Here is a 120,966-nt window from a genome sequence, read left to right on the forward strand (position 1 = left end):
GAGAGAGAGAGAGAAAGAACATTCCTTACATCTTTCCGTTGGAACAACTTTGGCATTTTAGTGTGTTATTTCACCAAAAGGCTTTAGGCAGGAATGATGTTTGTCTTACAATGAGATGCATTTTAAACAAGCATTCCTGTACATACATATTAATTTGGTACCTTAAATTTCTTAACCAGCTAGAAAGCTGGCAATTTACCTTAAAGCACCCAGTTTTGATTTTTCACAGGTTGAATACTCTTTGGTGGTCTAAAAGACCCTGAAGCGTGTAAACATTACAATGTTATTTTTACAGTAATAGCAGATCATGGATCAAGCCAGTAACAATTTCATAATCTCTCTCTAATCCTTTTTCAACTACACTTTTTGTTTGGTTAAGGCCTATCTGGCAGGGTTATGAGGTAAAGGTCCATATGTATTCATTTATAGGCAGGGTCAGCAACAATATCCAGAACATTTAGTTAATCAGACTTTTAAAGAAACTGGAGTATTATTGCACACAAAATGTCACTTATTTATGACTACTATGGATAGATCATACTATCAATAACCGAGATTTAGAAAAACTTTAGATCTGCTTTACACCAGTCCATAATTAGTACCTTGAACAGAGACTCCAGAAGGTGAAGAATTAAAGTACAATCTTTGAACAAGTTAAATACTACAATACACATTCCCCCGCCATGCCGACATGCTAGCAATTTGATAAGAAGCAATGTAAGAAGCTGTGGGCTCTGCATTATATTGAAATTTGTCATTTCAAAAGGTTAAGAAAAGGATCAATTTTTCCAGTGAATTCCAGTAAAGCTTCTTTATAAATAAGTCTGTTTTTATATGAGAGCAATATTTCGTTTTTTCCCTCCCTTTTAGTAACTGTATATATTTTTCCTGTAAATTTAAATTAATTCTAAGTCGTAATAGTATATTTTAAGCAGCATAAAACATTTTAGGGTCATGTAGAATTATATATCCTGTCATTTTATTAATTATTCCTCGTATTTCTTTCCAGTATGAATGTATGACCAGCAGACCTTCTGAAAGAATTCAGGATGTGGTCTCAGCATTTGCAACATCTCTGTGGGACCCTACTCCTTCAAGCCCTAGACATCACTACAAAGCTCCTGCTAAGGACTCCAGCCAGGTAGAAATGGAGGGAAACTGTGGAGGAATGACACTGTACAAGTGAGCATGTTGCACAAACAGCCTCACCACAGGTACAAAGAATGCCCTGCTGACCCTTGCCATCTCAGAAAACCTACAGCAGGAATGGGGAACCTGTAGCCTTCCAGAAGTTGCTATATTACAGCTCCGCTCACCCTAGACCATTGGCCATGCTGGATGAGGTTGATGAAGATCATCAACTGTTACACACACTTCAGTTTCAGGAATGCTAGAGCATCATCCTCTAGAAGGAAAATGACAAGAGACAGTGGTGTCTTTGTGATTTGTGTTTTCATTTACATACCTACATATATACATATATATATACATATATACACACACACACAGTGGTACCTCGGGTTACATACGCGTCAGGTTACAGACTCCGCTAACCCAGAAATAGTACCTTGGGTTAAGAATTTTGCTTCAGGATGAGAACAGAAATTGTGCTGCAGCGGCGCGGCTGCAGCAGGAGGCCCCATTAGCTAAAGTGGTGCTTCAGGTTAAGAACAGTTTCAGGTTAAGAATGGACCTCCAGAATGAATTAAGTACTTAACTCGCGGTACCACTGTGTGTGTGTGTATGTATATATATATATATATATATATATATAGGCTGAGCATAAGATGGAAGGGCTCATCGCATTAACTCTCCAACAGATACCAGAGGAAACAGGTTTCCAGGGGAGATGTCCTGGATAGCACTGGATTCCAGAATCAGACATCTGATAAAAACTCTTGAAGGCGTTCATTGTGTTTCTTCTAGTTTGACTCTTAAGCAGTCAGTTATCCTGGTAGACTTCCTGGTGTCCAACAAGTGTTGTTTCCGTTTTTGTTGTTTTAAATAATTTCAGCTGAATCATATTTAGCCCCATTTGTTTTTAAAGGTGTAACTGGATTGTGGTGAGAAAAGTGAGACGGCAGTTCCAAGATTTCTGTTCATTTCTCCAAACTGGAACTGCACCCACAATCTCATCAACGCTTTGTGTGTTAATGGCAAAGAGGTGTGGATCTCTAAGGTCACTTATGAGAAGTGTTTTGCTATATAAATGCTAAGCATTAAGGATTCTTCATGATAATGCCATCATTTCTTCAGCTGCAATGTATAGATTTATAAAGATAAAATGATAATATTTCACATCAGCTCAGTTATGCCAGCATCAGTTTTTAAACCCCAGATAATAAAACTGATTTAAACTGCTGCACCTTCCGTAAGCTTCCCATATTAAAAAAGCTTTGATCTTGAAGATTAAAGGCACTATGGCATTTTATAAACACAGCACCTAAATATGGGGCATGATCCAAAGTTAAGCAATTGAAAATCCCTTTGATTTCACTGAGAGAATTAAGCAGATGTTTAAATCCATCTAATTTAAGTAATTATAAAAAGGGCTGGATGCCAAAGGAAATAGCAATTTTGGCACATTGTCCAAAACAGATTATATTTAGATTATGAGGCCAAACATAGTTACTTGGAAGTAAGATTAAAATCATTTAAATCAATAGGGCTTACTTCCAAAAATATGTGCCAGACTTTTCTCAACTTGCCATAAATCTGATGGATGGATTTCACTTGTAATATACCATTAAGGTGTTTGGGTTTTTTATTTTAAAAAATACCCACAATCTATTGTTGAAAATATCTACTTTTGGTACAGAGCAATGCAATTTTATCTGTTATTTATTAATTTTGGAATGCAGTAATATTAAATTAATAAAGCAGTTCTTCTTTCAAAGGGGAGCATAATGCTTTAAGTCACAGTATTCAAAGACTATTCATTTGAGAACGTAACTTCAAATACACGTACGCACTTTAAATATTAAGTTCCCCCCAAAGCAGCATATAAACTTTCTAGTGAGAATGGACTAGTACCATTGTTAGTTGGGCTGCAGATGGATCTGAAGGAGAGAGGAGCTACAGCACGTTCAGTGGAAGAGGACTTGCTTCGCAACTTCTGCTTCTTTCGTATCAAGGATTTCCAGGAGCAAGACTGAGAGAGACCTGTCCATGAGACCTGGGAGAGCCACTGGCGACAGTGAGAGCAACACTGCTAGGCTAGGACTCATCTATGAACTTGAAATGAATGGGAGCCGTGCTACCAATGGCTACCAATGGCGCTGCACAATAAGACTGTGCTTTCCACTATTTGATATCTGCTGGGATTAAGTTTTTAAAAGCAGCCTTTGATGCAATGACACTTTTTTTGTACTTGGCCATTTTTAATTGACTTGTCGCAGCACTGGATAATTGACAGCTTGAAATAGAATCGGATTTTTGACATCGCTTGGGAGCATTCCTGAGGAGCAGAGTACATCTAAATAATATTTGATGGCAAAATGTAATATTTGACTTCTGGCATCCGATATTCAGAATCTGATGTGATATTTTCATAAAGTGGTCTGAAGCTGTGGTCTGAAAAATAGAGTGGGATAAGCTGGCTAAAGCCAAGAGATCTGGATCAAGTCCGGACTTGGACAACTTTGTCCACTACTCTGAGTTCTGTTGAAGGAAGACAAGCTACAAATAGAATGAAGAAAAAGATTTTTACAAAATTGTGTGCTTTTTAATGAATGCTACTTGATCCACTGTTTGAACAGTCAATGACTGGTACTCATTATTTGGAAAAAAACCCCACATCTATTATCTGCACCTGGGAGTGCCGATCTTCTAAAAAGAGGTGTGCCAGGGCTCAGCCTACCTGGAAATTATACTTTGTGAACTGGGTACCCTATCCCCTACTCCCAGACCTATAAGGACTGACAGCAGTTGCTTAGAGCGTCAAAATGACATTCTCTATATCCATAGATCCACTCTTCGTTATTAACATAGTACAATGCTCCTGAAGAGATTTTTAAAGTTGAGTCTTTTTGATCTCTCATAGTTGGTATTCTTCTATGTTTGATACTTACATTTAAAATCAAAACTGGTTTAAAACCAAAATTATTTAATATTATTACAATTATCTAATGGATGTTTAAATGTTGGTTGTCTGTGTATCAGTCAAGCATACTTGCACCTCACCCTTCTTTCCATGAATCTCCATGGGGCCTTAACAGGAATTACTCCTCACAAGAATGCCTGAGGGGTCCCTATGCAAAAGTCTCCTCTGATGGGCCCTGTCCTCTACTGCTCTGATGGCAGCAGTGGTCTAAGCAGTGCCTGGTGATCAGGTCTCGGCACCATTTTAACTCCCCACAATGCCCTAGAGCAGCACTGTGCCATGAAAGGGGAATAAAAATGGCCGCTGGACCACCAGCCACCAGGTGCTGCTTGGAACACTTGGTTGGGTGGCTTGTGTGGGAATGTTCAGAGGGGCAGGAGAAGATATATTGTTTATTAATATCCTTCCTACCTTGTGCTAACAAGTTCTTTTACTTAGCAGAGTTACATTCCCCTTTTTACATGCACAGCAGATAGCCGGTTGCAGGCTTGTGTGAGCCTCTCACTATTATACAATTAAGTCTGTCTTCCGATTGAATTGTATGTTCCTGGTAAGTTCCCTTGAATCCCTCTTAAAAGAATAAAGACGCCACAATATGGTAACCAGACGTCCCCGTTTCCCGGGACAGTCCCCAGATTTACAAATCTGTCCCTGGAAAAAATCCATCCCCGGAATGTCCCCAGATTTCATTTAATGTCCCCGGATTTATATTTTAAATGTTGTAGATTTATTGGGAGGGAATGAATGTTACATGATTGGTTCAATGGCACAAGACACATCATATGGGGACTTCTGGCGAGGCAAAATGCCAGGCGCCATGGCAGCGAGCCGCTCCTGAAGCCAGCCAGAGCCAAGTGCACTACCAGGCTGGCTCCGGGCTGCTGAGACTGCTGCTGCTGCTGCTGCCACTGCCGAGGGGGAATCAGGGACACCCGGCGCGTCAACTGGGGGAACCACTGATACCCCCCCATGACCCAAATCAAGCCACCCAGCCGACTGCCCAGTGGTGCTCCAGGGTCAGGAAAACCCCAAAGCCAACACAGGGAGAAGGAGAAGGAAGAGAGAGAAAGAGGAAGGAGAAAAAAGAGGAGAGCCCCAACCTTGCCACGCCACTGCTGCCGCTGCTGCTGAGGAGGAGAGTTAGGAGAGCACTGGGAGGGCAAGGACACGTGGCTGAGCCCAGGCCTGACCTGAGCCTACTCCACGGTGGCTAGTGCTCAAAGAGGAGACCACAGAAGAGAAGATATTACTTCTTCTTTTAAAAAAAAATAACTTCTTTTAATAACTTTTTTCTCTTTTCAAAAAAAAAAAAAAAGTGTCCCAGGATTCTTTGAAAAAAATCTGGTTACAAATATGTACATGTGGATCTACCCCATATGGGGGAATAATCCTGGTGCTTCTGCTAGCTGAGAGCTAGCAGAGCAGTCCTAGCTAAAAGCTGGTCAAACGAAGAAGAAAGTCAAAACAGGGAGAGGTTGCTGCGTGACTTGTCCTTTTGTTACCTGAGCAGGTTAGATCACGCCCACCTTCTATCACATGCAAAAGGAAGGATGCTCCAGCCAGGAGGAACAGGAAGTTTTGACTGGCTGGACCAAACTTCCCCTTGCATGTCTTCTCTAGCATTTCAAGGAATGTTGTACTTGACTGCCTCTCGTGGATCACATTCCACAGCTTGAAGGGGAGGGCCATGGCAGGCACCTGTGCTGGGCCTTGCTAGGATGGTGTGTTCTGATAGGTGCCCAAGGACGCCAAGTGATGATATTGGCCTTGCATTTGCCAGTCAAAGACTGGACGTATTTCTCATGTGAAAAGACATAACACAAGTAAGGCTGTAAAGGGTACACCTGTCCATTGTCAGAACAAGGAAGAGACAGGTATCCTACTTTGGTTTGAAGGACGCTGGCAAGAAACAGCGTTCAAAAGCAGATCACTTGGGGTCTACTGTATAAAACAATGCTCTTTGTACCTTATATTTGAAGAGACAAAGCTGAGCAATGAAGAGTATCAGATTGATGAAGGGATTTTTATTGAATTACTGAAGCTTCACAGCCACAACAATGAGACCCTGGGAAGCTAACTGAAGAGAAAACAAGATTACACAAGTCCAACAATTCCAAATGAAATCAGCAGCCTAATGAGCCAGAAGTTATCCACGCTATTGTAAAGGAAATTAATTGCAGTTCACAATACCATTCTGTCATCGCTGATGGAACTCGGGATTACTTAGATGTGGCCCGGGATGGAAGGACTCGCCTTCCCCATGTCAGCCTTGGCACACAGCCACGGGAAGCATCCATTATGCCCTATCAGCTCCTGGGAGTTGGGTGCAAAAAGCTATTATTACCCTTGATCATTTCCCCCCACTGCCTATTACAGCAACGTAATGATTATTTTTTAAAGCGAAAGTATTTTTTAATGGTGTTCCTTGAGTTGCATATATTTCTGCATAGTGAAAGATTCACCAGGCACCATTATCCAGTGGTGTTTCTTATCGCTTTTAGATAATTAAAATATGAAAACAGGGACGCAGATCTAACTGTAAATATATTTTGATTCTATGTTCCTTTGTGGCTAGCAACACGCACCCCCCCCCAATAAAGTCTGAAACACTTTTGCATGCAGAGGGGCTGGAGCAGGAGTTCGATAGTGAGCGGACTGTGCCCAGTAAGCTTTATCAAAGGGAAGTTAATGAGGCACAAAAGCGATTCCACTGTGTCTATTACAAAACAAGCAGAAGAAATTGTCTAAACATTGGCCTTGGATCCCATAACACTTCAGCAGCTCCAATGCTTCCCTTCCTATTGTGCTACTGGAAGAGGCAGCCAATTGGCACTGAAAGAATGTTTCAGAGGCAGCACTTCAAAGCCATCCGGGTGCCCTTTGTACAGCTGGATAACTGATTTTTTTTCGTGCAGCTTGAAATGAAATATCCAAAACTAGAAGGAATTTGCTTCATGCTGGTATGAGGAAGGAATTCGCCAGCTGTAACTTGAAGGCAGAGAGGCCTGCGGGACTTAAGAAATCTCCTTTCCTCTAAAGGCTGAGCTTCTCTTGTCACAAGTCAACCTTGCCCAACCTGGTGCCCCCCCCCCCCCAGGCTGGCTGGGGCTGATGGAGGCTGTAGGCCAAAAGATCTGGAGGGCAACAGGTTGGGGAAGGCTGTCGTGGATGACTGTGAAGAGGCGTTGTCCTAGCTGTCGGGGGTATTTCATAGCATTTTGATAGGCAGGAGTTCCTACTGCCTGAGCTGCAGCCCCCTTGGCGACTGTCACTCCTGAGTGGAAGCAGCACAGATGAACAGAAAAACGCATAAGGAACAATGCCCGTACAGTCAAAACAAAGCAATCCAAAGATGCTGAGATCCTTTCCTGATCTTTGTGAAGTGTGTGTGTGTGTGTATGTGTTTGTGTCTGTTGCCACCTCATGATTAAGGGGGCAATGGGGGGGGGGAATCAGAGGATTCATAGGCACCAGTCCTCATAGGCACCAGTCCTCAGTGGTGCCACTGTGCCCACAGGTTTCTGGGAATGCAGAAATCAGGATGGCTAGAAAGTATCTGGCATGCCACAATATATGGATAGTAGGCATGCTCCAGTCTTTTGTGGGGAAACGTTCACACAGATTTATCACAAGTCTTCCAGTTTTGCATTGTGGGAACGTTGGCCTCAAAACCAGGCAAGTCTAGCTACACCCACCCCATGTGGAACCACCTTTCTTGTCTCCTCCTTCACTTTCTTCTCTGCGGCCAGGCCAGTCACTCCCTGCAAGCTATCTTTATACTTAATTTATGTATTTATTTGCAAAGCTTCTACATTGCTTCATATAAAAATATAATGAGGCAATGGGGTGGGGGTGGGGGGAAACAATATATATTCATATAAAATTTCAACAACCATATATAAAAAAAGCTTTTATGATGCTAGATGAAAATAGAATAAAACTTTATTCCCATAGATAAAACGGAAGAGTGCAGAAAAAAGGCAGGGGGGAGACTTAGGCACCAGAGTCCAAGGAAGGCTTTGTGTGAATATATACGTATTTAGCAGGCATCTGCAGCCAGTTCCTGGCTCTGCCACTTAATAATAATAATAATAATAATAATAATAATAAATTTTATTTATATCCCGCCCTTCCCAGCTGAAGCCGGGCTCAGGGCGGCTAACAACAATAAAACAGTACAAAAGTACAGCATAAACAACACTCTAAAATCATTCATTATAAAATTATTTCATTCAAGCCACTGGCAACCATTGGGCCAGAGCTCCGCAAAGATTGCCGAGGGAGGGAGTCAGGCTGTGCCCTGGCCAAAGGTCTGGTGGAACAGCTCTGTCTTGCAGGCCCTGCGCAAAGATGTCAAGTCCCGCAGGGCCCTGGTCTCTTGTGACACAGTGTTCCACCAGATCGGAGCCACAGCCGAAAAAGCCCTGGCTCTAGTTGAGGCCAGCCTAACTTCTCTGTGGCCTGGGACCTTCAAGATGTTTTTATTTGAAGACCGTAAGTTTCTCTGTGGGGCATACCAGGAGAGGCGGTCCCGTAGGTACGAGGGTCCTAGGCCATATAGGGCTTTAAAGGTTAAAAACAGCACCTTAAACCTGATCCTGTACTCCACCGGGAGCCAGTGCAGCTGGTATAGCACCGGGTGAAAGTGATCTCGCAGCGAAGACCTCGTAAGGAGTCTCGCTGCAGCATTCTGCACCCGGTGGAGTTTCTGGGTCAGTCTCAAGGGCAGCCCCACGTAGAGTGAGTTACAATAATCCAGTCTGGAGGTGACCGTCACGTGGATCACAGTGGCTAGGTCAGGGCGAGAGAGGTAAGGAGCCAACTGCTTAGCTTGGCGGAGATGGAAAAATGCCGCCTTTGTTATAGCTGCAATCTGCGCCTCCATGGAAAGGGAGGTGTCGAAGATTACACCCAAACTCTTAACGGACGGTGCTGGCACTAATTGCGCCCCCGCAAGAGATGGGAGTTGCCCCCCCCATCCCATATCGCCCCGTCCCAGCCACAGGACCTCTATCTTCGAAGGATTTAGCTTCAACCGGCTCCCACGTAGCCATCCAGCCACAGCTTCCAAACATCTGGTCAGTGTGTCTGGGGCCGAGTCAGGATGGCCATCCATCAACAGATAGAGTTGGGTGTCATCGGCATACTGATGGCAACCCAGCCCAAAACTCCGAACAAACTGGGCGAGGGGGCGCATAAAGATGTTGAAAAGCATCGGGGAGAGTATCACACCCTGAGGTACTCCACACACCAAGGAGTGGCGCGATGACAATTCCCCCCCAAGCGCCACCCTCTGTCCCCGACCAGAGAGAAACGAGCACAGCCATTGAAGGACTGTGCCCTGGATCTCCACGTCGGCAAGGCAGTGGTCCAGAAGTTCGTGATCGACCATGTCGAAAGCTGCTGACAGATCTAGAAGAATCAGCAGCCCCGACCCGCCTCGATCCAGCTGTCTATGAAGATCATCTGTTAGGGCAACCAGAGCCGTCTCGGTCCCATGACCAGCGCGGAAGCCGGACTGGAATGGATCCAGAGCCGAAGGAGGGCACTCCAAAGAGCCAGGACTGCCAAAAAGAAAGCCCACCTTCTGGGTTGTCACCAAGTGACAATGACCAGCAGGGTTTCCTTGAAAGATCTTAAGGCGCAACCTGGTCTTGTCAGGGAGAAGTGATCTGTTGAGGTCCCCTGGTGGCCCTGGTCCCAAGGTGGCTGCTCCAGTTTCCTCTTCCTCAAGTAGCTCAACTAGTTCAGCCAATTTCCTTCTTCACAAAGCTCCTACAAATCCCTCCAACTAGAAGACCAGGGAATGCATTAGGCCAACATGAGAGCTGCTTTACCGCGGGGTGTAACTCTTTACGTTTGAGCATGAATCCTTGCCAACAATTCTAAATAAATTCTGAGCTGGTTAGCATAGCATAATGGCTAAGATTACGCTACAAACTAGGATTGTCTCACTTCATATCTTGGTTCTAAACTTCTTAGGTGACCTTAGACATCTTACTATTTCCTAGCCCCTACCCGTCTGCAATATGGGAACAGTATTAATAATAATACAGACTTGGTTTTAAGGATTACTGAGACGATGCCTGTGAATTGCTCTGTACAATTTAAAGAGTTCCATTAACAATAAGCCATAACAAATAGATGGCAATAAAAATAACAACTGCACTTTTAGCTAAAATCCCCACCCACCCACACACAGAAAAAAGAAGTTTCCCTTAAACGTGGACATAAAACAAGTGGGAATTACCAAGGTTTCTCATCAGCTGGTCTTCTGTAGTAGGTCTTATGTAGCTGGTAGTTGCGCCCGCCCTGTGGAACGCCCTCCCATCAGATGTCAAAGAAATAAACAACTATCTGACATTTAGAAGACATCTGAAGGCAGCCCTGTTTAGGGAAGTTTTTAATGACTGGTTTTTTAAAAAAATCTTTTGTTGGAAGCTGCCCAGAGTGGCTGGGGAAACCCAGCCAGATGGGTGGGGTGTAAAAGAAGAAGAAGAAGAAGAAGAAGAAGAAGAAGAAGAAGAAGAAGAAGAAGGAGTCAGGGGCTGGTTCTGAATGACTCAGCCACCTAGATCTCTATATGGGCATGGAAAGGGTTATTGTTGGGGGGGCAGGCCTTTTGTTAGGGGGGCAGAACCTCATATTGCTCTGTATTTTTATTGATTGTGGGGGGTAGCTACCCCTCTCTGCCCACCACGGCTACACCCATGGTATCTTCCAAATAATTGGCATTTTGCCAGAAAAGGTGCCCCCCCCCCCCCCCGCTCACACAGTGGCATCATTCAGGCACAGCCCACAGCTGTGTAAGGACACATTGTGGAAAAGCTGCTTTCTGGAAGCTAACCAGGGAATCAGGATTGGGTTAAATAGTAGGTCATGTCAGAACTGCAGTAATAAATAATTCTGTGGACTAGGAAAAGAAACTGAAAATTAATCACAATTTTTGTTTTAGATAAAAATCCTACATATAGTGCAGAGGGCTCCTTTTCCTCATTAAGAAATAAATATGATACCTGAAGCAATTTTGGGGAAAGTCTATGGTTTTGGAATGAGCGACACCACTGTCAGTAGCAAGGGGACAAGATGGGACAATGGTTGATTTCAATGGTTTCAGAGTCAAGAAAATCTACATGTGCCCTCTTGTGTCCGTTTAGGAAGGTACAAGCATTAGGAACTTGAAAGTCTTAATTCACATTTGGTCCATCAAAAAACTCCAAATGCCACAATTAATGCTTATATTAGGACCAACCAAAATGTTTCAAAAGTGCGTGCAAGTTTTTGAGTTCTCCAGAACAGTCTACTAAGCAAAGTTTTGCACAAAACAAGTGTTTCTCAAAAGTCTCATCTTTTTCTGGGTTAAAATTGGAGGCATGCTTCACACCAGGGCTGCTGGATGTCCTTATTATTCTTGGAGAAATGTCAGAGGCTATGTGAGTGTCAGTGGCGTAGCGTGGGTTGTCAGCACCCGGGGCAAGGCAAGTAATTTGCGCCCCCTAACCCGTGGATTTGCGCCCCCTAACCCTAACCCCCAGATGTTGCGCCCGGTGCGGCCGGCCCCCCCTGCACCCCCCACGCTACGCCACTGGTGAGTGTGACATGGATACATCTATTTTCTTGAGCAGCTTTCAGAAGAATGGACAAGCTTCATCTTGCAATATTACTTGCAGTTGTCGTTCCTTCTCTTTTCTGGTAGTCAGTTAGTGAGCTCTCCTAATCTTTGGCTGAAGCTCTGATCACCTCAAATTTATTCCTCACCCACCCCCAAAAAGAGTCCCCCCCCCCGCACAACAAAGCCATCCCCCTCTTGCAGCCTTGCAGGAAAACAGAAGAAGAAGAAGAAGAGTTTGGATTTGATATCCTGCCTTTCACTCCCCTTCAGGAGTCTCAAAGCGGCTAACACTCTCCTTTCCCTTCCTCCCCCACAACAAACACTCTGTGAGGTGAGTGGGGCTGAGAGACTTCAAAGAAGCGTGACTGGCCCAAGGTCACCCAGCAGCTGCATGTGGAGGAGCGGAGACGCGAACCCGGTTCCCCAGATTGCGAGACTACCGCTCTTAACCACTACACCACACTGGCTCAAACAGGATTGTCCTCCTGCCTCTGGTTGCATTTAAAGGTCTCTAGGCAGCTGAAGACATAGGACTTCTGCCAAACATACAGCAAGATTTCTCCATAAAGGGTGAGAGAGAGAGGAGAGGGGAAGGACTTGACATGGGAAACCCATCCTGTACAAATCACATAGTTTTACTTGCAGTTGCACTCATTTTTGAGGGGAAATGTTAACTTGACTAAAAGGGCCTTTAAAAACTGCTTGGCAACTTTTCTTAAAAGAACTGTCAGTGAAATTCCCCTACCTGTGACAGTTTCAAAACTCCCATTTATTTCAATGAGAGAGTTTTTAAGTGTTATATACAGATACCAAATGTACTGATTTCAGTGTAAATTCCTACATAAGAATGGCCATATAGTTAAGCCAAATGGGTCAAACACCATTATACCACTATAAAGTCTAGATATTTAGAATGCTAATAAAACTAAGAAGATTTATCCCATCTGGTCCCCCCCCCCTTTTAACCTCCCAAAATGAAGTGACTGTTAAAACAGAGCTTTGTGTCTCTGTGTGAACAGCTGCATTTGAATTTATGCATCAATAGCAGTCTCACAGCCAGTCTTGCTCAGGAATTCTGAGAAACCAAAAAAATCAGTGCAGTTTTGAAAAGTTTAGTCTTCCATCTTGATTCAAAATGGCATCCAATTGTACACTACCATCTGCTTGAAATTTGGTATAAAGTGCATGCTGAAATATATTAATAACAAAGTCAATGCAATTGGCTACTTATTGTATCAACTCTTCCCACTTGAGTCGGAAAAAGCAATTGCTTGCACTAAATGGAGACTTTTGGATTTAAATCTGCAAAATTCATCAATCTTGGCAAGTGGTGTTTGTTAAATCTCAGCCTACACTGCAACACAGGGTCAATTATCACCCCCCGAGTACCTGATAACATTAAATATCCCTGCACAGTCTCTCTGGCTAGGCTAAGTGCATTCCCACCTGCAGTTATGAAAGGCTGTTTTACAAGCTACGTTGGCACTTGAGAGCCCGTCCCTGGGGGTGTGGCACAGTGGAAACAGTGGGCCATGTTCTTTTATATTGCAATTTTTATAGAGTTATAAAATCTAAATTTTATTGTCGCAACTTTTTCTTTATTTTGGGGAAAACTTATTGTTTTATGGGCCATACCAATGTTAGTCATATTTGGAGCAGATCCACAGAAATCAGCTGATTTAACTGGATGCCACACTCTGTTTCTGCCTCATTGGCAGATTTTAATATCAGGTCTACAGGAACTACAGCTAAGTTTCTTACTGTGAGCATTAAAACAATGTCACATATATTAATATGAGTTGCTCTGAGTATTTCTTATTTATTAAATATGCATGTGGCACCAATACTGAAGCTTCTAGACAATTTGCAACATACAAAATGGGAAATACAATAAATACAATTTGTTATAAGTTCAATTATATGACAGCACCAATAACACACCCCTCCACAATACAAAGCTATACAGAAGAAGCTTCCCCATTGAAAATTTCACCCCCAAAACAATATTAAAAGCTGTAAGCAGGAGGAAGATGTTAACTCTAAAAGCCTAAAAACTGTGCCACTGCAAAATCTAATAAAACTGATGAAATCTGCTTAAAAGTCTGGGAAAAGATAGATGTGTTTCTGTCTGGCGTCAAAGACTGCACAGATGGCACCAAGTGAGTTTCCCCGGGGAAAGTGATCCATAAGGTAGGGGGGCAACCACTGAAATCACCCCCACACTTTGGATTGGAAGGTGCCCTCTGATCAGGGCATCCTAAGATTATTTTAAGGTTCAGGGATGGTAATATGAGAAGAAGCATTCCTTCAGGTACTGTGGAATCCACACTCTGTAAGACTTTATAGGTTAATACTCAACATCTTGAATTAGGTCTAGAAATGCACTGGCAGTAAGGATGCCTGGTCCTCCTAAGTAACTTCACTGCTGAATTCTAAACCAGTTGACGTTTCTGGACAGTGTTTAAGGGCAGTCCCACATATAACATGTTACGGTAATCTAGCAAAGGATAGATCACTTATACAAGGTTATTCCTAGGCAGATTGAGGGTCACACCTGAACCTCCATTCTAAGCTGGTGAAACTGACGGAGGCCTGCAGAGACAAAGATGGATCTATGAATACCCCAAGCTCCCAACCTGATCCTTCAAGAGGTGTGGAAGCCCCTCCAGAAATGGTTGAACACCACTTAACCAAACCAAGCAACTACTCACAAACAGTGTATCTGTCTTGTCTGGATTTAGCCTCAGTTTGTTGGCTCTCATCCAGTCCATGACCATGTGGAAGCACCTGTCCCTCCCATCCACCCCTGCACCTGATGAAGATGAAAAGAAGAAATACCACTGTATTTCATCAGTATGCTGATAACAATGCTCTCCTAAACTCCAGATAACCACTCAGTGGTTTCATGTAGCTATTAAATAGCATGAAGGATAAGCTGAACCCCTGCGGAACCCAGTCTATGTAACTAAACACAAACGGCACACCACCACCTTCTGGGACCAACCATCCAGGTAGGAATGGAAGAACTACACAGCAGTGCTTTGAACAGCCATTCTAGAGTAGTAGTAGTAGTAGTAGTAGTAGTAGTAGTAGTAATTTTATTATTTATACCCTACCCATCTGGCTGGGTTGCCCCAGCCACCTGGGCGACTTCCAACACACATAAAAACATAATGAAAACTTTAAAACATTAAAAACTTCCCAATTCAGGGCTGCCTTCAGACGTCTTCTGAAAGTCGTATAATGCCTTGGTCAATTATATGAAAAGCCAATAGGGTTTGTGCCAACTATTAAGATAACTCATAAGCATCTGGATCAGAAAATCAGATCAAAATATCAATGTGGTGTAATACAATAGTCAGTTGCTACAATGCCCTCCTCGTGAAGTGTTCCAACTATGACAATTATTTAATATCTGCATCACCAATTACTCCAACATCCTGCCTATTGCAAAAAAACCTATATCCTGGACAAGTCCTTTCATGTGTGTACAGCCCAAGGCGGTGCCTTCCTCAGGAGATTTCAGCCTGCACCAGGTGTGAACAATTTTTGGGAACTTGGAAGCTGGTCTCCAATGAAAAATTTGCTGACAATATGAAAGAACTTGGTGTGGGCCACCAAGAAGTTAGCAAGTGTTGCCAAGCCCAATGTGATCATCAATTGCAATGGAGAGGTTATAACCCACAAAGCAGAGAGCCAGTGTGGTGTAGTGTTTAAGAGTGGTGGACTCGTAATCTGGTGAACCAGGTTCGCTTCCCCGCTCCTCCACATGCAGCTGCTGGGTGACCTTGGGCTAGTCACACTTCTTTGAAGTCTCTCAGCCTCACTCACTTCACAGAATGTTTGTGGTGGGGGAGGAAGGGAAAGGAGATTGTTAGCTGTTTGGAGACTCCTTAGGGTAGTGATAAAGCAGGATATCAAATCCAAACTCTTCTTCTAGTTTAAAGAGCACAAGAGATTTCCTTCAGACTGGGGGGAGAGTTTGATAAGGCCACAGCAGATGACAGGAAAGTAAAGACTGTTGTGACGTTAGACAATGAGACACTCAATCAGTTGCAAAAATAGGGTGGCAAAAATACTACAATAAAAAGAAAAATAACAGAAGGAAAGCTGGTTGTGAAATGAACGGCGTTATCTGCACCAGAGTATATGAGAAAGCAGGAAGACAGACTCCTTGCCCTGTGCAATTAATGGGACACAAAAGCAGGAGAGCCCCACAAGGCACTTGCTTGCTTTCTTCAAAGAACTGAGACATTATCAACAGACCCATTCCAAAGAACCTTTATACAGTATCTAACCCAAAAGTATTGTGACTTTTCAATAAAGTGCTTAATGGGGGGTGGGGAGAGAAACTTGGATAGTGCCAATGTTGCTATGCAGAGAATGAAATACCACACTGTGCCAGATAAGACGTACTGGTTATGACTATTGAAGTTGCCCGATACATTTAACCTCTATAACTCCAACACATTGTCCAAGGCCACTTCCATGCTGAGCCCACTGAGAAACAAAGGAAGCATACAAATGCAAAACAAAACAAACAAAAACAAAGTCACTGCAGATTATCTCTGGATCTAATGAAGAAAAACAGGCCTGGGGAATTTGCATAGAGAATAACAACAACATTCGCTTCAATTTAACAGTGTTGTGGGTCCAGCTGGAAGAGCCGGTTTTCAAAATGGTATTCTTTTTAATAACAAAGAAAAGGTATGCCTGAAACAAAAGTATACTGAAAAGCCTGGCTGATTTTCATACACCACCGAAAGGAATAAGGTAAGTCTAGACTGCGCAAGAACATATTTTCCAGAAGAAATTTTGCATGATCTTTTATACTGCTGTTCAAAATGAACTCTGAAAGCATGCATGGACAGACTCAACGCTGTGTTTTGCCTGAGCTTTGACAGCTATGCAAGTGCTGTATATATGTTGTTTACTGTTGGTGGTGGCTTGAATGTAACAATATTAACTAGGAAACTTCAGTCTTAAAAAATAAATCAAAAAGATCTCCTTTGGCACACACTTTTACAACATGCATTTTTGAAGTTTATTTAAACTGGGAGCCACAAAGTACTCTAAAGCAACCTGGGACTTTGAATACCACTGTGGCTAATGCTAGAAAACGAGTTTAATTTTACAAATCAAGTAAATATGGGTTCAGAGAGCTAACAATTTTGTAATAAAATAAGGGAGGAGAGGAATTTCCAAGAAATGGAATGGTATTTGCAGTCAAGAATTAAAAGGCCGTCTCCTTAACCAAAGAGGAAAATGCCTCCAGGCTGCGATGTGAGAATAGTTTCAAAAAAATGTGAGTCAGGGTAGGCAGCCTTCTTTGTGGCCCATCTTGCATCAAGGGCAGAGGGCATCCCATGTTGCAAGCAGGTGAAGAAAGAGGGAAAATTATACCGAGTAGCTCCATGTTATTATTCCAAGAAATGCACCTTTCTGGGCATACAGAGTCCAATATGGGAAGACATAGGCTGAATGGCTGCGCCAATGGGCTCACGCCCATGGTCTCATTGCATCTGAGCAGAAAGCTGTACAGCATTTTCCTGCGGATAGAGCTGCTAGGTTTTCTCTGTTGCATGTAACTTTATTTCCAGCTTTAATACACAACCTCAGCTTTTAACAAAGATATGTTTCAAAGCTGCTTACTCTTACTAATGACCAATAAGTTACAAAATAAAGGCTTTTATATTGTTTCAATATGGAAATTTTCCATGTAAGCAGATTTATTACATTATAAAAATATTTACATTAAAAAAAAACAACCCGCCCCAAATCCTTTAGCGTTTGACTTTAAGGCCATGAAGGAATATAATATGCTATAAAATTAGCTTTAAGTCATGTAAATATCCCCTAATTCCCTTTGCTCTAGGCAAAAGATGGTATCTCTGAGGGAGAAGATTTTTCAAGCTTAGGGACCCTTATTTAGCATCTCAGCAGTAAAAGCCACTAAAGCATTGCCATTACCTCTGCATTACTATTTATGAAGAACAAAGGCTTCTCTTAGGCCTGAAACCATATTGGTGCAATTAAAGTCTGCTAATAACAATTGAGAGTATTTTCATAAGCCAGTGCAAACTGGGGTTTTGATCTTTGATGAAAAGATTCAATCAGGAATTTCTAACACACTGTAATTGTTGTAAAAACTGCTAACTCGGTAAAAGGGTTAGAGAATTCACATCCTGTCAATCTGTCTCCATGAGATCATTCTCTAGAGCCAACTCTTCAATTACATTATATATAATCCTCGTTTGATTGTCCTGCTGCGCTTCATAAAGGAAACCTTTTTCAGGTTCCCAAAGTTCACTCGGCGTCGCCTTGAGAATTCTTATTTGTAAATCCATTGTGTGGTAAATATATATTTTTTATATTGTAAGCTGCCCTGTGATCTTTGAATGAAGGGTGGTGTAGAAATTTAATTAATAATAATAGAAACAAAGGAATGTGATTTAAAAGAAAAATGAAAGCATACAATAGGAGAGGATACAAAGCAGATCCATGCAAAAATACAAATTGAAAATGGTGGTGGGAGAGGGGTTCAGTGGTCTTCTCTTGCAGTGCAGAAATCAGCATATTCACTTAACCCAAGGCATATTCAGATTGAGACTCTATGAAAGGGTGGCTTCCAGCTCTGGCAACTGGGTTGCCGCGGATGGAGCTTGCACTTCCCTGTGAAGGAGCAGCTACATAGCTTGGAGGTGCTCCAAGCTCCACCATGAAAGGCCCAGGGGAAACCAGCATCTTGGAGCTCCCAGTACCAGCTTTGGTTCATTTGCCAGCTATGGTTGTTCATGGAAAGAAATAGCCTTGCCAAAGTGGTCTGTGCATTTGAAACCTCACGTCTAGGTTACTGTGATGCATTTTACCTTTACACCTAATTTGGAAGTTGCAGCTAGTGCCAGGTTCTGCAGTGGGGCACCCCACTCTGCACGACGACTTACTCTGGCTTCCTATTAGCTGGGCCAGTCTCAAAGTTTTTTTGTGGACATTTAAGATGTAAGATGGGGGACACCTGGCTTGCAAGCAGGCCATGTGAAAAGGATCTAGGGGTCTTGGTGGACCACAAGCTGCACATGACTCAACAGTGTGATGCAGCAGCAAAAAAAGCTAATGCTATTCTAGGCTGCATCAACAGAAGTATAATGTCCAGATCAAGGCAAGTAATGGTACCACTCTATTCTGCCTTAGTCAGACCACACCTGGAATACTGTGTCTAGTTCTGGGCACCACAGTTTAAGAAGAATGTTGACAAGCTGGAACATGCGCAGAGGAGGGTGACCAAGATGATCAGGGGTCTGGAAACCAAGTCTTACGAGGAACATTGAAGGATCTGGGTATGTTTTGCCTGGAAAAGAGGAGACTGAGAAGAGATATGATAGTCATCAAATATGTCAAAGGCTCTCACATGGAAGAGGGAACAAGCTTGTTTTCTTCTGCTCTGGCGGGTAGGACTCCAACCAATGGCTTCAAGTTACAAGAAGGAGATTCCGACTAAGCATACAGAAAAACATTCTGACAGTAAGAGCTCTTCAGCAGTGAAACAGACTCCCTTGGAAGGTGCTGGACTCTCCATCCCTGGAGGTTTTTAAGCAGAGGTTAGATGGCCATCTGTCATGGATGCTTTAGCTGAGAGTCCTGCATTGCAGGGGGTTGGACTAGATGACTCTTGGAGATCCCTTCCAACTCTATTATTCTATTATTTAAAGCCCAAAACAACTTGGGATCAGGATACCTAGCAGGAAGCTACCTCCCATTCGTGGTTCAGACAAAAGCAAATCTTAAGCTCCTCCAAAAACTCTGCTGGCTGGTGACAGATTGGAAGTTGGCATTCTCAGCGGTGGCAACCATCCTTCCCTGAAGGGCTTGAGAGACAGAGTCTCTTAATGACATCTATTCTCTCAAGTTTTCCTCAACACGGATTCCTGAGGTTGAAATGTCTCTCTTTTTGTTTGGTGATTTTTGTTTATGGTATGTAGTTTTTGTCCTCTTTTTATTTAGGTTTGTAAAAAAGTTTTATTCCATTGTTTTATTTTTATATGAATTTATATTATTTCTTCTTTTTATTAAAAAGTCTGCTTAGATGTTTCTTTTTATATTAAGGGTTATATACAATTTATAAATAAATAGAATAAAATAAATTCCAGATTGTATAGTTATCAAAGGTCCATACACTTTTAATAAAGAAGTCTGTATGCTTCTGAATTGTTTCAAACTTGTTAGATTTCTTGTCATTTATTGAATCCTACATTCCTTAAATTTTTTTCTCTCTCCTTAAACACAAAGCCAATTAAGATAATAATTCTGCATGCTACTTTTCATTTAATTAAGGCAGCAATCCTAGGCACACCTTCTGGGGGTAAGCAACACACAAGATCATATTTCATCATTTTATTTAAATGTAGGATATTAATTTTTATTACTGCAGTTCTTCCCATCTAATATAACCTTGATTTAGCTCAATTATTCAATATTTGCTTCATTTTATACATTATAACCAGATCCTGGTCATTCTTAGAAAACTTAAACCTCAAATATCCCGTTTGTCTTTCTTTCTCTACGTGAACAAAGCATCATTTCTGATTAGGAATAGTTTTATATCCTACTGCATGTCCGAAGTCTTTGCCGCTAGGTCTAGCATTTTTTTTGAAAGGATACTCTGGGTTTCTCAAATGATACATTTTCTGCATACGGTAGTTATATAAACAGAGGAATCCTGAACGCTCATTTTGCCAGGACCAGATACACTGGCATAACAGATGCCACACCCAATCTGTGCTCAGCCCGGCAAGGAAAAACACACAAACGCAAAATGGCACACATGGTCATAGTGCTCATGAAAACTCTCCCACTGCCCACCAACCAGGGATTTTGCTAGTGATGACATCCACCTACAGAAGGAGCCAATGAATTCATGGTGATGGAGACTTGGCCCCAGCAAACAGCCATGGGTCCTGGGGTAACTGTGGCTCATCACCTGGGTTCAGTGTTGGGGGGTATTCTTCTTCTATTAAAACCTTGTTCAAACCCCCTTCCAGGAAACCTGGGACTCCAGTTTTTGGCTCCATAGTAGGGTTGCCATATTTCAAACAGTGAAAATCAGGACAGAAAAGTTGTTTGCAACAGGAGCGGGAAACCTGATTTTAAGAAATTGTATTAAAGTAATTTGGTTTGATTTGTAATAATTTGGAAAATTAACACTGATTCTGAGACTGCAGTATTCCGGATATGTCTGGGAAGTTCCAGACATGTAGCAACCCTACTTTATGGCTATGCACACAACTGGTTCTCTAAACAGTTGAACACTTGAATGGCAGCATTGTGCCCTGTTGTTCCATTGTGTGTGTTTGTCTTTGTATGATTCTTGGTATTTCTGTGGCCTGCCCTGAAAACATTTGGTACAGTGAACAAACAAATAAAATATTTGTTGCTGCCCTGCCCTATGAACCCGTCGTAGAGGTCAGGAGCGCAGGGCTACAGGACCAGCCCTAGACAGGTTGCCTTTTATGTGCTGGAGATGCCCTGGTTCTTGTCCAGGCTGCCAACACACAACAGGAGAGGTAGGAAGGGTCCCCAAAAACCCAGGGGCAGCCAAGCCTCTCAGGAGGAGTGCAGCGTGAGCCTGCAACCTGGCCCTTTGGCCTGGCACCTTGCCCTGATCTGCTCATTCCCTTTTGCCCAACAGGGCAGCCCTGCTGGGCAATATCCCTGCCAGTGCATCAAGCTCCAGTTCCTTACCATGGCCAGACACTGGGCAAGCACTGAGGCTGCAGGATGAGGGTCACTGACAAGGAGAGGCGCTGGTTTCATTATAATTATAATTAAGCCCAGTTAGAGCAAAACTTGGTTGCAATGCCATTAGTTTGCATGCCAGCATTTATATGGCACTTTTTTGGCCTCCAAAGGAAGGTTTCAGACAAGAAAATACAAAACTGCAACATCCAACAAAACAACCAAACAAAACACTCAACCCCATCGCCAAATCAAACTGTAGTTAAAACTTTCAGAAGCTGAGTCAAGTAACATAAACTTACCTTAAGAGAACCTCACCAACTTTTTAACAGTAGAGTCAGGGTCCCAAATGGGCCTCCCATGGAAGGAGTCTCAGAGCCTCAACATCACTGTTGAGCGGGCCCTGTCAACCCTCCTCACCATTTTAACCTCAGATGGAGATGCAACACAGAGCAGAATTATTTTAGCAGGCATCAGAATACGAAGTAGTGCTGCAAGACTTGGTCTTCCTGGTCAGGGGTGGCAGCAGCGAAACCTACTCCCTTTTATGCAAATACATGTTACTTCATGTATTTGAACCTGGGGTGTTATGTACTAAAGTTCTCACCCTGGGCCAGCAGGGGGATACTGTAGATAGTTATGCAAATAAGGGATCGAAAGTGACGTTCAGTGATTGGATAGTTTTAGAAAATTGTTACAGTTACATTGTACTGGAGCTCTATATAAGTAGGCTGACTGAGCCCTTCAGTTCAGTTCTGTTCTGGCCTGTGAATAAACAAGAGCTGTTTGAAGAATCGCTGCGTCGTCTGATATGTTCACCCACAACTTAACATGGGGTGAGACAGCTCTGCTGCATTTGGACTCCCTCCAGCTCCTTCTGCTGAATGGGACCCCTAAATATCTGCCCCAAAGTCAGTGCTGTATTAAACTCTGTGAAAGCCCCTAGGCAGACGAAATCTCAGGGGCTCCCTCGGGCATGCGTTCTAGTAGGATAAAATTGAAAGAAGAAAGCTGGATTGTAATTTTCTTTCAAGGTCAGATCAATATTATTTTGATCCATTGTTGTGAGGCCCCTAAAAGGTGTGGGGTTCATAAGCCAGCGCCTACTTTGCCTATTTGGTAATCCGGCACGGCCTTAAGCACCACCGTTCCCTTACTGTACTTCATCAGGGAACGGGAGGTTCTGAATCAACGTATAGATACTGCTGGCTTGAAAAAGAGCCATCTTCTTTGAGGTACAGAAACAGAACACGCTGTCAAATGTACCAGAAAGCGTCTCAAACAATGGATCGCTTGGCATGATGAAGAAACTCCAAGCAAATTCTGATGAAAGTCATCATCAAGCAAGTCAAGCAAATGCATAAAAACTGCTCCAGAAAACAACCCAAGCTTCCAAACGGAAAACCAAGGAGAGCTTCAAACAATTACCCGATAATATGTGCTTTACATGAATCTCTAAGTGTTAAAACTGATTTAATTTGCTGTTGTAAATAATGACTACCAACCAAGCATGCATGTTTATCTCCCTGGCAAAGATAAAAGAGTTCCATCTGCCAGTAGCCTCTGCTGGGGAAGCTGCATTTCATCTGCCTTGCATGTGTTCCAGACCCAGTAATCAGCAATGAACTTTCCCATGTGGAATTACTTTGGTGTGCTGACTTTATTTTAATCTTATTTTTCGTTATCTTAAAATTGTGCTTCAACATACTACCAATTCATAAACAGAGAAATTTAGCTGCCAGGAGCTTTAAGGCTTGGTGGTCAGCTCAGTGGCGCCAGTTTCTCCATGCTGACAGCTGAAAAAATAGTTGTTGCCCCAGTGGCATTTGGTGCTAATAATTCCTTGTGCACCTTCCTTTCCTCTGTCCTCTTTGCACCAAGGACAACGTAGATCAAGAGAGATGCCTGTCCCAGAATTAGGTGGGTGGAAACAGAGCAGCAGCAGCAGCAAATTAAAGTGCCTGGGCAGGCTGCAGTTAGCCAGCTGGGAAGACTGGTATATAAATACTTGTTTAGTGATAATATTTCTGATGGCTGATATGATTAGGTGTGGCAGGAATGTCCAATTGGCAATTCACAGGCAGGGGCTGGCTCTCAAAGTCATTCAACTGGGGCCCTGGTGACGCCACTGAACTTTAATCAATATTATGTGAGATATTTACCCAAAATTTCAAGTCAAAGTTGTTTCCAAGTGGTAAGAAATAAAGATATGACATACTTTATATCTCTGTGTATGAACCATCAACTGTACACCTTACATCTTGTGCTATGCTTCAGTCCACAACTGAGAAGACTAATGGTGCCAACTTTATTATGGAGTCTGACTATTTGCCACTGTTTGTGGCAAAATATACTTCCAAATTTTTCTGAGAAGCAAGACACCAAAGACACCTGGTGATTCTAGTAATTTTGAGACACTTCCAGTCACTCCTGCAGAAAACTACTTGTTGCTGTAGCTGCTAATTTAATAAAACACTGTGCAAACTCTTGTTTTAAGGTATTGAACCCAAGCATGTTGTCAGAAACAGGGGCCACAAGGCTTCTGAAACAGTGTATGGCTTTTTCTTCTTCTTCTTCTGGTCTTAAAGCAGCTGAGCACTGTGAGCGCCCACTATCATATTTAGTTCAGATAGACCAGAGAGAGACGTTTTGGCTTTACAGTGGTTCTGGTCCTCCTTGGATGGTTGTTTCAAGAGGGTGATGCTTGGGGAATGCTATTCAGCCCTTTGGAGTCTTCAATGTGGAGTTCCTCAGGGTTCAATTGCTGTTTAATATCTACATGAAACTGCTGAGTGGGGGTGTCTGAAGTTTGGAGTATGTTGTCAGCAATATGCTGATAACATACAGCTCTACTCCTTTACATCTGCAGGTGTGGCAATGGATGTGCTGGACCATAGTCTTGCTTTGGTAGTAGACAAAGGGGTGGGGTGGCACTGTGGTCTAAACCACTGAGCCTCTTGGGCTTGCTGATCAGAAGGTCTGCGGTTCGAATCAACGCAATGGGGTGAGCTCCCGTTGCTCTGTCCCAGCTCCTGCCAACCCAGCAGTTTGAAAGCATGCCAGTGCAAGTAGATAAATAGGTACCGCTGCGGCAGGAAGCTAAACGGTGTTTCTTTGCAGTCTGGTTTCCGTCATGGTGTTCTGTTGCTCCAGAAGCGGTTTAGACCCAGAAAGCTATCAGTGGACAAACGCTGGCTCCCTCAGCCAGTAAAGCGAGATGAGCGCCGCAACCCCATAGTCGCCTTTGACTGGACTTAACAGTCCAGGGGTCCTTTACCTTTACCTTTTTAGTGGACAAACCTCTGTCGTTGCTCAAAACCACATTTTTTCTTTCATTGTCTCTCCACTCCTACTTTATTGAAACTTCTGCCATTGTTTAAAGCAGCCACTTTTCCTCCTTTCAGCATTTCTCCCTTCTCATTGTACTCAAACTTCTCTCTCTCTTCTGCTCCTCAGCTGCCTCATGTGAGAGATGCAGAGTTCTCAGATGTTCCATGGTTCCTTCATAGAATTAAGGTACTGCACTCAAACCTCTGCTGTTCTTTAAATCAACATTTTCCTCTCCATTTCCTCCATCCCTCCCTCAAACTTCTGCCATTGTTTTATGCCACCACTGAAACCTCTGAGCCCCTCTCTTCTTGTTCCTATGCTATGCAATGGCTGTTGTGCAAGCTCCCTTCACTTTTGCTCCCCTCCCTTGTGGTGAAGCTGCATGCTCCGTCACTGGGGGCAGAAAGCAGGCGGGGGCGCAGCTGGTGCGCGTCCCAGGGGTGTGGCATGCATCCTTCAGGCGTGGCGCCTGGCACGGTGGGGGGTGCGCAGCACATGTCCGGGGGGTGCAGCCGCGGTGGTACCCCCCTCCCCAATGGTGCCGGGGGCAATGCGCTCCCCCCACCCCCCTGTTCCTCCGCCAGTGCCCTCCCCTCCCCTGACTTCATGCACATCCAGGATTGTGATGTGGCACTACAAATCTTCCAGTGGGGGCTGCACAAAGGCATTCTTAATTTTTTTCCTGTCAAAGTATATATCTAGCTTTAAGGGTGGCTAAGACTGAGGTTTCTTGGGCTGGGTCACACACATTATGTTTTCACTGTCAGAGCTGAAGGAGCAACACTGCTTAGTTGTGAAGTTGTTTGGCGGCTCTTGAGTTCAGTTTCTTGGCTGCATGATAGTGTGATGGAACTGTGGAGACAATATCAGAATGCTAGCAAATGGATAGATAATACTAGTGTGTGGTGATGATCCTGCATTTAAAAACTAAAGTTAACAATTCAGTCATTTTGACAAGTGCAGTCCTGAAATAGGGAAGTCAACATTGCTTTCCTCTCACTCAGAGCAATAGAAGCAATGCTTCAAGGAAAGGCAAAAAATGAAAGAAAAATCACTGCAATTATTTGCACTTAGACATGTCAGTTTAATTAAGTTTCACGCTGCTGCTTGATCACTGAAATGGGAACTGAGTTCAGCTCTAAGTATGGAACTCTAAGTATGGAACGCCTCTCTGTCCTCTTGCACACACGGTTCCCTGTATCTTTTTTTCCTGGTGGAGTTGTTTTCCCCAATAACAGATCAAAAGAAAAATTATCAGTATCTTTCTGCCCTCAGACTAAAGAAGCCAGACTTCTAACAACTTAAAGCTGGAAAAGGCACCGAGATCAAGGGAGGGGTAGGGGGGAGAGAGATGGAGAAAGACAACTCCATGACTACATTGTAATTGCCAGATTACGGAGGAGGAAATTGCTGTTTGAGCACCCACAGATGCTTAGAAGGTGGGGTGGCAGGAGCTGGGGGTGGCAGCCTTTCCTGATTGGGCTCAGTCCACCCCAAAGGCACCAAGGTCACAGACCCTTGGACTTGCAGCTCCCAAACTGAAACAGCATCCTCTTGTGTTATGCAATGGATGGCTAAAGGTGAAGCTCTTTAAAACAAAAGGACACATTACAGCAAGATTATGCCTATTAACGGAACACACATGTAAGCTTAGAATCAGAAATGCTGCTCTGGAAATGCTGGCTTAAGCCAAACGTGTAAGATTCATTTTCTCACCATCTAAAGGAAAATTAATTAAGCAGCCTTAGGTGCCTTTGATTTCAGGGGGAGACAAGTCTGCTCTTGAAAGCCGCAGGATTAAAAAGTGCTTAACTTTGCCCCAGTTGTGGTCATGATTTGCATGAAATACAGCGACAGAGCTGATGTCCTCAAGCATTTGCTGAGAGCCTGGGAAGGCCCACTGGGCCTTGTTTCTGGCTGGCAGCAGCAGCGGATGACTGGCCCCCACCCTGTACTGCTGTTAGGTTCCGCTGGGGGATTGGGCCCTTGACCCCCTTCTCTGTCTATCATTTGACATATGTGCTGCCGCCTGTGGCAGCAACGGCAGCACCTCTTCTTCCTTCCCTTTGTCCCAGAGTAGTGGAGGGTAGGCAGTAGCAGCTGCTTGCCCATTCTTGCTTATCCACCAGAAGCACCAGGCATTGCTACCAAAAGGACAAAGAAAGATGACCAAGAAACATCAGCTGCATCTTTGCAAAGTCTGCCACCCAGGCAAGTGAGCAGGTGAGCCAGGGTGTTGGAGGGAAGCAGCAGCCACCGTTGCTCGTTCACCTGTTTTGTATCTTGACAATGCCATGATGGTCACTGCTAGCAGTAGTGTCAGCAGGCAAGTAGTAATGGCAGTTATGTGTAGAAGCCATGTTTCCTCATGTGCCAGTTCTCTCCTTCTCAGTAGCAGTCACTGCTGTTTGCCCTCTGGCCAGGGCAGGGCAAGAAGGTGGCCACAGCATAGGAAGTAGGAATGGAGACGTGTGTGGGAAATTGCAGTCAATTATAACTATGCATAAGTGCTAGTTAGTACATGAAGGGGTTAAGACCAGAGACGTCTGTTCCTAGACTCAGCTAGGTCATGCCCCATTACCGCCGGGATGGAGGAAGTGAAGCTGTTTCTGCTCCTTTCTCTTCTCTCCATGTAATCCACCAGGACAGATGTGCCTGAACTTGCTCAAACTTTAGACCACATGCTTGAAACTATATGCTGTATTTTGCAACCAAGAGTAATCTACCTGTGTTCTCCTTACTCCTGCCTGGAATAACACATGAACCAGACCTTTGGCTTTAGTAAGTAAAGTTTTTAAACTTACTTAACAATGTATGAGCAGAGAGGGGCACAAGAGCTTTAAGGAAGACTAAACAGGAGATGCAAAAGGGTCTAACAACCAAAAAAAGGTTGCAAACCAGGACACGCACTTCCAGGTTTGACAGGTTTTTAATCCAAAACATATGCAAACCAAGACGTATGCAAACCAAGGTACCACTGTATAGTTAAGAAATCAGAGAAACATTTCTATGTATACCAGTTTACCAGTTGATTTGGAAGGAAGGCGATATAAATTGAAAGAATTTATATATTAATGTAAGATAAGAGCTTAATGAGCTTGTCTGAGGACATTTGGAACAGTATTTGGAAGAACCGCCCTGAGATCTGATGATGAACCCAAAAATAAATAAAAAAGATTAATCTTCTCCAGGGTTTCAGAGAAAGGCCTTTCTCATCTCCACCCACCTATGCTACAGATCCCAAATTTTGGGGTTAGTATTTAATTTTCCTCTCCACCATCCCCTGCCCACTCAGAGTTTTCACAGTTCTCTGGAACGGTAGCGCTTTTAAAACCAAAGACTGAAACATTAACCATCTTCAAAGGTGGTTTCAATTATGGTCCATTTAGCCTTATCTATAAGTTGAGTAATTGCACAATATCACAGCAAATTTCCCTACAATAGTAAATGTAAATTAATATTTTAATGGTTCCATATGGCATTTGGCACTATTAGAAATGGGCCAAAGAGAATAATTAATTGGGACATATCCCCACAAAGATTCACACCATGTAGCTACTGCAAATAGTCAGCAAAATGTGGTTTATTTATCACCTGTAGCATTCCAAAAACAAATGTGAGGCAATACTACTTGATCTTTCCTATTTTAAAAATCTGCCATGCTGGGAATTTTGTCTGCCACAGGAGGTCCATGTGTCTGAATCAACCAAACATTTCTTACTTCTGCAAGTAATCATGAAAATGACAGAAGATCAGTTGCATCTTTCCTAGTCTGTCTTTCAAAAATTCATTATTGAAATGTTCACCAATCTTTGTGTATCTGGCCAAACTGGGACTATGGCAGGAAGAAGCCATCTACTAATACTCACTGGCATGAAGACTTTATTGCTGTTTCTGGATTTAAACAGATGGCTTAGAATCATCAGTCTCATTTACATAGATACCTATTTTGGACATATGGATTGCTTATACTGATTTATAAATTTAAAGTAGGGTTGATGTAAATTTTTTCCTGTCAGTGCCAGCTGGAAATGTTTTTGTTTTTCTTTCTTTCTGTTATATTTGCAGATAAACGCTCTCAGAAGAATTAGTAGTTCAAGCAGACCTGATCTACAGAGCCCAATGAGTTTTGACTCACTGAAATTAATGGAAGTGCAGAAGCAAGAGTTCTGTTTGTGTGGCAATGGATTCACCCCATGTAATTAGTGGAAATGTGTGTGTGTGTGTGTGTGTGTGTGTGTGTGTGTGTGTGGCATTTGAATTCTATGCCTCGGGGACCAAAATGTATTGGGAGGATCTTAGGATCAGATTGTACAGAAGCAGAGATGGATTATTAGAGTTTGTTATAATAAAGCACATGGGAATGGGAAACCCAAGACTACCCCATGCAAGGGCAGCCCAACCCATTTCGCCACCAGAGGCAAAATGGGCAAATGGTCCCCCGTACTCCCCGCTGAAGCCTCACTTATCAGGGTCACTGCAGCTTCCGGCGAGATTTTGCGAGAGTCCTGTGAGATTTTGCCAGAAGCCACATGGGACCCCGGTGGCAGTGGCGGGGCAGTTGGGTGTGGCACCCATGGAGGAACTGCCCTGTGGGATTCCACCACCTGAGGCGGGCTACTTCACTCCGCCTAATGAGTGGGCCGGCCCTGGCTCCATAAAAAGCCCTCCTGCCACCGGTGAAGTTTCCAATAGCTGTAAACACTTTGAACCAATTTGAAGATGACTCCATTTGTACTATAGGATGGTTTAAACATTTAAATAAACAACTAACACAGTCCATTGGGGGGGGGGAATATGGGTTGGCTAGATTTTCCTTCCACATTCAAAAGCCATCAATCATTTTAATTAAAAGTATATTTGTACACACTAGCAGACTTCAATCATCATGCTATTTTCAGAGCTGAGTTTGTCAAATCCCACATGGCCAAAGGTATTATTACTTATTATTGCAAAACTGAAAAAAATGGAAACCAATTTACCAGATTGAAAAGTGGAATGCCCTCCCATCAGATGTCAAAGATATAAACAACTATCTGACTTTTAGAAGACATCTGAAGGAAGCCCTGTTTAGGGAAGCTTTTCATATTTGACGAATTATTGTATTTTAATACTTTGCTGGAAGCTACCCAGATGGGCAGGTTATTCATCATCATCATCATCATCATCATCAAATATTTATATTTTTGTTTCAAAAAATGAATAAAAGGAAGACATTCTACAGTAACACTAAAGCAGTTATAAAACTGTTCAGTGTTAAAAACAGTTAAAACAAAGCACAGTCACAGGAATGTGTTGTGTCTTCAAAAACATGCCAGTACATCTCAGATGTCAAAAGCTGTCTGTCAGGGCCAAACCAGACAATATGCCAGCTATGTATCTGTGACCTTAAGAGCAATTGTTTCACGAATGTTGTCAGCACAGGAAGCCTAGTCTACAGCTAGCACTGTACTTTGCAGTGGGCACAGCTGCCTTATAAGCTAAGGTTGCCAGATTTTTTTCAATGAATCCGGGGACACTTTTCAACTTCCTACTAAATAGATGGATTTTGTCAGGGGACTGATTTGTAAATCTGGGGGCTGTCCCCGGGAAACGGGGACATCTGGTAACCTTATTATAAGCAAAACTTTTAAAAAGTTTAAAGTAAAAGGGCGGAAAGGTCAGGTGATTTAGGGTCCACTGTGAAAGATCCAGGGCACCCCCTCAACAGTGCCCCTGGTCTGTATAGCTGTATAGTCAGTATAGCTAAAACATGCTGCGTTCTCGTAGATCAGAAACCACCCTAAGTAGGAATCTATTTGGATTTAATTTACCTGTATATAAGCTTTGGGTGGCTCCAGCAAATGAAACAAGTTCAGCTCTTTCTCTTGGTGCAGAATAGGGGCTGAGAGTATTTGATAAGGTCATCTGAGAAATCAGTGCTGGTGTTGCAAGTTGCATTCCTATTTATCCAGCATTCTTGCTTTGAACAGAAATACATGACCAAAAGCAGAATTAATTCTGATGAAAGGAAGTATTCATTTTAAACACATATTTCTGAAGCAGGCAAAAATTCTGATGGGAGAGAGTAAGGGGGGAACCTTCCTATGTTAATTAATTAACTATAGGAAAAACCAAGATAATGCTTCAGAAGACAGAAGGCACAAGCCGCTGGGAAGCCATAAAGTGATTCAAGCAATGTCATCTGGTTATCTTGAGATCAAAAAGTCAATTTTGTGAATAAGAGTTTGGAGTCAGTGGTGGTGGGGATGATTTAGGATGCAGAAGAGATTACTGGTGATTTGGAACAGATAAAATAAAGCACTTCACACAGTGCATACTTAGTCTGAGGAATTTGCTCCCACAAGATGTGGAGATAGCTTTATCCTCCTTAAATTTGTGTAAACTAGAGACTATGTCGTCCTCATGGCTATGTGAAACCCGTCCTAATGGCTATGTGAAACCCGCCAGTTGCTGTGAGCAAGCAAGAGCAGAAGGATTTGGCCACCATGGAAAGGGATGCTGAATTACCGTAGGTGAGTCTTTGGTCTTAAGCTAGCCCAGGTATTTTTCCCTTTGCCACCAGTGGATTTAAAGTCTGCCTACAAATCTTCTACTTTCACTCTTTGCATCTTCAAAGTCATGATGGGCACTGTGTCAAAGGAGGGAGGAAGCACAAGTTGGTCCATTTTAAAATAAAAGAACATCAGCATCTGTCAGTGAGGATTTATAAGCAGGCCTAACAGGTAAACAAAATATACCGGTCACTTTGAAAGATAATGCTATTTAATTGTGATCCTGTGCAGGCTGTTTCTGGAGAGTCTGTAATCGGCAACATCCCATCTAAACAAAATGTTATCTTTGTTTACTATACTTATCTTGTTCGTTAATTGATCCAGTGTTGAGTGCCTCAGTGAACAACACTCCAATTAAAGCCTTTTACCTATAATTTGTTTAGCTCAGATTAAGACGCAAAAGACAGCTGGGGAAAGCAGCAGCAGAACTCACTGCTGCGCATCCTGGTGATGTCAGGAGATTCATTACCAAAGCATTTGTTGCATGGTAATTTTGCAGAGCATCGGATTATCTGCTCATTTCAATTACTTACACATCAAAAAAAAAAAAAATGTTATGTGAATTGAGCATAAGGAAATAAATAAAATAAAATAAAGGGGTGGGGGTGGGGAGAGACACCTCAAATACAATAACTATAACAGTTCCAGTATTCCTTGATGCAAAACTCTTCACAAGCAGGTCAAAGTGCTTTGGAATAAAACAATACCCCTTCTTCAGGAGCTTCAGAAATTCTTAAAATTAAAAATGCCTTGTTCTTAAAATATAAGCAACTCAAGAACCAGCTTGAAAAGGTTGTAGAGGAATTGTTTATTAACGCTGTGGTGTAAACCATAGAGCCTTGGGCTTGCCGATTGGAAGGTCTGCGGTTTGAATCCCAGCAACGGGGTGAGCTCCCATTGCTCTGTCCCTGCTCCTGCCAACCTAGCAGTTTGAAAGCACATCAAAGTGCAAGTAGATAAAAAGGTCTGGAGCGAAGGAAAATGGCGTTTCCATGCACTGCTCTGGTTTCGCCAGAAGTGGCTTAGTTATGCTGGCCACATGACCCGGAAAAACTGTCTGCGGACAAATGCTGGCTCCCTTGGCCAGTAAAGTGAGGTGAGCGCCGCAACCCCAGAGTCGTCCGCAACTGCACCTGTCAGAGGTCCTTTACCTTTACCTTTAAGATGATATTACCATTACAATTCAAGCACCTGAAGGCGCGTTCTACTCCAAAATGTGTTGAGCTACTCTGAAGAGTTTTCTATCCATGAGTGAAACTATGGAATTAAGTTGGGAATCAGTGAGCAAAACCATTCCCTACGAAGCCTGTGCTCTTTTTCATAGGAACCAACTCCTGGACCTAGAGGCTGAGGGGTCTCTTCACCCTCCCCAATAAAATATTTGAGGGGGCTGCCCCCCCCATTGATGACCATTGCTATTCAAATGGTGTGTGTGCACTGTGACACCAATCTGGGAGGGGTAGCTAATGCAGCAGAAGGCAGAATCAGGATTCAAGATGACCTTAACAGATTGGAGAACTGGGCCCAAACTAACAAAATGAATTTCAATAGCAGCAAATGTAAGGTTCTGCACTTAGGCAGAACCCTAACTTCTTCAGCTGGTAGAATCCTCCTACAGAAGCAGCCAAGGTAAGGGTAAGCTATTGGGGGGAAACAACAGCCAGGGAGGGATTCCATAAATTGAGGACCCTGGAGCATCTGGTGCCTTCACCATACAGATTTTGGTAAGTGCTGAAGATGCATCTCTTTTACCCTGGACACACATTACCCTGAAATGTGTATTTTCAAGACCTGTCCATTTTCTGTGAGTGTAATTTGTTTAAACTCTTTTTAGTACTGAATTTTAATAGTTGCAATCCACTCTGGGATCTGCGCTGGTAAAGGGCAGGTAATTAATAATAATAAAGGTGATTAATAATAATAAATCTAGTTACGATGCCATATGGAAGAAAAAAGGCATGGCTTTTAAAGTTGGTTGCCTTTTGCGCCTGCTGTTAAGCCTGATAGTAATGTCACTGAAACCTTAAGTTTTGTCTGTGCTTGGACCGACCACTGCACGTCTATAGTGTGATAATCTCACATGGTAAGTCACGTCGGAGAAAATGTTTCTATCTCACAAAGTGGTTGTGCAAAAACTTGTAAGTTAGATAAAGTCTCCTTAGGCCTTGTGAACTGCAGGATCAGTCCTTTGCTCTTGCAAAGGTATCTCATTTGTACTTGGGCTTGACTTTTAGGTGTTTGTTGTTGTGATGCTAGAAATTTTTAAGGGAACAGAAATGTCTCGGTTTGTGACTGTTTTGCCTGTAACCTAGAACTGATAAAACCTGTCTGTCTGGTAGGATCATGATGATGCTGTATCTAAAGGTATAACTACTTAAACAAGGTTAGAACAGAGTCCCAAAAATAATTTAAATTCATTTCTCAATCGCATTTACATTCTCTTTTCAAACATCCTCTTAGGAAAATGGTCCCTAAACTACGCGCTTAGAGAAACACACACACACCCTTTAACTGTTCTTGTTATTGTTTGTGACTCCTTATTATCCACACCCAGGAATTCTTTGGGTCTCATTAATACGAAAGACAGCCTTCTTTAGCCCCTGTCTTTTAAAACTGTCAGATAATTACACAGTTGGCTTTAGAGTTTAACTTGTCAAAGGAGTTTTCATTACTTTGTTCCTTTTGGGCAACCTGCCCTATTGTGTTCCTGGAACACTAAACAGAACCTATATTAACTGTCAGTTAATTATACACCATTTTTTCCTTCAGCTTTTACCAGTCAAAGGGGCAGGTAGGCTGCAATCCTATCATCTCAATCACTGTCTTTTGCCACAAAAGAATCAATAAAGATGAGTCACATAGTGTCACCTAGCGTCTGATACTCAAAGCCACCCATTCCTAATTGCCTTTAGAGATGAATGATAATGAAAACTTTGAAGTGATAATCAGTCTAATGAGTGGTCTTGCTGAGAGGGCAGATCATGTGTCAGTAGAGTTTGCAGATGCTTAAAGGCAAACAAAGCCCACTTTCCTTTTAGAGCTGAGAAGACCCTGGCGAGTCTGGTACCCAGAGGCCGGCACAATGACAGAGACTGGCTCTCAGCGGGATGCTGAAGCCTGCGGATCACAACTGACTCCATCCATCTTGCTCTTTGCCTTTTAATCAACCCAGTCAGAGCGAACTCTCTTGGATCTTGTAGCGTAAGTCTATAGTCATGGCTTAACATGGGTTGTTTGGATCAGAACGAGAAGCATGGTAACACATTCCTTCTCTTTGGAAAATGTTTGATTTAAGCAGTGGCAGAAACTTCACGGGCAACGTTTGGGAAGCCTAGCTAAAAGTTGTGGCCTTAAATGCAGGAGAGCAGGGCAGCTACACGACAATAGAGAGACAATAAAAGGTCGTTCAAACAGCAGTGAAAACCAACATCAGCACAAAAAACAAAGGCGGTGTTTGGTTTGCTAATAAGAGGCTGAGGGGCTTTGTGTCACAATCCCTGAAATGTGTCTTCATTGCCGTGGGTCATATATTTCCTTTTCATTTTCTTCTGTTTATGAATGGAAAGATAGGAAGTTTGAGAAGGCTGCTTCTAAAAGTTTGAAGTAAGACTATAAAAAGAACAATGAAAATATTTGGAAGTGTTATATACAGATTGCAAGTTCCTTTACCTTGGGATGCTCTTTAGTAAAAGAGAGGAAACTAGTTCAATTTCTGTCTTAGTTGCCAAAACATATTGGGATAGTCTTGGACTTTAAGTCAACAATTCATCATGAACTAAAGTAATAAGAAGTTTTAAAAGCAACTCTATTCAAAGAAAAGTCCTACTGAGTTTAATGGGATTCGCGTCCCATGATTTCAGCCTAACACTTACACAGGCTCACTGCTTTGAGGCACTTTTTTGTCCAGTTCCATGTGGAACCCATTCTTGGTAATGGCTTCCCCATTTATGTATTAGGAAAAGGAATGTCACATATATTATTTCGTATGGTTTTCTGCTCAGCCTTCAAACTGACTGACAGTGTAAACACCCCTGAATTTCTTTAGCTGCAGTGATGAAACCAGTGGTGTCATCGCCAGAGGCTTTCTGAAGAAAGTCCATTTGAGCCATAATATCAATGTTTGGCTGATGGGATTAATCAGTTCATGTTAACACAGTGATTATCATAAAGTAAAGGGGGAACATTTCAAAAGAATAATCCAGTCTGAGAAAGTGAAGCAAAATCATTTGTGCTTCCAGAGAGGTCATGGTTGAATTATCACAAAACTCTCTTTATTCAAAGCAGATGCTTATTATGATAAATTTAGTGTGAAAAGTGAAGCAAAATGCATATAAAAGACATTGTCTCCTCGATTATGTAATAAGAAACCACCTCATTATATATCCACCAAAGATGATTGTATTTTCCTAGGGGCTGTATAACTACAGTCTGCCAAAAGCCTCTCACAGTCCTCTTCCAATATTTTACATGAAATAGCATACTTCTGAGAATAAAGCCAAATGACCAGTAACAGAAGAATCTAAAATAAACATCATTTTAAAGACGCAAAAGGCATTTCTTACTGTCTCCATCGTGTATATTCTTCCTAATAAGAAACGTTATTGTTAATATACATGCATGAAGACATGTTTGTTTTGCTTTCTGTTCTTGAGACTATAAAGCACATAGCAGCCAGCCGAGAACATTTCCTTGTGCATTTTATAAAACGCCTGCAATCCTATCAATGCGATGCATCTTAGAAGCGCTATTAATGCAGCCCCACTTAGCTTCTTCTGCAGGCCACAACTGAAAGGCTCCTGGCTGCCACCAAAAACAGCAGCCTTATTGTGCAGCAATACAAAACATATGACATGGTGCTGTTGCGCTGAGAATCTCTCCCCACCCCCAAAAGAGGCAGCCAATGAAGAGGAGTGCCCTGCCCGAAAGTCGCATCAGATGTTTCATATTATGTATGGGAGAAAGGAGAATCTGCGGTGCTCCTTTCAGTGGCAGTACCATGTCCTAGCCCTACCTTCAGCTGCACAACTATTTGTAAAAAGAAGTTTTACAGCCATTTTACTTTCCTTTGAGAAACAGTAAATACCTGCCATTACCAGGAGGCTCAGATTCTTGGGCTCTCCTGCAGGTTTGCAAGAGTGCCTGCTTGGTTTTGGGTGAGTTTTTTGTTTTGTTTTAATGTATACTTGCTTTTTGTTTTAGCGCCCTCCAGTGTCCCCGCAGGTGAACTGATGATTTCTTTTCTGCTTTGTTCAATTAATTTGAAGATCAGCAGTAGAGAGCATCACACACCCACACCCCACTTCTGTATGGCTTGCAAACTTTTGGAAGATTCCTGGAAAGAAAGTGAAGGCCGGATCCACCAGAAAGTTCTCTTGCACCGGGAAAGAGCACAGGAGGAAGGCGAAGATGCGGGAGCCGGGAGGGCCCACTTCTCAGGTAAGCAATGGGGAAATTTGTCAGAAGAAAGTTGCGGCGGGGGTGGCACGGTGGCGGAGAAAAACGCAGAAGGTTGATTTTCTTCCTCACCATTGCAGGAAATTTGCACCCTCAAGAAGCTGAGATTTTCACAGGCTGCAAAGAACTTTTTGGTTCATTGGATGTTTATGCGTAGGATTTCTTCTCCAATGTCGCTGATATAAAGAAGCCCAGACTGTGATAAACTGATGGCTGAAGAGGACTTGAAGTTCCTGCGAAGGCAAAGGTGGCCCTCATCTTAACAGATGTACTCTATTTTGAGTGTATTGATTTAACTCCTGCATAAAATATGGTATAAGCAAAGAACAGAAGGGGAAAGATTTGAATATTTACTGTGTAATTGTATCATACTAACTAAGGATATGTGTGCAATATTTTATTTGTATGGGACCAACAGGAAAAAAGCTTACTTCCATTCCACCTGAAGGCAAACAAATTTATTATAGCATAAGCTTTTGTGGAATACTAAGGTAGATTTCCCTGGATGCACATAGCGAGTGGACATGCTTTAAAATGTGCTGTAAGATACAGCGTTGTGGCCATATGAGTAACCTATATATGAATTTTAGGATCCTGTTGCTTCAGTACAAATAGGGAGAAATTGGTCCTTGTGACAGCATGAACAGATATAGATGAACTCATGGCAGTTACATCCTATGGTTAAGCATTTGAGTTAACAGGAGTAAAACTCATTCCTGACCCAGCCTTTGTGATCAACAACTTCTCTCTGTTTGCATTGCATCAAAAGGATTCTAAAATTCAGATATTATCTGTTAGCAACGTCTCCACAGTAAGTATGGGAAGCTGGTGAGTTTATTTATTCTGAACAAAAATTTGAGATATAAACAAATATTATTCCTGTTTTTAACACAGATTTTGAGACACAGTTTGAGAGACTGCTTCTATTTTAGAATAAATGTTCCTGTGATAATTCTACCCCTGCTAATAGTCTTCCTTTTTAGTTGCAACACCAGACATTAGAGCAAATGTAATATCAGATAGGGGAAACTAAGACTGCATTGATTGATATTAAAACTCAAATTAAAATTTTGATTATTTTATCCAGAAAAGCTGATAAAAGTTTTTAACACTTGTAAATGTGTACCACTGCCATCATCATCCCACTACAATTCTTCACAGACTTTGCTGGTGTTTACAGTGATAAAAAGGATTGCAAAACATGTATGAGGAGAGATAACAGCAGGATAAAAAAAGTCTTGTTTCTCAATTCTCTTCATACTTAGAGCACAGACAGATGATTCCCTCCCTCCCGGCCCACATTTCACTTTGGATGTCTTTTGTGGTTTGACTGCACCTGATATTCTAGGCAACCAGTCTTCCCAATAATCAGATAAATTTCATAATAAATTTTGTAATCTGCTTATGCAGTTTTCTCTTGCTGAAACTTTCCATTATTCATTGTGGTGTTTACCTCTTTAGACAATCCATGCTCTGGTATGACCATACTCATTAAACCCCTCGTGCTAATGACATAAAAACTTGGTTCCTGCTATCACTGTATCCATCTATTTTCAGTTGGAAGGATATTTGAAACTGGACAGTTGGACAGTATCGTCTTCTGCATTTTAAGATAAGTAAGGACAAGGAAAAGGGTTTTTCTTGATATAAGCATTTCCATTCAGCCAAATGCACACTGGAATGTGCACTGAAGTACAATTTCCACCGAAAGCCCTTCCTTGAGTTCTTAAAGTGCAGAACAGTTTCAAATGTGAATGATTTTTTCAGATTAAATTACAGGTAACAGCAGGATATCTTTTGGGGAAAGGAAAACAGCATTATTATTATTATTTTTTTAAAAAGCATGCAATCTTATGAGAATAATGGAAAGACTCCCTCATGGTAATACTTGTTAATACATTTACTATGTTTCTTTATATGCTTGCATATGATTAGTTTCATGAATATGTGACAGAAACTGAAAGCTATAGTCTGAGGAAATTGAGTGTTTAAAGCAAACTTTAGGAATTCTGGAAATCTGAGGTAGAAGAATGCGAAAGCAAATGCCTTGAAACTACTCCATGACAGGACAAAGTAAATGGAAGTGTTAAATCTGGAGAGGGGCTGGAAAGAGGTGGGGAACCGAGGAGAAAGGAAATGTACAGCACAACTGTGTGCATGTTTACTTGGAAATGAGTCCCCATCTTCAACGGGACCCAGAAAAGCGTGATAGGAGTGAGCTAGACCCGTTTTTAGAGCTGCAGTCCTAAGCTAGGTCTGCATACATTATGATTTACCAAGCCAAATACAGCCTGCTAGTTGTGCATTGTGCCTGACAACTGTGTCTGCAATCCCAGGCAACTCTTGTCAGGCCATCACACATAGTTTGCGAGCCATGCTTAACTTGGTGGGTCACAAGTTTGCAGGCTTGATATAGTGCTGAAAATCTAGAAGAAAAAGAATGTGAATGTTTTTTAAAAAGATTTTAAAAACAAACAAAAAGCAAAGTACATATCTGTGCTGCATTAACTGTAAGGGGAAGTAGCTCACACATTATGTTTTTATTTATTCAAGCTGGTAAGAATAAATTCAAAAGGCTGAGTTTTATCCCCTAATCAAAATGCATTTTTGCAGTTATTCTCCACCCACATGAAGTTATCTCCTGCTGAATACAGTTTTGCCTCCCTTTGGATCTCTCCCTCCTGTTCGTTTCATCATCACTAGTACTTATAATTGACCTGTGTACAATTTAACACTCTTGCCTGTATCTCTGCTGCCACATTTGATTTTTTAATGTTGTTTTTGACCTATTATTAAGTTTGCCTCGTACTTATATTACAGTCATCACTGCAAAAGGCCACATGTTAATAATAAAAGGTGGGGGACAAGGCAAAACAAAAAAAATACATGAAACGTACAAATAAAGTCATTTGGCTCTTTAGGAGAGAATGTGCTATATGTAGGCTTGGCATACGTCAGGAAAATTCCTGACATGTCCTTGTTTTCGGGTGTAAAAATGGCATCAGGGAATTTTGCCGAATTGGCGAAATGTCAGGGAAAACCCGGATGTATGGCAACGCAATGGAAAAGCAGTGGAAACAGCTCAAAAAGCTTAAAATCAAAAAGCTTAAAATCCCCCCAAAATCCCCCCCAAAAAGCAAAATCCCCCCCAAAAAGCTTAACAATTTCGGTGGGTATCAGGAATTTTACTTTTTGAAATATGGCAACCCTAGGTGTATGTTTTGGTAACACCCCCCCAGTTTTGCTAGCAAGTTCAATCTCTGTATTGGGGAAAGAAGACTGATTTTTAAAAAAATTCATCCCCCCGCCCAATCTTGGTCATTCTAGTGAGGTTGCCAAAATTTAGAGTAGCTGTAATTACATTTTCTATTGATGTTTAACTTACTTTTACTCTTGGAAACTGACATCCTTAGTTGATTTTTATTCAGACAAAGTTTTCCCTGAAGGAATATGGAGAACATACACATAAAAGAGTTTGGCCTTTGAACACTCTTTCGTTTTCCACATTAAAAGTTATAAATATAAAACGTCCATGATCACTGAAAGCAGTAGAGGCAGCAGGATACATTGGCCACTGTTGACTGAACAAAGCCAACCCAAACTTCACCTTCTAATGCAATTAGAAGACTATGATTGCTATATTGCTAAAGCTAAGTATATCGCCATCTATTCCATCCTGCCTGCCCAGGGGCGACACAGCCCATTTTGCCACTGGAGGTGGAATTCCAAAGCCCCCTGCCCCCCACGCCAAAGCCTTCCTTACCTGGGTTGTGCAGCAGTGCCTGCAAAGTGGTGGGACCTGCAAGTTCCAGCAAGATCTCATGTAGTGTATGAGATCTCACAAGATTATGGTGAAATGTCGGTGGAGGCCACTGCTGCTGTTTCTCCTCCAGTGCTGGAGGTGGCAGAGCCCCCAAATCTTTGTGTTCCTCTGCCTGAAGCCACTGCCTGAGTCTGCCTCGTGGGCAGCCTGACCCTATGGCTGCCCCATGTAAGCTGCTGCTGTGGGCTGCCCAAAAGAATGCTGGATAGAACAACTTTAAACATTAAGAACTGCATCATGCCTAGCCCTGGAATAATGATGCCAAAATGCATTGCTCTGCTTTCCTTTGAACCACATAGCAAAGGGGGGTGGTCTGGTTCTCTAGGCAGCCCAAGACCTCCATGCACACTGCCTAGGCTTGTGCTCCTAACACAGCAAAAACAATGTGGGAGGCAGCAGTTAGGTCTCTGCAGCCACAGAAGGCGCTGTGATTCTCCAGTACTCCCAGAGGGGCCCTCCATTGCCTCTTGAGACAGGTGGAGGCCATCAACAACCAACAAAATTCCCTGGGCATGAAGGTCCCAGGGCATGAAGTCTTCTCCCCGGCACGCGGCATCTTTCTGAGAAATCACATGAATTTCTTCTTAAGCAATGTATTTTAAACAAGATGTTGTTATTCTTGGGTGTGTGAGTTGGCATGTATAGGTTTGGGGAGTGGGTTGAATAATGATAAAGCAAAATAATTAGTGCCAGTTCTATTCATTTTGGACACCCTCAAGGGATGAGGCAACTGCTTAGGCTCGGCTGCCAATGGGCTCCTCCTCTCTCTGAATGATCTTCCAGTAGCAGCTCTTCCCTCAGGCTGCAGCAGAAGGAGAGATGCCCCAGAGCTGCTAACTCAATTGGCTCCTGTCCTTTAACTATCATCTTTTAGCTGCTATTCCACCTGCATGCAGACAGGAACTGGGAGTCAGCACTCACTCCATCAGCTTTGGTTCAGCTTCCATGTGGCCCCTCCCATCCCTCAGCTGTTTCCATTAAATTTGGTTATTGTAACCACTACTGTGTTATTAAAGGTAAGGGACCCCTGACTGTTAGGGCCAGTCGCGGACGACTCCGGGGTTCTGGCACTCATCTCGCTTAACTGGCTGAGAGAGCCGGCATACAGCTTCTGGGTCATGTGGCCAGCATGACTAAGCCACTTCTGGCGAACCAGAGCAGCACATGGAAACGCCATTTCCCTTCCCGCCGGAGCGGTACCTATTTATCTACTTGCACTTTGACGTGCTTTCGAACTGCTAGGTTGGCAGGAGCAGGAACCGAGCAACAGGAGCTCACCCCGTCGTGGGGATTTGAACCGTTGACCTTCTGATCGGCAAGCCCTAGGCTCTGTGGTTTAACCCACAGCGCCACCCACATTATTATGTTATTACGCATCTTTAAAAACCACTTCACAACTTTTATTGGTGTCTGGATCTCCTAGTTTTTCTCTTCCCTCCCTTCTCCTTTCCCTTTTGTGCCACACCTTTTAGATTGTGTGGAAGGAATGTGTTTCTGATCAGCATTCAGTGCAACTCTTTTAGGTAAAGGTAAAGGTACCCCTGCCCGTACGGGCCAGTCTTGACAGACTCTAGGGTTGTGCGCTCATCTCACTCTAGAGGCCGGGAGCCAGCGCTGTCCGCAGACACTTCCGGGTCACGTGGCCAGTGTGACGAAGCTGCTCCGGCGAACCGGCACCAGAGCAGCACACGGAAACGCCGTTTACCTTCCCGCTATAAAGTGGTACCTATTTATCTACTTGCACTTAGGGGTGCTTTCGAACTGCTAGGTGGGCAGGAGCTGGGACCGAACGACGGGAGCTCACCCCGCCGCAGGGATTCGAACTGCCGACCATGCGATCGGCAAGTCCTAGGCACTGAGGTTTTACCCACAGCGCCACCCGCGTCCCTCGCAACTCTTTTAGCACTTGGTAAATTTTAGGAACTTTATAGATTACAGTGGTACCTCAGGTTACATACGCTTCAGGTTACATACACTTCAGGTTACATATTCTGCTAACCCAGAAATAGTACCTCGGGTTAAGAACTTTGCTTCAGGATGAGAACAGAAATTGTGCTTTGGCGGCACGGCGGCAGCAGGAGGCCCCATTAGCTAAAGTGGTGCTTCAGGTTAAGAACATTTTCAGGTTAAGAACGGACCTCCAGAACGAATTAAGTACTTAACCTGAGGTACCACTGTAATCATTATCATGATATGCATGTTCTATTTACCACATAAAAACAAGGGGCACAGCCTTCTGCAAAGATCTTTTGTGCAAACCTCCTTGGTATAGAGGGGTTCTCAAAAACTCCTCTGGAACTTGCTAGCGCTCTTGTGCAGTTCACATTTGTTCCAGTGAGGAGATGGTGGATCATGTCCCCGATACTGACTACTAAGGTAACAGAATATCTTCTTTCCTGCATGCTCTGCACATATTTTCAGGGAGCTTGATTAGCACAAAGTTTGCCAATTTCCCCCAAATTTAAGTGGGATTTCTTTTTCACTTTCATAAAGTTGCTGAGTTTATTTTGAATGGGGGCCAATGAATGTGTCTGATACTGCTTAGTCAAACAACCCAACAATTTCCAAATATGGCTTCTTTTGTTGACATGCCTTGATTACGAGTAAGTGGTATAAGCAAACTGCCTCAAAAAGAAGTTTTCAGCATTAGAATTCAACACATGTGAGCTGTTGTTCTTCCCATGCCAGGAAAGTATGGAACAAATAAAATATACTGAATATAACTTTATTACAGAATCGAGCCAAATTATGCCTGTCCCAGCAAGAATTTACAAAAGCAAAGCAGCTTCAGCTGGTCTGAGTCATGACTTTTGTGCATCTGGGGTTGTCACTACAATATTGTAGCATGTTTCTCTGGGGATACTTCTACCTGCAGTGCTTTGAGGGAAAGAATGTAGCTCATTGTGTGTATATGCATGTTGTAGAAATATAGACCAAACTAAAAATCTCGAATTTCAAGGGGAGGCTTTTTTTATAGCCATTATAAAAGAAGCCATAGTATATACTCCTAGAGTCTCTCTTCTCAAAACTAAGCTTTAAACCTTCACATCAAGGTACCTGTGGAAGTGCAAATCACATCTAAATGCAGCTACTGTACACAGGAAACCAAGATCAAGTTCAAACGCATCTGGGCACATTTGAAAAAGCACTTTTTAAAGCAGTTTCAGTCTTCAAAGCTATCTCTCTCTCTCTATGGGAGGAGGGGATCTGAAAGTATTATGTACCTAATAAGGTGGACCAATTCAGTCATCTCCTCCAACTTTAAAAAAAATATATTTATAGAGAAGCCTTTCTTCCTTTGGGCCAGAAATCAAGACAGGATTTTGCCACTGTATTGTCTATCATTATAATCTGAAAGTGCTGGTACTGCTGCAGTATTCTGGCTACAAACTTTTAAAACTACATATATTTTCAGGAAATTAATGTGTACAGTATGATCTTCCATGATACCGGAGTACAAGTTGTCTACTTGGATGAATATTAAAATTTTCCAAAATCCTGAAAGCATTGTTCCTGACTTCATTTTGCAATAAACATGTGGTAATGGCCGTTTTCATTATGGCTAAACTTGAATGCAAAAGTGTGCAGCTATTCACAGCTTTGCTTCTCTTCCAGTCCTACCGCTTTCAGCTACGTCAAGATTTTGATCAGTCTTATGTCAAAACCTGGAGTTATACTTTGTCTCTCTAAGACATACTGTGAGTGGTAAGCTCTGGAGCAAAACATTGAGCCTGACTACAGCCATAGGCAAAAGGTAAAGGACCCATGGGCAGTTAAGTCCAGTCAAAGGTGACTATGGGGTTGGGGCGCTCATCTTGCTTTCAGGCCGAGGGAGCCAGTGTTTGTCCACAGACAGCTTTCCAGGTCATGTGGCCAGCAGGACTAAACTGCTTCTGGCGCAACTGGACACTGTGACGGAAACCAGAGTGCACGGAAACGCCACAGCAGTACCAATTTATCTACTTGCACTGACATGCTTTCAAACTGCTAGGTTGGCAGGAGCAGGGACAGAGCGATGGGAGCTCACCCCGTCATGGGGATTCGTATTATGTACAGACATAACACTAAGCGAAAGGAATCGCCATGAGACCTGCATGTACAGGGCGGTATACAAATTTAATAAATAATAAAATGAAACAAGGATTGAAAGGTATCCAATGTAACACCAATTTTAAAAAAGGGATCCTGGGAATTACAGGCTGGTTAGCTTCATCTGTCCCAGGAAAACTTGTGGAAAGTATCATTGAAATTTCAATAATTAGTAAAATACTGCTTAAATTAAAAAGTTTTGTAGCACTTTAAAACTGAGGGGAAACAGTAAAACTCTGAAGTAAAGCTTACTTAAATATGGTATAAAGTTGTACTTCAAAATGTTGTACAGGCAACTCCCCATTTTATGTTGGGGTTGTGTTCTGGACCCCCATGCACATAAGTGAAATCACGTGGGGAGCACCCTCTAAACACCCTCTCTGCCACTCTCTCTTCAATCTATACCAAAAATAGTATATCCAAAAATATTCACAACTAGAACTGAAGTAGGAGGACGTGTGGGAAAGCGGTTGTTGCTGCTGCTGCTGCTGCACTACCCGCACATCAGCTGTTAGGCAGGGAGGTTGAGCAGCCTAAACAATGCCCTGCTGTGCCTCTGGTCTCTTTGGGTCTTCCTCTGCCCTCACTGACGGGTCTCCTCCAGGTCAGGTCTCCTCGCAAGTTCCAAGGACTCTCCAGCTCTCTTCTGCCATATTTGGGTATGAATTATTATTTCCCCGTGCCATGCGTATATGTGATTGTGCGTGAGTAGAACATAATGGAGGGGATGTCTGCATTATAAAATCCATTTGGTTTGTGAATAGTTAACTTAATGAAGGGGAAAGGTGGGCAAGGTCACCTCCACAACTGAGACCTAAGGAATATAAGGTATAGGGTAATCTACAGCTGGCAACCTGCCAAGGAACAGCTAAGCTGATACCATTACTAAGGTGGTGACTAGGTCCCTTGAGAAATGTTCCATTATGTAGTTGACACTGGAGACCACTGCTTTTATAAGACACAGTATAATAATAAAAAAGGTTAAATTGCAATGTGGACTCTTGTCGACATTCCACTGGCACTCAGTGGGCCTCAGTTAAACCTCAATGAGCTGTCAGAGAGTAACCTTTGGCGAGAGGGATGTGCCTGAAGTGTATCAAAAGGCAGACACAGCCCTGTAGGAGTAAGCCTGGAGTTGGGAGAGGAAGCTGAGATCTGAGCAGCAGCAGCAAGCGGTAACTGTCCAAGGATGGAGAGGTCAGGGTGAACGTGAAACCCAGCTTGTAAGAAGAGCGGAAGCCAGATTTTCAGTGGTTCACAAGAAGCAGCGAGTTTCTGACCAAATGAAAACTTTAGGTTAAGTCCTATATAAAAATCTATGTGTTAACTAGGGAGAAGATACAGTGGTACCTCGGGTTAAGTACATAATTCGTTCCAGAGGTCCGTTCTTAACCTGAAACTGTTCTTAACCTGAAGCACCACTTTAGCCAATGGGGCCTCTCGCTGCTGCCGCGCTGCTGGAGCACGATTTCTGTTCTCATCCTGAAGCAAAGTTCTTAACCTGAAGCACTATTTCTGGGTCTGTAACCGGAAGTGTCTGTAACCTGAAGCGTCTGTAACCCGAGGTACCACTGTAATGGCAATTGCCTTAGACCAGGGAAAAGACATGGTTATTTTAAAGAGGTAACATTATAAAGCAAACATCAAAGTTTCATTTAACATCTAGCCTTGCAAATACATCCTATTATCAGATAATAATAATAATAATAATAATAATAATAATAGTTTGGCTTTTCAGTTTAAGCCTCCTGGCCTGTTTGTCCCATAGTCTAAACCCAGCTACTGTATGATATCTTAATAAGGGAGTATTTAGAACTAATTGGTGGCAGTGGAGATTTGTGGATGATGGGTGGTATACAAATTTAATGAATAAAAATAATAATAATGAAGCAGGTGCTACTTTTGGCTCGAGAGCTTGTTACTCAGCTCCATTCTCTCCTGCTGTAAGTTGTCATAGAACTGCAAAGTTGGAAGGTCCAACCCCATCACAATGCAGGGGGGAGATGCAGCTGTCCCTTATGGGGGTCGAACCTTCAACCACCCGTCCTATCAGGCGCCCTATGGCAACCATCACTGAACCCAGGGCCAGATTTAGATTTGATGAGGCCCTCAGCTACTGAAGGTAATGGGGCCCTTTATATCTCCAGCTGTTCTTTGTCAACAACAAAGTGCCAGCTTTTTTGTGTTGAATATATGCTATTCATAGGAGCCTACACAGCAAACACTGTTGCTGTATGTAGGTTTTATTTTGTTGTTTATCTTATATTTTTGGAAATGTACATCCAGGGTTTTTTTCTTTAATTTTTTAATTTTTTGGGGGGCCCCCATTTGGGGCCCTAAGCTATAGCTTGTTTATCTTATACGTTAATCCGGCACTGACTGAACCCCACGCTTTCTTCCATTTCCGTAAAAGTGCAGCTCTTGGCCACAGCCCTGGATTCTCCTCAGGAGATGTGGCAACAGGGTGTGTGTGTGTACATATACAGTATATATGGCTGAATCTGGGCTCAGAGCCTCCCTAGGCTGGGGCAGTGTATCCATGTACAGTGGTACCTCGGGTTGCATACGCTTCAGGTTACAGACTCCGCTAAAGTGGTGCTTCAGGTTAAGAACAGTTTCAGGTTAAGAACAGACCTCCGGAACGAATTAAGTTCTTAACCCGAGGTACCACTGTACACTGCCCCTGGCTAGGGAGGTTCTGAACGCAGATTCAGCCATTTTACACAAAGGGGAGGGCAATGGGGGCAGCGGCGCCTTCTTCTTCTCCATTCCTGGTGGGGAACCGGGAATAATGAGGCGGAGAGGGAGGAAATGAACGAGAGACTCCGAGGAGCGCTCCGGGGCCGCAGTCTGAGCGCTTCCCCATGTCTACGCGCCGCTCCTCCAAAGCGAATCGGGGACCCCCCCCCCCAGTCCCTCCGACGAGAGAGGGGGCTGTTTAGGAAGAAGGCTTCCTAGGCCGCCGGGACGAGCCGCCAACTCCCCGCCCCGCCACCCAAGCGGCGGGCGGAGGCGGAACCTTCTCGCGCGGTCCGGGCGGGCGAGGGGACGCCTTTCGGCGCAGGGCCGCCTTCCGCCTCCTCGCCGCCCGCCATGGCGGTGGACATCACGCTGCTGTTCAAGGCGAGCGTCAAGACGGTGAAGACCCGGAACAAGGCCCTGGGGGTCCCGCTGGGCGGCGGCAGCGACGGGCCCCGCGACGACGCCCAGGCCCTGCTCAAGCGCGGCGGGCAGCGCGCCAAAGGCGACTTCTCCAGCCGCGCCCGCGAAGTGGTGAGTGGGGCTGGCGGGGGGGGGGGGGCGAGGACGGCGACAGTTAAGGCCAGGAAACTCCGGGGCCGCGACTCCGGGGCAGCAGCTCAGCTGGGGCTGCTTCTTATCTTGAGGCTGCGTATGGCTATTCGGAAGCGAAGAAGCGGCACTCTGCACATGCTCGAAGGGCTCCTTCCTTCGCCGGTCGCCAGAGAGAGGGTTGGAGTTCTGCTTGGGTAGGATCTGGTGTGTTAAAAGAAAAGAACGAGGGGTGGGAAGTACTGTATGTTGGAGCATATTCTTTGCGGGTCTGATCCTCTTGCATTCCCCACCCAGCCAGTGGTGACAGTGTAAAGGAGGATGGGGTGTTAATTGTTTATTTTTATACCGCCTTTTTAGCCCAATGGCCCCCAGAGTGGTGAACAACATTAATCCATATTATTACAAAAAAGTACAATACTGTACATAAAAACACATCTATCAAGACAATATAAAATAGCGGCAAGGTTTTCAATGGCCAACGTCGGGGTGTGTGTGGGGGGGGGGAGAATAGAGCAGCTTCAATAAGGTGCTATATATCAGAAGCAGTCTGTAAAACACTCCTGACACTAGCTGTGCAACCCAATACATACATGTCTGCCCAGAAGTAAACCCCACTAAAATCAAAGGGATTTAGATTCAGGTATGTGTTTATTATGGGATTGCAACCTAAAGCACCTTGCAGAATAGGAGTGAGCTTTTGGAGAGTGAAAAGCTCATACCCTTTGTGGCAATTGTTTTTCTTCATTGCTGAAGAAAAAGGAAACTTTTCACCTGCAACAGACTAATGTGTTCACAAAATATGTAAACGTTGTACTGCAACATTATGATAATGGGCATCTTGTTCAGTGGTTGAATTTAATATCAGTGATTTACATCACAGTCTTATGCATTTCTACTTGGAAGTCCCTCAGAGTCTATTGTGACCAACTGTAGAATAACTGTAGAGCAGGAGTGGCCAACTCCCAAGAGATTGCGATCTACTCACAGAGTTAAAAACTGGCAGTGATTACCCCATTTTTTGTGGTGCAGGACAAAAAAATTGAGCTTTTTTTAGGGGAGCCAAAGTTGTTGAGCTTCTTTGCAGGGAGCCAGTGATCTACCAGTGATCTACCACAGACGTCCAGTGATCTACCAGTAGATCACGATCTACCTGTTGGACATGCCTGCTGTAGAGTACAGTGGTACCTCGCAAGACGAATGCCTCGCAAGACAAAAAACTCGCTAGACGAAAGGGTTTTTTGTTTTTTGAGCTGCTTCGCAAGACAATTTTCGCTATGGGCTTGCTTCGCAAGACGGAAACGTCTTGCAAGTTTGTTTCCTTTTTCTTAAAACCGTTAATACAGTTGCGACTTGACTTCGAGGAACAACTCATAGAACGCGGTGTGGTAGCCTTTTTTGAGGTTTTTAAAGACTTTGGTGATTTTTGAAGCTTTTCCAAAACTTTTCCGACACCGTGCTTTGCAAGACAAAAAAAATCGCAAGACGACAAAACTCACGGAACGAATTAATTTCGTCTTGCGAGGCACCACTGTAACTGGATTACAGCAGAGCTTTCCAAACTGTGTGTCGCAACACATTAGTGTGTTGGCTGTTGTAGGTGTGTCGTGCGAATGCTCCCTGTGTTCCTCCCACGGCTAGAAAGGGGTTACTTTAACCTCCAGTTTGCTAGTAAAACTGAATTACTGTGTCATGAAATGATGCTTGTCTAAAAAGTGTGTCACCAACATGAAAAGTTTAGAAAGCTCTGATGTAGACTATGTTCTGCGTTTTGTTGGAGGCAGCAATGCTTCCGAATGCCAGTTGCTGGAAACCACAGGAGGGGAGAGTTGCTCTTGGGCTCATGTTCTTTTTGCAGATTCTCCACAGGGATATGGTGGGCCACTGTGAGAACAGGACGCTGGACTGGATGGGCCATGGGCCTGATCCAGAAGGTTCCTATCTTCTAATGCAGAGCTTTCCAAACTGTGGGTCATGACACATTAGTGTGCTGGCTGCAGTGTGTAGGTGTGTAGCATGAATGCTCCCCACACTCTTTCTGGGGATGGAAAGGGTTAGTTTAACCTCTGGCTTGCTTGTTTAGTCGTTTAGTCGTGTCCGACTCTTCGTGACCCCCTGGACCAGAGCACGCCAGGCACTTCTGTCTTCCACTGCCTCCCGCAGTTTGGTCAAACTCATGCTGGTAGCTTTGAGAACCCTGTCCAACCATCTCGTCCTCTGTCGTCCCCTTCTCCTTGTGCCCTCCATCTTTCCCAGCATCAGGGTCTTTTCCAGGGAGTCTTCTCTTCTCATGAGGTGGCCAAAGTATTGTGTCGCGAAATGATGCATGTCCAAAAAGTGTGTCACCAACTTGAAAAGCCTGGTAAGCTCTGGATTGCAGTCTTAAACTGCTCTAAATGTATCTGAACCAACATGCCAAAATGCAGGTGTCTTGGATAAGATCAGGCTCCATTCTTGGAGCATGTGCATTTGCCTCCTTTTATCATGGATATCCCTGATTCAGTGGCAGGTGTAAATTGTGTGGAACAGAGCTTGCTGCCCTTGAATACATATGTATTTCTTTCAGTCTTGCCAGTGACAAGCTTATTGGCTCCTTGCTGTCTTACTAGAGACTGTTTCCACTCCCTCTATCCATGGGTAGGCAAACTAAGGCCCGGGGGCCAGATGCGGCCCAATCGCCTTCTAAATCTGGCCCGCGGATGGTCCGGGAATCAGCGTGTTTTTACATGAGTATAATGTCCATTTTAATTTAAAATACATCTCTGGGTTATTTGTGGGGCATAGGAATTTGTTCATTATTATTTTTTCAAAATATAGTCCGGCCCCCCCACAAGGTCTGAGGGACAGTGCAGCGGCCCCCTACTGAAAAAGTTTGCTGATCCCTGATACACTCCCATAGCCTGTTTCTACTTATGCAGTAGTAATAGCAGCTTCTGCCCCAATGATATGTGGACATTATCCACATATCATGCACTAGAGCAAAAGGGTCAGTACAAATGCAGTAGAATATACAACTAAACTGTAATGATTATTTTACTACTAATACTGTATATGAATTTCTAATGACATCTTGTTTTATTTTGCCTGTAGCTGTGAACCATTAGAGCTGGGGGGTTTTCATAGTAGCAACAGTGGGCAGCTATTAACATTGACTAATGGGAAAGTGAAGTCCTAATTAGTTCAGTTCATAAAAACCTTTTCTTCCACAGTCCTCACCAGCACTCCATTTTTGCTTAACTGTTAAGTGATGCATTTTAGTGTCAATATTTGCACTTCCTTTTCTTCTATTAATGCTAACCACCAATATCTGTTGCTACAAAGCCTCCTTGGAATGTGTACATGTACCTGAGCTTACATTTTATTCTTCACACAAACTTCACATCACATCTATATATAAACCCTTGGTGCCCCATGCAACCTGAAGGTGTGATCCACAAACAACTTGGCTGTCTCCTCTGCTGTAACCGCATGTGAGCAAGCTATGAAATGGCACATCTTCGTCAGTAGATCGACTACTACCATGACTGCTGTCTTCCCCCTGGACTTGGGCAAATCTGTCATAAAATCAATGGACACCACCTCCCAGGGTTTTCCCGGCGTGGGTAAGGGTTCCAGTAACCCTGCGGGTGCAGCCCTCTCCCCCTTTGCCCTTTGGCAGCGGTCGCACCCCCGTACATATTCCCGTACATCCTCCCTCACCTTTGGCCACCAGAACTGCCTGGTGACGAGCATCATGGTTTTGTGCTGTCCAAAGTGCCCAGCTGTGGGGTTGTCGTGGAGTTGTTTGAGTACCTTCCCCCTCAGGGTCTCCCCTGGTACATACAGCGCCCCCTTATAGTACAGCACCCCTTCCTTTTCCTCAACCCCCCATGGCCTTCTCTTCCATCTCGGAGTTCCCGGATTTTAGTTTGAGCGAACACGTCGTTTCTCGTAAGCCCGGCCCATTCTCGTTTCCCAACCAAGGCTCCCTCACACACCCATCGGTCCTCGGGGATCACGTGTCGTATCTCCGGTGGTCCCTCTCCTTCCATGTACTCCGGCTTCCGGGAGAGAGCATCTGCTCTTACGTTTTCCTCTCCTGGCAAGTATTGTATCTCGAAGGAAAACTTGGAGAACTCCTGTGCCCATCGAATCTGTCTCTGGTTGAGTACTCGCGCGGTCCTCCAGTATTCCAAGTTCTTGTGATCAGTACAAACCTGGATCTTGTGCTGCGCCCCTATTAGCAGATGTCTCCATCGGCGAAACGCCGCATAGATCGCAAGCAGTTCGCGGTCATACACCGTATAGTTTTGCTCCGACTTGCTCAGCTTCCTCGAGAAAAAGGCACACGGCTTCCATTCCTGCTTGCTCCTCCCTGGCTGCAAAAGAACCGCCCCAATGGCTCTGTCGGACGCGTCAGTCTCTAGCCTCATGGGCTTCTTCAGATCAACGTGCAGGAGCTGCTCTTCCGAAGTGAACGCCTTCTTCAGTCTTTCAAAGGATTGCTGGGCACTTTCTGTCCAGACGAACTTCTTTTTGCTACTGAGACAATCTGTGATGGGCGCTGTCAAGTGGGCGAAGTTCTTGATGAACTTCCTGTAGAAGTTGCTGAACCCTAGGAACCTCTGCACGTCCTTCCGGGTTTTGGGGGCCTTCCATTCCAGCACCGCCTGCACCTTGCTTGGGTCCATAGCTAGGCCTTTGTCTGACAACTTGTACCCCAGAAACTCGACTTCCCTGGCGTGAAACTGACATTTTTCCAGCTTGACCCACAACTGGTGCTTCTGCAGTCTCTTTAGCACTTCCCTGACGTCTCTGACATGTTGCTTCTCATCGTCCGAATAGATTAAGACGTCGTCCAAGAAGGCTACGGAGTTCTGGTACAGCAGGGACCCCAACACGTGGTGCATGAAAGCTTGAAAACAGGCGGAGCCCGACTGTAATCCAAATGGCATAACTAAGTACTCAAAGGCCCCCAGGGGTGTGAACATTGTGGTCTTCCATTCGTCCCCCTCCCTCATTGTAATCAAATTGTATGCTCCCCTGAGGTCCAGCTTGGTAAAAAATTTCCCCTGCCTCACCCGTGTTAAAATGTCGTCAATCCTGGGCATTGGGAAGGTCACAGGTTCTGACACCAAGTTGACGGCCCGGTAGTCCACAACGAGCCTGGGTTGATTAGTGTCTTTTTTGTCCACAAAGAACACCGGACTGCCCCCCACCGCCTTTGATTCTCTTATGAAACCTCTTTTCAGGTTCTTGTCAATAAATTCCCGCAACTCCTTCATCTCCCTGTCCGACATGGCATACAGTTTACCCACCGGCAGCTACGCCCCTGTGAGCAAGTTGATTTGGCAGTCAAAGGGCCTATGGGGTGGTCGTCTATCCGCCTCCTTCTCGCTGAAGACCTCCTGCAGGTCAGCATATTGTGGTGGCACCTCCCCTTTCGGCTCCACAGCTATCCCAGCCACCCTGGCCACAGTCATTCTTGGGGTTTCCCCCCCTAGACAGTGTTCCAAGCAGTAAGCTGACCCAAAGGTGGCCATCCGCTGATGCCATGCCACTACTGGATCATGTAGTGCCAGCCAGCTCATCCCTAATATTATTGGGGGTCCTGCCAGTGTGGCTGCATGAAAGGCAATGGTCTCCATGTGCTTGGAAACCCTCATTCTCATTGGTGGGGTCTGGTGTGTCACTTCCCCTCCCAGAAGCTCCCTGCCATCAATGGTGGTCACTTGCAAGGGAAAATCCAGGGGCAGCAGGTGGAGCTGGTGCTCTAGGACGAAGTCCTTGCTGAAGAAATTGCAGGAACTGCCTGAATCCAACAGCCCCTTCACCTTGACTGGGTGCCCATTCGGGAGTTCTAGCACCACTTCTATGGCTATAGCCGCCCTGGGGGGGTCTGGCTGGGGCACTTCTATTGGTTGCTGGCCTGGCTGCTGCGCCCGCTGAGTGGCAGCCAAGCGTTGGCGTTTCCCTGCTCCTGCCCCCTTTCCCCCTCCTCCTCACCTCCAGCAGCTCCCACCATCCCTTGCCAGGCCTTTCTTTGAGGGCAGACCCTGGCAAAATGTCCTGGCTGCTGGCAGAGGAAACACTTCTTGGTGGTTTTCCAATCCTTTCCCTCCCTCTTGCGACCTTCACTGGAGTTTGAAACCTCCCGCGTGCCATCTATTTCCATTGGCTCCGCCGGCGGGGAAGGCTGCCTCGGTATTTCAGGAATGCGGTAGTCATGGCAACTTTCCCCTCTCCCTTCGCGCTTCTCCTGAGCCCGCGCTTCCTGTCTTACGCCAATCGCAAGCACAGCCTTGGTCAGCTGATCCATCGGCTGCGGGCGTGGCGCGCGGGAAAGCTCGTCCTTCACCGTTGGGGACAACCCCTCCTCAAACAACATCTGAATGGGTTCAGAGTCCAATTCCCACCCGAGTCGGTGGACTAACATGGCAAAGCGCGACCAGTAGTCTCTAACTGACTGGTTCCCCTGTTTACACCCCATCAGTTCCCGCCGAGTCACACTTCGCTGCACATCACTGGAATACATCGCATCCATCACCTGGAAGAATTTCCTCAGGTCTTTCAAGGCGGCATTCTGCTTTGCCATTAGGGGCCTGATCCATTCCCTGGCCCCATCCTGCAGATGCCCGACAATATAGGCCACCCTCTCCCCATCGTCCGCAAAATCCTTATGCTGCAGTTCCAAAGCGTACTCTATTTCCGTTCGGAACGTGTTGTAGTCCTGGGGCTTCCCCCCAAACTTGTGTACCAGTCCCGGTACCTTCCTTGCTACGGGGGTGGGTCTGACCTGTGCATCGTGAGCCCGCCTTTCTTCCAACCGCGCCGTCAGAAGAGCCACATGCTGTTCCAAATCTCGGTTCCTCTCCACCAGATTTTGCACTCCAGCTGCTCCCTCCGTGGCGCCGGCTTCTCCGGTTTGGCTCATTATGCTGCCTGCCTGTCGCTGCGCACAAGCAACGTCAGAGACTGACGGATTGCTGTAATAAATATAGGGGTTGCTCGTGCGTAAGTTGCCGCCACTCCTGGCTAGGTTGCCTTGTTAAACCTTTTCTGTCTGGACAGCCCTTCACTTCGTGGCTGTTTCAGTCGCTAGCAGAATCCGTCTGTGGGCGTTTCTTAAACCTTTTCCAGCATAAAAGCTGTTTGACGCCAAGTCTCCTCCTACTCTCCCTGCGCGGAAGTCTTCTGCACAGGGAGGGTGTGGGTAGCGGAGGACCCGTGCTCTCCCCGCTCGTCTCCAGCGAGGAGTCCTGGAGCCCCCTCGCCGATTCCCCCATCTCCCTGGTGTTACGCTGATTTCCTTCCCCAGCTGATGAGCTGCCTCTCTCCCTGCTGGGCCCTTCTCCAGCATCACTTGGGAGCCTTGCCTCCACCTCTAGCTCCAATGTCAGTTCCCTGACAGGTATCCTGGATTTCATGTCTATTTTTTAATATGTGTCCTAGTCAGACTTCAAAATAATTTAAGTATTCTTCGTGGGAATACATTAATTTAGACATTTTTCATTTCCTAAATAATTTTTTTTCTTTTAGAAGACATCTGAAGGCAGCCCTGTTTAGGGACGTTTTTAATGTCTGAAGTTTTATTCTGTTTTTAATGTTCTGTTGAAAGCTGCCCAGAGTGGCTGGGGAAATTCAGCCAGATGGGTGGGATAGAAATAAATTATTATTATTATTATTATTAATATTATTATTCATTGGGACCTTAAAAGTATTAACATCTGATAAATAAGTGTCTTAGAATAATTGTTGTGCTCCTTTAATTAATGTAGAGAAACTGGTCCCCATTGTGTTAATTCTGTTTCTGGAGCTAAATTGCACAATTATTTCAAATATGACTGGGTGGCTTTTAGGGGTTCTTGAAATGTCCATGCTGTTGTTTTGAAGTTAATTTTATTGAGGGGATTGTGGAGACAAAGCCTTTCCCTGCTAGATAGTCAATAGTTTCCCCTGGAAATTTCATTACAGTTCTTGTTCTTGAATTGGGTGCATCTTGATGGGGATGGCAGCCAATACAGGCATGCTCTCCTTTGCGCTGGACATGGGACTGTGCTTCCCCCTTTCGTAATGGCTCCTTCACTTTTGCGGTAATAACAAACAACTGAGGACAGCAAAGTAACATGAAAGAGAAGCATGAAAACAATTTAATGATTAGCACCGAAACGAATATTTAATTAAAATAAAAGCCATGCCTAAAAGCCTTAATGCTGACTTTTGGAAACCGAACCATGCTGTGGTATTTGGAAAGCCCAATGTCCTGTACAGTAGATATTCCAAATTGCTTGGGAACTGGAGCTTACGTTTGCAAGCTTGGAATGTCCTGCGGATAATTAAGTTGTGGTCAGGCTTTAGAAAAATACAAAGTTCTCAAACTATGATTTTATAAACATGCTGCAATAACATTTCTTTATATTTAACAGTTTCGTATAGAAAGCTGATACTCTCACAAGGCATTGATTAAAGGTAAAACATCAAGAAAGGAAAAATATTAAATTAAAACTTCAGTTAGGATGTTGACAGTTGGCTTGTAATATTAAACAGATGTGCGTGTTCTTGGGATATTCTTCTTTCAAAGCCTTGTTGCCAAGATTAAAAAAAAAGACAGCTACATGATTTTTTATTAATGTTTAATTCCCTTTTACTTTAGATTCTCTTTTGCCTGGTTCAGTTCCTTTGGATGCTGAGATTTTAAGAAGGTCTTTGTATAATTCATTTTAGATCAGAACACATGAGATTGTGCCCATTATTTAAAATTCTGGTTTAGAAAGTTTTCACTTTTGCTTTGCATGTTAAATTCGTTATTTATGTAATTGATATGTATGTGGGAGCAGAATTCGATCCACTTAGATCCATGCTGATTAGAAGTAGTTTATAATAGATAACAGAAAATCAATAAACTTTTCTACATCGAATTGTAGTTCAGTATAGTGCTGCTTCTTTTTTAATTGTGAGAAAAACACTAGGAAATAATGTGATCAATTACAGAACTTCTTTTTGGAACAACTAGTGTTTAACTCGGTATATTTTTGCTTTTTATCCGTGGCTTTATTTTAAATGTTATGTTATACCATGAAGTCCCAAGAGCTACTTAGAGAAGGAGATTGCCAATGGCACTCTTAACTTCTTTTTCTTCCAATAGTTGACACCCGCATGTTATACCACAACTTCATTTTTATGATGTTTTGATTATTTTATCATATACCACTGTGACATTTTATAAATCTTCTTATAAATAAATAAAATAAACTGCTTTAAATCCTCTGTCTTAAAAAAAGTCTGCCATGTAAAACACAAGTCTGAAGCCTCCATGAGCTCAGCATGTTCTTTGGCACCTGACCCTGGCATCTAAGGATAGTTGTAGACAACTATCTACCAAGCTGTTTTTGTTTTAGCAGATATAGATAAAGTTAATTTCAACAGCTGGCTAGACATTGCCAGATATCAGGGCTACATGGAGACCTTCCTGGGCACTTTGTTGTTCAGTGCCTTTCTAAATGACTTGGATGAAGGAATTGAGGGGATGTCCATCCAATTTGCAGATGACACCAAACTGGGAGGATTCAAGATGACCTTAACAGGCTGGAGAACTGGAACAAAACTAATAAAATGAATTTCATTAGGGACAAATGTATGGTTCTGCAATTAGGCAGGAAGTATCAGGTGCACAAATATAAGATGGAAGAACCAGGCTTACTAGAAATACATGTGGAAAAGGTGTAGTGGTCTTAGTGGACCACAAGCTTAACATAAGTCAACAAAAAGTGAATGCTCTTCTAGGCTGCATCAACAGAAGTACAGTGGTACCTTGGTTCCCAAACTTTATCAATCCGGGAAGTATGTTCCAAAACCAAAGCGTTCCAAAACCAAGGTGCGCTTTCCCATAGAAAGTAATGCAGAATGGATGAATCTGTTCCAGACTTTTAAAAACAACCCCTAAAACAGCAATTTAACATGAATTTTACTATCTAACAAGACCATTGATCCATAAAATGAAAGCAATAATCAATGTACTGTACTATAAAATAAATAAGACAGTATTGTAGATGATAAAAATTAAAATTATTTTTTCCCCTTACGTGCACTGATCATTGTTTGGATAGGGGAGCTTTTATCCATTTCTGCAGTCACACAATCAATCAGTAGCTGAACTGGGTTCCACACAGTCACAAGTCAGTACCATAAAACGAAGGACAAGTCACAGTAAAAAACCCCGAAAAAGCCACACAAACAAAAGCGCAAATTTTTTTTTAGCAAAAACAAAAGCTCCAAATATTACCTCTGTGTTGCGTGGGTGCTCAGGACTAAACAGCTGACAGACTCAACAGGAAGCCTTTGATAAGCAGTGGGGGACTCAATTTACAAACGGAACACACTCAACAGGAAGCGGAACATGTTCCGCTTCCAAGGCAAAGTTCACAAACTGGAACACCTACTTCCGAGTTTGCAGCGTTCTATTTCCAAGTTGTTCATAAACTAAGCTGTTCTAAAACCAAGGCACCACTGTATAGTGTCCAGATCAAGAGAAGTAATAATACCACTGTATTCTTTCTTGGTGTCAGACCACATCTGGAATACTGTCCCCAGTTTTGGGAACCACAATTTAAGAAGGGTATTGACAAGTTGGAATGTGTGCAAAGGAGGGCAAAAAGGATGGTCAAGGTTCTGGAAACCAAACCTGATGAGGAATGGTTGAGGGAGTTGGGTATGTTTAGCCTGGAGAAGGAGAGACTGAGAGGCGATATGATAGACATTTTCAAATATCTAAAGGGTTGTCGCATGGAAAATAAAGTGAGCTTGTTTTCTCCTGCTTTGGAGGGTAGGATTCGAACCAGTGGAGTCAAGTTACAAGAAAGGAGATTCTGACTAAGCACCAGGAAGAACCTTCTGGCAGTAAGAGCTGTTCAGCAGTGGAACAGTCTCCCTTGGGAGGCTGTGGACTCTCTGTCCCTGGAGGTTTTTCAGCAGAGGTTGGTTGGGCATCTGCCATGGATGCTTTAGTTGAGATTCCTGTGTTGCAGGGGGTTGGACTAGATGACCCTTGGAGGCACCCTCCAACTCTTTGATTGTATGATTCTAAGTTACTGCTTGGTAAATAACTACCTGTATGCTCCATGAATTGACTGCAGTGGCAATGGCTATGGAGAGTAGACCCATTGAAGTTAATTGACATGACTTAGGTTTTTTAATTTCACTGGGTCTGTGGCAAGTAAGACTTAGTTGACTACAACCTCATGTGTTCAACATCAATTTCTTGTTTCCTGTTTCAAAATTATATTTTTGTTAAATTTTCAAATGTACATATTCCACAGTAAAATACAAAACGTTAAATCCAACAACTTTCGTTCTTCTCCTTCCATGGTTCCTTTATACTTCCAAAATATACTGCATATTCCATGTCAACCATCTACTTTACCCCTTTTATATAATATTAATTTAAATGATACTGTTGAATTTATATTAATCCCCCTAGCATTTTCACTTGCTTACTCCACACATATTTTCCATTCCTCTTTATACACTCAATCTTTTTGTTTTCTTACCCTGCTGGTTAGGCCTGCTAGCTCTGCATATTCCCTCATTTTTAGCTGCCAATTTGGGACCTCTCCCACCTTCCATTTTTGAGCTAACAAAATCCGGTCTGCTGTCATTGCATACATAAATAACCTTTTCTGACCCCTGGGTACCTCTGTCTGTACCATTCCTAAAAGGAATGCCTCTTTGAGGGGGGTGGGTGTTGTTTTAAACAGTTGTTTCATTTAGTATAAATTATTTCCAAGTATAGTGGTACTTCGGGTTACAAACACGGGTTGCAAGCTCCGCTAACCCGGAAGTAGTTGCTCCGGGTTGCAAACTTTGCCCCAGGCTGAGAATGAAAAGCACGCGGTGAAGGCGTGGCGGCAGCGGGAGGCCCCACTAGCAAAAGCGCGCCTCAGGTTAAGAATGGTTTTGGGTTAAGAATGGACTTCCGGAACGAATTAAGTTCATAACCTGAGGTACCACTGTAGCCCTTAACTATTCTACATGACCACCACATATGATGAAATATTCCTTCTGCTTCTTTACATTTGCAACACCTATCTGTTTCAGTTTTATACATCTTTGCTAATTTACTTAGAGTTAGGTATCATCTATAAATCATTTTCATATAGTTCTCCTTTAATGTATAACATGCAGTAAATTTTAAGTCAGTCTTCCACAGTTTCTTCCAGAAGTCGAATTCTATGTTATACCGTATATCTCTGCCCAATGTATCATTGATGATTTAACCAGCTCGTCTTTTGTTCCCCAGCCTAATAATAATCTATACATTTTAGATAATACTAATAATTCTAATAATTCACTTTCAGATTGTGAGCTTTGCTCCATAAAACCACATTTTTTATCCAACTTAAACTTTTCATTTAGTTGGTAATACTGCAACCTGTCTGTCCCTAGGTTCTTTAATTTTTCCCCACGTCTTCAGTTTGATTTCTCTCTCCGATAAGTCCAGTAAATCTCTATATATTGCCCATTGTCTGTCCATATTGGTCTTCTTCAATGCTATAGCTTCTATTGGTGATAACCACAAAAATATTCCCCTCTCCAACAGATTTTTATATTTCTCCCAGACTCTGTAGGTATTCCTTCTTACCACATGGTTCTAGAAGTTCTTCTATATATATATTAGCATTTCCATACCATAAACACGGGTGCCAGCCAAAATTAATACCATGACCTTCCAAATCTAATAGGTGGTTTTTTAAATAGCAAAATTCATTCCTTTAACCAACATAAACATGCCGCCTCATAATATAATTGTAAATTGGCAATTTCTTATTTAGGCACATATCTTCTGATTACAAGTTGAGCATAAACAGTCATAAGTTATGTTGTAACTCATTCTGCTTTTTGTAAATCTCTTTGAGGTTTTTTTCTTTTTACAATCAAGCGGAATATAAATTTTCTGAAATAAGATAAATATACTTTTACAGTTTGAAGCCATTATGCCTGACTGTGGTTAGTTAGATTGTTTGATATTATATTATCCCTGGCCTTGAAAATTGCAGTGGTCTTTAGGAGTGATCTGCCGTTCATGAAATCAGGCTTAATATAACTATTCTGGAATGTAAAACACCCCTTTCCCCCTTTTGTATTGAGGATAAATCATTATGAAATCTTTCTCATTTCCCTGTTTTCTTCCCATTATAATGTATAATGCAAATAATTTTCTCTGAATTTTAAGACCTGATCCCTATGAATTGTATGCAAGTGGTTTCGATTCAAGGGGAAGAATGAAGAAATAGGGCATATAAATAGATTTCTTTCCTATGAAAACACATGCATAGTCTCAGCTTGTTTGTTTATGAGCCCAGTTTGCATTGTGTCTCCCCATGTTGATTTGCTTTTTTTTTTGCCACTTGAGAATGCAGGGTGAGGGTCATTTGATTTAATGCTCCTCGGTATTAAAATAAACCACTGTCTATTGAAAACTCAGTGACGGAGTGTGACAGATTTCAATTCTACCTTTCCCCCTGACATACACATTGTCTGTGTGTAGGAATCAACTCCTCCTGTAGCTTTCCAACTAGCTTTGTAGAATGAAGACCCAAAGCATGCCTTGTGGGGTGTGGCTGCTATTCCATTTTATCCTTACAACAACCTTATGAATTGGATTCATCTGAGAGATGGAGTTTGGCCCAAGATCACCCAGTGAACTACATGGCCAAGCAGGGTTTGACCTGTGAGTCTCTTTTCCAAGTCCCATTTTCTGAGTATTGCACCATAGTGGTTCAGTTTTATTTGAAACTTGTTTGGATGGTATAAGAAAAAGCAAAGTGTACTCTTTTGAATAAACAGTTCTTTTGCTTCTGTACAGTGGTGCCCCGCAAGACGAATGCCTTGCAAGGCGAAAAACTCGCTAGACGAAAGGGTTTTCTGTTTTTGCGTTGCTTCGCTAGACGGATTTCCCTATGGGCTTGCTTCGCAAGACGAAAACGTCTTGCACTTTTTTTTTAAAGCCGCTTGAAGAGGCGCAGTTGCGACGGACCGTGCTTCACAAGATGAAAAACATCGCAAGACGAAAAGACTCGCGGAACGAATTCTTTTCGTCTTGCGAGGCACCACTGTATTTTGTCAGGCTGCAGAGGGTACTTCTGTATTGCCATATCTGCATAGTAAAATGGGAGTGACATTGTAGGGTGTTTGCTCAGTTAATTATAACATCAATTAAGAGTGTGTGTGGTTGCAGTAGTTCATTGTTAGATATATGACCCTCCTGCTAAAATAGAAGACATCACACGATTCTGTGTGTATGTATGTTGAATGACGTGTTCAGGGTTTTTTAATGCAATTTTGAAAATATGCAAGATGTAGCAATTAACCTACATGTACGTATATAATACTAGAAAATGGGCAACTTATTATATTCAAAGACAGGATCTGATAGGCTCAAATTGCTTAAAACATCAGTTATTGAAGATCTACCCAGGGGAATTTAAGAAACCATTTAACAGATGAAAGTACATTTTGAAAAGTTTGACCTTACAGGCAATCATAAAATGAATGCAAACAGTGCTTCTCCCCCTGAAATGTATAGAGCCCATCTGTGTCTAATCCAGTAATTACAGACTGAGTTCAATTACCTTTTCAAACTTGGAGCAGACTGGAGACTAAGCAGTGAATGTGCATGGGGTTTTGTCTAGACCTCAGTTGACCACAGTCTAAAACAGGAATTTATATCTAATTTTATTTTATTTTGTTCAGTTTGGTAGCTCTTAAAAGATTCATTTTGCTACTTAAGTTATCAGATTCTGGAAGCCCAGTACACATGTATTGCTGTACTTGTGTGTGAATATGTCTTCAAAAAAAAAAAAAGTTTGTGAGAAAAGTAGTTGGCATTTGCAGGGTAAGGATTTGGGGAGTTTAGCTCCTATTAAAAACTGTTTGAGAGCAGCCATGCTTTTGTTTCTCAGTTCTTTGTGGTTTACTCCGGTTCTGTTTTAATACTGTGGCCTATAATATGCATTGCATAATGAATAATATTTTGAAAGAATTATTAACAGTAATTTTCAAATGTAACCCACTATAAACAATAAAGCACCTTTACCATCTCCCCTAAGGATCCTGCAGCTAGGCTGCCTGTGTGTGCTGGCTTTGTGTGGGATCCTGTGCAACATGTTAAAATGATGCTGGAGCGCATATTCTTGCCTAGCCCCATTATTTTCTTATTTTAAGTAACTGGGTTTTAGGGGCTTTCAATGGCAAAGTGAGGCAGAAATGTTTGGGTATGTACCATGTGCTCAAGTTAAAATCATCTCTTTGCTTTCAGCTGTTTCTCTCATTTAAATCAGTAGAAGTTCTGAACAGTAGCGCACAGTCCTTGTAAATAGATTGTAAACACAGCTGCAGGAACTGATTCCACTGTTTGGAATGAAATGAAATGACTTGCTATCAATACAACAACATAGCATATTCTCTTCCTTGCATGTCAAATAATTCATCTGGCGATGAGATATTAGCATGGGTCGCACATCATGCTAAGCCAAACTATGCCTTATTGACAGCATGTGGGCTTCTGGAGAGGAAATTGCCTCTAGTTTGCTACTCAGTCAGTTTTCTGCTGCGGAGCACTGAGCTCGTCTTGGCTTAATGTGTAAACTGAACCCAGGCTTGTGGTTTATCTCTCTCTACACTAACCATAAACTTTAAACTATAGGACAAAACTTGGTTACAGCTCATGTTTAGTGCGGAGAGAGCTAAATAATGAGCCCAATTTGGGCGACATGCTAAACCAAACCATGGCTTATAAGGTTCAGTGCGGAGCAGGAGCAAAATGACTAGGGAGGACCAAGCGGCCATTGTTTTCTCTCCCAGGGCCTGCATGCATTCATGCTAAATCATGCTTTGGTTTACAATGATGTGTGAACCAGGATATTATTTGCTAAGTTGATAAATTGGGTATGCCAACAACTGTAGTCTTACACAATATTCCATGGGTCAGACTTTATTATTAATTTTACTTATTTGTCTACTACAAAAAAGTGTCCAATCAATTCAGAAAAAGATATAGCATAATAAAACCTTTCTAATAATCTATGAAGGACGCGGGTGGCGCTGTGGGTTAAACCACGGAGCCTAGGACTTGCTGATCAGAAGGTTGGCGGTTTGAATCCCCATGACGGGGTGAACTCCAATTGCTCAGTCCCTGCTCGTGCCCACTTAGCAGTTTGAAAGCAAGTCAAAGTGCAAGTATATAAATAGGTACCGCTCTGGTGGGAAGGTAAACGGCGTTTCTGTGTGCTGCTCTGGTTCACCAGAAGCGGCTTAGTCATGCTGGCCACATGACCCGGAAGCTATACGCCGGCTCCTTTGGCCAATAAAGCGAGATGAACGCCACAACCCCAGAGTCAGCCACGACTGGACCTAATGGTCAGGGGTCCCTTTACCTTTATTAATAATCTATAAACAAACCCAGTAGAAGAACATTTTATGGAATTGCTACCAACCAGCTGGTTGCAATCCATCAAATGCCTGGGAGAAAAAAAGTAAGTTTTAACTTGACACCTAAATGATGTTATTGATGGACCTTATTGGGAAGAGCATTCCATAAGTGGGTAGCCATAACTGAAAAAGTTTTCTTCCCTGTTGATACCTTTTGAAGCTTCCTTAGAGGGAGCATTCAAATAAAGATCACAAGTGAAGATGGAAGGGTCCAAGTAGGTTCATACTGGGAGAGGCACTTCGGAAAAAATTGTGGTCCCAAGCCATCAAACTAGCACTCTGAATTGGCAACCAGTGCAGTTGTGCCAGGATTGGTGTGATATGCCAACAATTGGGTGGCCACTAGCTAAATATTCTGAACCATCTTCAAAGGCAAACAAATATACAGCACATTGCGGAGCATATATTACTGCAGCCAAGTCATTCCTGTCCATATAGGGCCACAGCTGAGCCACCAGACAAAGCTGGTACTCTGCACTTTGCACCACTGAGGCTGCCTATGCCTCATGTGACAGCAGTGGATCTAGGAAGACACTCGACTGCAGATCTGCTCTTTCAGAAGGAGCTTGACCGCCACCCGCCTGGTCAGAAGTTTCACTTAATCCAGTTGTATTTCCTCGCACCTATTGTTTTCGGACTTTGTAAAAGTTAGTAATTTTTCATTGAGACCATTGTGGAATGTTGTAGGCTACATGGCATTTATTTCAAATGTATGAACTATGCCTTTCAATTTAGCACCCTTTTCAATAAAATCAAACAGCAAATTTTTTTTAACTTGTTTTTTTTTTTTTTAATGAAAGAGATATTGCCTAAGTGGGTATAATTAAGTTGTAAGAAGTGGCCCATCAACTGAAATCCTATGACGAAAAACAAGACGCTTGTTTAATAAAAGGAGGTTCTTTTGCAGGAACAGTACTCTGATTTTCATTAAGTAAATGGTATTCTCAGCTACTTTATCTAAGCTCGAGATTAATTTCTATGGTTACGGGTGGATATAAATCTCTAGTATGCTTTTCAAAACTGATTGTGTTTGTTCACAACAAGATTATAGCAGTCTTCTTCTAAAATAAGTTTTTACTTTAAATCCCCCCCCCCCCATTAAATGCATAGGCATAGGTGGGCTGCAATTCCAGAGGCATCATAAAAAAATAAAAAGATATATGCTGAAATAGAATTACAGAAAGTAGACATTAAAAATACTAAATAGCAGTGTTTTCCCCCCTAAAACATGTTTAGGGGTACTCTCATTTTCCTACTCATATTGAAATACTGTCCCTCAATGTGGCCATACTTAGGTTCACAAAATGTTTAGGGGTATGTGTGCCCCTGTGTCCCCCCAGAAAAAAGCACTGCTAAATAGGGTTCATGGTTTCAGGCAAAGGGAAAAATGAGTGCCCCTTACTGTACACCAGGTGTACAGTGGGGAGCCTGAGGTCTGGCTCTTTATCTGGCCTTTGAAGCTATCCCAGGCCACATCCTGCCTCCGCTCTGCTCATGTGACCCCAAACTCTGTTAATTTCTCCTTCTTGTCTGGGTATAGAATAGAGAGAGAAGTGCAAGTATGTGTAGAAACTCTTCTAACGTGCAAAGGTAAAATTTACATGCCTTGTCCTGTTCCCTTTTGCCTCTGGCCCTGCCTACCAATAATTGGTTGTGATCCCCATAAAATTGCCCAGAAGCAGAGGTGAGCCTTGAACTAAAAATGGTTCCTCGCCCCTGCTGTACACTAGGACTTCTAAATATTCATTTCTATACTTCAGCTCTAGCAGATAGACATATTTAATGCTGAGTAATAAACACATAATTAATGATGATAAACAATATTTCTTCCGTGAGAAAATCTGTCTACTGTGCTTTTTATTGAACAGAAGGGATTCCCCCCCCCAATACAATTGTAACCTATGTTCTGCATGTGCAACAGAACTTCCTACTCGTCTCCTTTTGTCTCCTATGCCCCCTCCTGCACTGAAAATCATTTCCACTGAGTTGGGAGACCTCCTGAGCACTTTGGGGGAGAAAAGAGGAAGTATTGTTGTGTAAGTGAAACTTCGTTTGTTTAACGTTAGGTGCAACCTAAAATTTTGCTCCCCTACATAAAATTGCTAATGTTAAAATGTAAATTTCCCAGAAAGTTATGTATGAGCCAGATTAGATTACTGTTTGTGTAAAGCATGATGGAAAGCATGTTTATACTATTGTGAGTGCGTCCGTGTGCACTCATGTATTTTCCATATAGAGATCATGTCATTTTTTGTTCCCTCATTCCACGCAGAGAAAGAATTTCTGAAGCATGGCTTACTTATAAAATAATAGTCAGGAAACATGTTTTTGAGATTCTGAATAACATCAGTATAACTTGTAAGTAGAGGATATACAGAAGGATATCTTGGTAATGGAAATTGCAAGTAAGCAATTGGAAAAAGCAATGATATGTGAATGAGAATCTCTGTATGGGGCTACTAGTTACAGCCAACTCATTCTCAGAATGTGGAATCTTTTGTAGCCAAAGCAGCACAATTCACACACATAAAAGAGGCGTCAGTAGGCTTGAAGGAGTCCCAAAGAATGTTAACTAAATAAACTGAAAAACCCTTTTGGGGCTAGGTGGGTGGAATGCTGACTGACTGTTGGCAAAGACAACAGAAAACCTGGAAGAGAGGACGTGGAAGGGAGTATCCTGTAGGAGGGCATTGCTAGCTGGTTGGAACCCTGATCAGGAGCATGCCACACGACAGTGTTTTGTTGCAGGTCCTGCTTGTCTCCACTGTGTGTGTGTGTGTGTGTGTGAGAGAGAGAGAGAGAGAGAGATTGTATATATTATACAGATGCTCGTTTCCCTATAGCTTGTTATGCACGGTTTACAGTGATTTCAGCAGGAAAATATGTGCACCTCAGTTTTGATACTTTGAATAAATTTTGAATCTGAAATTATATACTGTGCTACATAGATACAATTCAGTGTGCATTTCAGAATTGGGCCTCTATTATGTACATCAGTTACAGATTGCTAAATTAATGAATAGTAATGAGTAGGATTGGGCTCCAACCTATACACCCAATCCTACACAACTTTTAGAAGACATCTGAAGGCAGCCCTGTATCAGGAAGTTTTTAACATTTGACTTTGAATAAGGATTCCTTAAATCAGAGCATAACATAGTTTTATAAAACCTGATTTTTGTAAAGAGTAGATTAATGGGAAATGTTTGAAGATGAGCTGTCTACTATTCAATATAATGTCCTACCTTATTACAGTTGGCCCCTGTCTTAATGATGCTTCCACGTCTGCAGTGGTTAATTCTAAAAAGATGTGGACTCTGCAGAAGAGTTGAGTGAGGTCTGTTAGTTGCTCTCTTTTTGTTTACTTGATAAAGAATAAATAAATTTATAATTTATTCAGAACAAAATGGAACAGTTGAAGAAAAAACATCCTGTGTAAAAGTGCAAATAAAGTTTAATGCTGAGAATTGTTGTAAGCGGAGTGTGTTTAATTCGCGGTAATAAAAGCCAATTTCGGCAAACATATTTTGACCAATTTGCTTTTGTTTCCCAGCTGAAACGTTCCTCAAATCTTGTGGCTTTTGTGTTGTGCTTAAAGAGGTTTTATATAGTTGTGTGAAAATATAAATATTGAAGTTCTGATTGGAGTTAGGCAATAAGACAAGAAGAAAATATTGAAAAATCCTATTAAAGTCAGATGTTGGATCCCATGATGAAACAAAAAATATGAACATCAGAAGATTTGTGTGTTTTGCAGACTTGAATGAGGCAGCCTCAATTTGTTAGTTCAACAGATAAGACTGAATTTTTGTTGGGTCCTTATTTTTCAGTTCAGTGACAAAAACTCCTTTCAGTGTTTATGCATACATAACAGTTGTGTGAATAATGAACTCACTGACCGTGCAATCTTATGCATGTTTAATCAAAAGTAAGACTTACTCTCAAACATGTGGGTGCATAAATTATTGTAGACTTACAACACAATCTTAACCATGTCGCCTACTCAGAAGTAAGTCCTGTTGAATTCAGTGGGGCTTACCGCTCGGTAAGTGGAGTTCAGATTGCAGCCTTATTCTTGTAAGTGATACTAAAACGCTATTCAGTCGTTTGAAACTTTCTGCCAGTTCTTAAAGCACGCCGTTGTGTTCCTTTTTGCAGTAATTAACCTTCCCTTTTAATATATAACATTTCAGTGTGTTGAAATTCATAGAATTAGAAGTATTCACGTGTATGAACTTACAAAGGCAAGAAGATTACTGGTCTGTCTTTTTTGGATAAGGACTCGGAACAATCAACGAAGCACTTTTTGCAGGTTCTTATTTCAGTGTTTTATTTAGAATCCAAGCTCAGTCGATCTGTAGAACTTCAAAGTCTTAATTATAAAGTTTCATTTGGTGATCTTGTTGCATAAGCAAAAGTCACTGGTGCCTCCTTCCGTCCCCTGCTGCTCCCCACAGGTCCCAAAGACCCCCCTGAGCAACTTTGTGCTCAATATTATACAATAACTCTTGTAACATATAGTCAAGGTTGTTCTCGCATTTGGGAGTGGTACGTGTGTGTGTCTGTGAGACCATTTGTTTTCTTAATTTTAAGTAATACTAAATTGAAGAGATGCAACTGCATTAGGATGCTCACTTTTCAAAAATATTTGAGTTACTCAAAATATTCTACTTTCCTTTTAATAATGTTGCAGCAATACAGAAAAGCAGCTTTCATATTCCTGGAAGGAGCATTATTTAAATACTTCCTGCTATGAGTCCTTTTTTTGTTTGTTTGTTAAAGGAAGCTGTACTCAAAGATGAAATAAACCAATTTCAGAAAATGTTTTTCAAAAGCTGTAAACTCAAAATAGTGAACAGAACGTTTATGATTTATTCCTCACAGTTAGGATTGCATGGTCGCTCTTGTTTGAAGGGGTGTCCCGATTCAAGAATATTTTGATCCTTTAGAATAGGAATCTCACGTATTTCTAAATTTCTGTATACTAAAAGAGCTCCCAAATGCTTTTGTTTTGGAAATTTGATTTTGTTTGACATCAGATAATAGCAGGAGATTACGAAGAGATATGATGTGCAAGTAGACTAAGATAAGTCAGGGCAGTTGTGCATGAAGAAATGCATTATTTAAAAAGAACACAAAAGAGCACATATTTGCGTAACATTTGCATCTGCTACTTTATACATGTAGATTTAAATTTATAAAGAATTGCTATAATTATAAGGGTAAAGGATAAATTTGGGGCCAGGTAACCTGTGTGCCTCTATGTCTGCTGATGGGCCGCTGCTCGTCTTTATCTTCAAACCCGACTTTGGCTGGACAGCCTTTCAAAAAATAAAGGATTCCTGGAGTATTGTCCTCTGACACGCCTTCAAGTAGAGGACTGTTCTGTGTTAAGTGGGGTATGTGGCCGCCCTGTGTTCAATTGTGCAGACATGTATGTGAAGAAAGTGTAAACTCTTCCCTTTTCCAGGGTTGTAGCAATTCACTTTAGTAGTGCCACTTGAGGTGGGGTTTTTTGGGATTTTTTGGGGGCTGATTCTGGAGCCAGAGAGTAGTCGTACACAAGGATGAGCAATTCAGTTTTTAGACAACAATTATGAGCGCCTCGTTAAGGAATGGGAAATGTCTCCTTTTATAATGCTGTACTTTCTCATTACAATCTGCCCAGTGAAGTAATCGAAATACCATAAACTAAACTCTTTAATGCCTTATGCATGCACTTCCATTTTTGAAACAGGTTATCAATGCAGAGTGACGTAAATGCTCCTATATTATTTGTTTGTGCTTAATGCAGTCAACAAAAAGATTGCACATTTTATTCTAATTGATTTTTTATTATTATGCAATCCGATAATTTTTCAAGTACTGCTCTGTCTCTGCAGTGCGTAAATCACATGAACTTTTTTGTTTAGTTTTGTTACTGGCAGCTGTACTTTAAAATTTTGCCTCAGTTTTTTTAAACAACATTTTTAGCGTCTCCACATTACATCTCTTTCAACATTTGCAGATAAAAAAATATGCAAGCAGTCACTTTTTTATGTTTATTGTTTCTGTTCTTTCATTACTTTGAATAGCTGACTATGAGTAAGGAAGGAATGTGGAACCCTCAAGCCTGAATTCTGGTGCCTCTTCAGGCCCTTCTACTTAGGATTTGCTGCCCTGCTTCCTTGCCCTTCCTTGCATTTTTCAAGAGTTTTGTTGTTGTCATTTAAATGTTGCTATTCAAATAACTTTTAGTAGAACAAAAGTAACGGAATAAAATGTGCACGCTATGCCTGTTAATAAAAGTAATTATAGGTCCCAAATTGCCTTCTACTTGTAGACTAGTTTTTGTTCCCCATTTGTTGATGTAAACCAGGAACTGAGCAAGGTAACCATTTTCATGAGATTAGAGGCAGCCAGGCTGACTGTCTCTTGGCTTTTTGCTCCCCCCACTTAAATGCATGCCCACCCCTATCTTCTGTTTAGATATCGCTTGCTTTTTGGAGTTTCACATTACTGCAGCAATTGATCTGAGTGACCTAGCTTAAGAACTTTAACATTGCAGTTGCAACTTAAACCAAATGTATACCCTCAAGAGGCAAATCATCTGAAAAACTGGTCAGTTGTGATTATGACCTACTGTACTTTCTCCCCGCAAACCTGAATAGGATAGCACTGGAAATCATCAGTTGCTTAAACAGGCGGGTGACATAAATCTAATTTCTGCTTATACAAATGCAGCACTTTTGCAGCTTTAGAATAAGCATTTGAACCAGCTGTGCCAACTTTTCACAGTTGCTGTTCCTGAAAGTTTAAACTTTGCGTTTTCTTCTATTTCACTTAACCATCAGACCCTGAGTTTTAAACTTAGAAATTAGGGTCATGAATTTGGAAATTAGATGCTAATTGTGCATCAAAGCTTTGACCTGTAATTCTCAAATATCTTCAATGCAAAAATCGTTACTGTTGCGGAGACCTTTATCCTATTAAAAATCAGATAAACATGCCTAGACCATACCAGGAATAGATGAATATTTAAATTATTATTTTTATTATAAAGACATGAGCTTTACCTTCAAAATGTGCAATACTTTGTATACTTTTGCAGAGTAAATCTAGGTGATCTCAGTGGGACTCTGTAGTCTCAAGTAAGCATGCATGGAATTAGACTAAAAAGCCTATAATATTGGGTCCGTGACTTGGGTCCGTGAATTCAGTTGTTTAGGCTCTTACATAATGCAGTTGGTGGACTTGTGCTTATTCTGCAGTGCTCTTTTTGTGAAAGGATTGCTCAAGTTTGAAAAATATTAATCGAACTTTACTTTTGAATCTGTATTTCTGAACTACACATAATGATAGAATATATAATATGGATAGAACAGCTCTAACAAAAATCAGAATTTACAAAAACAAATGAATCTTTGGCTTCTCAATTTTGATTCCTTAGTATTTTTAATGTCTCACATTTAGGTTTTGACTATTTGGGTTTTTAAATACAGATTTGTTAATCTACTACTCAACAAGTAACATACAACCACTGCATCATTTTATCATTTGCATGAGATTAGAAGAAAATGGCTACACCACCTTGAGTTTTAACAAAGCCTGAATTGTAATTAGTAACACCGGTGATTTTAAAGGCATAATGACCTCTTTAATGTAATACACCTCTTTTATGTAATGACACAAAAATAAACTGGCTTTATTCTAAGATTTAGAAGATGCTTTCTGACACCATAGATGTGACCCCTCATTTTTCATGCAGTTAACATTTTCTATCGGCAATTTAAAAACATTGAACATTTAAAATCCAAATTATGCAACAATTTCCCCAACCCATATGCTCTGTGTTCATACACAATATGCAATATCTTGGTTTTTTTTAATTTTTGCCTGCATATAACTCTTGTTTTTTTAATTAAAAACAATAACACAACTCCAAGACCCTTGATTTTGATATTGATGTCTGAATGAAGAACCACTAGGTCCCATTTTTAAATGTTGTCTTCCTTTCAGTAATGAATTATTTTTATTACTATTACTATTATATTTATATCCTGCCTTTTTCCCCAGACCAGGACTTGAAAGCAGCTTATACAAATTAAAACAACACAGATAAAATACAGAAGGCTTAAAACATATAAAATATAGTAATTAAAAAGTAATTAAACTGGAGTAGAATTAAAACAATATAAAAAACAGTTACAATGGTACCTCAGGTTACATACACTTCAGGTTACAGATGCTTCAGGTTACAGACTCCACTGATCCAGAAATATTACCTTGGGTTAAGAACTTTGCTTCAGGATGAGAACAGAAATCGTGCTCCGGCAGTGCAGCGGCAGCAGGAGGCCCCATTAGCTAAAGTGGTGCTTCAGGTTAAGAACAGTTTCAGGTTAAGTATGGACCTCCGGAATGAATTAAGTACATAACCTGAGGTACCACTGTATATTAAAATACAGATAGTAAAAGAAGCACAGCACTATTCAAAAGCCCTTTCCTTAAAAAAATGGTCCTGCAACGCCTGCTGCAATAATGCAGTCTTTTCTTGCTGGTGGAATAGCAGCAAGGAGTGAGCCAGTCTAGCTTATTTAGGGAGCAGCCACCAAGAAGGCCCTCTTGAGAAATGTATCTTAGTGGTAATTCTTTTGTGAATGAATTTTGAAAAGCAATTGCAGTTGAGATTTGTCAGGTGAGGATTCAGCACTTTGATGTGAAGGGTTGTGCAGAGGATCATGAAGGTATCCCTTTTATTTATTTGTTACACTTATCCCCTGCCTTTCCATACAAAAGGTTTTTCTTCTGAAAACCAACCCTGTATTTCCATGCTCCATCTTATTGGCAATTTCCCTTCTTGGGCAAGATAGTTGAACAAGTGTAGATCACTTATTTGGGAACACAACTGGATATGAGCACAGTTTTATAAACGCCTACCAACCTGGCATGTGGTCTGTTAATAGCATTGGGCAGGCCTTGATTAACAGTTGCTGCCTGTTGATTTATCAAGATTTTCCACCCCATAGACGCTCTTAGATCTTTGATGCCTTTGGTAGTGTTGATCATGAGATGTTTTTGGAAACACAACTGCGGGACCTGGCAGGAATTCAAAACATAGTTGTGGAGTGCCTGATTACAGCATGGAGGTCTGATTTGTTATCGTCCCTTTCGGACTCGGCCTGCCCTGTCCTGCCTCCTGCCCAGTGTTACATATTGAATTACTGGGTAAGATTACGTATAATCTAATGTCATCAATATGCTGATGATACCCAGCTCATTATTGTAGTTTATCTGAGCCAAGCTCTGCAGTCTTCCAGGTTCAAGCCACAGCTGGATATTTCATTATGAGTGCTAAAGAAGTGCTTGCTTGATTCAGTGTAATAGAACAATATCCCAATAGAACAATATGCCATCTCAGTGTAATAGAACAATATCCCATCCTTTCTTCGGTGCAGGGGTGAGTATAATTAGCCTTGGACAGGTGAGAACAGCCATACAAGTTGTGGAAGGGCAAAATTATCCACCTGCAGCTTTACACATAATTTAAGTTTGTGGTTTTTTTGTTTTTTAAATTTTTGGTATGACAAGCTTCGATAAGGGCTTCCCATGTTCACTTAAACTCTGAAATGTAGAGAAATTTGTGGGTCATGCCCTTAATAGGCATACTTGGGCAATGTGGATCTTCTGTGGTTCATTCCAGCTTCACCACTACTTTATTTATTTAATTAATTTATGGAGCGTTTCCAATAAAACTTCTTGAAGCAAAGTAACAATACAAGCATCAGCAAATAAAAAACCATTTCAGTTTCAGTGCAGATACAAACTGGGAAATCTCCACTTAAAAGGCTTGTAGGAAAACGAAGGTCTTTAGTAGCTCCTGAAAATAAAATATAGAGATGGCTGCCAGAGGCACAGTGTCACGTGAACCTGAGTCTACTAAACACATGAGTCCATATAACTGAATCAATCAGTCCATGTTCCAAGCACCTAACTGGTGCTTGTAAAACTGCAAGGTATGCATACATCCTGGTTTTAATATAGAAAGCATTAAAAGTAGTAGGTCCAGTTTGCCTAAGAGACCCCCTCTTCTTCCATATTTTATATTTAAATTATGGCTGCTTGTTGTGATCCATGGGGATGCCCAATATTGTGGTGGCCCAAACAAGGGGAAGTTGGTAGTTCCTGGTTGTCCAAGCAAGACGGCGAGGAAAAAGAAGGCTAGGTAAAGGCAGCACCTAGGAGGGAAATAAAGGTGGGGGGTTCAGGACCATGGATAGGGCTCTTGCAGTGGAGACGAAACATTCAAGTTGTCTTAGTGAGCAACTGGCTGAGTTTTGCAGCAGGCCTAGGTAGTCATTGACTAAATGCTCCATACCCCGAGTGCACCTCCCGTCAGTTAAAGGACCTTGTTCTTTCTTCTGTAGCCATCGGTTTCTTCAAGGTAGTGGGGTTTCCAGCTATGGAAATCTCCATCTCATCCTCACAGTTGCAATTCTGGAGGACTAACTCCAAGGAGGTCTGTTCTAGGATCATGACTCCCAAGACGGCATATGGGTTTTTGTTTGTTCATTTAAAAAGACAATCCAATAAAACACATAATGATTATTTTTTAAGAAACAAAACCCAGTAGCAAAATGTCCCATCACAACCTCTTAAAGATCCACCAAGTATGTAATCTTTACTGTTGCATGTGTCATTGCTTTGATAAGAGAAATAATCTCTTCCTGTCCCACTCTTATTTATTTCATGGATGTTATATACTACTTGTTTGTAAAAATTCTCAAAAAAATTATCAGTTTACTCTTTTGGTAAAGAACACTGTAGCTAACACCATGCTATAGATAATCAGAAACAATAACGGCACTAAGCAAAATAAAACATGTCATACATTATAATAACAATAAAATCAAGCTGCCCCGAGTAGCCAGAGCAACCCAGTCAAATGGGCAGGGCACAATCAGTCTAGCTAACTATTTAGCAAATGCAAAATAGTAGTGCGTTCTTGGCAGCTGCTTTGCAGTTGCAGAACTCCCTCTACTTTGAGGCTCAATGAAGTGCAAGCCTGAACATCTTTTACAATTATTTCTTTGGGGGGGGTAGTATTGGTTTGTTTGTGTTTGTATATGTATACAGTGGTACCTCGGGTTACATACGCTTCAGGTTACATATGCTTCAGGTTACAGATTCCGCTAACCCAGAAATATTACATCAGGTTAAGAACCTTGCTTCAGGATGAGAACAGAAATCGTGCTCTGGCTGCGTGGCGGCAGCAGGAGGCCCCGTTAGCTAAAGTGGTGCTTCAGGTTAAGAACAGTTTCAGGTTAAGAATGGACCTCCGGAACAAATTAAGTACTTAACCTGAGGTACCACTGTATGTATATGTATGTGTTTGTCCTTGTTTTTATTATGTATTTTGTATTCCTCTCTGCCCCAAGATCTGTGGATGAAAGGTGGTACAAATAAAATAAAATAAAATAAAATAAAATAAAATAAAATAAAATAAAATAAAATAAAATAAAATAAAATAATAAAATAAAATAAAATAAAATAAAATAAAATAAAATAAAGTAAATTTATATTCCACCCTTCCTCCAAAGAAGCCCAGAGCAGTGAAGGTTTATGTGATTAATACAGTTAAGATAAAAACATCTTTAAAATAAGTTTACATATTTGTAAATAACACATACAGTGGTACCTGGGTTTACGAACTTAATCCGTTCCGGAAGTCTGTTCTTAAACCAAAACCGTTCTTAAACCGAGGTGCACTTTCCCTAATGAGGCCTCCCACTGCCGGTGCCCTTCCACTGTTCGAATTCTGTTCGTAGACCGAGGTAAAGTTCGCAAACCGGGACACTATTTCCGGTTTTGCGGAGTTCATAAACCAAGTAGTTCATAAACAGGGCTGTTCTTAAACCAAGATACCACTGTATTTGTAAGAATTTCAAGCTGCACTTTGGACATGGGGTGGGTGGGTAGACATTAGTAGGTTTGGGGGCTTTAGATCCTAGTGCATATTTAGTTCTTAAATTGGATTTTAATTTGATACTTGGTGGGATATTCTGTCTTTTTCTTTTCCTGAATTCAGTAGGACCATCTAAAAGCCTTCAGGACTGAAATGGCAGTTACATCAATATTACATTAGTCAAGAAATGGAAGTGTTCATAATGTCATAACAATGCAGGTTTTCATTGAAATATGAATTTTTACAGTGGTCTGTTAATTGTAGATGATGGTGTGCTATACTATGGTAACTTGCTCATTTTTTATGTTTGCTCATAAATTTATACACACTTTTTATCAGTTCCTCTCATATTCCTCTGTTTTGTCATATGTACATTGAGTAGGAAACTCAATAGTAGTGGGTTCAACTGGTTCATAGAGATGACCAAACAGGACCACGCAGAATTGTTGCAGCCAGGGCAGGAATTGGGGCAGAGGCTGGGGGCGTGTGGGTGGGTGTCCTCACCCCTGCAGGCTTTTTTCTTCTTACCATCCTACCAGTGGGGTGGAGAATAACTTTTCAGCTCCAAGGAGTCATAGATTGGGGCCTGATCTGTAGATGTTTCATCGTAATGAGCAGGCTTCGGATGTGGTGTCCCCGGTCCCCACTGCTGGTAAAAAGACCATCAGCCACAGACCTTTCTTTACTGAATTTTCTGCAGATGTACAGGGGGCCTTCAGACTGCATAGTGCTGCCCCTCTGGTGGAGGTGCTGTCTGTGAGCAGAGGGGCACCTCAGCCGGCCTTTGTAGGGCGCTGACCCTAAATAAAATTCATTAAACGTAAGCCCTATTTATTGCAGTGGAGCAAGCTTCCCCAAGAAAGGTGCAGTTGTAAGAATACTTGCAAGCAGTTCTCCCCCCCCCCCCCCGAAAAAAAGTTGCCCGTCCTCACCATGGAGATGTTACAGTAAATGCCACATTTTTTAACAACAAGAAAAAGAGGTGCCGGTACTGCGTACCCTTGAGTATCCCCTGGAAAAAAAGGGCACTGCTTGCAAGAAAGTAAGTCCTATATCCCTTTCCCAACCCCCTTGGGAAAAGGATATAGGTCAAGAGATAAACATCTATGAATGGAGAAGGACCCGGACAAAAATCCCACATAAACTAATACCAGCAGACCTAAAAGAAAATATTGGAAATATCCGATTTCAGTGGTACCTTATCTCTCACATACTAAGGGGATGCTTATTCTGGGACTTGCTGAACATCGGGCTGTTCTGGAGCCTAACTGGTAGCTCAGTTAATGAAATGATAGGATACACCTTACTACTGTATTAGAAATAAAATGTATGATTTGGGTTATTTACAGGATCAGATAGCAGCAGTTGATACGAAAATAACTGTGAAAATATGCATAGAAAACTGAAAGAAAAATAATCCCCCATTATTAAATGAATGGTTTGGGGTGGCAGTGCGGAATGGAGCACTGTAACTGATTAAATTAACATTTAAGGAAGACCAGAACTTGAGCAAACATTTGGAACACTGGTCACTATTAATTACTTTTTCAAATGAGAGGTATTGTGACAATATACCACCCTGCCACACTTTCTCACTGCTGTAAAAAGCATTTCCTCTTTACTTTGGTTTGCTGATAATTTGTGGTTACTTTATATTTATTTTATCCATCATTTATTGATGTTACTTTCCTGTTGTTGTTTTTTGTTTATGCCTATTCTAGTCTGCATTGTTATGTTGATTTATATATTTTGGAAAAGTAATTAATTAAAAAAAAATTAAGAAGGCAAAACCTGTTTAATGGGTTTTGAGCAAACCTGTCTAGGGTGTGTCTTTCAGCGAGTTGTGGATTCTAGGAGCAGATGTTAAAATGCTCACCATCAAAATATTCTGGCAAGACATGCAGCTCATTGAAAGTATTGTTCCTTGCATCTTCCTGTTGTATTTAAGTCTGCTTTAATTAAAAATTATATATCCCTTTGAATAATAGAGAAAACGCAAAGCCAAATGAGTATGCCTGTGCCCCCGTTACTGAAGGCTACAGATAAAAATGGTTTGCTTGTCTCCTGTCACTGTTAACAGAAGACAGAAGTTTTAACTGCCTTATCAAAAAAGATAAAGTATTTGTTCTGTTACTTTTAACATGATATGATTGGGTTCTTTCATCTCTGCCTCCCCCCCTCAAAGAAAAAGTGATGCTTGCAGGCCTACAGATACAGCATCTTCAAACTACAAACTAAGCAAAAGTCGCAGAGAGATTAACATAATCTCTCAAAACACCAGCATACTAGCACAATGCTGAAATCTTTGTTGCCATCTAGTGGGTATCCCTGTTGTGTGCATGAGGTTGTGTTTTGCTGCTAAATTTATAAAAGCTATCCTTCTGGCAAAAGATGGTGCCATTCCATTAAAGACTGCTTCTTGGGTCTCAGAAGGAAGCAGTCCTAATCTTTACTCGGACTTCTTTATTTTAAGATGTGCAACTACTCATTCTACATGCCTATTTTATAGTTGTGTTTTTCATCGTTTAATTTTTGTCTATGGTTCTCTCGGTTTTATATACATCCTGAAATGAAATAATAATAAACAGCATTACAAAAAAAGAAGGGGGAGACAGCCCTATTTAACCACCTGAGAGATATCACTTCTAGGGGTGCCACACTCTTTCTGCTGCCTTCTGCTTTAGCACAACAGACTTTAGCTAGGCGACACCTATTTTTGTTGCCTTTTAACCGCTGCTCTCTCCAACAACCTTTTCGGAGCTCAGAGGCATATTCTATTTGGATTTATCAGACCGAAAGATCGATTGCCCCATTCTGAACTGAGGCTGACTTGGAATTTGGTGGCTGCTTTAGTCCGGGCCACATCATGCCTGTTTCTACCGGTCTTGCTTGATATGGGAGCAGTGGCTGTTTTCTGTCACTTCTCAGCCACAGTCCTTATTTTCCAGCACAGTGTCTAAGATTTTCCTGAGTCCTGTGGAAGTGTCATGGAGGTTGTGGTTGGACCCTGAGGAGGAGCAGGAAGAGCTTGGGGATTTGATCTTGAGGATGCTGGGGAGGATCCCAGGGGGTGAGGGCATGGAGATGCACCCTCCAAAGAAGGCTCAGGCCAATTCTCAGATTGCTTCCAAACGTGCACCCTGCAGCTTCTCTAGCTGTGGAGCCACCTCTGGTGCCTTCACTGTTATGCAGGAACGCCCCCCCCCCCTTTCAGGCGAGGCAGCTGGGAGTAAACCGGATGCCAAGCCAGCGCCACTCCACCTTTGTCACCTGGAGACTACAGCACTGACTCACACAACAGCACCTAACCTGCCCAGTGGACGGAGTGCCTGTTTGCTTCCCAGACTCCCAACCGCTTGCAGCACTCAATATTGTGCTCACCCCATCCTTCAAAAGGAAAGTGCAGGGGGCATGTCACTTATTGGTTCAACATCTTAGCTTGTGCCTAGCTATGCCTTTACCCTCTCATGTAACGGCTGATTCTTGCAACCTGTGACTTGCCTTATGTACTGTTCTAATCTGAAAATAAACACCTTTAGCAAAACTGGAGTTCCAGTTCCTCGTGGGTCTGGCAGTGGTTGACAGAAGGTAGGCCTAAGTTGGTGTGCCTTGCTGGAATTAGTGCATCAGTGCAATTTGAGTGTGCTTTGTAAACAGCCCTCACCTTGCATTTGATGTCCAAGTATCATACCTTGGGCACATAAAATGCTTTTCTTTTCCCTTTCATTTTTAAATCCAATATTTACATTTTGCTTTTTTTATTTTATTCAGGTCAATAACATCGGGAAACTGAAAGATTTTCTTCTGCAGCACAGGAAAGATTATATTAATGCCTACAGGTAAGTATTGCAATAGGAACAGTGGGTGGGTTGGTGGTGAAGAAGGAAAACATTCATGGACTGATGCACTCTCCCTTTGTGGAAAGCTCTTGTGCTAAATTTCCACTCTGATTACTGAACCTGTGCTCATAGTCAAAGAATGTTAAATTGGTTTCCCTCTGAACAGGAAGAATAAAAGGTTGTGGTAAAAAAGAAAGTTGTGTTTGTTTAATGAAAAGAAGTTTTTGAACCTTGTCTGTTGTGATGGATTGAGATGGCTGTGGATGCATGGATTCCAGTTCATACCTACAGCCTATGCACTAGGAAGTTTGTGCCACCAGCTCCAGCCAAAAGACCACAGCCACTTTAGGGATGAAGCCTGCACACGGAATCTGGGGGACAACCAAGCTAGCTGCCACCACCTCGCATCACTGCCAAGGAAGTCTTTGGCCTGCTTCCCTTTTCGGCTTCGTGCCACAGCCTGTAGTGTAGAGGTGCTGTCTTGCTCATGAGGAAAAGTTCTTTGAACTTGAAAGTTACTTCAGTCAAAACCCAATGTTCATTTTAAAAAACAAAGACTTGTGGTCTGGGTAAGAGGAATAAGAAATGGAATGTTGAAGGAAAATCAAAAGATTATTTCACATTTGAATATCTAGGCAGTTTCTAAGTGCAGATGTGCCCAAGCAGAGATGAAGGATAACTGCTTGAAGTGTGGAAGAAAAAGCTGATGGTTTCCATAGTGGGAGGGAAAATATCTTTTCAACACACGCACACATGTATATGTACCTTGTTTTTTCACTGACAGGGATTCAAGGCAGCTTATGGATAAAAATAAGAAATAATCTCTCTTTAATTCTTTTTAGTCACGAGTTAGAATGGTTAAACCACATCACCAGGTGGCAGTGTTCATCTTTTGGATTTAATAATGGTATTTATTTTATGAGAAGAGATAACTAGTGTGGGAGCAACACGCTGACACTAGTTGCAGTGGACTTAAGGAAAGAGAAGCGGAGTGTGCTAAAATAAAATTAACAACGCTGACTGTTTCCCCAGCCATGTCATGTCTGAGTATGTGCGGATGACAGACACTGAGCGAGACCAGATTGACCAGGATGCCCAGATCTTTATGAGAACATGTGCTGATGCAATTCAGCAACTCAGAACAGAAGGTAAATTGATTAAAATAATGTGTGAGTTATGCCAGATGTTTAAAGCGTTTATCTGCGAAGCGTAATGTTTTTGTGTTTCTTTGTCTTTTTAGCACACAAGGACATCCACTCCCCACAAGTGAAGCAGCACAGAGAAGCGGTCCTAGATTTCATTGGAGACTATTTAAAAAGTATATATTGTTCTTGAAATTGTGGTGTTTTTTATTTTGTCTAGCCATAATTATTTTCTTTAAGCTTAGACCAAAATGCTTGAATTTCAATGCACACAAGTCAACTGGCTTTAAAAAAGCAAAGCAGATTTCAAACTGACTTTGGAAGGAAAGCTAACAGGAGAAGAGTTTAAGTTAACTCGTTAGGGTATCCCTAACAAGTCCACTAAAATTAACAAGCCCATCAAAAATATTACAGTTGCAAGCGGTAGATACTTAAAGAGGGAGAAAAATACTTTTTTTGTGCTAACACTAGAAGCATTAAAGTCAGAATAGGTTTGAAGTAAGAATATTGAACCCTTAAACTTGGTGGAGCATTATCACTGGTAGGTTGGGACAGCACTCTTTTGCTAGGTTAGAGTGGTTCGTGACATCCTGAAGTGTAGTTAATACTAAATACTGTAGGTCAATAGTGGTTGTAATGGATTTAGGGGTTGCTCGTGCGTAAGTTGCCACCACTGCTGGCGAGGTTACCTGGTTAAACCCTTTCTGACTGAACAGCCTCCAGCATCGTGACTGTCTCAGTCGCTGGCAGAATCCATCAGTGGGCGTTTCTTAAACCTTTTCCAGCATAAAAGTTGTTTGACGCCAAGTCTCCTCCTACTCTCCCTGCGCGGAAGTCTTCTGCGCAGGGAGGGTGTGGGCAGCGGAGTACCCGTACTCTCTCCGCTGGTCTCCGGCGAGGAGTCTTGGAGCCTCCTCTCCGATTCCCCCATCTGCCCCCCTTCTCCACTGGTGTTACGCTGATTTCCTTCCCCAGCAGATGGGCTGCCTCTCTCCCTACTGGGACCCTCCCCTGCATCCCTCTGGAGCCTTCCCTCCGCCTCTAGCTCCGATGGCAGTTCCCTGACAGTGGTAAACTACAGCCCTTCATAGTTTTGAACCCCTGATATGGGATGCGGGTTAGACTGAGGCTTAGTGTAGCTTTCAACTACCCTGCAGTGTTGTCTATTCCTTTTGTTAGGAAACAACAAGGGGAGCACATAGTAGAAATTTTATAAAGTTATGAACAATGTGAAGTGAACTTTATTCTGTGCAGACTACTTTTCTCTTAATAAAAAATTATAATTCATGCCTATTCAATAAAATTGATTGGTAATAAAGTTCAGAACACACAACTTTGATAAAATCCATTTATTAGGTATAGTGAGAATTTATTAGGTCTACCAATGACTATTAGCTCTAATAGCTCAAAAATTGATCCTCTATGTTCAGAAGTGCTATGTCAAAGAGGTAGCATATACTACAGAGGTGGTATATTGTCAGTCAGACATCCATCATATTCAACCTGTGAGTTTTACAGGTTCATCTGGGTGGTTCCTGATCTAGCAAGACATTTTTTATGTTAATGTATACCATTTTCCTCTTGTTTACATGGCATCTTCATAACTATAAAGGAGTGTGTAAGCTGTATTCAGAACAAAGGGCTATCCGGGTCAAGCGAGTAGTTGATAAGAAAAGATTGTAAGTAATATTCCTTTAAATCCGTGCTTTTGATTTTCTTTGGAACTCTCATTAAATCTGTGAGCAGGTGATGGTGTTTCCTACTTGGCAGGGGGTTGGACTCGATGGCCCTTGTGGTCTCTTCCAACTCTATGATTCTATGATTCTATGAAATGTCTCCATGATAAATAGGTATGTTCTTCATTCACATGCCTCAGAAAGCCAAACTGCACCTTACAGGGGATTTACAAAAGCGCAGGATCCCAAAGAGGAAGATTCTCCTGCTTTGCTCCTCCCCAGTCCTTTTCGTTTCTTCACTGCTTTGGTTTGGTTTAGTATGTCGTCGGAATCTGGGCTTGTGTATAAGCTCTCTCCTCACTAACCACAAATCATAGGCAAGAACGAAACCTTGGCTGCTGCTGAAGGAGAGAGCTTAACCACAAGCCTGGGTTTGAATAACACCCTAAGACATGGGTAGGCAAACTAAAGCCCAGGGGCTGGATCCGGCCCAGTTGCCTTCTGGATCCGGCCTGAGGACCGTCTGGTGTGGATCTGATTGTTCGGGCTGTGCTAGTGCACGCGTTCGGCAGCGCCTCCTCCCTCCCTCCTCCTGGCTTCTGCCTAGAGCTGAGAGGAAAGGGGCTGGGCTTTGTTGGTGACAACAGCAGCAGCGCTAGCGCTCAAGCAGCCGCCATTGTAAGCAGGCTCAATTCGGGCTTTGTTGCTGCCAGCCCCTCTCCAGAGCCCTTTTGTGCGCCGCTCATCATCCCGCCACCGCCAGCCCCTGCCCTCGCAAGACACAGGTAAGCAGCCACCGGGGCTCGTCCAGTGCTGTGGAGAAGGGAGGGGAGAGTCGGGGTGGTGGCTTACCTGAGTAGAATATGTCCTTTTATTTAAAATGCATCTCTGGGTTATTTGTGGGAATTCGTTCATTTTTTTCCAAAATATAGTCCAGCCCCCCACAAGGTCTGAGGGACAGTGGACCAGCCCCCTGCTGAAAAAGTTTGCCAACCTCTGCCCTGAGACAAACCTTGGTTTAGTTAAGAACAACATGGGAGTAAAAACGTTTGGGGCGGAGCAATACAGATGCAAACTCCTCTCCAGGAATTTGCATGGTCCTAACAAGCCATCCATAGCTTCACTTACTGCAGCTTGCACAAGAAGGCGTTCTCCCTCTTCCATCTCTCTTTCTCACGCCCACATACTTTTTCTCCAGTTTTGAGTGTGACACAAACATTGAATTTCTTTTTACTTTCTTGTAGAGTTGGTTTACAACAACCTTCCAAGGGTTTCGTTTGTTTGCTTCCCTCCATTTTTATCTTGCCTTTGGTGTTCTGTAAGGCTCTCAGGGTAACTTAGTTTCATTAAACTCTGCTAAAGGTTTGCCATGTTAATTCAGCAGCAAAGTGAAGTATTAATGTGGGGAAATGCATGTGCCTGGATGCTTAGCCGTTCTTGCCTCATGTCATTGAAGCCACTGCTGTTAGACCTCATGCCGAAAAATGGGAAGAACCATGTTTCTCTTCCTTACTGAGACTAGTAGCTTTAAAGTGTATGTTCACAGGAGTTTTAGGGGAAATGATTCGGAGGGCCACAACCTCTCCAACCTGCAATTATTTCCTAATAGAGCAACCATCAAATCTGGGCATAATAGTAGGAAGCGGAAACTTCTGGATCTTTAGACTCAACCCCCACACTCATGGACTTAATCTGGAGGGCAACACTTTATTTCTCTCTTGTTATTTTTTATTTTAAAAAGCCTTTTGTACATGCCACACTTCTTAAAATTATTCTGAGTATTCTTAATGCAAAGGTGGAGATGTTTTACAAAGCAGTGTTAAATCTCTCTATTCCAACATTTATTTATTTTCCATGTATTATTGCTGAGTATTGGTCAGCACCTTCCAGAGCCTGTTTATTTACAGCGCTGCCTAACTGGTTTTAAGATAACAAAACCAGTCGTGCAGAGCACCTGCTTTCCCAGGTAGGACTGGGAGAGACTTGTGCCTTTAAGCCTGGAGATCTCTTGCTCATCAGTGTAGACCATGGTTCTTCAACCTTGGATCCCCAAGGCTAGGGATGATGAGACTTGTAGTTGTTCAACATTTGGGAATGCAGGAACACTGGTGTAGACAGTACTGAACTATGTGAACTAATGGTCTAGTTCCATATAAGGCAGCTTCTTATGTTCTGCAATTTATTACAGAAAATATACATATTTTAGCACTATTTCCAGACACATAATTCATTATAGAATAGAAGCATCATTTTTAAAGATCTGTACACGGCTCTTTTGGGAAAGCAATTGCAAAGTTCCAGATGCCACCAGAGCAGCAACTGTTAGCTCTTACTGCATGAAAGGAACTTGACGTTACAGAGGCAGGCAAGGAGGAGGGGTATCTCATCTGTTGCCTTATCATATGGCACCACAGTGCCAGTTGCTGTGTGTATAAACCTGCCCCAACTTTCCTCCAGCTGAAGGGAGAGATGCGCTATTCCAGCATAATGGACCATGGTATGAGCCTGTAGCTGCACTTGATTTTGGTTTGCTTGCTCTTAATTGTTTATGTATTTGCTCATTTAGATCCAGGCTTGAGCCAGAACAGAGTGATAAATCCAAAGTAACTTCTTCTCCTGAAAGAACTGCTCAAACAACTTCGGAAGAATCTGAAGAGAAACTCACTTGTGAAGACAACAGAGGTGATATTTCAGTCCGGTTCTATGTCCATGTTCCACTTTTTAGCGGTGGTGTGTTTGTATGTGATGAGCATTTGCTCAGGTTTTTTGCACTTTGGCGTTTGTTGATTCAGCAGTGAACAGTGGGTTTACTGGAAATCATGGGACAAATGGAAGTGTGAATGGGCCCGGAGTGTGACATGGGGAGAAACTTGTCTGCTTTGGCCTTCCCTGAAAGACCTCATGGGAGTGAGGGAGAAGGAGACTCTACAGGCAGGGATGCATGGTTTCTCCTAAGGGGCTTCAGCAGCATATGGGTCAACTAGAATAATTCCAGTCCGTCCTGAACTGACTGAAAACAATGCATCCACTACAGACTGGGTTACTGCAAGATTGGATTTCTGCAGTGCACTCTCTCTGGGGTTTCCCTTGCACTTGATCCAGAAGCTGCAGTTAGCGCAGAGTGCTGCAACACTCCCAAGGCCTTGTCAGCATAGAACCGGTGCGCTCAGAGGACTGCTTCTGGGCCAGGTTCAAGGTGTGGCTATTAGTACGCAAAACCCTTAATAATTTGGGACCAGTTTACCAATGAGATGGCCTTACCCCACATGTGCCCCTTTGACCGCTTTGATGGGCTGAATTTGCACCACCACATATGCCATATAATACCCATCCCACATTTTTAAGAGATTAATCGTTTAGTGTGGCAGCACTTACACTCCCTGTCTGTTGAGATTAAGCAGGTGCCTTCACTGTACAGTAGTACCTCGGGTTACAAACGCTTTGGGTTACAAACTCCACTAACCCGGAAGTAGTACCTCGGTTACAAACCTTGCCCCAGGATGAGAACAGAAATCACGCGCCAGGGGTAGTCCCAGTTAGCAAAAGCGTGCCTCAGGTTAAGAACAGTTTCGGGTTAAGAACGGACCTCGGGAACCAATTAAGTTTGTAACCTGAGGTACCACTGTACTCCTTTTCGGTGTTTGCTAAAAGCATCCTTGTATCAGACAACCCTACCTCAATTAGAAATCTGTTTTAATATTTTAATATTTGTAATTTTTTAAAAGTAGGGTTGCGAATGTTTTCTTGGTTTTACTGTTCGGTCATCTATAAACCACTGTTCTGTTACAATCAAGCAATGTATAAATTTTCTGAAATAAATAAGTGTGCAAACGTGAAAATTGCATTCCCTCTGTGTTTCATGTAGGAGACAGGCTGCTATGGCGACCAGAGCTAATCTGGGACTAAGCGCACCTGCTTCTGTGAGCTCTCTCCTTCCCCTGTTTCTTGATATTCATCCTGGTTGCAGTTGCCTAACAATAAGAGCACTGGCACTGGTAGTACTTAAAATTAATTGGTTCCTAGGGGCTAATAAAGGGAACTCGGTGGAATTAACGTTCTGTCTGCCAAGCGTTGCATCTTGCCAGGTGGACCAGGCGGCCCTCTCCTCTCCCCACCTTGCTGTTTTTGGGGGTTCTCCCAGTCCCCTCCCAGCCAATTTTGGGTAATGTAGGGGAAGCAGGGGAAGCCCTGTTGTGCAAGCAGAAGTCCTTGTGTGTAGTAGAATAATCTTCCCCACTCTTTCTCTGTTTGTAGTTCTGTAAACTGACTTTTTCTGGTTTTGTCAATATTGTAAATAAGCATAGGGCTGTAGGTGATAGCTGGCACTTTTAAATGAAAACCACATTGGCTTTTTGTTCAAAGTGTGGATATAGTTAAAGCAAACATGAATATATCCTTCAGTTAAACAAAACAATCTGATTTCAGAGCTGTGTACTTCAATTAACATAGCTTTAGTTTGCAGAATTGGTACCATTGAATGCAAGAGAGATTATCTGCTTCTGAATAATAAGCAGATATTCTGTTCACAGCACCAGTGTGTACCTTACGCAGGGAAAGGCTATTTCTTGTCAAACCAGCATCATTTCCCTTCCCAGTTCCTTCAGGCAGTGTCATTTTTTGAGGTAGGTCATCAGATTTCGTAAAGGTTGCACAAGAAGGTGGGAGATGGGGAAAAGGCATTTCCGGAAAAAGCTATCAAACCTCTGGCATTTGGGGGGGGGGGGGGAGTTTTTTAGTTTTCAGTGCTTGATGTTGTATTGTGTTTTTACTATTTTTGTTGGGAGCCATCCAGAGTGGGATATAAAATAATGTTGTTGTTGTTGTTGTTGAAGCGTAAACAGAAGGGATATTTTTTTAAAAAATCAGGAAGTAGGAACAAAAGATATGGAACTGGGTGTGAATTAATGAAACCACTGCCACAGTGTCCTTTCTCTTGGCAGATCAAGATGAGCAGGTGACAGCAAAGGTTGCAAGGTTTTTAGCTGGGGCAATCAAAATATTTGACTGTTGATTCAAAACCCTAAAATGTATTTTATATAATTGACTTTTTACTTCTATTCTTTATATATCGTATTGTTGTTTTATTGCTATGGCCGATGGCTGTCGCAAATAAAGAATCATTAATTTTTAAATGAATACATAATAATAAAAGAACCATGGAATATTATGTTAATATATAATCACAGTGGAGAGACTCTTGTTTCTCCCTTGAAAGAAGAAATGTAGCTTTGATTTAATGTGGCAGGGGCCCTTTCCATGCCAGTGTCACTGTTCCAAAAATGTTTCATCTGCCTTTTTCAGCCTTTGTTTTAATAAAGAAGAGAACAGTAATTCCAGACACCATGCCTAGTTACAGAGCCTAACGTGGGAGCTGTCTTTCAGTATAATACCTCATCCAGAATTGTTTTTAAACAGAAGTCCCCTGAAAGGCTTCCCAAGAGAAGCGAGCATCTCACACGGCAACATTGCCGGTCTAATTGAAAACACTTTCAGAGACAAGAATATAAACAAGTACAAATTAAGCAAAACACATCTCACTCAAGGATCTTGGTAGGAAAATAATGTTCACAACTAATGGCAGGCTTCAAACATAAAATAAAGTGCAGCAGTACCCTATCTAGTTTTGTACCCCTTGGAAAATTGAACAGCCAACATGCTTAAGTTGAGTATGGAGACTTTTAACACTATATCCCAGCAGGTGCGTTTGGTGCCTTAACCCAGGGGTCAGCAACCTTTTTCAGCTGTGGGCGGTCCACTGTCCCTCAGACCATGTGGGGGGCTGGGCTATATTGGGGGGGGGGGATGAACGAATTCCTATGCCCCACAAATAACCCAGAGATGCATTTTAAATAAAATCACACATTCTACTCATGTAAAAACACCAGGCTGGCCCCACAAATAACCCAGAGATGCATTTTAAATAAAAGGACACATTCTACTCTTGTAAAAACACGCTGATTCCTGGACCGTTCGCAGGGAGAGGTGCCACCGTTTGTTTCTGCAAGCGGCACAAAAGGGTTTGAGGTAACCTCAGCTTTAAAGCTTCTGAACGTGCAGTATCAGTTAAGAATATGAGCATCTCAACATCTCCAATAAGAGGAAGAAGTCTGGTGGCAGGAATTAAAAGCTGGCTTTTAAAATTGAGGCAAATAAAATTATGGACAGTTCAGTTATTGCTGAACTAGGAATAATACTAAATAGGTCTAGCAGTTTTTGGCTACATGTTGAGCATAGTTTGTTTCTTCTTTTGCAGATAAGAATGTGATAGATGAACACACTAATTTTGGACTTTGGGGTGATGGCAAAGGAGAAGATGAGCTTTCACCTGAAGAAATCCAAATGGTAAGTTGCATTTTCTACCAGTTTGTTGACTTTCTCCCTAGCTAGCTATATCTACGGATATTGAAAATGAAATAAGTCCAATGCATACACTGAGTCATTTGCCTTTTCTGCTAAGCAACGCTTTAACAAATGCACCCTGCGCATTTGCTTTTCTGATTCTTTTTGTCAGTACCTACTTAAAATTCTTAATCATATGATTGGGAAGGTGATTGTTGTCAAGCCATTATGTTCGTGGGAAAGTATTTTTCAGCAATTAAGACTGCCCTTTAAGATTTTAAATTATTGCTTTAAATCTCTACTATAAATAGTTATTTCTGTTCACAAGCAGATGGAGCTATTCTAACATTAAGAATCATAAAGAAACTTCCCAAAGAAGATACTGTAATTTCTTATACTTCCTTTTCCATACTACCTCTGGCCTTCCAGATGTGGATTAATTACAGCTCCCATCATCCATTGCCATTGGCCATGCTTGCTGGGACGGATGGGAATTCTAGTCCAGCAACTTTGAGAGAGCCAAAGGTTCCCCATACCTGGTATATGATGAGGATATTATTATGAATCCACTGGTACAAAAATCACTTAAGGACATTTTAAGGGCCTTCCATGCCACACAATGCTATTGTTGCATTATGATGGGATTTCAAGCTCAGTGTCTCAAAATCAGAGGGATCAGTGCTGCTTTCTGCTCACCTGGCCCCTCCCTCATGTGGTGCGGTTGCGCTAGACCAGGCAGGCATAGGCAAACTCGGCCCTCCAGATGTTTTGAGACTACAGTCCCCATCATCCCTGACCGCTGGTCCTGTTAGCTAGGAATCATGGGAGTTGTAGTCCCAAAACATCTGGAGGGCCGAGTTTGCCTATGCCTGGGCTAGACCGAGGACATAGGCATTCGGGGCTAGGACGGGGATACAGTGCCACCAGTTTGCCTTCAAACTTAATTGCTTACCTTTTCTGATTGCTTATATGGGACCATAATTCTGGAGACGTCTTGGGACCATAATTCTGGAGAGTTTTGTCTTTCAAGAGATGTAAGATACAGCAGCATATGACCATATTTTGACTTAATTCTCTTTATGAAATCAGTACACATGTTGCTTAACCACATCTCTACTTACCATGCCTTTAACTAGAAATTCAGATAGGTAGTTGTTCAGTCATTTTCTGCATGTGATCTTCTGCCTCCATTTTGACGTTTAAAACTGAAGGTCTTTGTTCTCATGTGAATGAAGGGAAATCCAATTTTTGTACACAATCACAATACATCCTATCATGATTGCAGTAACACTTCAAAGTCTCACTGATTTCAAGGAAAGAATTAAGAAAGCCCTTTAATCTTTGAAATACAGTGGTCTTGCAATGCTCCACTCTGCCTAGATCATACCTGTAAGCTCTTTCTCTTCAGCCATGTAATTGAATTCTAAAGCATCCAGCTAATTAGCTAAGTGGATTTCAAACATTTTCTTTCTTCTCTTTATATACTCCTTTATATCAGGAAACTTAGACTGTCCAATTTCATGAAAATTATGCTAAATTAAACTAGCTGCTAAGATGGAAAGAAAAATTGAAAACACTGCAGAAGTTTTATATTAAAATGTGTTTGGGGAAATTGCAACCAAAAGGGCTGCAGGCTGGTTTACGAAACATTTTTATGCGATAATTTGAATTTTCCTTACCCCCGTTAACACATTAAGGACTTTATAGTTCTTATAAGAACACGGCATAGTGTTTAGTTAGATAAAGTAAAATCTTGTTCTGTTCTATCTAATTTTCCCAAACTACTTTCATTTTATTGTTTTGTTCTTTCGGGGAAATAATTTGTTTTGCATTTTAAAATGTCTGTACTGGAACAGTAATAAAGGACATTATTCTGGGTAATATATCCTTTGAGTAGATCCATTAAAATCAGTGGAACTACTTTGTGTATAACTAATGTTGGATATCACCCTCCGTTAACTAACTCAGGCTCTCTTTGTGCCATTATACAGGTTATCACATTACACCATCAGTTTGCAACCACTTACCTTATTTCTCTTAAGAAAATCTGTGTTTGAGCATTGTAGAATCATATTTCCAGTTTCTATCATGTAAATTATTTTGAGTATATACTGTTCTGTCCAACTTCATGTTCATTTGACTGCTTTGTAATAGATTATTAGTCCAAGAGGCTTTCCAAAAGCTACATTTATCTAAGGTATGTTTTTGAGGATTAAAGGGTCTTTCCAAAGGAACATTAAAGTGAAAGTGCTCTCTATATTACAAGTTATTTTGCTTCAAATAGGAAAGCACTGAAAATCCTGACTACTCCTTTCAGAAATTAATGGGCCTAATTCAGCATTGTAAAACCCAACATTGACCGTGGTGTAACTTACTCAGATTGGTAGAAAGTCCCAGGTTCCTGGTAAACCGTATTTTTCCGTGTATAATATGCCCCCTATTTTGGGGGGACTCCAAATTAAGAAAACACCCCTCAGCACTACCCATGTATAAGATGAGCCCCAATTTTAAACCTAATTTTTTGGTAAATAAACCTAGTCAAACACGGAAAAATGCGGTAATTATCAGCCTTCATAAGCAGTCATTGCTGCCCAAGTGTTTGTGAATGCTCCATTTCCAGAGGCTTTGAATCCCTGCACATCAAATTTCATGGTTTATTTTGTGGTGTGGGTTGTGGGTGTGCCTGAGGGTGGAATGACCTTTGAGCCTCATATTGTTGTTATTATTGTTAACTTTCTCTTCCCAGTTCGAGCAGGAAAATCAGCGCCTTGTCGGAGAAATGAACAGCCTGTTTGACGAAGTGAGGTACAGCCTTCCCCGCACCCTCGCCTGCCCTTGCGGCACATAGAATGTGCTTTCCAATCCACTTTATGTACATACATACATTTGTATGTCACCTTTCCATGCTCACGGTCGCACACAACATGAAAACGGATACATAACCACAACATGACAAAAGTAGTAATTGCCCAAATTACCAAACTGTGTGATTTCCACACAAAACACAAGAAGATCTAAAATAAAGATATGAAAAAACCAACAGCAACAACTCCCCACCAACAGAACGCCCCAAACGCCCCCAGCCCACGAGTCTGGTCAGCAGCCTCAGCTTTTGCAGCTGGAGTCAGTCAAGGCCTTCCCCTCTCCGGCCAGGTGGAAAAGGCCTGCAAGGCAGGGAGCAGGTCTTCTGGGACTCACAGCCAGGATGGCCTCTGGCCTCTTCAGCAGCCTCAGCCTTTGTAGCTGGAGTCCGTCAGGGCCCCTAATCTCAAGGTCGTGGATTCAAACCCCACGTTGGGCAAATGATTCCTGCATCACAGGGGGTCGTACTAAATGACTCTTGTGGTCCCTTCCAACTCTACAATTCTATCATTCTAGGTGGGGAACGGTCTGCAAGGCAGGGAGCAGAGCTTCACAGCCAAGATGTAGATATAGTTTCACAGTTTCTTTTCATAAATCTGCTGCTAGATAAGTGGAGCTGAAAGATTCATTTTACTGAGCTTATGCACAATTTGACCCACTCTTCATGTTTGCTAGTTTTTTGATAAATTGGACAACACAGTTTTCTGACTAACACCACCTTATACAGAGTCAGAAATAGGTCATCTTGCCCATTTCAGCTATCTTCAACCTTTTCATATCTATCCACTTTTAACGTTATAGGGATACTTTATTCTCTCTCTCTCTATTACACATCAATACAGAAGCCATTAGCTAGTGATCTACTGAGTTAAAATTTATTTTTGCTAATCTGCTTCGCTTGGCTTGCAATTCTCCATTCGTAAGAAATTCTCCATATTACGTTTACTTAAGTTTGTAAGAAATTAAAAATGTTTGTACTTACATGGCTTTTTAATTTTTTTAAATAGACAAATTGAAGGGAAGGTGGTTGAAATATCTAGACTTCAAGAGATATTCACAGAAAAGGTCTTACAGCAGGTAAATACCACAGGGAGGTGGTTGGTTGGCTCATTGTATTCTAGTATTTTTCCAGTAGGTAAAAAGGCTGCAGTTAGAGAGGCAAAATGAGTGACTGAGCACAAAAAGGCAGGCATAGTATAAGAATAAAATGTGAGTTCCATAGGGACTCCACTGCACTGAAGGGGACTTCTGCCGCTCAAATGGGCTTCGGGAAGATGTCCTGGACATGTTCAGGGGCATTGCTGGGGGGAAGAAGAAGAAGAGTTTGGATTTGATATCCCGCTTTATCACTACCTGAAGGAGTCTCAAAGTGGCTCACAATCTCCTTTCCCTTCCTCCCCCACAACAAGCACTCTGTGAGGTGAGTGAGTGACCTCACAAAAAAGGATAGTTTTATTCCAAAGAATATTGTATATTGGGCAGATTTTGTGCCCTCCTCCTCCATTTGATCTGAAAAATTATTCAAAACTCATTCCACGTACAGTGGTACCTCGGGTTACAGATGCTTCAGGTTATAGACTCCACTAACCCAGAAATAGTACCTTGGGTTAAGAACTTTGCTTCAGGATGAGAAAGAGGGTGATGAGGTTTGAAGGTGCAGCTACATGCTTCAGAAGCTACAGGTGTGCCTTAACAGCTAGCTCTGGCCTCAGATTATGGTGAGCAGAAACTGACAACAGGCCACTTACCTTTCATAGCTTTTGATCTTAACATTTATCTCTCATGTGAAAAGGATGTAGGGGTCTTATTAGACCATGTTGAACAAGTCAACAGTGTGATGCAGCAAGCAAATGCTATTCTAGGCTGCATCAACAGAAGTATAGTGTTCCAATCAAGGGAAGTAGTAGTCGTGCTTTATTCTGCCTTGCTCAGACCCCACCTGGAGTACTGTGTCCAGTTCTGGGTGCCACAATTTAAGAAGGAGGTTGACAAGCTGGAAGGTGTGAAGTGGATGGCAACCAAGATGATCCAGGGTCTGGAAACCAAGCCTTACGCTGAGGAATGGTTGAGGGAGTTTGCGTATGTTTAGCATGGAGAAGGGGAGACTGAGAGGTCAAGGGTTGTCACATGGAGCAAGCTTCTTTTCTCCTGCTCTGGAGGCTAGGACTGGAACCAATGCATTCAAGTTACAAAAAAGGAGATTCCAACAAAACATCAGGAAGAACTTTCTTTGACAGTAAGAGCTGTTTGGCAGTGGAACAGACTCCCATGAGAGGTGGTGGACTCTCCTTCCTTGGAGGTTTTTAAGCAGAGGTTAGATGGCCATCTGTCACGGATGCTTTAGCTGAGATTCCTGCATTGCAGAGGGTTGGACTAGATGACCCTCAGGGTATCTTCCAACTCTACAATTAAATGATTCTGTGCAGTTTGATTATGACCTGTTTTTTACTTTGTATATTTCAACTTACTTAAAAGGAAGCCGAGATTGACAGTATCCACCACTTAGTTGTGGGTGCAACAGAGAACATCAAGGAAGGAAATGAAGACATAAGAGAGGTAATGTCTGCCTCCCCCCCCTTTTTTTAAAATCAAATACTACTTGACCTTAACAGACTGCCTGTAATGTATTTTGAGAGAACACTGACACCCTTGTTAGTCAGACACATGGTCCTTCCTCCATAAAGCCACTTTTAAAATGTTCTTAAGGAAAACAAATCTCATCCCTGGGCAAGTAATGGCATGGTCTTTGGGTTTTGATTTCTCCGCATCAATAGGAAATAAACGCCCATTTTACATGAAGACATTGAGAAGCTTCTGGTTTCAGCAGCTGGGTCTTGAAAAAAAGTGAAATGGTGGTAATAGTCTGAGTATACTTAGTGCTTACTAGAGAAAGCTATTTCATCCTTTATCTTCTGTTTGTTGAAGTCTTGTGCATAAAACTGAGCCAGATGTTTAATCGAATTTAAGTTTTTCCAGGCTGCTTACTATGTTGTTGTTGTTTAAAAAAGGGTGTCTAAAATAGGAACTCCCGGTAGATGTAACTTTTCATCAGTGGCCATAGAGGGCCTTTCACCTGTGATATGACCCAAGATTTGCAGTTTCATCAACCCAAACACTGCCTCAGTCTTGCTGGTGCTCATTCGATAAGTGGCCCACCTTTTATAATATTTCATAGCAGTGATCTACGTCAGCCCCCTGCAGTTCATTGTGCCGTATTCTTAAAAGATGTGATTCATGCGGTCAGGCTTCCCATCGGCGTCTCCTTTGGAGGCTGGGCTGGGTGGGCCTTCAGCCTGATCCAGCAGGCTCTTCTTATGTTCATGTGCAGCTAAAGATGTGAAGACCTGTCTTTAGCCATTACTGCTAAATAATAGTATTCAGGGCTCAAACTGGAAAAGATTTTGCCTTGTCCTGAATTAGACCCTTTTGAGAGAAATCATGATTTATTTTTTCCCTACAGGCAATCAAGAATAATGCTGGATTTCGTGTGTGGATCCTCTTCTTCCTTGTGATGTGTTCCTTCTCTTTGTTATTCTTGGACTGGTATGGTAGCTAACCCTGGCCCATTCATTATTCATATAGCCCTGACCAAAATCTGCTGAAGCCACCTGGGACTGACACTGGCTGACGATGTTTTCTTTACAAAGCAACACGTCTTGTATTTCATGCATCATCATGGTCGAAATACCTTGACCAGACATGTGCATTTCTACACCTCCTGCTACAGGACGTACTGGTCCAACTGGAAGTTAGGTTTAGTGTAAGTTCACACAGGGAACTGTTGTGGTGCATCAACGAACATAGCTTTTTAGCTATTTACCCAATATTTTATTACAATGGTCTCTTTCTAAATATTTTTGCACACATGGATTGCTGGTGGGAGTTTTGCAGTGCTGCTCAGTGACCAAGCAACTGAAGTTCACAGCAAGTCCTAGAGTCTCATCTGTCAGCAAAGTTCATACATGACAGGTTGAAAAAAATCAAACTGATGGCCTAAATGAACCTTATTCCAGAAAGGCAAAATAAATTCCAGATTGCATTGAAAAGGAAAGGTTTGACTGTTTAGCATGTGATTCTTCACAGTTGGCATTTCAATTTACAACAAAACTGCTTTCCATTTCTTTCGTTTTTCATAAGTGTACCACTATAGAAAACAAAGTAATCCAAATTCTGCAATCGTAGACATGTAGAATAATCATCATAGGAAAACTTGAGGTGAATGTTGCCATAAGTACAGTGATTGGAATCCTTCATTTCTGATTGATTTTAAATGCAATAATACATATGTCTATGTCAACATACTGAGCTTGAGACTTGGTTATCCTCCTTTTTCTTTATTTTACACAGAGTGAAAATGTCAAAAGTTACATGTGAATTTACATTCAATAAAGTACCTGACTACTAGGAAATACAAACATGGTATAGTTTAATATGTTTATATGGGACCGAACTTTTTTTTCAAAATGCAAAAGAAAGATTTGGCACATAATTTATTGCTTTTATGCATTCCACACAGCAATGATGACATACTAAAAGTTCTTTTACAACATGAAACTATGTTCAGTATGAAAAGTTCTTAATGAAGAAAACAACTGGCTTTTGCTAAGCGGGCTCGTGATGCTGAAATGTATCGGGGGGAAATGTAACCAGAAGTGGAACCAACCATGTTTGTTCTACTACATATGTGTTTTTGGAAAGCATGTGTCTACAAAAATAATGAAACTTTTGACATGTCCACTGGGAAGTAGCACATTCAGAGCATGAACAAAAATAGCAGCTGAGTGCTTTGATCCAGTGATGACCAACCCTTCGGTCAACTGTACGCAAGTCAAGGCCCAGGTTTGAGAGAGTATAATTCTGGTGCAGCGCTTTTCAACCAGGGGTACTTGTACCATTTGGACATCCTGTCAAGTGCCGCTACTTATAAAGCATTGCTCTGGCGCCTCTGCAGTGCATGCTAGCACAAAAGCACAGCACTGGACACATGGCAAGAGGCAAAGCCAATCTCTGAGCCACAGCCTGCCACGCAACATTTCCGTGGTTTATTCCAGGCGTGCTACAGGTTGACCACCCAATGTTTAAGCCGCTTTTTCCAGTGATAAAGTTAATGAAAATATTTATGTAATGTACGTTGAAAGGTTTATAAATAATAAACATGTAATAGTTTAGAAACTTGCCAACACAATAAACGTGCACCTACAATTCTAGGCTTGTCTACTACTCCCCCCACCCATCACCCACCCCATCCAAGTTTATCTCAAGAAGGCAGCCTGTCTCCTATTCTCCCTTTCCCCACATGCCATTTCAGAAATGCAATGGGAATAGGGCTCTTTTTATGCATTTAATGCATTTTCTCCCTCACACCCAGTTCTAAAATGTTTACATGAAAGTCCCACTGAGTCCAGTGGAACTGTTTTCTGGGTAAATATGCTTAGGGTTGCAGCCTTAATGTCTAAAGATTAGAAAATGCCCAAACGGTGCTGCTAACGCAAAGCATTTTGCAACATATAAAAAGGGGAATCTTTTAATGTTGTACAAAAAGAGAAAGTTCTAAGAAAACTACTCCTCCTGTCGTGTTGCACATATTACATTGTGGGCTACCTCTACAGTGGCTTTTTTTGTCTGTTCCGTAGGGCTCCACTACTTATCAGAATATTTTGCCGCCTAACATTTTTGCACATTCACTAAACATCATGATCCACCATTAAAATGTACATTTCCATAGTGTCTGTTTTGTGTCAGTGCAAGTCCATATACAAGATTCTCTAGCCATAGTGGAAATGCAGTGAAATGTTCACAGCTTTAACAAAACAACAATTAAGCATGCCTTGTTGCAAAGAACTTAATTACTTCTAACATATCTGTTACAGTGAGAAAAAACAGGCCAACTTTATTTTTTGGTACTCATCTTGGAGTCGCAAACCAATTTTAAATACAGTTTATAACTAACCCACATAATTTCTAGTTATGGCTATGATAACTCAGATTGCAAAACTGATTTTAAAACAAAACATTAGTACACACAGTAAAATGCACAATTCTCCCCTGTGTCCAAACCCCTGGATGGCTCAATGGAATTCTAAACTGCAAGAAGGTACCTAAGTTGGAATTATTAACAGAGAAACTGGTGTTAAAGCTCTAAAGCAATGCTGATATGCACTTGGCCATTAATGGTCTAAGTTTTTATTTTCTTATTTTTCCTTTTTGCAAAGCAGTTATCTGCAAACCAAAGCAATTGCACCATAAATATGAGTAACCTCTAAATTATCCATAACAATGAGACGTTCGATGAAAGCCCCCTTGATACCTTCCAATCAACAAGATCAATCACGTTAAGCCGATTTCTCAGCTGCTTCAGTCTCCTGCTCAGAAAGTTTCTCTTCTGAAAGCACTGTCATCCACGGAGATACGGATCGCGTGATCGTTTGTTTGGCCAGGTTGTAGTGGTTTATAACTGTATAAAATTTCCCTCTAGCACTAGAGTCTTGTTCAGAGTAGTAGTTCTCTAATCCAGCCGGAATGCATTGATTGTTCTGAAAGACAGTCATTTCAATGTATTTAAATTATTTCTAGGCCATTTTTCTATTGTTGTTTGTAATTTAATTTAATCCATGGTGGGTAACAAGAATAAAACAAATATAACAGAGCAGGACAACAAACGTGCCCACCTTAACTTCTGCACCATGAAACTAAAAACACAGTCTTCTAGCCTTGCATATTGTACTTGCTTACAACACCCATGTACCCACCCTTTCCCTGGGTTTTCATCCTGTGCAAGTTGAAGGAATACTGAAGTTTTCTCCTAAATTCTCACTCAGTCCACTGTGGGTACACTTTGTCACACAGGAAGACCCTAGAAAGATACACCATCCCTCCAAGATACGCACTAGAAGAGTGAAACAGTTTCCCCTGATATGTAAATCATAAAAGGACTTCCTGTTTCCTGTAAATTCTCAGTAGGAGACGGGCACATAGACCATGATCCAGCACAAACCCTACCTCAACAGTCATTCAAAAAAAATAAAAATGCATGCACACCTTTGATGCAATTTTCCATCCCATTAGCCCCAAACAACTTTTCAAACTCCCTCCAAATATAAAGGCAGTTTGACAGAAGAGGTGTTGAAGCAAGAACTGCAAAATCCTGGCTGTGTGCACCCAGAAGAGTTTGGATTTGATATCCTGCTTTATCACTACCCTAGGGAGTCTCAAAGCGGCTAACATTCTCCTTTCCCTTTCTCCCCCACAACAAACACTCTGTGAGGTGAGTGGGGCTGAGAGACTTCAAAGAAGTGTGACTGGCCCAAGGTCACCCAGCAGCTGCAGGTGGAGGAGCGGAGACGCAAACCCGGTTCCCCAGATTACGAGTCCACCGCTCTTAACCACTAAAAATCTCACTTTTTTGTTTATTCCCATGAAGTCCCCCGCTCCAACCTGACTCTTCAGTTTCTTACGTTTCAGCTCTATCAAGTCCATGGCGGAACCTCCTTAAAACCTTTCTATAACAGACCTTTCCCTCAACACATGTTCTCTATGTGGAGTACCTGATGATGTGGTTCCTGCAGCACTTTAAAGAAATGTTGCCAATCATCTGCTTGAGAGGGAAAGGAGAGCAGCCAGGTGGGAGAGACGAAATCTAGGAACATCCTGCCTCAAGCAGCTATTAAGTGGAATTTCATTTTTGCTTCAAGGTTCAGCTCTTGGACCAAGAGGGGAAAGTGTGCTGGACCAGATGGCACATGGGATTGATTCTCCATTCAGTGGTGTATGTGTTTAAGCTTGCTTAAGTCCACATTCAGCTCCAAACTGGATCCGGGGGCATGTCCCATGTTCTCAAAGGAGTTGATAAGCATGATTGGTGTGGCAAATTATAACTCAGTTATTAAACACTGAGTTTTCTCACCCGTCAGCATCTCTAAAAAGCGGAGTCAGGAGTCAAAAACCCTGCATTTATTTAAATTTAAATCTATTGTCTGAATAGGCAAAAATAACTAACATTATTTCATTGGCTGACACACATTCTGTATTCATTTTCAGTTCTCTGAACATTGATTGGGATATTACCAAAACATCCTCCACAAGTGCACAGGGCTTCTGTTACTGTTTTAAATTATGTAGAATATTAGTGCAAAATAGCCTAGAATTGAGAGGGACAGAAATAACATGTTCTTCCTGCCTTTCATAATTTTGCAAGTCCTCAGGCCGCGTTTAGTTTTTAACCTGAGCTAAACCCCAACCTATTTGAACCATTCCTTTAGTTTTCATTATTATGCCCCTAAAACAATATAGATGATCAATACATCGGAATCACTGTGTTCTGTTGTTGCTGGTTTTAGAAAACTATGTATTACCTTGAAAATGAAGCCTTCTGGACAGGTATGGTCATATTTGTAAACCTTGTAGACTACCAGAAATACAACACACGTCAGGAATGCAAGGGCAAAAAGGACCAAAACAGTTACCTGCAAACAGACAATATATTATCAACATACTTAGCAAGACAGTTTTCTGTTTATTGCACACTGTTCACCCCCACAAAAAAACCACTCCAGAAAATGATGGAAAGTTCTGAAACCTACCAGAGCTCCAATTCATGCCGTGAAGGAGCAGGTATATACTGTGCACCTAAATTACTGTGACATACGAGTCCATTCATGCTGTTGCCCAATTCCTGTTATTCTTCCCCCACAAAAGAAAGGGCGAAGATTCTGTAAAATTTGTCTCTGCACCAACACCACACATTTCTTTAGATCAGAGATGGGAAACCTGGGGCCTCCAGATGCTTGAACTACAACTCGGCTCATCCCTGACCATTGACCATGCTTGCTACGGCTGATGTGACTTGGGGGTCCCAACAACATCTGAAGGGCCACAGGTTCCCCATCCCTACAGGCTTGTGCCTCTATTTCCACCTCATAAATTGGAGCGTGGGCTTGGTGTGTCAACTGAACTTAGGAAAAGCACAGCATCTACTTCAAAGCAGGTTTTATTAAGTCAATTCTAGCAGCACAAGAGAGCGTCTTTCCTCTTTGCTAACCAAGAGTCAAATGATTTGTATTATGGCTATACAGTCTGCTTCTCAAGCCTATTTTTAGCCTTGCTCACTGCAATTGTTCTGGTAAAATGTTTCACACTAAACTCTGAATGCCAGTACCTGTTCAAAGGCTGCTCTTTATGTTTCTGGCTTCATTCAACCCCAATGAAACACCAACTTGAGTTCAAGTACTTCTTCCCTGTTCTTCTAAAGATGGAAAGCTCTACCCTTCAGCAGAGAGTTTGCTCCTGATAGGCAATGTCTGGTGGGACAGGTTCTTTACTGCCTACAGTGGTACCTCGGTTTAAGAACACTCCTGTTTACAAACTATTTGGTTTACGAACTCCGCAAAACCAGAAGTAGTGTCCCAGTTTGCGAACTTTACCTCAGTCTAAGAACGGAAGCCAAACGGTGGAAGGGCACCAGCGGTGGGAGGCCTCGTTAGGGAAAGCGTGCCTCGGTTTAAGAACAGTTTCGGTTTAAGAACGGACTTCTGGAGCGGATTAAATTCATAAACCGAGGTACCACTGTATTTAAATAGATAACCCTTGCTGGAAGGATGGTGTCTTCCAGATTTCATCTGCTCCCCAACAACACAGAAACAGAATCCCTTATGGACCTAAGTCTATAAACCACACAGTGACTGCCACGCTAATAGAGCTGAAATTGCTCATTTTATTGACAAGTCACCTGTGTTCCATTTGCCTTGATTTACCCTGGAGAGGATTATCCAAGATGTGACTTATCTTTGCTTCTGGTGATAAGGGCTCTACTCTGTTTTTGATCACTCTTTCATAAGAAAATGTCGCGAACATACAGAGTGTCCTTTTAGATTCAGACTCAGTCCTGTCTATATTCCACTGAAAGGTGGGAGAAGTGAAGCGATGAGCAGTTTGTCCATCAGAAGTTCAAGCAGTCACAATGCCAAAAAGATCCCCTCCTTCTTTTGGTCATCTGAATTCTTGCATTGGGACTTTTTTAAGAAATTGGAACAAATATTATTAGATCTAGAGAATAATAAATTGATTCTACTTGGAGATTTAAATGGTGTGCCAGTACCAGAACTAGACAGAAGTGTGAAAAGAAAGAATTTAAAACAAGGGAAATTACCAAGATCATTTTACGACCTGGAGGAAAATTTAGATTTAGTAGACATATGGAGACATAAAAATCCAACGATGAAACAATTCACTCATTTCTCAGAGCCACACCAGAGTTGGAGTAGGCTAGATCAGATATGGATCTCAAGAGAATTAACAATAAGAGTGATGAAATGTGAGATACAACCCATAACCCTATCTGATCATAGCTCAATAGTGTTACAGCTAAAATGTGGAACTCAGGGAATGTACAGATGGAGAATGAACAATTATCTATTTGAAAATGAGGAGGTGATTGGAAAAGCTAAATCCATCTTGAAAGAATATTTTGATTTAAACATTAGTAAAGAAATAAATATGGAGATAGTTTGGGATGCCAGCAAGGCAGTTTTAAGAGGTTTCTTGATCCAACAAAACAGTTATAAGAAAAAGATGAGAGAACAAAAAAAAGGAGAGATACTTACCCAACTAAGAGAATGCGAAAAGAATTTAATAATGAAACCAAATGAATAAAAAAATAAACAACTACACAAGATATTACAAACACAATATTCAATTTTAATAAATCAAGAAGTGGAATGGGGAATTAAATCAATGAAACAAAAATATTTCGAGTCAGCGAATAAAACTGGGAAATTTCTAGCGTGGCAACTAAGAAAAAGGAGAAAACAAAATGTAATAGAAAACGTAACAAAAATAGAAGAACAACTCTTGGAGGACCCTAATGAAATAAAAAAGGGCTTCCTTAACTTTTATGAAAAACTATATAAAAGAGAAGATGATGTAACAGAAATAGGAAGGTATTTAGAAGACAACAGAGTTAAAGGCCTATCGGAGGAGGAAAAAAGTCAATTAAATAAACCAATAAACCAATAAAAATGGAGGAAATTCAAGAAGCGATAAAAAAGATGAAATTAGGAAAAGCCCCGGGGCCTGATGGCTTGTCAGCCAAGTATTACAAAGTCCTAGAAGAACTCCTAACTCCGGTGCTTTGTGAAGTAATGAATGAGACTCTAAGAGGAGGAAGAATACCAGATTCCTGGAAAGAAGCATATATTACATTAATACCCAAACCAGATTCGGACAAGCTTAACATTAAAAATTATAGACCAATTTCATTATTAAATAATGATTATAAAATCTTTGCAGAGGTAATGGCGAACCGGTTTAAAAAGTGTTTAGTCAACTTTATACACAAGGACCAACTCGGATTTCTACCTAATAGGCAACTAAAGGATAACATACGACATGTAATAAACATTACCAAATACTTGGAGTGTAAAAATGAAATTCCTGCGGTATTAATGTTTATTGATGCCGAAAAGGCGTTTGATAATGTATCCTGGAAATTCTTAATAAAATGTATGGAAACTGCAGGCACATTCCTGGAAGGAATAAAAGCAATATACTCGAACCAAAGAGCTAAATTAATCATTAATAATAATTTGACGGATTCTTTTGAAATCTCAAAGGGTACAAGACAGGGATGCCCTCTATCACCTCTTTTGTTTATCATGGTATTGGAAATTATTGCAAATAAGATAAGGAAAACTCCAGAGATACGTGGAATAAAAATTGGTGTAAAAGAATATAAATTGAAAGCATATGCTGATGATTTGATGTTGTCATTAGAGGACCCACAAAAAAGTGTTAGTAAAGTGTTAGATCTGCTTGAAGAATTTGGAAAGTTATCAGGCTTCAAATTAAACAGAACAAAAACTAAAATGATGACCAAAAATATGAAAGAAGAGTTAAAAAATCACCTTGAATTACAGACTGGTATCAAAGCAACTAAAAAAGTAAAATACCTGGGAATTTGGCTAACCATGAAGAACATAAATCTAATGGAAGACAACTACACAAACACCTGGAAAGAAATAAAGAAGGACTTGGATACTTGGAACAGAATAAAACTCTCATGGTCGGGCAGGATGGCGGCAATTAAGATGAATCTTTTGCCGAAATTGCTGTTCTTATTTCAAAATATACTGATAATTAGGGGAACCTCAGTATTTAAAGAATGGCAGAAAGTACTCTCTAAATTCATTTGGCAAGGAAAAAGGCCAAGAATTAGATTTAAATTACTAACGGATCAAAGAGATTGGGGAGGATTTGTGGTACCAAATTCGAAGCTATATTATGAAGCCTCGTGCCTTTGCTGGGTTAAAGAGTGGATTGTCATAAAAAACATAGACCTGTTAGATTTAGAAGGTTTCAATATAAGATTCGGTTGGCACGCATATTTGTGGCGTAATAAAAAAAAGGTCCACAAGGGTTTTTCTAATCATATTATTAGAGGGCCACTATTAGAAGTATGGGAAAGAAACAAAAAACTACTGGAAAGAAATACCCCTTGGTGGTTATCACCAATTGACATTTTAACAGTTAAAAAAATAAATACTGAAGGAGAAAGATGGACATATGAAGATCTGTTAGTAAAAACAGAAAATGGATGGAAGATAAGGTCATATGAAGAGATAAAGAATAAACTAACAGGCTGGATCCAATTTCATCAAATCAACGCTTTGTGGACGGAAGACAAAAAGTTTGGGATGAACAAAAAAAAATCTAGATTCCAGGTAGAAATTTTGGAAAGCAAATCAAAACTCTTATCAAAAATGTACAGCCAGCTGCTAGAATGGGACACCAAAGATGAGGAAATAAAGGAGGTAATGGTGAAATGGGCGATGGACTTTGGATACAACATAGAGTTTGATAAGTGGAAAAAACTTTGGAATAAAGGCATGAAATTCTCGGCTTGTACATCACTCAGAGAGAACATGGAAAAAACGATGTACAGGTGGTACATCACACCTGTAAAATTAGAAAAAATGTACAAAACCGGAGACAAATCATGCTGGAAATGTAAGATTAAGGAAGGCAATTTTTATCACATGTGGCGGTCCTGTGGGGTAATTAAAAAGTTTTGGGAAAGTATTTAGAATGAACTAAAAAACATATTTAAATATACCTTCACAAAAAAACCCGAGGCCTTCCTTCTGGGGATAAGCGGAGAAGAAATTAAAAAGGAAGATCAAACACTTTTCCAATACGCAACGGTGGCTGCTAGAACATTAATAGCCCAAAACTGGAAGACCTCAAAAATCCCAACCATAAATGATTGGCAATCTAAATTATTTGAATATATAGAATTGGCAAAAATGACACAGAAAATAAGAAACCAAAAAGGTACAAAGTTTAATAATGAATGGAATAAATTTATGACATATATTGAAACAGAGGTAAAAAATTTAAAAATCACAGTAGGCTCGATATAACGCCTGCGATGTAAAGAGATTTAAGAAAATGAAACTGCAGATAGAAAACCTTTTGTAACATATTCCGAAACCGAGTTGAAGAGAAGTCAATTATTGTTGTGTTATTTAGTTATTTTAAAATTAATTTGTTGATGTTTTATGTTATGTAATCTCTTTCATTTAATTTTCGTTTTTTTTTCTGTTTGTCTTTTTGTTATGTTAATGTTTGGTGTTGTATAATGAATTGAAATTAATAAAAAGAATTTAAAAATAAAATAAAAATGAATTCTTGCATTGGGAGGATGGGGATTTATACTTGGCTAATGGGTGCCAGAAATGTACTGTGTTTCTGTACTGAGGGTTCCTTCAAACTGCCATTACTATAGGAAACAACAAGAGCAACAATATTCCAACCATTCAAATTGGGCAGAACATCCAGAACTGTACAAGCAGATTAGATTCCCAGAGATGCTTGACTAGAAAAGAGTGATGTCTTTTGATTAAGGTAAATGTAATGTATTTTAATTTTTGAAGAACTCCCAAAAGGCATGGAAGCCTTTCCCCTGAAATTCATTCCTCCAGGAACTCATGCGCAGGGCAGTGTGCTTCCTTCCTGCTACACAGAGGAGGGCAGTGGAGTTCTGAGATGAAGCCACACCATTTGCCCAGTCCTCTTGGAGTGGCTTGGAATCTCAGAAAGCAATGGGCACTTCGCTGCAGTAGCCTATGAACCAGGTTGCAGACTGCTTGCTTGTCTCTTGAAGGCCTTGCTAACAGACACCTCTCTGGATGCTTTCTGCCACTGGGACCCTCATGCAAAGATCTTCATGCAATGATGCAGAAGTCACTGTGTTCTGTGTGGTAGGAGTCCTAAACCAGACACTAATGGACTGGATGGAGAACAGTAAACTGAAGCTCAGATTGCATTGTGGGGGTCAGGAAAACCCCCAGAACAACTTGCAAGGGTAGGAGAGAGGAGATCAAAATGCTCAGGGAGCCCCCCCCCCCCGCCACAGGAAGCAAACATGAGTGAGAATTGGCCACATTAAAATGCTACAAGCACTGTAACTGAAACTTACAGATTGTTGTGATTTCAAAGCTTTAGAATGAAAAAGGATACATATAATTGGATAAAGTACGGATTTCCTCTCCTCCCTTTTCCTTTTCAGCATCAAGATAAATCCTGCAATTCTCTAGGGGAGCAAAATCCTACAGCAAACTCTCTCCAATGCATCCGTTACTTAGCAGCCAAACCCAACAATCTAATACCATGAAGGTAATCCCAGTGTGATAACCATAAAGTAATATCTAAGTGACAACGGGTTTTTCATGTTCCATCCACTAGTACATAACAATGCAAACATTTAATAATCCTCCGAGTATATATGACTCGGGAGTTGCTTTTTGTTTATTTTCTTCTACCTGCATGAAACAGCTGTCTTCAGCTTTTACATGCAGAAACATCCTGATTTGCTTCTTATGAAAGTTGTTGGTAGATTATATTTCACAATGCAACTTGAAAGTCTTAATCTACAAAACACTATGCTGCATTTTGTACACGTTTTAGGAATGTTACACACACAAAATAATCTAGAAACTACTAGAACTCAATTCTCAATTGGACCCAGGACATTGGTTAAATTGAGGTGTCACAGTAAACTGTCATTTGAGCTTCCAAGCATGCAAGGGGCAAACCATGGCTTGGCCTTGCTTTTTATAGAGGCATGTAATCATAGAATTGTAGAGTTGGAAGGGACCCCAAGAGTCATCTAGTCCAACCCCCTGCAATGCAGGAATCTCAACTAAAGCATCCATGACAGATGGCTACATCACCTTTCAGCTCACTTGTCTCCTCCCAGAATTGTTATTATTTATTATTATTTATTAAATTTGCATACCGCTGTATACCTGTAGGTCTTAGGGCAGTTACAACATAAAATCACAAAATACATAATAAAAACAACACTTCCCCAAACTGCTCCGAATTACTGAGAAATGCTGTGTGTGATGCCTATATTTATCTCCCTTTGAGTCAAAAAGTAGCTGACCAAGCCATTTTGGGTTGGAAGACTCACCTGAAGGGAAAGTGTTAAGCACCCCTTAATCATTACTGCTGTTCCAGTCAGATTCCTTCTCACCCCAAGAACTGCATTTTAGTTTAAAAACAACAACAACCTGCTTAGAGATCACCCATCTCGCAGAGTTTCATCTAAAAAGGTAAAGGGACCCCTGACCGTTAGGTCCAGTCATGGCCGACTCTGGGGTTGCGGCGCTCATCTCGCTTTATTGGCCAAGGGAGCTGGCGTACAGCTTCCGGGTCATGTGGCCAGCATGACTAAGCCGCTTCTGGCGAACCAGAGCAGCGCATGGAAACGCCGTTTACCTTCCTGCTGGAGTGGTACCTATTTATCTACTTGCACTTTGACGTGCTTTCGAACTGCTAGGTTGGCAGGAGCAGGGACCGAGCAACGGGAGTTCACCCCGTTGCAGGGATTCGAACCGCCGACCTTCTGATCGGCAAGTCCTAGGCTTTGTGGTTTAACCCACAGCGCCACCCGCGTCCTCAGAGTTTCATCTAGTTTGGCACAAATGCAGGTAGGCTAATCTTAAACTGTTCTTATAGGACACGAGTCCACAGCTTTTTGGGGATAGTGGACACATTTGGAGTGTTGACAAAGAGTCGTGGGTATAGGGACATTGGGGGCAGGGAGCACCCTAATTTACAAAATGGCTGCTATGGCCAGTCATAGAAAACAAGGTCAAAAGCCAAGTCACTTGCCTCAGAAACTGAGTGCAAGGCAGAGGTCGGGTCTGAGACCCATTGTTTCCACTAGTCACTAGTGGAAGGACCAGGACATATTAGTGATACGTATGGCGCGCTACAGAACCACTGATGTTAAACAAGGCTCAGTGTCATGCACAGTCATTGGCACATTCATTTTTGACCAACTACAGGTCTGAACCCAGACAAAAAAACGATCAGTCTTAATTATGGTTTACTGACACTTCAATAAATTATAGTTAAGATTATAGTTAAGATGTTAGTTAAGATTAACTATATTAACTGTATTTGAGTTGGGATGACACAGCAAGCTGAAGATAATCAAAATGGAAGTGGAAGATTGCCATCTCCTCCTTGCAGCTTAGTCCAATGATAACCTGACAAATGGATAATAATAAAACTAAAGTTTTCTACCAGTTGAAAACTCCTGCAGTGCAGCATGTCATCATTACCACCAGCTTCAGCTATTTGTTTGGGAAGAAACTCTTAAGAAATAACCTTGCCTCAAACCTTTGGCCAGTATCTGTAGCTCAGTTGGTTAGAACATGGTGCTGATAACACCAAAGTCGAAGGTTCAATCCCCATACGGGACAGCTGCATATTCCTGCATAGCAGGGGGAATGTGGCGTTTGCCTCCTAGGATGGGTCAAGGAAAGGGTTAAAATGGGTGTGATTGGCCAGTGAGAATGCAAGGGGGGAGTAAAAGATAGAGTCGGAGGTTTTGAAAAGTCAGTTGAGGTTTGGGAGTTGGGAGTTGAGGTTTGGGTGTTGGAGAAGGAAGAGAGAGGCTTAGGTGTGGGTTGGTAGAGTTGTATTGTGAGAGAGTGAGAGATAATTGAGAATAATTGAGAATAACAGATAGTTGAGAATAATTCAGTTTGAAGTTGTAGGAACTAAGATTTAAGAAACTGACAAGAGAAAAATAAACTGAAACCATACCTGCACATAAAAATAAACTTGATTCTTTGTTTATGTTAGCAACTGTCTGGACTCTGTGTGTCCCCGTGAGAAGCGGGGTGGCGGCAGCGAAGAAAGCAACCGCAGTGGTGGCACAGGGTCAATAGTCCGTGAAACGTCCGGGGGCCCTGTGTGATCGCCACAGGGTTGGACTAGATCAGGGGTGGCCAACTCCCAAGAGACTGCGATCTACTAACAGAGTTAAAAACTGGCAGTGATCTACCCCCTTTTGGGGGGTTCAGGTCAAAGATGTTGAGTTTTTTCAGGGAGGAGGGGAGCCACAGTTGTTCAGCTTCTTTGGGGGGAGTCAATGATCTACCAATGATCTACCACAGACGTCCAGTGATCTACCTGTTGGACATGCCTGGACTAGATGATCCTTGGGGTCTCTTCCAGCTCTGCAGTTCTGCAATTCTATAGCTATACATGGTTGCTTTCACCACCAATCTTAGCTGTTTTTGTAACTATGCCTTCCTCAGGCCTTTTGCTTTCTGAATGGAGTTGCACAAATTTTATAGGCATTGACTGGGTATCAGATATGAATTGTGTCACAGCACAATGCTATCCATTATGTGTATACTTTTAGTGTTACAATTTTGCTTTGCTTCCTTCCTACCAAGAAGCTCACCTGTCTATCTGCTACCTTTGTCTTAGGTAATCTGAACTATGAGAAGGTTAATCTCTCTCTCTTTTTTTGATCCTCTAAATTCCAAGCACTTGCCAATGACTCAGTACAGTGGTACCTCGGGTTAAGTACTTAATTTGTTCCAGAGGTCCATTTTTAACCTGAAACTGTTCTTAACCTGAAGCACCACTTTAGCTAATGGGGCCTCCTGCTGCCACTGCGCCGCCGCTGCACGATTTCTGTTCTCATCCTGAAGCAAAGTTCTTAGCCCGAGGTAATATTTCTGGGCTAGCCGAGTCTGTAACCTGAAGCATCTGTAACCCGAGGTACCACTGTACTTTTAAATCATATTTATTGTCTGACCTGGTGACAATTGGGTTAGCAAAGCTACACCTTCTTCCCGATACAGCCACACTTTCCCAGGAACTTTTAATGGGTTTTTGATGTTCTGTCTCATGTTGGTTTATGCTCCTCTGTTATGCAAAGTCCAAAAAAAATGTAGTACAGAAATTGTAGGCACCAGAAAGGCCAAGTCTTCTCACCCATTACATCCAGTGGGAGGGATTTCACGCCACTGGTACAGAATAAGGGCTGCCTCAAGATGCTTGCCAAGGATAGCAACATTCAGAAACAGCCCTAATCCATCCTCACCTTCCAACAAAAGCTAATCTTTTGTTTCTCTGTTAACCAAGAACATCCAATCTTTAAAAGAAAAAGCAAACTGATTTTTGGCCAGCCTTTCAATCAGCCCTCCAACAATTTCCAACCTGGACAGGATTTATCCTTCGCTACTGATCTGGTGGCCTATAGTACTTGCAAGTTTACACTATTAGAGAACAACATTTTTCATGCACCATCAAATGGATGATAAAAACCAGCAAATTCATGAGTTCAAACATAAAATTTCTGAGACAGTCTACTGATCAGTGCAGACCCTAAGAACAAAGGAATAAGGAGGAGGGGCATTTAAGGAAATGAAAGTTAACATGGAAATGAAGGAGCAGAGGTTCAGGGAGCTATCCCTTTATGCTAAATAAATAACAACCTGTAGATAAACAGACATAATCCAATAGGGAATTATCCTGCACATGCCATATTTAAACACACAATTCCCATTAATTTAAATGAGGCACATGCAAGAGACTATCCTGTTGGTCTGAGCCCTAAGATTTTGCGTACAGGTCTGTGGGGCTTTCTTAGAGCAATCTCGGTCTAATAAATTAATAATAATAATAATAATAATAATAATAATATAATTTCATTTATGAATCACTTCTCCTGAGGCTTCCCAAGCACAATTTACAATGAAATAAAAACATACACAGAACAACTGCATATATAAAACAGCTAAAACTCTAGCATATATAAACACAATTAACATTTTTCTTTCAAAAACAGCAACACTTCTATAAATCTATTCAAATTCATCCAATACCAGATGGGATAAAAGTCTCCACCTAGAAGGCTTGCTGAAAGAGGAATGTCTTCAAGAGGCACCAAAAAGACAATATTCTGGCAAAGGTTCCACTATGATTCTTCCACCAAAGAACTAAAGATTTTAATTCCTCACTTCAAACTTCTCCCATTTATGCAACAATAGTTGTGGGTTGTTGTTTTTTGTTTAGCCACCTGCAAGGCCCAAATGAGCAAGATGATAGGTTCTAAATACAAGAGAATAAGTCAAGCATCTGTTTCTTTATGCCAGAAATAAAGTTATGATATGACTTACCTTAAACCGTTCTGAGACACCTTCAGTGATACTGACTGTGAACTCAGCTATTTTAGGAGTACGGAATTTTCCTTTCTTGCGGTCAGGTTCATATTCTGTTTTTGTCTTGACCACCACCTTTGCAAGGAACATCAACAGGAGACCAATTACCAGCTTGATTGGTGCAGCGAAACTCTCAAACATATAACAATGCAGCCGTCTCTCCCTTTGTGCATGACTTGCTCATTAAATACAGTTTGCAGTGAAGGCAAGTGCCACAAAAGAAACCTGATGAATCCAGTTCTGCGGCTCATCTGCTCACATGTCAGAGGCATCGGGGGAAAGATCTTCAAATCGTGATTCAACTCATTACATGCAATTCCGTCCTCAGTGACATGAACATTATGAGCATAATCTACCAGAAAGTTCTCCTGTGAAACAGTTCCTGTCTGTTTCAAGTGGGGTTTGCTTGTGCAGGAAACGTATCCATGGGTGATGATAATATTTATGTGCCAGCTTTCTCTCAACAACCCTCAAGGTAATAAAAAGAGTAACTTACTAAAAACAAGAGCCAACAAAAAGCAAATCACAATAGCTGAACTCAGCAGCAATTTAAATTAATTCAAACACTTCCTTTAAAAGCCAGGTTTGGTTTACTGTACTTCCTAAAAGCAGGTTGCGAAGTATCATGGCAAGGCCTCATTTGCTGAATGAAGATCTTTATTGGAAAAGGTCACCCTTAATGTTTTTGATGTCTCAAGGATTTCCCCACCACTTTTTAAGCAGCTGCATAACATGTGCTTTCTTCTGCCACTGTATTGGGAAATTATGAACGCAGATTATTTATGGAAGCAGATGCATAACAACCACCTCATTTCCTGTGATGATGCTTTTTTATCATTAATTTGACATCAGGTCTTCCCTTACCTTGGTGTCATATTAGGCCAACATTCAGGTCTCTAAGTTAGGTATTGCCGTGCAAAAGGAAGCTTGTGTTTTACCCCAGTGTATAAACATCCTTAGGCTGCAACTCTAAACATCCTTACTCTGTTTTCAATGGGGCTTGCACCAACGGGGCTTACTTCTGAGCAGACACCTGCAATTCCAGTGGTGTTCACGTTCACCTCAATGTGCTTAAGGTTATAAATCTTCCTTAAATGCTGGGTGGCTTAAATTGGGGGTGGCCAACATGGCACATGTGCCCACAGCATCATTCCATGGCACCCACAGGTTTCCTTCCCCAGCATCCCCCCGCCCCCAAAAAAATCATGCTTGAAAGAAGCATTCTGTTGTAGCCAATATAATAGTCTGTGAGACATTAGGGGTTGTGTGTGTGCTGCCCATGACAGCTTCTCCAGATGTGCCACAAAAGGTTGGCAAGCCCTGACTTAAATCCTTGCAGAATACCTTTAAAAATGGTGCTGTTTTCTAGAATCAGAAAGCTGGACAGATTCGGGGTCTATGAAAAGCTCCTGTGCATCATGACTAAGAGGTTAAGCTATAAACTGGGCAGCTCAATAGCACTGACCCACCTTTCGTTAAGCCTTTTCTTAAAGGTTCCTTGAAATAATAGCTTGTACACTGTGAGCAAAACATCCCCGGCAGGCCGTTGTCTTTCTCCCCTCCCCTCTGCAGCCCCCTGCGTGCCTCAAAATGTGCTCTGGAGGGCTGGGGAACCCTATGGAGGGACCACAAGTGGAAGTCCTGTGACACAAGCAGAAGTCTGCTCAGGCAACCCTGGGCTCCAACCACTTTACAGGAAAGACTATATAAACACCAAGTGTACTATTATTGCCCTTTCCAAACTCACTGCATTGGGCAGAATTTGATGATCCGATACCATATCAGAGAAAGACATAGGGTGGCATTCCACCAAGTTTTACTGAACTGTTAAGTCCACTAATTTCAATAGTAAAACTTCAAAATGCCTCATGACTGAGGAAACCTGTTGCTACACCATGCTCTTTTCCTAGGTAGAATTCCCCCATAAAATTAAACCTTGAAAAGCCTCCTTTTTAAAATCACATCACTAGCAAACAGCACTATATAATGCAGAGGTGAGCAAGCTTTTCTTCTGTCACGGACTATGCTCTAGCGGCTGGAAGCAAAGGTGGGAGGGGCTACCTGCCATTTCTCCCTCCCTCCCTTGATGCTGTTTCTTTCCCTCTCCTGTCTCTCCTTCTCATCACCCCCCCTCTTTCTCTCTCTCTTTCTGCCACCCCTCCTGCCATTTCCCCCTTCTTTTCACCGGTCTGAAATTGGGCCAAGAAATCATGCTGAAGCCATGTTCCTACCTCTGCAAGAGTGTGTTAATGGAATTGCATGAAGGACATCTTCAAAAATGGGGCAGCTGCAAGACCCCTCTTGAAGAAATCCTTCCCAAGTCCTGTTATTTTTTTAAAATAGCAACCAGTGGCAAACCTTCCTTTCTTGTCAAGATGCTCAAGGTATTCAGTGCCTTTTGCAGGCAAGGTGGTGGCTGTTCATCTACTGGCACTCCTGGATAACATTTTGATTTCAATTCTGACCTGGTTTGGGACAGAAATGGCTTTTTAGCCATTGGTCACTGCTCACTTTCAGGAAGTAAAGAAGATGCCTTAAGCAGACTCAGGTCACCAGTACATCTAGCTCAGGACTGTTGGCTACCTGATTATTTGTGCAATGTTTCCAGAGAAGTAGACTGACTCCAACGATTTACTGAGCAATCAATGTGATCTGTTTGCAGGGAGGTTGCATGATGTTGCATGAAGCAACTGTGAAACCACTTTTTCCTCATCACAAAAAGTCTGATTTTGGGAGGAAACAGGTTTGCTAGGGGAAAATACTAATCAACTTCAGTTGTGCCAGGCATACTTGCTTTCAGCCTCTGGTTAAGCCCTTAACTGTGGAAACAGTTAAATGGTTGAAGGGAATTAAAGGGTTGTCTGGAGGACCACAGGTTCAGCATCCACCATCCAGAAGGAATTAGGTACAAGTAGATGCAAAAAGGGAGTCGCAATACACAGTATTCCAGGAGAAGAATGAGCCCAGCTTCTTCCTGCATTCAGAATGCAGTTGACACAATTGCCAATTGAATGATGAAAGTCTATTGTCCTAGCCTATTGTCTTTCTCCACCCCTTCCATACCTCAAGCTGACTCCCTTTATTCTATTTTTCAAAAACACACACTATGTAGATTCATTAAACGGAATGTCCTTTTTTGCACTAGTTGCTTATTTAAAAACCACCTAAGCAAAACCATATGAAAATCCTGGCCCAGAGAGGGGCGTGGCCTTGTGATATCTCAAGGAGCCAGCCAAGATTGGGTTTCCTCAAGCTTTGGAATGAGCGGAAATTGCACGCCTGAGAACTAAGCCAACTTCAAAGGTGAATGTGTTATGAGCCAGTATTCCAGGTTTTGTTTTTAAATAGTAGCAAGCTGGAAGAGGCCATTTTCATAATGACCACAATGCACAAGGAGGGGAAGTGTTCATTCTTCCCCCATCACAACTCTAACCAAAAATCCCCCATTAGCCTTAGGAAGAAACCTTTTGCTCCTGCCAGTGCTAATAGACAACTGAGTGCCATGTGCAGTTTGACCCTGATCATTATCAATGGGCTTCTACAGGGGGTTCCCCACTCAAGCTATCTATGTCTGCCTGCACATACGCTTGGGATGCACATGCTCCCAGCATCGCTACTTGCTCACCATAAGGCTGAGGAGGCAACATCCATGTCCGCAGCTACTTTTAACCAAAATGGTTCTTGGGGTAGCTGCAAGTGGCAAAATGGCTGTTTTGGAAAAGGGAGAGACAGAGCAGTGGGGGTCGAGGGACAGGACACAGGGGCATCCCTCGTGCTACCATGAGACCAAAGCAAGTCACACAATTTCTGCTGAAACTGTAGCCTTCTCAGTGTGCAGCTACCCATTGGCTTTCGGGGGGGCCACGCGGTGGAGAGGGAATTTTCAACAATGGCCTTGGTTCGGGATACCCTGTTAAGTAGTAGAAGGCATCACGTATTCAAGTTGTGTTGGGTGGGACAACCAACAACCAGTACCTGGAGCTGGAAGGCCCATTTTCAACTCAGCTGTAGGAACTAGTCCAGGGGTAGGCAACCTATGGTCCGTGGGCCGAATCTGGCCCAATCGCCTTCTCAATCTGGCCCACGGACGGTCCAGGAATCAGCGAGTTTTTACATGAATAGAATGTGTCTTTTTATTTAAAATGCATCTCTGGGTTATTTGTGGGGCCTGCCTGGTGTTTTTACATGAGTAGAATGTGTGCTTTTATTTAAAATGCATCTCTGGGTTATTTGTGGGAGCATAGAAATTTGTTCATTTCCCCCCAAAAAATATAGTCCGCCCCCACACATGGTCTGAGGGACGGTGGACCCCTGCTGGAAAAGGTTGCTGACCCCTGGACTAGTCTATGCAATGAAAGGAAGGATTGTGAAGCCTATGGTTTAAACACTCCTTTTGTGGCTCCCGGGGTGAAGAGTGGATGGAAATTATGCCGGAGAGAGCTGGCATTAGGAGTTCTTGTTTATTATATGGACAAGTATAGTAGGGGTGGTAGTCACCGACTTTTACTCCTAACAGTCCTAAAGAAATTAACTTAGTCAAGTTTATTAATTTCAGCGGGTCTACTCTGATTAAGAGCAATATGGTGCTGAAAAATCAGCCTGGAACCCAGTTTACAGATGTATTTGATGCCCAACTGCTGATTACATTATTTGGCAGTTTCTGGTGAAGAAGGAAGGGGAACACCCGTCAAAAGCCAAAAACGAGTAGCCAAAAGCCTTTACTAGCTAGCCCAACTCAACAACGTTTTCCAGGGGACATGTCAAGATATGCTCCTATCCCATATACAACCTTGTCATATTCTTTATTGGAGAACAAAATTATGTAGCAGCAACAACTGAAGAGCTGGGCTGAGTGCAAAGAGGGTATCTGGTGGGCAAGAAGCCACACCCAGGGATGTGAACAAAAGCATGTAGAGCAGCTGCAACAAAGCCTTTGTGTGTTCTATGTTGCAACAACCACAGCTCTCAGATCTGATATTCAAGGCTTCCAGGGCCCTAAGTATATCCACAGATTCCTTTTCCAAGCATTACTTGCAATTTTTCTTTACAAGCTAGTTAAAAAGGGCCAGTACCTGCTCTGGGTTGTCTCTAAAGGATATTTTTATTTAAATTTGTAAATATCGTCCTGCAAACATGTTTGGAGGATAGTTCACATAGGACTTCATTTTTAAAAAAACAAACAACTGTCATAAATAATATGGAATACAATAGTAAAAATTATTGTACAGTAATAAAAAGACAAAAGCAGCAGTTAAAACTGGCACCAAAGAAATACAACTACTTCAGCACCAGACACCTGGGGAGGGAATTCCACAAATCCAGTGCCACCAAACTTATCTGAGGTTATTCCAGTGTAATTGTCTGGGTTCCCCAGCCCACAGTCCTAAAAAGTATAATTTTGTGTGGGTGCTGCGGATTCTCTGCTATGGTTTTTCCCTGGGAAGAGGCAATAACCATGAAACCAGGTCAAATCTGTAGCATAAGCTATGAATCCCTTTCTGTCCCTAGAAAAGTATCACTTCATGATGTTGGTAATGTACTGTAATTGAATCCATGCATGACAACCACGTTTTACATGTCCTTTAGAGGCACAAGCATTTCTTGTGAAAGCCTCCTTCCTCTCAGTCCCAGGCGAGCCTCATGGGGAAGAGCCTCATGGGGTTGTTCTCTAGGGAAATCTAATGGAGAAGATCTGAGAGTATTTTTGTTCAAAAATATTTCTTAAGCTGCACTGCAAACCCTGGAAAGAAGAGGACAACCTCATTATTCAGAATGAACTTCTTATTCAAACACATAGGGATGAGGTTGGCAGCAGGTTACTGGCTAAACAATGGGGGATTTGGTGATTCAGATGCTGTAAAATGGAGTAAAAAGACACAGAGATATTATATGATTGAAACAGATGTACCAGACATATGATACTGTAATTTAAAAGGTTCACAGGAAGTAGCAATAGATTTAATTCTCAAGCAAAACCTTTAAACTACACAATTGTTGGTTCCGACATATTTCTCAAAACCGAAAAACCTGGTTTCCCAGTGTTGCTTTGCAAGCCTCTGTGACAGACATTCTTTTGTTGTTTGCCTGAGATCTGGGTGCGATTGTCAGGGGTGGAAACCAAAAACCGACTGTACCTTATCAGGAGGTGGGAACTGTAGCTGATTGACATCCAGGGGAGTGATCAAGGGGATGGTGTCGAATCCATCCTCCAAGAGGGGCTGCTTTGTGCTCTTCTCGCTAAAATTATTTCCCAGCTTCACCATTTTCTTTTCCTGGACGAAAGGGAGTCCTGGAAAATGCACACGTGCGGAAGCGCAAAGGACGGGTCACAAGAACGCTCTGCACCAAAAAATGGCCAGCCTCCCTCCCGACACGAGACCACTTGCCACCTGGGGGGCACGACCAACCCCACTTTCCTAACATGTCATCCATGGAGGGCTGGGGGGGGGGAGGGAGTGCGCTACTCGACCCCTTCCTTCCCCGCAATTCGGTGCGCAGCGAGAGAGCCGCTTGCGCGGAGCCTGCTCTGCAAGTTCCACGGGTGGGAAGGAGGCAGCGTCTGGGGCTGAGACCCGTTTCGCCCCTCTGGGTGCCCCCCCCCCCGCCAGCCCTGGCTTCCCTTTCTTCCCTTCGTCCCTCCGCCCCCGCCTGCCCGCCTCCATCCCGGCGCCCCTCCTGGGGTCCCTGCCTCCCTCTCTCCCTGCATCCCTGCATCCTTCCTCCCCGCCCGCCCGCCTGCCCCTTTGTCCTCTCTGCCCTCCTTCTCCGAGACACAAGGACTGCGAAGGGGTCGCGCGGCTGCCCACCCCCGGGGGCCGTGCCACGCTTTCGTCCCCCCCCCTCCCCCGGCTGCAGCCCCTCCTCGCCCCCGGAGCGCGGCTCTGCGCCTCACCTCGCCTCCTGCCTTTGCGGATGTTCCCTCGGCTCTCCGCCTGGCCTCCTCGCCTTGAGCTCCGGCAGCAATGGCGGAGCCGCACGTCGGGTCTCTCGCCTGTCGCCGCTCGCCAAGGGCTGGTGGGGAGCGAGGGGAGCGCGCGGCCGAGGGAGCGGCGCCGGGTTAACGGGCGCGCGGCGAGCGGCTCCTTCCTCCTCCTCCTCCCGCAGCAGCAGCAGCAGCAGCAGCGCCTCCGGCGTGACGCAGCCCGCGCGTCGCCGCCTCCCTCCCCCCCCCCGAGCCCCAGAAGGAGGCGCGAAGGAGCCCCGGGCGACCCACGCCCCGCGCGCTCGGGCTGCGGCAGACGGAGGGAGGGAGGGAGGCAGCGGGCGGGCGGGCAGAGGCGGACGCGCGCGGCCCGGGGGCTCCGTCGGACGGAGGCTTTGGCAGGCTGCGGGATGGGCAGAGGGAAGCTTGGGCGAGGCAACCGCGGAGCGGGCGAGGCCGGCGGGCGGGCGGGCGGGGGGGGGGTCTCGCTTGCGCTGGTTTTTCTCTCACTCGGGTTTATTTCTTGTAGCAACCGCGGGGTGGGGTGGGAGGCTCATTACTGCGGAAATGTCTCCTGGAAACCCCCCACCCTGTCAAAAAGGAGGGGACCCTCAGGCTCCCCCGGGAGAAAACAAGCGCCGCAGCCAAACAAAGGGAAGCGGGAAGCCGCCTGCCCGGCGGAAGGGGCTGTGCGGGGCCGACCCTCCCGACCCCTGGCCGGGCTCCAGCCTCGTCCTCCCTCCGCTATCCGGCGGCGCCGCCTGCCAGCTGCGTGTCGCTTGCAGCCCGGAGCGGCGAGGGCGAGGGCTGCGCGCCCCCCCCCCCCGGGCCCCGAGACATCGAGTGCAGAGAAGGGGGGCGATTTGCCTGCAGCCCCAAAGTGGGACAAAGCCCCGCACGAGGCTGGTGGGGCGCTTCGCCTCTTCCTCCTCCACTTGGGCCGTTGTCCTTTTAATGCCAAGACGGGGGCGGGGAGTCAGCTGCAGACCACGACATGTTAAGCTAGCTGCTAGCTTTGGAACTGGCAACAGGGCACCATAAGACTGGGAAGAGCCCTCGGAATCCTGGAAACATGTAGTTGGAAGGTACTAAAGGGTCATGTAGTCCAACCCCTGCAATGCAGGAATCTCAACTCAAGCATCCATGACAGATGGGCATCCAACCTCTGCCTAAAAACCTCCAAGGAAGGAGGGCCCAACAACTCTGGAGGGAGCCTGTTCCACCATCCAACAGCTCCTGCCACCATAAAGTTCTTCAGGGTGTTTAGTTGGAATCACCTTCATTGCAACTTGAAGCCATTGGCTCAGGCTCTATCCCCCGGTGCAACAGGAGAAAACAAGCTTGCTCCCTCTTCCATGTGACAGCCCTTGAGATATTTGAAGATGGCTGTCTTATCTCCTCTCAGTCTCTTTTCCAGGCTAAACATACCCAGCTCCTTCAAGGCTCCTGGTAAGCCTTGGTTTCCAGACCCTTGATCCTCTTGGTTGCCCTCCTCTGCACATGTTCCAGCTTGTCAACATCCTTCTTAGACTGTGGTGCCCAGAACTGGACCCCGGGCTCCAGGTGTGGTCTGACCAAGGGCAGGACCTGGATCTGGAGACTATACTTGTGCTGATGCAGCCTAGAACAGGGTCTTCTTCTTTTTTGCTGCTGCATCCCACTGTTGACTCGTGTTCAGCTTGTGGTCTACAAAGACCCCTAGATCCTTTTCATATATACTACTGGCAAGCCAGGTGTTCCCAGTCTTATATTTGTGCCTCTGATTCTTCCTGCCTAAGTGTTAAGTATAGAACCTTACATTTCTCTATGGAAATTCTTTTTGTTAAGTTTGGGCCCAGTTCTCCAATCGTTATGGTCATATTGAATCCCAATTCTGTCTTCTGCGGCACCAGCTACCCATCCCTGTTTGGTGTCACCTGCAAATTGGATGAGCATCCCCTCAATTCCTTCATCCAAGGCATTTATAAAGATGTTGAATAACAGTGGGCCCAGGGCATGTAGAGACCTCACACACATTGATATCTTGCGTTTGGGCTTCTTGTGAGCATCCAGCTCACCACAGTGGGAACACAATGTTGGACTTGATCAGAAGAGCACTGCTGGCTGAGGCGTAAGTTCTAACCGTGGCAGGTTCCCATGGATGGTAACCGGAGGCAGAAATGGGCTTGGAAAGAAGATGGCACTGTTTTTTATGGCACACAAGACCCAGCACATCTCATGGTAGAAATTGAAACACTGCAAAGGACACCTGCAAGGCTAGTTGTGTTT

General features: G+C 42.4%; 2 protein-coding genes and 1 long non-coding RNA gene across 4 annotated transcripts; 2 read left to right on the top strand and 1 right to left on the bottom strand.

Annotated features, from left to right (window-relative positions):
- The first annotated feature begins 34,228 nt into the window (after positions 1–34,228).
- On the top strand, positions 34,229–38,584 carry LOC308485695. 2 transcript variants are annotated; one of them, XR_013990681.1, is made up of 3 exons: positions 34,229–34,531; positions 36,595–36,766; positions 36,865–38,584. It is a non-coding gene; the product is annotated as an uncharacterized lncRNA (long non-coding RNA). The 2 variants fall into 2 exon arrangements; XR_013990682.1 differs by lacking the exon at positions 34,229–34,531 and adding an exon at positions 36,339–36,483.
- A 9,152-nt stretch (positions 38,585–47,736) lies between these two features.
- STX18 (syntaxin 18) lies at positions 47,737–96,665 on the top strand. The gene is made up of 11 exons (XM_081021591.1): positions 47,737–47,969; positions 80,164–80,231; positions 81,264–81,379; positions 81,472–81,549; positions 82,986–83,052; positions 85,616–85,731; positions 89,303–89,391; positions 92,135–92,193; positions 93,258–93,327; positions 94,726–94,806; positions 95,711–96,665. Exons 1-11 carry the CDS (start codon positions 47,790–47,792, stop codon positions 95,804–95,806), a joined length of 1,020 nt encoding a protein of 339 aa, XP_080877717.1. The 5' UTR covers positions 47,737–47,789; the 3' UTR covers positions 95,807–96,665.
- Positions 96,569–118,820, bottom strand: NSG1 (neuronal vesicle trafficking associated 1). The gene is made up of 5 exons (XM_081021631.1): positions 118,669–118,820; positions 117,911–118,065; positions 111,735–111,851; positions 100,602–100,712; positions 96,569–98,783 (listed from the first exon to the last, which is right to left on the bottom strand). The coding sequence occupies exons 2-5, from the start codon at positions 118,037–118,039 to the stop codon at positions 98,583–98,585; spliced, it is 558 nt and encodes a 185-aa protein (XP_080877757.1). The 5' UTR covers positions 118,040–118,065; positions 118,669–118,820; the 3' UTR covers positions 96,569–98,582.
- Positions 118,821–120,966: the final 2,146 nt, after the last annotated feature.

Source organism: Podarcis pityusensis, assembly GCF_964106645.2.
Source record: "Podarcis pityusensis genome assembly, chromosome: 9".
NCBI classification, from domain to species: domain Eukaryota; kingdom Metazoa; phylum Chordata; class Lepidosauria; order Squamata; family Lacertidae; genus Podarcis; species Podarcis pityusensis.

Excerpts from the sequence above, each read along its gene's own strand:
- NSG1 (XM_081021631.1), bottom strand. The coding sequence starts at position 118,039 with ATGGTGAAGCTGGGAAATAATTTTAGCGAGAAGAGCACAAAGCAGCCC. Across the intron at positions 100,713-111,734 it reads GTGTCTCAGAACGGTTTAAG|GTAACTGTTTTGGTCCTTTT; the intron begins GTAAGTCATATC and ends GTCTGTTTGCAG. Across the intron at positions 98,784-100,601 it reads CAGAAGGCTTCATTTTCAAG|AACAATCAATGCATTCCGGC; the intron begins GTAATACATAGT and ends ACTGTCTTTCAG.
- STX18 (XM_081021591.1), top strand. The coding sequence starts at position 47,790 with ATGGCGGTGGACATCACGCTGCTGTTCAAGGCGAGCGTCAAGACGGTG. Across the intron at positions 83,053-85,615 it reads GTAGTTGATAAGAAAAGATT|ATCCAGGCTTGAGCCAGAAC; the intron begins GTAAGTAATATT and ends TTGCTCATTTAG. Across the intron at positions 93,328-94,725 it reads CAGAAAAGGTCTTACAGCAG|GAAGCCGAGATTGACAGTAT; the intron begins GTAAATACCACA and ends CTTACTTAAAAG.